Raw genomic sequence first — 121,896 nt, 5'->3', positions numbered from 1 at the left:
GTACACTGTAAAAAAATTATATATATAATATATATATATATATATATATATATATATATATATATATATATATATATATATATTGTTGGTTTAACAAAAAAAAAAGAACCTGGATAACCTGGCAACCTTTCTGGTTGCCCTAAATTTTGAGTTCGTTTAAATAAATTAAAAAATGAGTTAATACAATGAATGAGATTGGTTAGAAACAACATATTATGTTATCTGAACCACATAAATTTAATTTGACAAGAGAAAAAAATTATCACAAATAACAAATCATGAAAATATATATTTTTTTACAGTGTAGTAGTAGTAGCCTATGCCTATTATTTTACAGCGCATTGATTTAAAAATAGATATATTTATATAGGCTAGTGGGAAGTGCATGAATAAGATTTTATTCGCAACGTCATAAATCACACTTTACACGTAATCTTAATTCATGAAGAAGGTATTAATTCATTTGTTTTGTGAAACTTATAGCATCGTGTTTCTGTCCGTATAACGTTGTAGTGATCTAAGCGGTGGAACAGGTGGAACAAGCATCGAGTCCCTGAAGGGTGAAACGTCTCATACACACATCAAAGAGTGTGATCACCTTAATTCAGAGATATGACACACCTAAATGCTAAAAAGTTTTACACCCTGAACACAGTAACATGAACGTATTTACAAATAAAAACATGAGCTCTAAATTGAATAGAAAGAAAGAAAGAAAGAAAGAAAGAAAGAAAGAAAGAAAGAAAGAAAGAAAGAAAGAAAGAAAGAAAGAAAGAAAGAAAGAATAAACAAGCCGAATGTAAAATGTAGATAGTAATACAAACTGTCAGCTTCTACGTATGCAGTCAATGTGTCACAAAGCGTTTGTAGGCGCCACTCGGCGAAAATCGGCCCATATTTTAAAGCACCTGACGCTTTGTTCACTTGTTTTTATTGGAAATTGTTTTGTAATACTAAATGACATGGCTCATATTCGTACCACCCCTTCTTCTGTCCAATTTCCATCCTATTGTGGGTCTCAGGGTAAATCACAATTCATGTTCGCCCTCAGTTTCCCTAAGCGTCCCTGTACAGTAATTGTTTTGCCATTTAATTTGGAACGGCGGTCCCTACAGAGCAGTCGGGAACGCCACGCGCTGACAGAGTTCATCTCAAATCTAAGCCGAAAAGCCAGATGGTTATTAGACAGCCGAAACGTTGGACTATTTAAGCAGTGCTGATCGAGAAGATAATTATTGTAGATATATTTAGCGTGTAAGATACATTTCTGTTTATGTTTAGCAGTGCGTTAGCAGTGTGTCAAGGCCTGCGTTCTCTCTGCCCGACAAAATCCATTATATTTGATGCAAAAATAAAAACCGCTTAGTTAATACATAACAGGAAGAGTACATATTTATTAAACGCATGTTCGGGTACACCACTACCGACATGCCTGTTACCTTTTGGCACGACTGTATAAGAGCATAGTCAAGAACAATATTCATTAATAGTTTAAATAAGCAATTTAACAAGGGTTATGCATTTTTTAAGACAGATTGTCTTTATTCAAAATGTCTTTGCTCGGCAAATGAACAAAGAATCGAGGTATCACCCTTTTAGATACATTTCCTTTCCATTAACATGACAGGATTTAAGTTACCATCGCAGATAAAAAATACAACATGAACTGCTTCGCTTCAAACTTTAAGTCTTTCTGAAATCAAATGAACGAGTGACTAGCACTTGAACCACAGAACAAAAAAAGTCCAAATTAAAAATATTGAAAGATAAGGATTTTTTTTCTTCTTCACATTTGATATTTTAAATAGACTGTCTAATTTTAGGTGTCGGTTTAATAATTATAAACAATATAACCCGTATAATCTAAACGCTGAAATCTCTCACTTTGAAATCCTTATAGTCGTATCATTTGAATTTCAGAGTGCCAAACATAATGGTAAATACAACAGGCTGTACAAGAAACATGAATCCTAACCGTTAGTTGTGTGCAAATCAAAGTCATTCAAATAATAATAATTATAATATGATGAGAATAACAATTATATTAACTGTTCAAACTAAATTATCATTATTATAGAATCAAATCGTACATAATAAATAAAATTAAAGGCATCCAAATCCGGTAGCCATAATAATAAACGTTTGAACATTTACATTTCTTACAGTTCTGGGCACCTGCCTTATCTATTCCAAGATCCATGCTGGGATCCAATGAACCTCTCGTATGGTGAAAAGTTCATGTCCACACGGCCTCAGTAAAATGTCTCGATCATTCCTCACTTCTTATGTACATGCATTGCTGTATTCAAGTTTTCAAAGAGGAGACTGTTTTTAGCGGCTCAGTCACATAGCAGCGGCATGTGCTGATGAGTACGGGTCAATCCCACTCTTGGTCATACCTGGGAACAGTATGTAGGCAACAGGCGGCTGTAAACTCGATGCCGACCATGCGGTGCAGTTACACGGCACCACGTACCCAGGGTTTGTGGGCGACGGGTGGGTGTGGGTGTGCTGGCTGTGGCAACCCAGGCTCCCGAATGCGCCGTTCTGGTATCCCAGAGATGATGCGTAAGGTAAAGTGCTGGTGGCCAACGTGTGGGGCATCTCTGTCATCTTCTGGATGGCACTGGTGCTGAACTGGCTCGGGTCGAGGAACGAGTAAGGGGAAGATGTGGGTGGCAGGAACGCACGGGCTTTTTCCGCGGAACTTAAGAGCGAGTCCGTGGCTGAGACCTGAAGTCCTTTCAGGTGATCCGTGTCGCCCAGATAGGGCAGAGGAAACACGTACCTGTCCTTCTTGAGGAGGTTCTTGGGCTTGCGCCGGGGTCTGTATTTGTAGTCTGGATGTTCTTTCATGTGTTGAGCCCTCAGCCTCTTGGCCTCGTCGATGTACGGTCGCTTCTCGGATTCAGAGAGCAGCTTCCACTCGGCGCCAAGTCTTTTGCTTATTTCGGAATTGTGCATTTTTGGATTCTCTTGAGCCATTTTCCTCCTCTGGCCTCTTGACCAGACCATGAAGGCGTTCATTGGTCTCTTGATGTGATCTACCGGTTTTGACATTTTTCAAGGCGCCCGTTTAAAGTTCCCTGTTAAAATAACAACGAAAAAGTTCTTCGACCAACCAAGGGAAAAAAAGTATTCACCTGTCCTGCAGACAGACACTGATCATGCCACTTCTAAAGAGCAGGAGAAGTAGGGAAACGGCATCAATGGGGGAGAAAATCCAGTAATTCTTCCGTGTTTGTCGTAAAGTTGAAAGATTTTTCTTCTTCAAAACGCTGACACTGTTCGGCTCAGAGAAGAACAGCCACGCGCGCCACAAAATCCAGCGCGGGAAGCGAAGTTTCCGCGATCTGTTTGCCTGCTTTTTTTCTCGGAGGATTCTCGCCCCGCGAAGCACCTGGCTGGGAAATGAGGAGTAGCGCGTGAATGAGAGCCAAAAGCGGTGAAGTTCAAAGGCTGGGCTGGTTCGCTCTGCACGCGATCTGACATAATCGCAGGGCGTTCACGCGCCAACCTGAGCGCCCAATCAGCTTTGAGAAAGCCACATAATACCTACCAAAATATGTATATTACAACACAAACAAAGATCGGGGAGGAAAAGGAGGTGACTCTCTTCCCACCCCAAATCCATTTAGTTGAAGGTCTACAAACACAGACCTTCAACCTTTTTGTAATAAAACCTGACATCTACCAGCGTCAATCCTTCAGAGACGACAGATGCCTGAAGAACAGACAAATTCTTATTTTAAACATCGCTTTCCATATGCGAACACGCTTCTGTGCGTGCATTTAAAGTTAAACTGGACATTTATTTAAAATATTTTAACAATTAATCTGACGTTTATGTTTTTTTATTTTTTATTATCTGTCCTTTTGCAGCATATTTGTTGTTTATTGGTTTATTTTGGTTAAACAACATCATAAATTAAGCACATATGGAAAGCTTAATCATTAAAACCACAACGCACTAATAACTTAATTGTCTAAACAGAGAAGAAGAAGAAAGAAGAAAAAATGTATTAAAGATCTCCGAAAACAAACGCGCTGTCTGAGGCAGTGCCCCCCAGGCCAATATTTCCTAAATGAGAACAATTGTCCAAAGCTCTCCTGGGACAGGCTGGGTTGGGGCTTGCACCTGTTTTGCGGCTGTAATCTCACATGTGTAGAACATGCCCATGGACCCTTTATGAATGGTAACATACCCACGCAAATTTGGCATTTCGAAAACAATGCCAGTTGCTCATAGAATCATGACATCCGACAAATAATCAAACGCAGATGAAAACCTTGAGCTGTGTGATGCGTTTTTGTTTCCAATTTGTTCATCTTTCTAACAGATATTTGCACGAATTCTGGTAGATTAAATTCCTATTCAGAATATCACGTAATTGCTTAAACATTAGATTCATGGTCACAGTATAAAGTTACCTTAATCCTTTTCAGTAGAACATATTTTACATTAAAGTTACGGCTTATTACCCCTTTGTTTTTTTTCTCGTGTTCTTTCTCCCTTTTCTCTTTTGAATCTGACAAATAAACTTTCGAATTAATTTGGAATTGTCCAAATCTGAAAATGTGAAAATTGTGTGAACAGAAATATTACAAATTCAAGGTAATGTTTTGTGTTAAGGTTCGCGCACCAAAACCTTTAACATGCAAATTTGAGTGTTTAAAAAAGATCAGGGTCTTAATGAGCCTGAGGCAAGGAGCTTGATATATGAGAGGCACGGGTGTAATTATTAAGTGAAATGTATAAGATATGTGATATCTCGTGCAGGGGCCTTCAAGCGTGACATGAAGAGAGATCTGTCTGTAATTTAGCACACGAACATATATTGTCTCTACCGTATTACATGATACAGCGTTCGTTATTTAAAACGCAAGTAATAATCTAAAACGCATTTCAATGTTTGGAAATATTTAAATTGCTTATTTAATAATTTATCTGTTTGTTAGCTTGAGAGCTTTAATATTTTTTTTTTTGTTTTACGTCTAAAATGGTCTAACAAACATCTCTTATTATCGGCGAGGGTTATTTAACTGACTATGCACTTCATTTGTGTGTGTGTGTGTGTGTGTGTGTGTGTATAATTTCCCCTGTCTTGCTCTCCCAAGGTCACTTTATAGCTGAATATTAACGCAGATGTATTGATTTTCACATATGCAATCACGTGTATAGCCTATGCAGGAGTATCGGCTTTGCAGCATGCAGGTGAAGATGGTTTAATTTATTTTAGCCATCAGAATTATGTGAATTGTTGTTTCAATTTTTATTGTTTCTACTACTCTTGTTGCAACTTTATTTGGCAGTGTCATATCAACTCAAGTGTCATAATAATCTTACTCCTAATGACACGTTTTACGGAAATACAGCATAATAAAAGCAAATTTAGCTACCTGGACTTGTATAATCTCTGCCATACATTAAATTCTGACAAAAATAAAAACAGCGGTTGTCTTCCAATGCTAATAAATAAAATAAATAAAAAAAGTGAACTTTTTTTTTTTAATTAAGCAAAGCCCATGTGTAGCTATATAAATCCTCAACGAGGCGCTGATGGTAAATGCGTCTGGAGAGCATGAAGTGTGTTTTCGTAGGGGTGCCGGCTCGATATCCATCAAGCTTTACCGTTCCACCGCCTCTCAGCCTCCCTCTCCATTTCAGAGCACAGCCGAGAGCAGTGCAGCTTGAAATCCGGAGAACACCAGCCTGATAGAAACAGAAATTACAACGGGAATTAACAGAAATTATTGGGGCACACAGCATTTGACATAGAGATGATGTACTCAACGCCAAATGAAGTGCGATTTGTGAAATCAAGCATGCTGAGGCGCGCGCGTCATTAAATGGGAGCTCGTCATAATGGAGGAGATATTCCGTGTGTGGAGTATGGATCGCTCACGTGCGCAAAGTGAACTGCTTGCACTTCTTTTTCCGCGTACCGAGGACTTTAGCAACCCACCAACGCATGCAAAGGTGTGCATGTGTATTTATGTTTTGATGTGTAAGATACTGTATATCAGATGTAATCTAATACGACTACAAATTCGGGTCGGATGTTTTCTTTTTTTTATTGAACGCATTTTTTTTTTCAAAATCACTTGTTTGTTCAAGTCCTTTTAACTAGCTACCTTTACTATACCAGTAATATTTCGATATCACTGTATGCTATTATTCACATTCTAACTGCTATCCGATAGTCTTTAAGAACGTGCACTGACATGATCAACATTATTGCTGTTCCCCTAAAAATACAAAGAACTGTTTCTTTAAAAGTGTATTACTCTCAAGCATTTTCAGGTCGACTGAGATGCACAAAGGCATCTGAAGTCGATACATACATACAACAACAACAAAAAAAAAGCCATTAGCAAAGCTTCAGTCAATTTAAAGCCTAAAGTTGCACTTAGTGGTGTTTTATGTGATGATCAACCTATAGAAACTCGACTGCCGCGTGAAACCTATTTAACCCGCTGTTGAAAAGTTTAATTAATTACTTTAATAATAATAATTCTAATAATAATAGGCTAATAATAATATAATTGGCCTGCCTAACAATATAGGCTACGCATTTGCCTGAACTTCCCCATCAATAACTTTATCCAAATCAAGTTAAAATAGACTCCATGAGAAAATCTATAACGTAATTCATATAAAGAGATATATTATTGAACTTTATCGCTATATTATTTTTATTTAGAAACCTACGGTAATCAATCACGTATCTTTAGATGTTTTACTGATCATGACTCTAAAATTATGGTGGCCTACATAGGACAAGCGACTTGGAAACCAGATGGATGAATGGGTATTTCAGTGATATAGAATGAAAATAGGTCAACTCAATATCAACAATTCCATTAAATAGAAAAACAATTCGGTTACATCGCCGTTGATGTGTTTTCTCAGAATCAGCGGTAAGATTGAGTAAATCCCACGTGTTCCGACCCTGATGTTTCACACAGGGTTCATGAGATGGATACGGTGGTACAGTAGCTGTCCATGGTCCTGACGCGCTAAGTGGCTTTTTCCACTGCTAACTCGCGGTCCCACTCAGGACTCCTCACAAACCCGTGTTGACATTTCAATGCTTTTTATTCTTTTTTCATCCCATTTGCTGCTGTGATTCTGCTCGCATGATGCTGCAATAGATGTTTTCCCTCTGAGAATTTGGAAGTGTGCTCTGCCAAGAAACCTCTGCGACTATGTTGCATGTTGTTTTGTAAGCCAATATTCACCCCCTAGGAATTATCTTGGTAAGTTAAGTTCTGTGCGTAACATTGCGGATTCAACAGTGGAAATAGTAGTGTGCTTACAACGGAAATGCTCTCATGTATACAAAGCACACGAAGAACATTTCAAATGTCTGACCTAGTGGGAATGCAGACATTATTCAAAAGCAGAGTCCCTCTTTTGCCTTGGCGTAACCTCATATGCAGTTCAGAAATTAAATTTTCCAAAGAAGTCCTAAGAATATCATGATAAAACTGCTCACAAGTCATTCTGAATAGACACATAGCAACATATATTTAGAAAGCCAACCAACATATTTTAAAGGTTACTACAGCTCAAAAAGAAATAATCTATTTGAAACTAAAAATGCAAGAACTATACAAACACTGATGGTGACTATAATAATATAAACCCATGGGATATGGTGTTATATGTTTTACTATTAATGACAAAGATAGCTAGGATTAACTACTTTACTTGATTGCTAAAAAGTAATGAAGAGCCAATGAAGTAACCAGCATATAAAATGAAAGCTTTACATTGGCAAATGATATACTTAAAGACCACTGGCACTTAAAATTAATCATTATGTTCTCACCCTAAGGGCTGCTGTCAGCCAATTATATAGACAGACTGTAATGGAAGTTAAAAGTTGTTTTGGCATGTTTTGAGCCAACACTAAGCAAACCCCTGATGACCTCCAGCAACTTTTCACTCCGACTGCCAGCCTGAAAGGTAAAATTCAGAAAATTCTACCCATTATGAGACAGTGGGCTGAAAAGTGGCGGAGTATTGCCTCAACCTCCCCCTCCGTTCCATCTCCCTCCCCCAGCCTGCTTCCTCCTCACAGACCGACATTATTTCGCATATTCAAATTGCCAGTGTTTGTTCTGGCCGTGGCTCTTGGCTCCCATTTCTCTCCAGTGTGGAAATTGATTTTAGTCAGCTGTCACAGCCAGCATTTTTCTGGAACCTCTGCAAAAAATATATATTTACAAAAAAAATTCTGTTTGGTTTGGAGAAATTTCATTAGCCCACGCAGCATCCCAGGCCCTTTTTTGGAGCGGCCATACGAGTGATGAGCATAATGCTATTTTGGGAAAACGGTGAAAGACAAGCCATCGATGCCTTCGAGATTGGACAGCGTGTCTGGGAAAGTGTCCAGTCATGGCCAAGCCCAGTCCATCTTCGGATGTTTACATATCTGTTTCCTCTTCCTCATTCTCTCCCCATATCAATCTGTGATCATCAATAGCTGGGACCAAGCCCTAATCAAAACCGAAATGAGCATCGGGCAGAAACGTATGACCGACAGGAGACATATAAAATGGGCAATTCTCATGGTCAAATATTTTTACAATATAACATTTCATGAAGGAGCCCAATAAGGGCCCCTTAGAGAATCATATGCCTTGTGCAAAGGGCAGAGTTAATGAAAAAGGAAAGACAGAGCCAATGATTGAATGAAATAAAATAGAATGGAAATTAAAAGAGGTTCAAGGCAATGGTTGATAATGAAAAGAGGAGGGTAATGCTTCAGAGACACAGAAGCAAGCATCGCACAATCATACAATACAATTAGGATTAAAGGGGCCAGGCACAGATAACAGGAGATAGGGATGAATTATCACCCAAAAAGAGAAATGGGGCCTCTTCTCTGACCTTCATTAAGAGGAAGAAAGGCTCGCTCACGGCCAGGATGACTCGCGGCACACTTTCAGCTTCCTGATTGGTAATTGTGACTCGGAGAGTCCCTGCTAGATCAGCCTCTTGAGGAACCAGATGGAAAATAAAGAGGTTTAGAAATAAATAAAAATTCATAAAAAAACGCAATTCAAAAACCAGTGACACCTGTGTCGCCGCTTTAATCCAAGTAATTTTTTTATTTGTCCTCGTTTAGGTGTACTTCCATCGACAGTTAAAGTGATAGTTCACCAAAAAATAATTTACTCATGTCATTCCAAACCCGTAAGCGCAACCATGAACAAACCTCATTGGTTCCCGCGTGTCAAGCAAGCAGCAATGAGCGTCTGTGCTTGTCATATTTGATGAGCTCTGTGTGTAATTTCAATGCTATCTCACGACCAATTCGTATGAATTTGTACGAGTGATTAAAATGTGGTTAATTCGTACGAATGCATACGACCTCACGCGTACGAATTCGTACGATTTTTCTAAACCCACTTGATGGGTAGATTTAGGTTAGGGGCGGGGTCAGGGGTAGGTCATTCGTACAAATTCATACGAATTTGCCAACTCATACAATTTTTTTTAGCAAAAGGTTTAAGCAAATATTGTACAAATTCGTACAAGTGAAGTCGTATGAATTGGTATGAATTAGCCACCTCGTAAAATTCATACGAATTGCCGTGAGATCGGGTTGGTAATTTGATCAATGTTTATATAGGAATAAAAGCTTAAATTAGATCTGTTCTTCATAGAAAGCAATTGTATCTATCAAAAAGTATTTTGGTGGCAAGGACTTTCAATGGATGGACAAAAATGAAGAGAGAATATTGAAATTATTTGTATTTCAAAGACGAACAAAAGTCTTGTTAGCTTTCAAAAAGGTTAATTGTTGGGTGAACTGTCCCTTTAAGTTGTAGTGAATGAGATAATGAGACAGTTAGACATAAAACTACACAAACTGGACTAAAAAAACAAGCTGCAAAATCAGTAAAAACAATGTAAATCACATTTAAATTCCTTTGTTAGCTCTGAATGCAACACTGAGGGAAAGAATAAACCCAAACTCAAATGATCTTTTATATACAAATCAACTTAAAAAGAATAGTTCACTTAAAAATTAAAATTCTGTCATCATTTACTCACCCTCAAGTTGTATCAAACCTGTATGAATTTCTTTCTTCTGCTGAAACACAATATAAGATATTTGGAAGAATATGGGTAACCAAACAGTTGATACCCCATTTACTTACAATATGTATATTGTTCCTACTATGGAAGTCAATGGGGTCCATCAACTGTCTGGTTACCGACATTCTTTAAAATATCTTCCTTTGTGTTCAGCAGAAGAAAGAAATTCATACAGGTTTGAAACAACTTGAGGGTGAGTAAATGATGACAGAATTTTCATTTTTTTTAAGTGAACTATTCCTTTAACACAAACACTGACATTCTGCTTTTCTTTTACAGGCTAATATTAGTAGTGACATCCACAGTTTAATGGAAGAACACAACAGAAGCAAGCATCTTGCAACCACGCTCAGAACCAAGGTACACAGAGAGAGAGAAAAAAGGGAAAGTAAAAAGGAAACCAAAAGGGTAATGATAAAAGGAGAGTCAATTAAAAGATCTGAATGCCTTTGAATGCAGAAAAATTGATTTAGATGAAACTGTAATAATAAACATTGGTACTGGGTGTTGATTGATTCTTTTTATTGGGAGGGGGATCTGTTATTGCATTGTGAGATATCAGTTCTCCTTTTCCTTTACACTTTGTGATTCTCAATGGAGCAGCAGTTCAAAAGACAATTCTATTTGGCTTCCTATTAGAACTGCGCTCTGAAGCGCTTTTCAGATCGTTTCCTTTTGAATCAGTTTAAAGTGCTCCTGTGTGTTTGTAGGAGATGAAAAGCATGTTCTAAAAGCTTGTTTATTAACTTTTTCGGAGCATTAACACGAGCCAATTGGAGCATTTATATTTAATAGTTACAGTATTGGCTGTACCACATCTACACCTTGTTGACCAACAGTTAGTCTAAACTTCTTATACTGTTTTGCACTCAGCTTTATACGAAACGTTTATTCGACAACAAACGCCGCAAATAAGGTGTGGACAGCGCTTGGATTCTGCGTCCTCTGAACGTTCGAATCCATTTGAAATCACTACGTGTCTCTCGTCCTCTCTCTCTCTCTCTCTCTTCTTCACTTTTGAATATAATGGCTATAGTAGGCTCTCAAACAAAAGGGCTTTATCACAGTCTCCTAATGTCACCCCCACAGCCCCTCTCTCATGGCCACCAACTCCTTCCTCTCTTTTCTCATTCATTTATTCCACTGTATGTGGAAATAGGCTGGCCAACAATTAATTTCAGAGTGAATTCAGGCAGGATCTATTACCCCCTCACTGCCTCCATTGCTCTAATGGAAATCTATTTCACTTCTCTTTTGTGTCCAATATAATTTAATGCCCATTTTATTAATGGCCTGAAATAATTATGGAAGCCTTTTGTGATTTTTGAGTATGTTTCATTTAATTGTGCAATAAATGTCTAATCAGGCCTCCCATCTGAAGCCATTATGGCATTAAAATTAACAATTACGCCATGAATGTCTTGGTGAATGCGTCGAGGTCTATAGAAATCGCTGTTGATAACAAGACACACATACATCATTCATGAGAGTTTTTTTTTTTTTTTTTTTTACTCGCAAAGGAAAGCGAGAGATATGGGAACGGGTGGGAGAGAAAAAAGAAAGAGAGAAAAGTGGAAGAAGAAAAGGAGGAGAAGAAAGAGGCACAGGCTCTTTATTCCTTTCAAAAGAGGGGATGGCTAAAAGATAGGGCATTCTAAAACTGTGTCACCCACTCGACTTCTTTTCTTCGCCGGTCTCTCTCTATCTCCCTTTAATTTGCCTCACTCTTTATTTTTTCGAGTGACAGATTTCTCGGGGAATGGAAATGTATTAACCGTTAACTTGAGCGATAAAATATCTATCAGCCCTTTGTGCCTCTTGCCCAGTCTGCAATTCTGAGCCGTGTGGCACCCGTTTTGCCTGTGTGGGTGACCAAAGGCAATTAAGAAGACATTGGCCCTCTTTCTGTCTCTCAATCTCTTTCTGTCCCACAGTCACTCTCTCTCAACTCAAATGGGGCAGCTACTCAACGCACCAGCAAGAATTGTTTTCTTAGTTGCCAAGTATACAAATTTCACGGTTTGGAGGAACTCCATCCAGCAGTAAAAAGCCTTGTCAGTTCCTCCTTGTCACTTCCCAGCTAATAATTTACAATTGGTTTTGGTGCATCTACTTTAATGGCGGCCGGGTTTGTTTCCCACTCCTGCAGCGATCTGCATGTGGCCTCAAAAGACTGTAGATTGTTTTGAAGTGACTGCTGTCTGCCAATCTGGGCAATGGTGGATGTCATTGGACGACGAGAAAAGCATTTGGCCCCAGTTTAACCTCTACTCACGCTGCCTGCCACGCTTTACACACCAAGGGACTTATTCACTGTGCACAACTAGATTAATTTAACGGATGATGAGTAAAACTAACAAATGAGATCTCGACTGAAAAAGTAAACAGATTTACGAATGAAAACGAAAGGTCGATTTCTTTCTTCTCGTGTCCCTGGCATCTGTTGAGCTGCCTGGCATTCAAAGCATGGTTAACTTTACATATCATTCATATTATTTTATATATCAGCTATGAGAATGATTCGCCTTTGAACCTCGCTGAGCTGAGGGAAACGCTATTCCTCACAACCTACGCAGATTTCATCAATCTAACGCTGAATGATATCTATCAGGCCATTACGGTTTCCTTCCTTTAAACTTATCCTCTCAAATTTAATAATCCATTTAACTGATGTGCAAATTAACCTTGGCATTCACACAAAAACCACTTTTATAAGTCACACCCCACACCTTTTCTCCCTTTTTTCATCTCTTCTTCCAGCCAATTTAATTCCAGGCTCCAGATTTCATGGTCAATTTTATTTTGCTCACTCTCAAGGAGTCCGTCATCAATTCTTCACAACTTTTCATGTCCCCCTTTCTCTCCAGATTCGCTGCGAAATTGCCTATTCAGGCCGCTAAATAAGTGTGACCGCTGTAAATTTGCTGCGACGCCCCACGCTTTTGAATATGCATTTGGAGTGCTGACCTCCAGCGGTAATTAGTTTTAGTCTTTGTTTATCCTTTACACAAATCACACAGCCTCTTTTCTTACATCCCTTCATGTGCATCCCTCATTCTCTTGCCTCTCTGCACAGAACTCAATCGAAACACAGTGAGAAATCCTTGGCAGGATCTTACAGAGATTGACCTCTGCCATCAGACCAAAGAGTATTTAAGTCATATAGTCATGACATACTACATCCAGCATGAATACAGACTTCAAAATGTATACGTATGAATACATCCTGATGAAAGTGCACTGAATGCACAGAAAACGCCTCGGAAAGAGACTGCCGTGGTCAATGGAGTCACCCTCATCTTTACATAGGACCTCTTCCGAGACTCAAGCGGACTCTAAGACTAGTCCAAGGATGCTCAATTCTGCTCTTTGAACTCCAGTAATAAATAAACCTAAACAAACTATTCAATGTCTTCAGGATTACTTGAATAATACACATTGCTGACCTCATTGTATTTTAAACTGTGTACAATAAGGTCAGTCAGAACTTGTTCATGCACAGTTTGATGGAGCGTCGGTGGGTTTTGTGTAGTCGAACCACGGTCGTCATTCATTTGACTGAACAAGTATACATGACAATGTATAAGGGAAAAGTGTAGGAGTATTTTGGAGTATATGCACAACACCAAAGCCAATGGTGGTCTTGTTAACATACAGTTTACTGTACATTGTAAAGAAAAGAAAAAGAATATGATCAATAAGTGATGACATTATGTTTTTACATTGCTTTCACTCATCAAAACAAGTAAAACATTTTTTTACAAATATATATGTTATAAAGCTAACAGTTCGCTACTTCACTACTATCCACTTTCTTTAGCATGAAGGCCGCAGCACACAATAGAAAACAGTATATGTTTCTTTTTGGTAAGAAGAAAAAGGGATCCCCTGGCTCTGGGATTACCCTATTATAGGGCAGAGATGTTCTTCTAAGCCCCAAACACACACACACACACACACACACACACACACACGCACACACACACACACACACACACACACACACACACACACACACACACACACCCCTGTTCTATGGGCCAGTCGCTTTCAAACATTTCTTGTCAGTAGGGCTTACCAAAATCTACATAATCCCCTCGCCCATCACAATTAAAGATATCAGTGAACAATGAAATTGTTTCCTCTCTGGCCTGCTTCATCTTCCTTCTGAGGGGTTCTGAGTATATGGCAGTTCTCCATTCAGAGGAAGGTGTATTGCAACAGGATAAGGCAAGAATGGGCAACACAATGGACAACAGACCTCTTGCCTGAACATGGAGACGTGCACTTTGGGTGATCAGAGGTCTGGTATTGTGTTATATAAAGAATCCACCCCTCAAATAATTCTTCCAACTGTCTCATAACGATAATTTGCCTGTCACCACTGTAGTTTAAGCTTCATCTTATCAGTTAGCCTGTCAGATTAGTGATTTGTATCGCGGTGTAGCTCACACTTAGTTCCTGAACAGAGGTCAAACGAATTTAAGGGGAAACGACAACCCATTCCTGCCCAGTAACCCCAGTGATTAGCAGACTGTGAAGTCAGACGACACTGACTGATGACTCGTGACCTTGATAAGGGAAGGGGCGCTAAACCCCACAGGTCTCCTTTAATGCTTGCGTTTTCTCCAGTTAGGAGCGAACGCTGGCTTAACATATAATTAACGCCTAATAAAGCCCTGATTGTTTGTCAACACTCTTTCTTTCTCCCCTCTCTTGTTTTCCTGACCTAGTAATCTGCAGTCAGCCTGCAGGCAGTGTGTACTGCGATATCATCTTAAGCTACTTGTTCTAATACCCGGTCTGGCCGGGCCAACGCTAACCGCTTTCTCATTTACACATACTGATAAATGCACAGGGTCTAATCTACTGGCAGTTAGGCCTGGTTAAGGACTGTCCACCGCTGGAGTTAGTGTCCCACTTTATATTAGGTGTCTTTAACTACTATGTACTTACGGTAGTTTAAAAAAAATGTTAGGTGCAATGTATATTGTGTTCATGTTGTATTGCAAAACACTTTTTGCTGCTATTGAGATGGAATACGGGTATGGTTAGGAACCGGTTTAGTGTTAAAGTTAGGTTTAAGGGTAGGTTAAGGTGGGTCAACACTTTAATTATAGATGTAATTACAGAAATTGTTTACAAATGTAATTACGTGCAGGTATTTTCTAAATAGGAGTACTTACATGTATGTACACAATTGCACTGTACCAAATTATTTAAGGCAGGGCACCACAGGTGAATAGAGTAAAAATGTAAACTAATAAATATCAGCATCCTTCCCCAGCTGATTAATAACAGTACAAGACAACTTGCATTACAAGTTTTCTGAAATGTTTAAATATGCAAGTGAGGCAGTCCGTATGCTAATTTGCATACATTTCTAGAACAGAATCTAAATCAGAATTGGATCGCTCTCTTTTTATCACTTCATAAATCAGAAAATAGCAACAGCTGGAAAATTCCAACACCTGGTAAACATTTCATTTGATCTAAGAAATAAAATGCTATATAAACCAGACGAATTATATATGAACAAACCCCTCTATAAAAACCATCAGTATATAGGGATACAACTGGAAAGTTTGGTGTAAGTTGTAGTAACACTGGTTTGCCTGCAGTGATGTCTTGCCTTACATTTTAGTACATAGTAGTTAAATACACTCAATATATGGGTACAATACTGTCCCTGTTAGTCACATTTTAGCATTGGAAAAAGTGGCATAAAGCGTTTCAACGGACAATAAAAACTCGTATTGTGAATGACAGCACAAGGCCTGTCATAAAGAGTCTATAGAAGCCTTGAAGTGTAAGAAAGCTATTTGTGTGGGGTTGTATGCAGTCAATATGCAACTGGAACAAGAAGATGAGCAGAACTCAAAGGCATGTGAATGGTGCAAAAAAAAAAAGAGAAACAACAAAAGTCAGAGTGAAAGCATTAATTACTTAGAGGCAGGAAAAAAATAATAAATCAAGTGAATCACTTACACAAGCTCATTAAAGCTAATGCTATCCACTCTATTTTCATTTTTAGCTCGAGAAAGACAAAAGAGGGACAATATCCCATTAAATGCTGTTTTATCATGCTATTCATTTGAACTAGTACTAGCATGTCAGTGTTTCCTGGATTAAAGTCTGATAGCACTCCAACAGACTCTCTTTGAAGGCTTGAGAAAGCACATTTGGAGAAATGAGGGTGTGAAAAAGCGAGGGAAATGGCTGAAGCAATAGCAATTGTCAGAGAGAGAAGAGAGTGTCTCTAGGTTTATAATGTACTGGCTAGAGTGTGTGTGGATGTGCGGAGGATGATTTAGAAGGCAAATGGTGTGTGTGCTTGTTGTGTGGTGGTGATGGGCTCCCCCTAACCCCAGAATGCAGATAGAAACCACCAGGGGTAGTTGCGGGGAGCAGGCGTTTGTGATTTATGGCTAGCACCGGGCTGATAAGAAGACTCCCTTCATTTAAGGCCTTATCGCTCGCACTAAAGAAAGGCCACAATTTGCCACGTTCTGTAAAGCCCCAGATGCAACTAATCTCTTCAACCTTGCAGACAATCTGCCTCGGTAAAAACTATAGATCATTCACATGTCTAAGTGATCTGGGCCGTAACTCTCTGTGCAGCACAAAACCTGCACCACCGGGGAAGAGGAGAAGAAACAAACTCGAACACACACACTCAGATACACAGGAAGCTGAAAAATGCATAAAAAACAGGCCTACTTCATGATTTAAACAGTAGACATCCAAAACTACTGCTACATAATGAAGCTAAGTAGCAGATTTATCATGCTAATGCATCATGCTCCATGTAGTCATTAGTCAATAGGGTTAGTTAATTGGTAAATCAAGCTATTAGTGAGATAATCATAAATAATTAACTTATTTTGGTCTTTAAATTCACATTATATACCTTTACTTATAGTGTTACTCCTAACAGCGTTTTTCAGAGGTTAAATTGAAAGTAAATACACTATAGTTCACTGTTTGAATTAAATTGGTCAAAAGTGACTTTTTCATATTTATGTCAAATAAATGACATAGAAACATGAAAGGCAACACAAAAATGTTTTTTTTTTTATTTTTTTATTTTTTTATCAAAATAATGTGATTCAAAACTTTTCAAAACTTTTTCTCAATCCAACTAACAGACTTTCAAGTGTGTTCTTTAAGCTTTCCAATAATATGTACTGTATCAGTCTTTTAACAAAACAACAAATGCAAATAACACATATAAACATGACCACAAAATACAACACAAAACTGGCTTGACACAATGCAAATAGTCTTATCTATGATATTAAATATATATAGGCTGACTCAATCAATACTAATCACAAATGTAATTACATGCTGATGCTTAGGAGCACCATTGATTTTTTTCTTTTATTATTTTTTTTACATTCAGCTCATATCTGTTTCATTTTAAGATGGAACAACAGCCTAATGCATAAAAATACACAACTGTCACTGTGAAAGTTAATATGACCTATAGAGATACAGTTGAGTGGCCAATAGTGTCAAAATTCACACTTTTTAAATTATCTTTAAAAGTCAAACAAAACATTTTATTTTATTTTACAGGACACCACCAGGTTTTTTTGTTTTGTTTTTTTATTGCTTGACTTTACAAGTCGTTTGTGTTTCGAATCCCACTGCGTGACGGTTCTGCGTCACTAGAAAATACATTTGCATAATGCCCGTCTGTGTTGTACGTGTTCCATCCGCAAACAATACACACACAAACACGTCATTTTACTGGCGATTGCTTCTCAAATCTCGGAGTTCAAAGCAGGATTTGCAAAACGCTTGCTCGTGAAAGAAGCGTCAGTACCCAGTTTATTTGGACCAGCTTGTTCCTCAGAATCATAACCTGTAACTATAATTAATTATTGATCTATATATTTTCTACCGGGTGTTCAAAATATGTCGTTTTGTGTTTTATATTGTTTACATTTCCGGCTAACCGGCTAACTCACGTTATTACTATCTTACTAAAATACTACTGCAAATCAGCTGTGTGCCACTATTATCTAAAACTGTGTCTATTAATGCAGTCGTTCTTACTACTTTGATTAAAGGATGGAGCGAGATTTGTTTTGCAAACTTTAATGTCACATGCTACGCTAACGTATGCTCTATTATTGATAAAGTTAATACAGTTACCGCATGTGCACTGCAATAAATTAGAATTATACACTTCGGTTTGTTGATGGATGCACACTTTTTAATTCTGATAGTGAGGAATTATAGTTGCAACATCTCACAATGTACCTCAAACTGAGTAGTGTATCACTGAGAAACATCCAGCTCAAGACATACTTGCGATGGAGGTTTCGGTTGAATAGCTATAGTTCTTCCAATGTTTCGTCATATATAGTTATGGTAAAGGGCGTTAGCTTCCGACATGCGCTGTAAGAACTAGACCAATCACAAACGACTGGGCCGTCTGGCCAATCAGAGCAGAGCAGGCTCTCGGAAAGGAGGCATGTAGAGAGACTGATTCATCCAATGAGTCGTTTGAACAATGTGGTGATGTGCAATATATTTTATGAGAAATGTAAAGTTTTTTTTACCTTTGATGCATGTAAACCTGTTGTAGGAGACCTCCAAAACAAAATTGGGAAACTTTAAAATTGCATAATAGGAGCACTTTAATACAGTATTTAGTCGTTGAAAGTTGTTGAAATTTCCTTGTTGAAAGTCACTTGTAATTACGCATTAATTCACAGACAGAAAACAAACCGGAATATAGAGTTCTGCCTGCAGATTTATAGTTTACTTTTCACTACAATAAGTGCCTCAAACAAATCTCTCAATATATTCGTCATGAACCGTAGAAACTTTGTAAAATAAAGTAATTAGCTTTCAGAAGTACTTCTAATATCAGGTCAGTACATTTAAAAGACTATTTTGTTTCTCTGTGGACTCAGAGACCTAAAAACCCTGACTCCCAGAAGTTGCGTAGCAGTCAGGCAATCTGGCTGCTTGTGATTTTCACAAGTGCTTTCCAGTTTTGTGTGTCAAATGCATGAGACAGGGGGTGAACAGGTTATGCTCACTGTGGAACTAGTTGGGTGTAAATATCATTCCATTAGTTTACATACTTTATACTTCTCAATTTGAGTATCATATCACGCCTAGTACAAGTACTATTTAGTATCATATTGATCCCATCATGACGCTATAAAATATTGCATATCAACAGAAAACTCTGTTAATTATTTTAATCATATTCATTACTACAACCATGATGCAACTTACACTTGCTTTTTTTAATGAAAAACAATTTGTATCAACACTCAGCTTGGTGTTCAAAAGATGATTATAACCACTTCATTGTTCAAAAAGGAAGAAAAATTCACATGTGGTGTTTATATAGTAGATATTCTAGTCATATGTGGGCCATGACTTAACAAGTCTAATTAGTATATGATAGGCAGCAGTGTATTTTCTCTTTCTTAAGTATTCATGGAAGCCAGTGATCTGACAAATGGAATTTTTCAGCTCCGCAGAACCTTGAATCACACACACACACACACACACACACACACACACACACACACACACACACACACACACAAACGCACGCACGCGCACGCACGCACGCACACACACACACACACACACACACACAAACACATACCTTCCTCTTGCTGATAATCCTGTTTATGTCTGCCTTATGGAGTCCAGGTGCAAGACACCAGAGTAACTAAACACTTTCCAACACACACACCTGTTTACACACACAAATAAAGAAAACACAATGCATATTTTCACATTTCAGGGGCATTCTACAGCCGCAGATCTCAACTGGTGGGTCACGGCCCAAATGTGGATAGCAGTAGAGTCAGAGAAAAAAACAAGCAGAAAAAAAACAAAACAAGCAAGGCTATATAAATTAATAACATAGTTATGGTAGCAAAATCTATGGCTTATCAACTAAAAGGGAGGAGAAAACACTTCCCATATCTCACATAAGTAAAGGTTGTACTATATGTTTTATTATTATTAGTAGTAGTAGTAGTAGTATTAGTAAATGTATCTGTCACCAGTCAATTTATCTGTCACTAGACATACAGGATATATTGAATTCAGGTTCACTTGCAACACTCCAAATATACAGACTATCAATCATATGTTGCTGTTGTTTGTGCAAGGGTGTTGCAAAAGGGGTGCTACAGTGGGTCTGAAAAAATAGAGAGAGAAAAAAAATACTAAATGTATTTTGAGAGTATTAATGTGTTTACTTAAGATAATTTTAAATCCACATCCACCAAATTTGTTAAAATTACCATTTCATTCTGCAAATTTTAACAGTGAGGAAAAAAAGCGATATGTTTTTTTTTAAGGTGACTTTGATACACTGTAATTATACATTTAAGTACTGAGTAATATTAAGTAACTACATGTACTTACTAAAAGGGTTCGGATTATGGTTTGGTTTAGGGTAAGTTGCATGTAATTATGCATATTTTATAGTTCATTTATAGTAACTACATGTAACAATGACACTATAAAATAAAGTTCTACCACCTCTCTCTCTCTCTCTCTATATATATATATATATTAGGGCTGTCAAAAGAATAATCGCGATTAATCGCATCCAAAATAAAAGTTTGTGTTTACATAATATATGTGTGTGTACTGTGTATAATTATTTATATATATAAAAACACACACAATCATGTATATATTTAAGAAAAATTTGTTATATTTATATATAAAATATTTATATATAATATAAATTATTTAAATGTATATACAGTGTATAAATGCAATTATTCCTTAAATATTAATAATTTTGCATACATTTAGACCTGTGCAAATCATGGCGAAAATAAATAAATATTTAAGGACATTTTTGCTTACTTTTCTACAACAAACAGTTACAGTACTGTGTTCAGACAACACTCGACGTCCAATGTCGCAAAATGAAAAGCCAGCTGAGGACCACAGCTCTAGAGGACAAACAGACTGTTCCAACAAGATATTGTTCACACGTTTTGTGTGAACCCACATTCTCTCGCACAAACACAGGGACTCTGTTTTGTAGTGGGGTCATGGTTGGGCTAAGGTGTCTGTGGGTCATTTCATCTGGATCTCTCAGCCTTGGCTCCCACTACCTCTGCCTATTAAAGCCTTCTCTACTGCCAATTCATCAGGTGCTGGGAGAGCAATGCTGCGGCCACTTACATAAAAAGGAGGTCAGCTCTATACAGGCACAGAATATGGCGAAGCAAAGACAATTCCACATCAATGAACACCACCCTGCCCATTATACTCTCTCTTTGTGACTGTGCTACCTTGATCCACGCCTGAATCCCTTATGTATGTACACAACCACTCTGGGAGCGTTCAATGGCGTGCTCTCTTTATTGTGCCAGTGTTCCTTTGGGAGGATCCAGGCCCCCTGCTCTTGCCTGCGAGGGGTGAGGCAGTTCCCTCTCTCCGTCTCAGGGGGCAGAACCTTAGAGGAGGCTTTCCATATTCACTTGAACCAGACGTCCAAGCACTTCCTCTCCCTTTCACGCGTTTTCTCTCTATCAATTTCTCTTTTTTCCATTGCATTTTTTCTCTCCCGCTTGCTCTCTTTCTTTCTTTCTTTCTTTCTTTCATTCTATCTATCTCTCTCTTCTGTCACTCCCTGCCTTGGAGGCTGACAGACAGACGGACTGATATTATCAGCCAAGCATCTCAAGCTCTGGGGCCCCAATCATTCTCCACAAACAGCCCAGCGCTCCCACCCAGACTCCCCCAGCCCGCCTCTGCCTCTCTTCCCTCTGATAAGGCCCAATATCAGTGACGGAACATATTTAATGTATGAAATGCATCCCACAACAAGCAGTCAAGCATTAGGTTTGTTTAAATAGATGATGTTTATCAGGTATTTCCTTTTTAACAGATAGTCTGACATTGTTCTCTCTCTCTCTCTCTCTCTCTCTCTCTCTCTCTCTCTCTCTCTCTCTCACACACACACACACACTTTCCATTCCTTGCTAAGCATCTTAATATACTGTTTAGTCAGTGGGTTTTTGGATTGGCTCCAGGGGTATACTCCAGTACTCCGTTATTTTAATTGTGGGTCAGGGATTAGCAGTCCTGCTGCTTGCATCACTGAATCAGACTCTAAAAAACTATCTCAGTCAGGAAAGCCTCCATTTTTTTTCTCTCTATTTACAAATCTATTTTTGTGAGCACACCCGTCACAAGATTACGTGCCTCGGATTTTCGCTCGTCAGGCAGATGACACTTTTTTCCTCCTCGGCAGGTTGTTGATCGCATCAGATATTGGATGACTTCCCATTTAGGACTGAGGCAATGGTTGTCAGTTTGTGGCCAACATTTCTGTGACGAATAAAATAAGATCTTAGAAATGCCATAAGACCGTCTGACATAATAGTTTGTGTGCGGATGAAATTCAAATTCCCTCTTTCACTTGAACAGTAGATGCTTCAAGGACTGGATTTCTTGAGAAAGTAAAACTCTTTCAATTATGGGCCTTGACTAACTAGTTTATTTAATTTGTCCATTAACAAATGTCTAATATATAAATGCACACATATATATATATATGTGTATGCATATATATATATATATATATATATATATATATATATATATATATATAATATATATATATGCATTTATATATATATATAGAAGTTGAAGAAACACCCATATACAATACTGAGCAAAAGCCTGAAATTGTAGGCTCATTGTTCTTCTTCCTTTTGCCATCAGCTAGACAAGTTCAAAAAGGTCAAGCTTTGCACTGCTAGCATTGTTAGCATGTTTAGCGCTGTCCCCTTGGGCCATACAGATTTTCAGAGTTGTACACCAAATGGGACCAGGCTCCCAAAATACTCTCGGGGGGGAGATCACAAACCCACACGAAACTAACGCACACACAAAGCACACACACTGGTCATTACCATAACAAGCCAGTGTGTTTCTGCAGATACACTTGTTTGGGTTATGTGGGGGGTACAGAGGGGCGACGGGTCCCCAGCTTTATTTCAATAACAACAGACAGACACAAGGGCCACCTCGTCAGGCTTTAAATCACATGGCGGCGTCCTGATCTGCTGATAAGCAGCAGATGCTAGTGAGAAGCCAACGGCATGGACGCACAGGGCTCTTCATTTTGTTTGCATTAGTTATTGAAAGAAGACACTTGCAACTCCACAAACAACATTATAGACTGACTATACACTATCACTGACAAAAGCTTGCACTTAAGGGGGAGAGAATGAAGAGAGAGAGAGAGAGAGAGAGAGAGAGAGAGAGAGAGAGAGAGAGAGAGAGAGAGAGAGAGAGAGAGAGAGAGAGAGAGAGAGAGAGAGAGAGAGAGAGAGAGAGAGAGAGAGAGAGAGAGAGAGAGAGAGAGAGAGAGAGAGAGAGAGAGAGAGAGAGAAAGAGAGAGAGAGAGAGAGAGAGAGAGAGAGAGAGAGAGAGGGGGGGAGGGAGGAAAGATCTAGTAATGAGTCTGTAAACTCACTTGGGACAATGACACAGATTGTTTTGCCCTATCTCTTAATGTATTTTAGTAGTTTTATTATTGCATACAAGAATAAACCTTTTTTATGATGAGCATATCTTTCGTATCTGTGTGAACATTGATTTTGATATTTTTGGGGGAGAGAAAGTCAAAAAATGTCATGCTGATATAACTATCCAGAAAAATAAATTCTCATACTTAAATGTTGATACTACTACTACTTCTATTACTACCATGACTCTGCTGCTGCTACTAATTATAATTACAACAAGAATCAAAGATTATATTATAAAAGTACCCCTGCAGACCCTCATGACTCTGTGTCAAAGTCATGACTGTGTCAAAGTCAGTAAATCTCTTAAAATATCAGATATTTTTAAGATTTAAGGTTTCAGAGTAACCTATACACACACAAACAAACACACGCTTGACCTTAATTTTTTTTCTTCACATTTTTCAAAACCATAATGCCAACAACATGAACGCAAAGGCACTATTTATCTTTCATTTCTTATAATATTCTCTATTGACTGTTAAGATCTGACCACAAGATCAGAAAATCTGGGCCACACTGCACAACATGTTGGGGCAACAAAGCAGTCATGCACTGTGATCAACGCTCCATCCCTTGAGAGCCCTATGTGAGGTGCAAATTACACAAACACACTAAGCAAACACACTCATCTCTAGTTTACACAGGTAATCCAGTGTTTCCAGCAAATCAGTATTTAAACTGGCAGGTCAAACAGTGCTCATCTCTTTGAGACTAAATACACACATACATATAGTTGTTTAAAAGGCCTTGATTACATATGCTAAACGTGGCTTAGCCGCGGTGGCTGGGCTCCTTCAACAGGAGAGGCTGTTGTGAGTTTACTGGAGAAGTTGTAAATATGCGCTAACACTTTTAGCGGTAATCCCTCCACACAAAGCCTGGCAGAGATTAGGAGCCGGTCGCCTGACAGAGAGAGAATCCTCCACCACAATCACATTTTAGCCTCTGCTGAGAGCTGGAGAGGGCATACAGCCCACGCCACTGATATCGCCAATCGTGTGAGGACGAGAGCGAAGAAAAGCAACAATCCCAAAACCGCTTAGAAGAAAAAAGGAAGGGAAAAAAATAAGCCATTGCCATCAAACTGTTTGTGTACTAGCTGCCATCTTTCAGCGGAGCACAATCGGTCACCCCAACTGATGTATCTTACAGTACTGCCTTATTTTGATGAAGGAAGCAACTGTACTGTCCAATTAAAACACTGCTACTGCTACACCACTCCACCACATGACCTTTTGAACTGGACATTGGCCTCGTCCATGAAATTCAACGCAATATGAGCAAACTGCTTGATGCCAGGCCTGGCTGACACATTTGAGGGGACTTTAAGCAGCGAGAAGGAGCAAGAACCAGCCGCAGCCCTGGAGCCCTCCGCATGAATAGACCATAGAAGCCGTTTCATTTGAAAAATCTTCCGCTCTGCACTTGGCTGAACCTACAATAAAAGTTGATAATTGAGAAGCAAGAGGGAAGGATCACTATGACTATGAAAAAAGAAGGGGGTGGAATAGAGGCCCTGGCTTATGTTTAATACAGTTTAACTGATATTTAATATTTTGTGCTTTCTCTCTCTTTCTCTCCCTTTGTCCACATTAAAATACTTCAAAAAGAATTCTAATGAAGTGGAAATTAAAAGGAGCGTAGATTGGGGTTGGAAAGAGAGGCTCCTAATCCCGCTATCTCTTAATAATTCAAAGTCTCTTTTATTTTCTGAATAAAAAAGCGGAATTAATCTGGCGCTGTGAAGCTGTCCTCTCTTCTCACTGTTTAAATAAATCCCCGCTCGTACATTAAACGCAAGGAGGCCGGCGCTGGCGTGTAGCCAAGCTCTGTGTCAATTCCCTCCTGCCTCTTTTTCATTCTCTCCCAACCCCTTTTTATTCCCTTTCTTTAGCTTTTTGCCAGAGAGAGACCTGGGAGAGGAGCCGCGCCACCGGAGAGTCCCTATCTCTAGAACCTGCTCAGCACACGGCCCTATCGCAGCCGGCTAAGACCACTTAGCAACGGCTGGCGGAAGGCACCCGTAGGAAACTTTGTGGAGATATTAGGACACTGGGAAGCCTAATGATATATTACAAAGGCATTGAATGAGAAAAAGAGATGGCCAATAATAGCCTGACTGAGAGTGGCTACCCCAGCTGCTTGCAAAGGAGAAGAGGAACTTCAGGAAACTCTGCTTGTTAAGCTTCGTCATGGGCTGGAAATGAACTCTTCGGTTTTTGAGGCAGGTTAATAGACAGTCTGGTGATCATGTAGCAAAGCGCTGAGCTGAACAAACTCGGCTGTCATCATTTTTTATCCTCAGAAAAGGCCTGAACATAAAAGGTATACTATTGACTAACACCAAAGTCATATTGAAAGCAACACTGTGCCGATGGTTTTTAGTCAGGTTAGTTAATTTTACACAAATGAAAATGAGGCTGTGATACAGTCTGATTAGTGTGTTGTGTGCCTTGGTAATGATCAATGATACAATATTTAGCATACACTTTCAAACTTATCTGAACATGGATGTAAAGATAGTAAAGCCATATTTTTGAAAGGGCAATTTTTTTGTGACATTATTAGTAAGTGAGTGAAGTAATGCCAAAACTGTATGATTATATCTGTCAACTTCTTATCTCTGAACCACCATTGTTATGGTACAACACTTTAGGTGTCTCGTGGGATGGGGCTGTATACATTACGTCCTCTAAGCACTGAGCATGCACTGAGATGATGTTGCATTCTAGCAAAGCCTGTCTATGCTGAGATATGCCAAAGTCTCTGCCCAGAATCCAGAACATCGGCACAGATATCCCTCTGTCTGATCCAAGATCAGCAGCATTCCTAGCTCTTCCCTTTGTGATGGGAGATTTACAAAATCACTTCCTTTCCCTTATGTTACACACTCATTGGCTCTGAATTTGTAGTCTTGAGCCACGTTAAGACAGTCTCCTTGGAGAAAGCAGCTTCGGCACAAACAAAAGCAGAGAAATATGTATCCATTCCTCTGCTGTGACTTATTCAGTAAGAGAAATCTTTAAAGATATTAGTCTTAAACTTTACTCTACAGAATAAGGAAAGTAGGACATGGAATCTTTTTCAAACGAATCCGAGTAAATATTTAATCAAATCCCATGACGTATCTAGCCATTCTTTTTCTCTATATTATATCGTGTGACTCGATGAGATAAATGAGGAAGAGAAATCTTCTCCTTATTCATTTCTCTATTTTTTGGAGGAAATAAGCATCTTGATCTGTTGAACCAGACTGAAATGAGATTGACATGGCAGGCAAGAGGTTAGGTCTGTTTAAACCCCACCACTCTCTCTTTTCATCAGCCTGTATTGCTCCTCACAGAAATATCTACTTTGCGCCTTATCAAATGAAAAAAAAAAATCATACAGGGAGAGGGGGATAGAGTGAGGAATAGACAGTGCCTACAGGGAAAGTACAAAGGTGTGTCTGAAGATCCCCAAAGGCAACATAAAGTCATTTTCTGTGAAGGTGTGCTATTTTTATTTATATCTTTCCCTCGCTCTGTTTCATCATACATACTGTTTGGAGGGCTATCATTATGCCAGACGGAGAGCTGGGGTGAAAACCATTTGCATTACTACCCTGACTGTCTGACTCCAGGCGCTTTGCCATGATACTTTATTCCAAACCATTCAGCCAGCCATTATCACTTTGCCCCCCACTCTGTTGTACCTCCCTAACACACACACACACATAGACAAACACACGCATACATCCAGCCTTATCGGAAGCATCTCCTGCAACACTGGCACAGAGGTACAGGAGGGACAAGTCTGTGATGAGTGGAGGGAGGGGTGGGGGGGGGGGGGTCCATGGTGGGGGGAAGGTGAGTCCTTTGCGTGTAATTGTCCTGGTGAGCACTCAATACCATCTTAAAGCAAACAGGCAATCTCCAAAGCTGTGCAGACAGGGAGGGAAAGACCCTGTGGCTATGGGGACCCTAATAGGAACTCCTTTCTCCGTTAGATAAATGGGTAAAGTTCTTTTTATTTATCCTGGCCGTCTGTTTGGGACTGGGGCTATTAAAGCACAGCAATGCTATTTATCCCTCCAAAAAGGATTGGTCCCACACAGGGCTGAGGGCAAGAAAGGAGACGATAGGGGCGAGGAGGAACGGCGGCCAGTATAAATTGGCAAAATTGCTAGGTCAAACTGTTTATCTTTTTTATTCCCATGTCTCTTCTTTTCTCTAACACTCTTCTTGAACCGTCCTCTCCATCGGCATTCTCCTCCCTCTCTGTCCATTTACCTGTTGTAGACTATCTCTCGACTCTTTTCAGCCTCTTTTCTTTCCATCGGGGGAACTTTTGAGATGCTGACGTGTGTGATTATGTAGAGCCTGGCATAAATACAGCGGAGCTCGCAGAGGAAGAGTTGTCCACTCTGTATTTGTCATTGTTGGATAAAGGTGAGCTGATGGCAAGTTTCAAAGGCAGATAAAGCACCTGCAGCCACGTGCGTTAATCTCCCAACGCTCACCTAACAATAGATCATCCCCGGCCAGCTTCCCCTTGCTTAACATATCTCCTGCTCTTGTCTTATCCTCTGTGTAAGGGTGCTTCCTAAAGCATGCCATGACAGCTTATCTGAAGAGCAGGAGCTGCTCCCTGAAAAGAGACCCTGTAAGCACTCCTCGCCCCCAATCATTAAAACAACACACGTGGAAATGTCAATGCACAACTCAGCCAGACCTTGTACACATTGCTCAGAAAGACCAGAACAATTCAAGTGCAATTGCAGGGGACGCAGAAGCCAAAGGTCTCTTGTTAAATGCAGAGCTCTGTCTGTCTCTCTGTTGGAGAGGGGAGTGAGGCCCTGCTTCCAGATAAGGCCAGAGAGAAGTTGTGGTTGGAGGGCGATTGGAGTGTTTGTCCTCTCTTGTGTATACCTGTGGTCTGTGAACATCCTGATGTGAAGAACAGAGGATGCACGCTTCCTCCCGCCACAGAGATAACGCTGTTACAATGTGGTAGAGAAAAATGCTCCTGTATTAAAGGAGAACTCCGGTGCAAAATGAACCTTTGGTCTAATTACACATTGTTACCTAGTCAACCGTTATCTGAGATTTGTTTTCATGATTATCGAATGTAAATAGTTTTATCTCTAAAATCAGTTTAGCCTATAACGCTAGTATAACGCTAGTATATGGGGCATTGAGTAATGACAAATAAAAATCGCTTGTTAATACCACTAACAAGGCTCAAAATAGCCCCACACTAACACGGTAGCATAATGAGGGTCCCTACCTTCAAACCGAAGCATTGAGAACTGTGTAAGTGTCCAGACAGTTTAATAAGAAGATATTTTATACATACAGTCAACTTCACGTATACAAGCAGAATCCATCTTTGAAAAACAGACTCTATCAGTCGATCTACGAACCGCCGATCCAAATGCGCTGGACCATATGAGATTCTACACAGTTCAGCGCATTTGGATCGGCGGTTCTTGTATACGTGAAGTTGTATACGTGTATACGTGAAGTTGACTGTATGTATAAAATATCTTCTTATTAAACTGCCTGGACACTTACACAGTTCTCAATGCTTCGGTTTGAAGGTAGGGACCCTCATTATGCTACCGTGTTAGTGTGGGGCTATTTTGAGCTTTGTTAGTGGTATTAACAAGCGATTTTTATTTGTCATTACTCAATGCCCCATATACTAGCGTTATAGGCTAAACTGTTTTTAGAGATAAAACTATTTACATTCGATAATCATGAAAACAAATCTCAGATAACGGTTGACTAGGTAACAATGTGTAATTAGACCAAAGGTTCATTTTGCACCGGAGTTCTCCTTTAACGTTCCAACTATGGCTAGCAGGGTTCAGAATATAAGAATCGGTTCCATTTTTATTAAGTTGAAAGTTGGAAATTCATTTGTCTACACCACTTGAGGAATTCACAAAATTTAATTTAAAACAAATGTATCCACTCCATAAATCAAAAGGAATTCAAAAAATGATGGACAAATTTCATTTTAATTATACTTTCTTGCATTTAAGAAAGTTGTTGAAGTGAATTTAAACAATTGAAATGGTATTTAAAAGGTATTCTCAATTCAAGTCTGAATCTTTTGAAACGATTGTCCTACATGTTTTGATGACACAATTTTCTGAAAAGAGTCTCACATTCAAAACTGGACTGTAACTAAATAGCTCAAACTAATGGTGAGCTTGTCTAAAAACATTGCAACAAACGTTTAGGAATACATGTGGACTATTTGCTCTTGTGGGTCTCATCTTTCTCACCTAAGTTGTAGCATGAGTGGGAACTCTAATGTCTGTCTTAGAATCCCTCACCGGTGGCAGAGGTGAAGGAGGATCGGGCTAGTAGAGTAGCCATGATGAATGACTGTACTGATCTGATGCCATCTATTTCTGTGCTACCATCCAAGTGGGAATGGCCATATCAAAGAAAGCCTGTTCTTTCTCATCCCCTGTGGAGGAATTCCTTCTGTACTCTGGTATGATAATGAGCTGGGCCTCCTTCAGGCCTCAAACACCTGATTGAGTCAAGCCCTGGTAGTGCCAAACACACTCAGGGAATTACATACTGGGGGATGTCGTCCAATTGGGCCAGACTCTCCTTCAGTAGGAGGCATTTCCTTGGCTTGCCTACTTTGGCAAGGGATGGCGATGCCTCTTTTCTCGCACAGACTCACGGCAAGAACCCTGGCTGGCCCCACGTTGGACGACACACAGAAGACAGCTACCGGATGACGACTGGGGAGAGGGAGTGCAGTCGTTGAATTCACAAAAGAACACAACATATATTTGTTTCAGCAAGTCTTTTCTGAGGATAGTGGTAAACGGCCCAAATGTTACCATGTGTTCGCATAGATGCTCTTACCACCCAGTATTCTAGTCTGTACTTTCCTCCTTGCAATGCAATGATCCCATTTGCAGATGGTAGGAAAAAAAGGGACAGAGAAAGACACAAAGCAAGCTCCAACTTCCCTTTGCCAAGCAAGTCTTTAATTCCTCAGAAACAAAGACACAACATGACAGTGATTACCTATGCCAGGAATATAGTGATAATTAAATCCTAATTGAAAACACAGAGAGGATCTCCACTCTTAATTATGTTTTCTGTTAACCCTTTAATTAGGCAATATAGATTTAATTCAAAATAATTTAATTCAATATAAAATCTTTCATTTTATTCTGAACTGTCACAATCATGTCCTTTTGTCAAATCATTATATTTTGCTATATTTTAATTAAAATAAAAGTGCACACCAAACCGCTGTAATTATTTATTTACCTTTTTTGGCATTCCAAAACTGTAGAAGTCCAAAACAGCTTTCTGCAGAGCACAAATGGATACATTTTATCCCTCTTTTCCCATAAAATGACAGTTTTTCAGCTCCAGAAAGGTAGTCAATATAAGATTTGTGCACTAGTCTTTTGGGACCACAAATTAATAGTTTTGTGTGAGGAACAGACCAAAAATATAAACTAGTATTCCTTGTTTTTCACTGATAACTAAAGAAATAGATCAGTTGCAAAAATGTTTTTTTTAATGTTTTTTTTTTATCTAATGGCTTCTGAAGACTTTTAATGTAGCACACGTTATATGGGCCACTTTTTGGGGGATTTTTTTAATCCATTTTCGGTAATCTTTAACCATTAACGTTTATCGGAATAAAGCTGGCTGAAAACTCTACAAAAGTCTCCATTTGTGTTCCACAGGAATAACAACAATCATGCATAGGATTACAACAGTATGAGGTTGAGAAAATGACCAAAAAAATCATTTTCGGTTGAACTACTCCTCTAAAGCAAAAGTGACACCTAAATTATAAGAACTTTTTGTGTTCAACCTTATTTTTTTTTAATCTTTTATTTTGTAGACAATGTGAAGAGAGAACTATAGAATAATAAAATATTGCTATTTCAATATTTGCACGCTTGTACAGTATGTGAGACTTATTCTGTTGTTCACAATATTCAGACTGTGTCCTGTGCACCTACCTGCAACTATCCAGGTGTGCAAGGGGTGTTTATTCGTTATTTTGTGGACATTTTTGGAGTTGGGAATGTGATAAAAACCAACTATCGTCTCATTACCACTGACTATAAACTTCAGGGTAAAGCATAATTTTGCCATTTGACTGAACCTTTCGAGTGACAGAGAGAGAGAGAAGAGACACAAAGAAAAAGAGAGCGAAGAAAAAACCAAAAGCAATAGAGAAAGGGCAAGTAAGAATCAGGGTCGGTGAAACAGCACGGGGATAATAGAAGTTTCCTGGGGCGATTGCAGAGAGAGAATGGGAATATATGCACATGTAAATGAGAGAAAAAAGGAAAGCAGGTCACACTGCCATCCGTCCATCCGTCTAATATAGAGCAGGTACAGATGCCAAAGAGAGCAGGCAGATCGGTAATTTCTGTTCGCCCAAGCGTTCACTTGAATACCGATTCACAGAGTGAGAGAATAAAGAAATCTTTCTCTCACTCTAGGTCACAGTGAGAGTTTCCTCTTTATTGTAGATAATGAGATAAAAGAGTGAAAAAAATGGCAGAGCATCAAGCTTGGAGAAATTAATTCTCACACCTCCTCCTTAATTAATACATCTTAATTGGCCTGCTGCATCCCGTTGGTCTCCAAACATAATTTGGTTTTCCTCCACTGGTTTGGAATAGTTTACAGAACGTCCTGTTCAGGCTGGTCAGGGGACCGCTTTTGTGCTGAATGTACACAGTACCTTTTGTGTTGACATTAAATTATTAATCATCCCTACTTTAGGGCAGAAAGAAACTCTCAAAGTGAGTCATCAACAACAATTATCTCTCACCTGAGACCCAACTTCCATGGTCCTTTCCATTTCTTTCTTTCCTTTTTTTTTTTTTGCATGCAGAGTTAATTAATTAGGCTACATCTAATTATTCATGGTTAATTAACCATTTTTTAAATAATTATTAAAAAGAACCAACTAATAAAGAATTCATTCATGAGACTGCATGTAAGTCCAAATACAAATGAACAAATACATTATTGTACGAAACTTTGTGGTCGGTAAGATTTTTTAATTTGTGAAAGAAGTCTCTTATGCTTACCGAGACTGGATTTGTTTGATAGAAAATACAGTAAAACTTTAATATTGTGAAATATCATTACAATTTAAAACTACATGCATTTTTGATTGTGGGATGAGTCAATTATATTTTCAATCCCCTTAGTATATACTCTATCCTAAACATAACCCGCACAAGAACCTTTCTGCATTTTTAAATTTGGTTACACTTTATTTTAAGGTGTCATTGTTACAGTGTAATTATGTATTTAAGTAATATTAAGCAACTATAAAGGTTAGGGTAGGATTAGGGTTTGGTTGAGGGTATAGTTGAATGTAATTATGCATAATTTACTGTTATTACTACATGTAACAAGGATTCTATAAAATAAAGTGTTACCTTTTATACATATTTTTATACTGACATTTTTAGTACAGTAAGCAACATTCCTCAAGGTGAGCATTCAATGGTCTTCCCAATATGTGATTACAGTTTTAGTATCTATTATCCCCACAAAGCTGGCAAAACCTGACCCACACACACACCGAGCCTGTTGTGTGTAACTGTTTGAGAAGGTGTTACTTTGAGCTGTTTTACTGTGTGATGCGTGTTCGGTGTGGGCTGAAAGGTTGGGCAGTCCTTCCCTGTTGCCCCAGGACCTGTCCAAATTGTAATCCTATTCCTGTGTTTATCAAAGAGAGGAAGAGAGCAGGGAGAGGGAGGCATTGAGCTGACGGCTTGATTGTGATGTTTCTGTCTGATAGCTCAGCTAACCTTATCCATCAATTCCACCTCAGCCTCCCAGCCTCAGTCAACCCCCACAGACACACAAACAAACACACACACATATCTGCCGACCATCAGTCCTACCACTGACCCTCTCTTACAAGAATGTGGCAATCCCACATTCTCACACAGACAAACCAGATATTTCACATTGCCTATTGACAGAGGAAGTTAACGGATATTAGAAAAGAATAGCACATGACACGCTCTCTCTAAAATATCAAAATGTGTTTCTCCATTTCCAACTTATTCACACACCTTTGACCTCTTTATGGAGTTATGGGGTAAGACAAACCGATACAGATCAGACAAAAAGTCCTGGTATTATTATGCTAAAGGTAGAAAGAAATAATCAAATGAAGTGATGCATAAATACATTTGATTTATTACTAAAGCATAAATTGGCCTTTATATATAAAAATAATATATGCCTTCATATTTTAGTCATATTTTGTAGCATGAAAAATATTTGTTTATGTTTTAGAAAAGTTTTATCATTTGTTTTCATTTTCTATTAAAGGAATAATGCCGGTTCAACAGAATTTGAGGCATAGTATTGATTACCATAATAATTATATTAAGTAAAATTTGAGGTTACAGTGAAGCACTTATGGAGTAAGAAAAATGGAGCCAATTTTTGAATGTTATAATTTTATAAGAGAACATTAATTGTTTTGTTTAAATGTATTATTATTTTATTTATGTATTATTAAATTTAAATTGCATTTATTATTACATATTATTTGAGCTGTGTGGGAATCAACACTACAACAGCTGTTGCTTGCGCTTAACATGCACTGAACGCAGAATATGCATTTAAGTCAGAACTTGGCTTTTTATATACAAACATTTATAACATCATGATTGTTTTGTTCTTCCACTTAAAATAATTTTGGTGAATCAACTTAACTACCACTGACAACTGCTGCTACATTGACAGCTTAAGCTAAATTGATGGAAGTGAACTAAACTGACTCTTAGCCATTAATATCTCCTAATTATAATGTAGTGAAAAATTAGACTTGCACACACATTAAAGAAATAATGAACTGGATTGCTAAATGATGTACTGCGCCCATGCGATAACACAGACATCATACATTCAAAGGCACATTATTTGCAGATTTTATTTATATAGCGAGTCACAGAGCAAGTGGCATTAATCAGAAAGTACTGAGGCCGTAAAGGTAATCATAGAAATTCGACGTCCCCTAAAAGAATCGTCCTCTGAGACCCATACGCACGCACTTATATGCCGTCAGTCATTTATGCGCACAGAGGAGATAAAATACCTCCTGACACAGTGGCCCGGGGCAGCGTTTAGCAGGCGGAGAGGAGAGATGAAGATGACTCTGACAAAGCCACTGACTGTGAGCCAAACAAGGCCTATTCCTGGAAAAGCTGAACCCGTTTCAGTGTCTCATACACCTCGGGGTCCTCATGTCACTTCACTACTGTCACAGACACCCTGATCCTGTCTAAAACACAGCACTACCTGAGCATTCACACTCCAAAACTGATATTTGTAGAACAACAGAGTTTAATACCTTGATCTCTCTGACCCTGTCTATTACAGTCTAATCTGACATTCAGACATGTGTACAGCTATTTTCTTTCTGCAGCATACTGAACAAGCAAGTGAAACAGAGCATGGAGAAAAGCGTAGAAGCTTCCTGAATGTTTAACACTGAGGCCTGTTTATCTTTTTTTTGGTTTAATTAAGCAAGCCATTTCTTTTTTCATCAACCGAGTATGACTAATATGAGTCCAGGACGATATGCAGCACTTCAAATGTGATGTGTTGCTTTTGTGTTAAAACACAATGGCAGCCCGGGCCCAAGGGCCTCTAGATGTTCAGAGAAAGGAGAGAGGCGATAGAGAGAGAGAGAGTGTTTGAAAGCGTACATGGCTATAGACCTTATGTAGCTCCGCCCCTTTTCAGCGCTGTGCTCGTTGTGTTCTGTCTTCCGGTTTGTATTTCCACAGCATGAAGGTAAGATCTTACCGATTTATGAGAGAACCACTAGTTTTAAAATCTTCCCAGTCTGCTGACATTTATTATGACATCCGCTTCAAACATTAAGATGCTCATGATAACTTGTAACTGATAACTTGATAACTCTACAATAAGGAAATCCACTTCACCGGCTAATTACTCTTTGACGGCGATGCCATAGAAATATGCAGAGCCACCGCAAAAACGGAAGTTCAGAAAATTCGAAAAATGGCTGCACGCTTGTTACAGTGGCACACAAGGTCTACAGAAAAAAACATATTTATTATACATCATATTTAACATTTTATAGTGTTTTATATAGTGTTGTATATCTTGTACTGTCAATTATATGATTTTATATTATATACGATTGTATTTTTTGTTACCAGTTAAGTTAACATTTTACAAGAAGGTTCAGTTGGTTTATTTTAGTGAAGACATTAGACATCCTGAATTAAAACTAACCAACCATTTTTACAGCAATCATTTATCACGGTTAACATTAACTGTACTATACTATACTAGTGTGCACTTTTTATTAATCTTTTTTCATAAAACATAAATGTTAATTCAACCTGAAATGTATAAACACTACGGTTCAAAAGTTTGGGGTTTATTTATTTTTTGTTTGTTTGTTTGTTTGTTTGTTTGTTAGTTTGAAAGAAATGTTTTATTCAGCAAGGACACATTAATTTGGTCAAATTTCAGTAAATGCTGCTCTCTTCAAGTTCATCAAAGAATTAAAAAAAATTGTTTTCACAAAAAATATTAAGCAGCACAACTGTTTTCAACATTGATAATAATAAGAAATGTTTTTGATCATCAAATCAGCAAATTACAATGATTTCTGAAGGATCATGTGACACTGAAGACTGGAGAAAATAAAGCTTTTATTTAAATAATTGTATTTTAATATACATTAAAACAGAATTTTAATTTTTAATTTGTAATAATATTTTACGATATTAATATTTTTATGCGTTTTGGTCAAATAATTGCATCCTTTGTGAACATTACAGACACAATCTTACTGACCCCAAATTTTTAAACATTATGTCATGTACAAATGTATAATATGTAGAAATTAACATTAACAACGATAAATGAATATACATATGTTTCATTGATGGTTCATTTAAGAATTAAACCTCATTGTAAGGTGTTACTGTTTAACCACATTTTACAGGTGGTAGCATAACAACTTCTACAAATCACATGCATTTTCAGCAAAACAAGTTATGCGTTTTTAAATATTCTGTCGACTACTCAGTAAAACTATAAAGAGACACTTTACAACACTGGATGAAGCGAACATTTAAATGCATTCCATCATTTGTCCATAATGAAGAAGGTCTTTATGTTCAAGCCCTCGAATGAATTTACAACCCAGAGTAACAATAACCCTAAAACTTCTTAATATGGTTATACAAGGAAGAAAGAAAGAAAGAAAGAAAGAAAGAAAGAAAGAAAGAAAGAAAGAAAGAAAGAAAGAAAGAAAGAAAGAAAGAAAGAAAGAAAGAAAGAAAGAAAGAAAGAAAGATTGTCCTCTAAAAATTTATAGCAAAGGGAGGGGTGAATGGCAGAAGAAGATAGAGAGAAGAGAAGGGAGAAAGAGGAATTGGCCCTTTGAGGACTTTAAAGAGAAAGCCACCATGAGGAGAAGGGAAAGAAAATGTTTACTCAGGGAATTAGTTCAGGATCATTGTGTGTGTGCGAGGGCATTAGTTCCCTGGCTTGATTTCAGGGCCCAAGTGGCTCAAGCAGAGCTCCCTCTAGGCCAGGCCTAATTACCACAGGACTAGGGCCATTAAAATGCTTAACTAACCTCGTTTCTCCAAAACGCACAGATTAGCAGCAGCCTCCAGCAAAGTGGCGGGGATAACCCTGCTGCCTAATACCCCCTTTGATTTATTTTTGAAAAAGAGAGGGGCGAGGGAGCGAAGTGGTAACCGTAGAGAACTGGCACTGCGTACGCACTCAAACTTTGAGCGCAATGAAAAGATTCAAACTTCTGTGTCCACACACTGAAGGGGAAACCAAAGCTGTTTACAGTGCGATCCTACAAACCTGAGTTAAGGACAAAAACTAGGGTTGTCGATCAAATCAGAATTGTAATCAAATGAGTTGCATGCCAACTAATTAATACAATTAATAACATTTAATTGTTCAAATCAATTTTGATGTAAAAATAAATAAATAATGTAATTTATGGGCCTCATCATCATTGTGACAGAAGAATTGTTTTGAATTTTAAATTTGATTTATATTACTTACTGAATGAATGCATTAGATGTACAGCCCGATCAAAAACATTTCATCGCCGTATCATCTGAGCATGTCACGTAACTTTTTCAGCATCAATTTTTCCAGCGTCCTGATACTTTTTAGACCGATACAAACTGTCGGTGATCTTGCCAGTATTTATTACACGTGAAAACACCACACTGATGATGATGTCAGGGTAACATTTCGGAAAACTCTGTCCCCGTGTCGCCCGCACACAATCAGCGAACATCTCTCGTGGTTTCCATTGTCACATCCCTTTGGAAAATGTTTTCCCCTCTGGATTCACTCATTATCATGTTTCATAAATGACTCAGATGTTTGCATTTTGACGATCATTGTTGTTCCTTGTCATTTGTCATGTGTGACGAGAGACAAAAGATGAATATTTTAGAATCCATTTGCATAATTCAATAAATAGGCATACTTAAACTAGGATGCAAAATAATGTTGTGTGCAGCACAATGTTTATGTAAATGATTGGTGTCAAGATGCATGTAGACTATGCAAGTGTCGATCATGCTTTGGCAATCCTTAAAATGCATTTGCTGTGCTACCCACTTTTTTGTTCACAGGACTGAAAGGAAGAGAATATGGCACCTCAGAGCAATACTGTCAGCTTTGTCCAACGCACTAAGGGTGGGATTTGCTTTATTTTGACAATTGTGTGTGATTACTGAAGCCAAATATGACAGTAACTGTATTTTGTTCATCATGATAATACCCTTATTGTCAGTCATCACTTTGTTTTATGCATGTTTTTCTTGCATTTTGCCATTTGATTTCATTCTTTCTGTGCCTACAACGATAAAAAGGATTAGTTCACCCAAAAATGAACATTTTGTCATAATTTACTCACCCTCATGTCATTCCAAACCCATTTGACTTTCCCTTAAACTCACAAAAAGACAGTTTTTCATGCAATCATGGTTGATGAAGACTGAAAAGCTTCAAAAATGTCACAAAAGCATCATAGAAGTGTCATAAAAAATATATATAAAAGTAGTCCATATGACTCATAAGCAATATTCCAAGTTTTCTAAAGCCATAAAATAGCTTTTAGTGTTTAACAGACTGAAATTTAAGTCATTTTTCATCAATCTTCAAGTAAGCTGTTAACTGTTGCAACTGAATCAATGAGTCAGTAAGCTGCCCAATACATCTGATTCGAATCAAAAGAATGATTCAATCACAAATCACTGAAATCAGACATTGCTCTTTCATGAACACACAGGGTGGATGTCAAGTATATCAGTAAATAACAAATTACATTCTAAGGTAAGTCTGTAAAAATACAGCACAATGTACCATGTCAATATGAAGTAAACTTGAAGAACATTGACATCGAAAAAAATGTCAGTAAACTTAACAGAAAATATACTGGTTGTTTTCTGCCAGGACATCTGTTTTTCTACAGATTTTTCATTTTGTTCCTCACACAAAGCTGTTGCAAAGCTTCAGAATACTTAAAATATGGCGCACAAGTCATATGAACTACTTTTATAATACTTTAATGGTTCCTCTTTGACATTTTGGAGCTTGACAGCCCCAGTCCTCATTCATTACTTTTGATCTACGAAACATAAGGTTTTGGAAAGACATGATGACGAATAAACCCTTTTGTGTGAACTATCCCTTTAACTCATTTAGGTAAAAGAACCCTGAGACGAACAGTCACCAATTATATTATCCTGTTTGAAAAGCATTATCTGCTGGATGAAATCCAACAAGCCTTTCTATTTCCAAAAATGCAGTTTAATAATACGGTTTACGTTCGAGCAAAAGAGAGTGCACGGCTAATCAGAAGGGAATAAGCATTGATAATTATTTAACTTCTACAGAACAACATAATCCCTTTAAGGATGTGTTTTTCTTAGAAAAAGCAGAAAAAAGGGAACGCAACAAAAATAAATAAATATTTAAAAGCGTAAAAATGCAGGCCTGACTGGAGTGTGCGGTGTCATGGGAGGTGTAGTGTGGAGAGAAGATAGTGCCTAAGCTAGCTAATAGCATCTTTGTTTTCAGTGAATGCAGTGCTGTGTTCTCTAGGGCATTGCAAGACGTCTTTGGCAAAGCCAGTATTCCACAGTTCTTCACTGTATAGCTCAAGCCACCGGGACACCTTGGTTTATTTATCTTTCAATCAAAACCCAGCGGTCACAGCTCAGTGGTCAGCAGCTGCCAGAAGAGAAGCCATTTCCCTGAGGACATGTCTCTAAGTCACACCTACCTGAGGACGGCAGATTCCAAGACAAAGGAGCTAAGACACAAACCCTTTCAAGCTGAATTTGTTCCACGTCTTAAGTCTTTGAAAAGGTCTTGGATTTTCCTCATGCCGCTGCACGAACAAACAAACAGCGAGCGTTGCGGTAGGACGCTGAGAGAAGTTATTGTCACTTATTTATGTCCGCCGAGGATTTATTATTGTTACCCGGAATTTCATTCTGGGCTCTCTTTTGACAAAAATAAATGACTCAGAGACCTTGAAAGTTTAATTTAAAATAAGAGCTTGTCTTGCAGTCGGGACTTTAAAATAAAACAATCGCTTGACTGTAGTGGTTACGGTGGCGTGGAGGAAAGAAGTCTGGAACTGATATTTATTCCTCTGCCCTTGGAGATGGGATTCGCAATGGCAATTCATCGGCATGTCTGCGTCGCAGACGGACACACGGGCCGCCAGAGTCCTTTTTCATTAGAACACCTCCGATCGTTTATCTTGATGCTCAGAAAAATACTGTGGCGAACGTTTGAGTTAATCTGTTGCTGTAGAGCAACAATTAACTTGTAGTTCCTGCTAAGTGTGAAAGGACACGTCATAGCAACATTGAATAACGGGTTCAGGCCCGACTTTTGGGCCTATCGGCAAGGAAAATGTTTAGCACTCTGCTACTTTTATTGCACTATATCATGAGAGAAAAGGCATCGTATACTTTTACAGCATGTCTTAAGTGCTTATCTATCCGGCTGCTGAAACCCTATTCTGGATGTGGCTAAAACTAACATGAGCCCAGTCTTGCCTTTAATTTCCTGTTAAACTCAATCAGATTACCTTTGTGGCACTGTGAAGCAGACTGCTCCTCCTCTATTGAATTATGCTATTAGCACAGCTGGGCTCTTAAAACAGATAAGCACTGCTAGGCTTGTTCAGGGAGGGAGTTTTTTTTTCTTCTTCTTCCAACCACATGGTCTCCGTCAAAAGCAAATGTCAGGCAGAGCTTACAACCTGTGCGGCCGTGAGTTTGTGGTTGTCACGAGGTGCGCTGCCCACTTGAGTTAGGCTGTCTATTCACAAATGGCAATCTGTATTTTGAGATTATGCAAAAGTATATCAACAAGCAGGTTTAGTAAAAGCAAACTGTGTATGTGTGTATGTACACGTACAGTATACATTAATATGCATCCTTATGCACAAACCCTAAAATTTATTTAATAATATATTTAATATATTTTTTATAAATTTAATTATATTCAATTTGTCATACACTGAAAAAATTACTAGTAAGATTTACTTAAAATTACTTTAGCACACATTTTTGAGTATTTTTAAGTGCTATAGTGAATATTAAAACTTGAGTGGCAAAAAAAGAGAATTTGCTTATTAGTTCCAATTACTTTAACTAAAGGTCTTTTCACACCAAGAATTATAAAATATAACAATAACTATGATAACAATAGCGTCTACATCATTATTTATTCTAAGCGTGTGTTTTACTTGGACGTAAAGAAGAAGAAGTATTATTGGCTGTCAATGTTTTTATCAATCTTAGGCTGAATAATAATTAAAAAAAATTATTTTTGTATTATTTAGCTCAAGAATGATAAATGTATTATGCATATATACTGTAGGCTATAGTTATTTTAGTCATCGTCCTTGGTGTGTATGGCCTTAACTTATTAAGTGTGCTAAAACATTTCTGCCATTTCTTCAGAAGATTTTTGATAGTGTACACAAAACCCCAAAATTTGGTTTTAAAACAATGTTGCAATGTGTAATGTGAAAATAAATATGATTTGGTTTCTTTAAAATATTTGTTTCTAAATTGTCATGTGACCCATGATAATTGTAAGGGTCACATCGTATGCGTTTTATACTGTATGAACAACCATTTTGGAAAAATTATTTGAACTAATTTAAAACGCTGGACCCTCAATTACTGTATTGTATGTAAGTTGTGTGTAATACTCAAGTCAGTTTCATCTCTGATATATTCGTCACAGTGTTTTGCAGACTCATTTAAGATGGCCAGCAAATATCCAGTAAAGTCCAGTTTGCAGGACACTATCGTGCAATTAGAAGGTACTACAAATGGCTAGCTAAAAGGTATATTAGCCTAACATGTGACTTGCCACCCCTAAACCCGAATTGTGCAAAAAGTGTTAAATTATTTCTCTAGTGAGAATTATTTGGCTAATTTGATGGATTCCAATGCTTACAGACTATTTTAGATGATGGAAAACCAAACTTTGTGTGTCATATTCATGTCATCAAACTAATAAATAACCAGAGACATGCAACCATAAGATATTTCTTCTCAACACTTGATTGTAGCGCCATAGACTCCGAGAAATGCACAGATAGCAACCCACATACTCCGTCACGACTTCTGACTCTACAGCGGATTTCCATTTTCAGCCGTTTTCTGAGATACAGGTGGACCACGTTCAGAGAAATCCTTGTCCGTCTTCGTCTACTTAATATTCTGACCATGAAAGTGTTTAACCCCCCAAAAGATATCAGATAACTTTTTCTTCCTCTCCACAGATGATATTAAGTGCCTGCCATTATCTCAGTAGGTCTGTATCATATTAGAATCTGCAATCGGGTCAGAAAGTATACAGGGCTCTTGTCTCGCCCACTGCTGCAGAATTACTTTCTGCCACACAATGCCGACTGAATGGGGGAAAGCTTTGTCATTTAAACTGCATAAAGAGGCCAGAAATTGATTTTTATTGTAGATCTTCATATCTAATAAAGCTCAGAGGATCTCTTTTCTTCAGCGTCTGAATGGCCACTGAATGCTTTCAATCTACTTCTGTGTTTCATGCATAAAAGTGGAGGCCTGGATGAATTAGAGAGGGAGAGGGGCCGCAATGCCAGTGAAAAGCGACCCCCCCTCCGGGTGCTTTCTTTCTCCGAGGGAGGCAGATCTGGGGAGGAGGGAGAAGGTGAAGTAGATGGGGGTAATTGAAAAAGGAACTGATTTTCCCCTTTTCTTTTTTCAGAAGAATGTGTTCTTTTCAATGAGAAAAAAAAACAGAACCAGATCTGGATTGCGAAATTAAAAGAGGGCCCATGGAGAAGTCCAGCATGAATGTGAAAAGCATAAAAAAGATTCTTCATATTTGTCATTTTAGTCAAAGGCGCCTCACCTGGTTCACTGCCCAGGTTTTTGGAAGAAAGTGCGTTTCGAACCGGCTTCAATGAGCCATTTAGAAATGTATTTTCCTTCAACATTTCTGCCTGTGCGATCATCCTTCGCGGCTAAACGCTTTACCTTGCTTACAGAGCTCCTTGCAGAATTTTACTCATTTCCCCTCATTGCGGGTAATCCTAAACATGTAAACAAAATTTGTTTTCATGCGACTGAATATGATTAATTATCTCGGAGTAATCCAGCTCCACTCGCAAAGACTTTTCAGAGGAGATTACAATTTCCAAACTGACAACCATGATAGTTGGGAGCGCTCTGTACGTCTTAGATTAAAGGTCACACAGAGAGAGAGAGAGAGAGAGAGAGAGAGAAAACTCAGGAAACATTAAGTTAGGTTAGGGCAGATGCAATCGTAGCCACTTCACACGAAAGAAGGAAGCAACGACTGCCTCGAACGAGAAAAAAGAAAATGAAAATGGATATCTGCATATTTGCCACCAAAACATATGGCTGTGCCTAATGCCATTTAACACTTGGGGCTGGGTTTAATCAAACTTCTGCAATTAAAAACACAAATTAGATGCAAACAGCTGAAAGTTGGCTTATGATACACAGAGGGATGACAGACTTAGAGCCAGAGCTATACACTCCCCATAATCCTGACAAAGACATCTCACTACATGCTCTGCGTATCAACATGAATAGTTTGGCATTTAAGTGTCTATATTATAACATGCCACATGAATAATGATAAAACATTTACAATAACATAATGCATAATAGAAACATATGGGAGAAGTCTTATTTCCATGCCTCAGTCAAAGGCAAATGTTACGCATTTCAGGGTCCTGAATTCAATTATGTAAAAACAAAATAAAAAGTCCATAACTACTGACCATAAAGAGATGTTTTTATCTACATTCAAGTTGGAAAAAAAGTTGCCCTGAGAGTACCATATTGTAATAAGACTTTAAGACTCAATAGAGGGGATAGTGTGTATTCTACTGACCATAATAACTTTAGAAGAGCTGTACATGTCCATGACCTAACCTCCCTCCATCACTGCACAGTCTGCTCTCCCACTGAAGATGATCTCAATCACAACACAAAGTTATTTTCCACATAGGATGTGTGTGTGTGTGTGTGTGTGTGTGTGTGTGTGTGTGTGTGTGTGTGTGTGTGTGTGTGTGTGTGTGTGTGTGTGTGTGTGTGTGTGTGTGTTTGATCCTGTCAAAAGCATACAAAACGATAACACTATCCACTAATATATTGAGTAACCTTGTACTCACTGAGAGTGTTTTTGACAAGCTGTATATGCTGTATATATTCTCTAAGTAGCAGTTTGAATCCTGTTTGTGGCATACTAATCCTATTCACCTTTGTCCATTTACTGTGTCCAATACAATAAAGTCAACAAAAAGCCATTAACAAAAATTAAATAGAATAAAACACTGCTACAAGCTGTGGGGAATTTTTCTTCTAAACATTTCGTGGAATCAGCCGTTGAAATTGTTTAAGAATAAAACTAAATGCTGTTTTTGTATCTACATTCTTTCGAACTAAAACATCTTTAGAGTTCAAATAATACAGTTTATAGATATAGATTCAGCTAGCATGCTATGCGATGCTAAGCTAGTACAATGAGCTATTAACTTGCGATGCCAAGTCAATTAAAACACACACACACAATGCGATGTAATATGCGACTACATTTTTTTTTTTTATTGTCGAAATATTAGATGACATGAATCATAAGACGACTGAATAGAGTTGGACTAAATGGGTGGACTACATTATTCAAGACAATGTAAAGAATGAAAAGATTATTGACTTAAATAAATGCATATGAGCATATTTGACAGATTTGGTCAAATTGGAACAGATTTGTAAGATTTAACATTATATTTTTAAATTATAAAAATGGGACTCCCCAGAATGAGAAGTGAAAGCAGACAAAATGTCTAATTTTAAGCTAATGGTGGCATTAGAAGGTTTGATAGGAAGAACCCCAAATGGGTCAGATGACTATCCAGACCTATCCCAATAAGTGTGCCAAATTGAAGTGTATTCACCGAAAAAATAAGAATTGCTGTCATGCACCAACCTTGGAGGATTTACATTTTAAATATGAGGAAAGCCAGAAATCTCATAGGAACCCTTTTCATACGCGATGTATCAGTGGACCGTCTGAAGTAAAAAGCAACATAAGATTTATGCATTCGTGTTAGACGCTCACAGTTATAGCCAGCATTTATGTGTCAGAATCACATATGAGATGACGCAAAGTACATGTTTCTTTCGCCACTTGCCGAGTGCTGAAGGACAATAGTGTCTGCTGAATCCTCGGCTCTAAAAGAGCCATGTAAATCACACCATCCTCAAACACGGCTGCAGCTCGCCCAGGCCAAGGTGAGCCCGTGTAGGAAACGTGGGCCTGACACAGGTCTGCCCCTCTATGTTACCAAGGAGAGAGGGGGAGAAGAGGGAGGTGGAGGAAGGGAGGAGGCTTTGAGAGGATTCTTTATGCAGCTCTGTGTATTTCTTTCATGTTGTCCAGCCAGTAACTGAGTTGGCTTGCCGGAGGTGATGGCTAATTCACACCCTCAGATCAGGAGCATGAAATGAGAGAGGAGAGCAGAAGGGGAAAGCCCTGGGGTTAATGATAGCTCTCCCTGCGCATATATCCAACACCATTTCATATAAATCTGCCCAAATGGTTTCATTTGAGATGATCCCTGGCATCTCCTGAGCGCATACACATGCACATAATCTCATATGACATAGCAAATGTGCTCTCATAACCATCTACTGCACAGCAAACACATGTTGAAGGATGATAAGTTATTAAATAAGTCATCTATAATGATAGATTAGATACTAGTTCTTCTATACATTTTATTCCACCTAAAACACACCAACCACACATTCATTGGGCCATGATGTAGATATTTTGGAGCCACACGATCAGCAAAACGAACAAATGGTTACACTGTATTACACTGTTAACTAAAAAAAGCTACAATATTAAGGACTTCACAAATCTTTGACTTCTCAGTTGAACAAGCTTGTGGATAAAGAATTTCTGCCCGCTTTCTCCACCAAAAACCCCTCTTTAAAGTTATTTCAAATTTTCCAGCAAGGCTTTGAGAAATCTGTTTGTTTGAGGGCAGCATTAGATGTGACCAGCGTTTTATTGTGACATAAAACCGCATTTCTTCCTCGGCAGATTAAAAATAAAATCGGTTAATAAGAAAAGCTGTCAGCGGTAGAAAACGGCTGACATAATCCGTTTATCCTCCAAGCAATAAAGATATTGGTCCTTGGGAGTCTATCTTCCCTCTTATGTTATTTCGCCCAAAACATTATCTTCTATGCATTCAGATGGATTAAGAAGTCATATGGTAGATAGAAGGAAAATGACAGATACAATAAAATATAATATCCTTTCAGTTCTCCTCACATCCTCTCACAGAAGGCTACACGTATGTGCACACACATAGGCGAAAAAGGGAAGGAGAGATAGAGAACGAAGGAGAGAAAAGTAAACAGAGATGGAGCATGAGCTGAAGAAAAGAGCAGCCGGAGCAGGCAACAGTGTTTTGAAATGCTGATATGATGAGAAAGCGATTGGACTGGCTTCTAGAGAGGTCACAGCAACCCTCTCCTGTAACTCCCCTCCGTACTTGCTTTTAAATGGTTACAATTATACTTCCTGCAGGCCTGCCAGCCCACCACCTTCTACGAAACTGGAAAAACTAGTTATCGACAGCACTGCTATATACAACAAGGACGACATTAAAACGCACTGTATGGTGCTTTTCACAATATTGTTTCAAAGCAAATAACTGTTGTGCAGGAAATTGTGTATGACTACACTTTAACTGAAAAGAAACAAGCTGATCCCATTGGATACGGATCAAAAACAAATTTAGGTTGTGCCAGTTAGCATGGCCCAATTAGCCCCTGCTGGTAGACACTATAACTGCACCTTCAAGGCACAAAAAGCATCTTTCGCAATTGACTTGCATTCAAAATTTGAGTTTTCTTTGTGTAAACGTTTCTTTATTATTTTTTTTACAAACAATATGTTACCTGTGCTGGCAAAATGAGTCAGAATGTGCACGGCTAATTACGAGCTACAGGGGAAAAAGTGACATTTCCATATTGGTCAAATAGATTTTTTTTTTTTTTTTTTTTTTTACAAAAATGAGTTTATTAAAGCCCCAGTAGCCCACTGATGTGCCTTGGAACACACAGCTTTGTATGATGCTTTGACGTATTTTCCACTGAAACAGGAAGCTAAGGTGGGACATATTGAATGGCTCCTCCCACTTTTCAAATAGCTAATAGCGTTTAGTTCACCTCACAGACTGCAATTATTAGTAGGCTACTTGACAGCACCATCGAAGCGAATCCAAGCGTGTGTGAATAAACTCTTGCCATTTCATTCTGAACCAATACAGTATGCTTTAGATTCTAGAGAACATTTGATTGGACAGAAGAAGATGTGCCGAGAAGCTGAAGTCCGCAGTGATGTCATACAAATCCGTGATCCATTTTAGCTGAAGTGAGAGACTAAGTTTTGAATGCTTGTTATCTCATATGCAAATGTTTTCATTGTTTTGGAACGCACCAGCTTATTAATAACCTTAAGGCTAACATATTCATACTAAAAGCTAAACGTACATTTTGATTTCCGGAGGCCTTTAAGCCTTCGCCTAGCGATCCCAATGCTCCAAAAAATAGCAATTGACCATTCGCAAAGACCCGCCCCTTTTAGTTACTGTTGCTATACGTACTACCGGCACATCCGGGAACTTAAAGGCCGTGTTGTAGGTTAAATTTTTCAACGAATTTGTGCAATTTGCTTGTTGGTAATGAACATTTAAACTGTTATCCATTGTATTTTATGTTGTTGGGTATCACAAAACGGAATATAATACGAAAAAGTAGGTACTATCTTACAGCGCCAACGATTCCCCTTTCCGCCACAATGCATTCCATGACGTCACCTTGGGGAGAGAGTTTACCAAAGCCCGCATTGAGAGCGTTGAGAGTGACTAAAGAGACGAGTAGTAGACGAGAGTATTCAGATAGCGCAGATTATAGAACATGATCATTGTCTATACAACACATCTATAGTCACCTATAACTGTTTAAGTTGGTTCATAAGACTTTGTGAAAAAAGTAAACAAACAATACTCGTGCGTGCTGGCTTGAAGGGGACCATGATCCTGCCTGAGATGTGTGTATGCTATCTTCAGCACAAACGGATTCAGGCAGCATGCATTCAGCATTCAGTCACATCTGGTCGCGGGGTGAGCTCCTCGACCAGCGACCCAAACACACTCACTGCCCAACAGCACAAGCTTTCCAGCGCAGTTTCCACCGCCCGCACGAGCACCTGCCAAACACCGCGACAGACACGCGGCGGCTACGCTTGCAACAACATTTTCAATGTTCAAGGAAGAGAAACGCTTAAAAACACCCATATAGCTAGCACGATGCCTTCTATTTATAGATGACAAAGACAAAGTTTACCAGTACTATGACAAAGGCTACCGGTAACGTTACTTATCTGAACTAACGTCATGATCACCGCCACTATAAAGAAAACGTTGATTTTTCACTCGGTGCTATTCAATGACAGTAAAAAAAAATATGTGTCGTTATCTCATTGCTGCGTTGCTAAATGATAGCAACTCACCAGGACACTTCACCAACTCTCCACTCATTCTCCTCGGACCATGCATTTCATCGGCTTTGACGGCCATCAGGCTACCTTTCCTCCACGTCTCCCCAACGTGACGTCATCACCGAATTGCGTGAAAAAAAACGTTAATACCAAAAACGTAAAAAACTGGTATTTAAGACCATTTTTGATACATTTTTAAAATGATATACATATCTTGAGTGATTTATGTACCCATTAATCGACAGTGGTGGTTAACCTGCAACATGGCCTTTAACTGTCAATTTCGTCAACACCCCTTTTTAGGGGAAAATAAACTGAACTTCCCATAGACTTCAATACAAAATAGCGTCACAAAACAACCTTCGTACACAGCCGAAAGTCGTGAATAACTTAAGAAATCACTAAGTTTAAACATGTCAAGCAATTAATTACATGTCCACCCTTCCTGCCATAAAGCGTGAAATATACATCCACAAACTTAATTTGGTCAATAAAAATATGTCCTTCATTCTCCCAGCGTCAAATTGGTGTAAAAACCCCATATATATATTATAATGTATATTATAAAACATACATTTAAACATGTTTACTTTCAAAACTAAGTAAAATCATTCACTGGCTTACCATGGTGACTCGATGAGGTACGACTACGAGTAGGCTAAATGTCCGGGTAAGACACCTCTGGCCACTGGGTGGGGTTGTGGTTGTGACGCTGGGAGAATGAAGGGACATGTTTTTAAATTGACCAAATTAAAGGGCACCTATTATGACATTTAAAATGTTCCTAATGTTGTTTAGGGAGTCCCCAACAACAGTTTTACGTGCATGCTATGCCAAAAAAACATTTGTTTTCGTATAATTTGCATTTATTTTTACCTGATTTGCTCACCGACTCCCAAATGATTCGTTCAACGACTCATTTTTCCAAACCCCTCCTTTGCGCGACGGTAATCTGCGTTGATTGGTCAGACGACCCAGCAGTGTTTACAGAGATAATACTTATTGTTTAACACGGAGTACAATGATGCTTTTATAAATTTAATCGTGTTATAATAATGATTATAGTCCACTGCTTTGTAGTTTGTAGTAAAAAACTAAAAATAAGATAAAGAATTTAATGTTGTTAGCGAGCATAGCTCAGAGTTCATATTGTAAAAGCACAATCAGTCTTTGTTTGCATTAGCCCGATGCATAAACATAACGTTTTTACAAAAAAAAAAAAATGCAGTTACGTTACTACGAGGTATTATTCTATTCTTTAAGACAATTCCGAAAACAACGACAAACACTTCACATATCTCAATACAATTGCCATTGAAGACCTAGAAGCTAAACGGTGCTTACACAACAGACAAAATAATAATTAAGCATGCTACATAAAACATAAAAGCAACAATTATTAATAACACTTACAGGTTGTGATACGGAGGAGGAAGCTGATGCAAATACACTTAGAAATGAACCTTCCTTCAATATCAGCCGGCTCGCGAATCCAAGTTTGATTGCATTTAAAAAGCAATCGTCTTCAAAATGGCGCGAACAAAGCACAAGGCTTGGACTATACTTCTGTGGTATAGTTATATGAATTGTAGCCACTTAGTCTTCAAATGCTCCTCCTTGGGCAGATGAAAAAAGTTGGCTTTTGAGTCGCACTTCAGAACACAGCGTCTCGTCGCCATGATATTTTCCCTGGCCTTGGAGCGCAATAAGTGGGCGTATCGTATTCAAATAACTTGACAAGTTGACGTCATCTAGTCAGAGAAAAAGCTTCGGTCTTCTAACGATTCATAAAAATGACTCCGAGTCGACTCTTACTTTTGAAAGACAATAACTTTATATACGGTGCACTTTCATATTTCAAACTTTGCAGGATGTTTTTGTTCACTTAGATCTATGTTACACACTACATGAAAGGTAAATTTCAAAATTCCATAATAGGTGCCCTTTAAGTTTGTGGATGTATCTTTCACGCTCTATGGCAGGCAGGGTGGACAGGCATATGACGTCCACACTTGACATGTTTAATCTTAGTGATTTCTTAAGTTATTCACGCCTGCCGGGTTTGTACGGACGTTGTTTTATGACGCTATTTTGGATTGAAGTCTAGTTTAGTTTATGACACTGCATACTTGTAAATAATTATAATATTATATATTTCAACATGTTCAAGCATCCACAATTATAGCCACGTTCATAACGTTTGTAAGAAACCAAACCGTTTGTAAATCCGTCAGGATTTCAGCGAGATAAGAGTATTTGTGTTTGTGCAGATCACTCACCTTACATCAGGTACCACAGAGCCCGTGACAAGATGGCCACCGGGTGATGACGTTAGGGACTCCACCGTAAGACATCTAGCCTTTATGTATATCTATGGAGAAGACACTGACAATGTGCTGACAGACAGGACAGAGCAGGTTACTTTTAATATGAAACAAAGTCTCACCTTTATTTGGTCATTTTTTTGAAAGAAATTTAAACAATAAATACCGTTTTGTGGCTCTTTAATGTAGCCTATCTGACCGCTGTAGCCTCAGTTAAAGCTGCTCGTGAACCGATCATCTCTTCCTTCTAGTTAATTTGTAGCATATAAATTAACATGAATGAACATAAGAAGGAGTGTGCGGAAAGACCATAGACAGTATATAAAGGGAAAGACGTCACTCAAATCCGTTTTTCAAGTTCAAATCCTCCAACGTTAATCTAACTCTCCTGACTGCTTGTCGGACAAAAATGGTGGATTCGGCGAATGGCGGATTATGATTGGTCAGATTTCCTGTCAATCAAACTCCCTGCGAACATCTAAAGTTATCTATCTGTACGTTTTCTGAGAAGAGTAGGCCATACCTTTCATATGTCCATGGAAAATGCTGTTTTCTCTGCTCGATTCTCGCGGTTCCCCTGTTTGGTATCGCTTTAAAGTACAGCACTCCCATTTTTTTTATATTCATAGCGAATTATCGATGGCATGAGTCTGAACCAATGAAATGTGATTTTCAAACTCATGCTGATGTAAACAAGACAAATACCTCTCATCGCGACCTATTTTTTTACAGTCTATGATCGCGACCAGTGTTAATTAATTTCATTTTTTTTTTTTTCACAGAGGAAAACGAGAGGATAACTAAATAAAAAACAGTTTTAAATGACGACAACTATGACGAAAATGTATTGACATTTTCGTTAACGAATAAAAACTAAACGGAAATTTTAGGGAGGGACGAGATCCAGTCAGAACTGATTTGCGGTGGCTGGCACACGAGTTGGCATGATGCATGTCTCATAAATCGTTCAAAAATGTAAACGTCTGTGAGAAAGAGAAGAGCAGACATATGGATAGATCATCTGAATAAGAATGACGACGCGAAAGAGAACTTTATTCGGTATGTTTTTCTGTGCGAACACACACACACACACACGACCCGAAGCGTGAAGCCCTGCACATAACTTAGATAGCGCGCTGCGCGCAAGGACTGAATTAAGCTCTCTTTCGGACAAATACACACAACATTATGTCTAAATGTTCGTTTTGGAGAGTATTCACGTAAACACAGTCAGTTATGTCTTTACAGAACGTACAGTTATGAGAATTAATATCGGATGTGCATCAGCACGTGCACACTCGTTCTTAAAGTGACAGTGCGTAATAAACCTAATGCCTTCTGTACACTTAATATTGATCAAACAACAAAATAAAAAGAGAAAAGCATTCACTGCTTTTTAATAGCTTTAATAAGGATTAAGTATATTTAATTTATACAAATAAATATATCTGCTTGAAAGAATAAAGAATGATATAGCCTATGTAAGTTAAAGACTGCATATAATCATTCATTGAAAAAAAGACTGTACTACTTTAGAGAAAGTGTTTTTATTTAATTTTAAGATCATATTTTATGTCACAGTGCTAAATATGTCTGTATTGCATGTTCAAACTTTAAAAAAATTAATACATAAATCTCCTTTGTAAATGCTTTACAAGGCATAACTAGTCCTCACTTTAGATGAGCTCACAAAAAAAGTTAACTGACCACTACTAAATGCTTTATAACTACTTGAATTACAGTAGAAATACATGTTTTAATAATATTAATAGTGTGCCGTTATAAAGTGTTACCCAATATTCTTAAATATAAATGTTTATTCTCTAATTTACTTATATTTTGAAATACTTTTTATTTATTTTCCCACAAAATAAGTTGGGGGTCTGTCTCCAGCCGAGCAACTGCCATTAAGATGAACAGGAATGCTAATGGATTGTTCTCTTTAGGAATTATAAACAAACAGATTAATTTATATAAATGCATGAGTATACAATATCTCCCTTCCCTGACAATGATAAATGCTTTGATATGTATCCTTTAGCACTTCAGTATCTCCGTAGCTTGATTCTGATGAGTATTTAATATGTTTGCTGCTTAATGGCGGTTTCTCAAAGAGGTCTTGTCCACTCTGGTTTCTGAGGGTCTGGATAGATTGAGGATGGGGGAGTCTGAGCGCAGTGTACGCCTGTGAACTGAGTCTGTTATGTTTAATCAGGCCGGTTTGGCTGGTAATGAATTTTGATTACGCCTGTTCACGGCAGCAGAGTGTAAAGTCAAGAGATGGGGGAGGTCAGGAAAGAGAGGGGGTGAAATATTAATATCTTCTAAAATGATGCATGAATCCCTTGTGTGTAATTTCCTTCACTCGCCTTGTCCGCTATTAAACAGTTAGCACTTCATCATTAGAGAGGGAACTTTTTGCTTTTCCATTCATCTCTCTGTAATGGCCATTCGTTGATTAATGCAGATCTTTGATTCATTAGTTTATCATCACTGTGGTTTTAAGTGATCATTGCATATCCATCATGTGGCAACAGGAAGTGTGTGTGCGAGCGGAGCGTTTAGACCGCATAGGCTCCACACAGGGTCTGCCGCACCAACCCGTGAATTTAAGGGAGTGCTTTTGCAGAGGGTGGGGAGGAGTAATAACTCACGTTGTCTCCAGCCTGTCCCCCTGCACTCAATGAGAGGCGATTGTCTCCTCGTGTCTGCACACACCCACCTATTAAAATGCCATCACTTTCATTTATAAAAAGCAAAAAGAGCTGAAAATGCACAAAACATTATTTGATTTAGAGTGGTTGCCTGCGGAGGATGTTATTAAATGCTAAAGAGCTCAGAGAGTAAATGGATATAAAGTCCAAATAGCCATGGACTTTTTTGTAGATTCATTTAAAAGGCCAGTGTAAAAGGTCACTTTGAGGGCTGGACAGGTATATAAAAATATACAGACTGATAAAGCTATTATTGGCGATACTAACAAGGCCGACTGTAAAAAAGGGAAAAGAAACCCCTTATAATAACCCCTTAAGGATCACAATGCATTCAACCCATTTCAAAATTATTGTAAATACAACTGATGGAAATTTAGCACAGTATGTAGTAGAGAGCTCTCCATAATATATAATTTGCCTAGGATTCGAAAGTTCTACACATATCCTATCCTTTGTGTTTATTAGATAGTTTAGCTTATTTGATCATGCTTTCAGCGAGAAAGATGCAAAGTCTCTTTTGTGTTGGAGTTGATAAAAAAATACAACTCACAAACAAAATACTTTTTATGTAAAGGAAATTTGCATTTGGATTGGACTAAAAGTGACTATGCCATTTTTTACTTGGTTAAATCCATCCATTTTAACCTGTTAGAGGCGTTTAGGCTGTTTTGAGGAACAGTTGTAAACATCATTGGCGAGCATTATGGTGTTGATGGCATAATTAACCAAATTACAGCGACATGGAGGCACCATCTCCTCTCATAATATTATTTGTTTTGCCTTTATCTCAACGTTATCCCAGCTCATCTTCACTACACTTTAGGAACTAAATGATAGTTTAATCACTTAAATCATTGCAAGGGAGGCAAGAGAGACGAGGCCCTGAAACCTCATCCAATCTGGTGTGTTGGACTTAGGCTATCTGTATTTTTGACTTAGTTCTATTGTTCTATACTGTGAAATATTTTTTTCTAAAACCCTGAGTATTCTGCAGATCGAAACAGATTTCCCCTACCAAAACAACATAGAAAATGTGAAGAAGAAATAAAGTATAGTATATGACAGGATTTTCTGAGACAGAATTGGAGCTTGTTCATGAAGTGATGCTACTGATCTATGTAATACAGACAGAGTAAACATATTTAAGGAGTAGTTTACATTTCATGCCAATATGACTAAGTTGAACTAAGTATATCAACTAAAACAGCCATTCAGTGTTGTATAAAAGAAACTGAGAAATGACTTTAACAAGATCAGTGAATTCAATTGTGGGTTCATGATTAAAAAAATTAATTTATCTCATGCAGAACAAAGGAGGAACTTCCGCTAAATTCAAAAGAGAAAAGATCAACCTCCAACCATAGACCCACTTAAATTAATTGGCTGATGATGTCTGCAAAGAATTAGTTCAGAGTTTCATAATTGTCCATTAATTTTCCAAGCCAGACTGAACTCATGACTCCGGAGAGACAGTGTGAGAAATCTAAAGGTGCCCCAGGCGTCCAAAACCCAGCATGGGGAAAAAAACCCAGAGATCTATAAATTCACATCATAATCACACTTAACATCAGACCTCAGGTCTTTTGTCTCAAAGCCACTCAAATGAAAGAGTTCTTTGGTTTCTTGTCTCTTCTCATCTGACTCTGACTCGATCTTACAACTTCTTAACTTAAATAAATTACTGTAAGGTAAATTACTGTAAATGTTGACTTGACCCACATGTTCGGTTAGGAGTCTCAGGGACACAAAGGTCATTTCAATAACTTGTGGGGGTGAAAAAACTAAAAACATGACATTGAAGCATCATGTTAACACTTGTAACTTTTCCTTATCACATGAGAACTTTTTATGATGTAAATTTAAATAAATAAATAATGTAGGCTTCTAAGAATCAGGATGGACGGGATTAGTTGGGGCCCTTTTTTGTTGTTATTGTTCTTATTCATTTAGTCTGTGTATGTATAAATATGTTTTTGTCTATGTAAATGTAAAAAAAAAAAAAAAACTCAAATGAATACCAGTAAAAAAAGAGAAACAAACATTATTTTCCTAATTATATGACAACTTTTTATGGTGTAAATTTAAATAATAAAAAAACAAAAACAATTAAGGCTTCAAAGGTTTGGGATGGATGGGATTAGTTTGGACCCTTTTTGTTGTTTTTCTTCTTTTTCATTTTGTCTATGTATGTGTATATGTATAAATATGTTTTTTATATTATTTTCTCTATTCTCTTGTATACATTTATTCATTCATTTAATTCCTGATCTGGGGAAGTACTGGAGAATTTGAAATGTTAACTTTGAAATTAGTATTGTTATTTAGGGATCTCTGGGATCCCAAACACACCCATGGTAGAAAGGTTAAAGGACTTTATATTGAAGCCAAACATACATTGGCTTTTTTGCACATTTATATCTTGCTTTTTTCCTGTTTACTTAACAGCGCAGCTTGTAAAAAGTTGCAGGCACCGTTGGGATTAGGGTGCGTCTTGTGGAGGCGTCCTGCGGAACAGAAGTTGACACACAAGTGATGCCAACACAAAGCGGCCATGACACCCAGGCTAACACGCAGAGAGTCAGGTACGTCTCAACATCCTCCTCCACAGGGTGAGTGGCAGTTCCACACGAGAACATGTGCAGCCAACTGGGGCTTAATGGAAAAATTCAAATAACGGCCATCTTTTGCGTACGCAGCCATAACGGTGTCGCCTCAGTCCTGGTATTACAGACAGAATCCGATAACGCCCTGGACATGGGCGGGAAAAAAAAATCCTCTGATGTGGATTTGCAGTGACCTAAAGTACAGGGCGTATCAGCCGAAGCTCAAGCGGACATGAACTTACGGCTCCAGCAAACCTAATGAGTGCTCAGTCCCACTTAACACCAAGTGTGACCAGATAGACTCCCCTAATATTCTCTCTGCGAGTCTGGTGTCCATCCCATAATACTGTCATTTCATTTTCGTAATCCTCTATTAATATGATATGTAAGGGGGATGGTTGCAAGGTTACTAGTGTAAAAGAGCGCAGTCAGGAATCTTTGGCCAAATACATTAGCTAGGTTATGATAATGAAGGATGGACTCATATTTTTCTCGTATGGCTGACAAAATCCTCCATTTCATACACCACAGGTTTTTTTCCCCCCATTAAAAAGCAATACAATTTAGAAATTGTTCCGAGATTATATGTCATATATTTAGGTTTACAGAACACTAAAGCAGAGTAAATTGCATATCAATGATGCAAGGCAGTTCATTTTTCTGTGTATCATTACCTCTGAAGATTATCGAGCTCAAAAGTCTTTTGAATGGCTTCTTTTAAAAACCAATGTAATGTTTATAAAATGGTGTAGATCGCTGCCAGAACTGTCACCCACTATCTATTGGATGTCTTTACAAACAAATTTAGTCTAAAGATATGATGAAAGATCAAGCTATAAACCTCAAAAAGAATCTAATTTAATCTTTTCTTTTTATTTAAAAAATCTGTGATTCATTCAACGCTTGACAGAGGAATAAATAAAACGTTACCCACCCTCTCTTCATGGCCGTGCCATAGAAAACACCCCCGAACAGAAGGAGGACCCCTTTCAAGTCACTCTCTTGCTTTCTTTTTCTCTCCCTCCATTTCTCCCCTCTTCTTCAGCTCTACTCTAATGCACCCTAATCCCAGCTGAAGACAGACGTACACGCTGTGTGTGTGTGTGTGTGTGTGTGTGTGTGTGTGTGTGTGTGTGTGTGTGTGTGTGTGTGTGTGTGTGTGTGTGTGTGTGTGTGTGTGTGTGTGTGTGTGTGTGTGTGTGTGTGTGTGTGTGTGTGTGAGAGAGAGACTGAGTGTGTGTAAGAAATATCTCTTTGCTTTTTCTGCCTCAGTTCATTATTTTTCTTTCTTGTCACTTAGTGTGATAGGTTGGACAGAGGCGCACAGATGAGCACTGAAGACACAGTCACAGGGCCTTAATCTAGTCTTTAATGCGTGACTTCAGAGATGTCATTTATCTTGTGACTGCAGCAGGCGTCCACAAAACTTTATCTCTAATAATATATTGATGGATTAAAGGGGTCAGGCTGGAGACCAGGCAAGAAAAATTGCTTATTGACATCAAAATACAGTGCCCCCAAAACCTGATAAACATAGGGACAGGAGAGTGGAAGTCAGAAAGAGGGGAGTGACAGAGAGAGAGAGAGAGAGAGAGAGAGAGAGAGAGAGAGAGAGAGAGAGAGAGAGAGGGAGAGAGAAGGAGGGAGAGGGTGAGAGAGAGAGATGAGAGAGGGGAGGCATTGTGACTGTTTGTGACCGCTGATTTTCCTCCATCACAGGAGCCTCCGGTGGTCTAGGCCCTCGGCTTGATAAAAACACCCGTGGTTCTGTCCTCTCGAACTACAGCCCCTACGTGCGGCACACCGATACGCCACCGCTCGCCAGAGGAAACGCTGCGGCGTTCCTGCAGGACTCCTCCGTATCTATCAGAGTATGCTTGTCCTCGCCACGCGTTTGTCACCGCGCACCTTATTAAACCCCCTTAAGTAGCTTGTGAGGCTGGAGTATTTGTGTAGGGGCCACAGCGAGAGTGGAGGAGCTTCAAGAACTATCAAATACACGCCACCTGCTTTATGTCATAAGTAAAACAGTACAGAATTGGAAGAACCAACAACAAACAATCTAAAAAATAATCCTTATATGTATGGGTCAATAAAGTGGTGCTTGAGGGTTTTATATATTGACTGTTTTACTAAACCTGTGTGTTTGACATCAATTTAAAGTCATTTAACCTTCTACTGTTTTTGTGGATCTCAGAGAGCCTAATAATAGTCATTTCAAAGTTTGTTTAACATTCAAATTCTCCAATACTTCCCCAGACAATCAATCAATCAATCAATAAATGCAATGACTTTTTCGTCTATGATGAACATGTTTTTAACTTCTGAATAAAAATTTTGGATGCATAGTCAATACATGTCAAGGTGATACATCTATCCTGACGTTATAATTCAGAAAAAATATATTATTTAAAAGAAAAGCTTAGTATAGTTTGGCATTTACTTTTATTTTAAGCTTCCTTGCCTATTAATATATAAAAAAACATACTTTGTCCGACAACTCAGTTCACATAGTGTATTCAACATAAAGGGTAAGTTTACTAGACAATTATTTTCTAAAAAAGAAAATGTTTTTCCTCTCCGTCTTTCACGTAGTACAGATGACAATGTTGTCAAAACGATCCCCGTTCACACGGATACGCGAAAACGACTAAATACGCTGGATTATACATACGTCACTTTGTAAAGAAACACTAAACACCTACAGACTGAACACATTATGCACGTGACGTCAGCGTTTTCAAAAATTAGCATTTTTGTAGTTTACGCGGAGACGATAGCGGTATAGTTTTCACAAGCGTGCACTTTAAAGACATTTTCAAAAGTTTGCGTTTTCAGGCCCCCAAACCAGCATTGGGGTGTAAATGAACAGCCAAAATGCATATAAAGGTTTCTTTTTTTAGGTGAACAATTAGAAACATGCACCTATAAACAAACAAAAACATGCACAACATTATATTTCCTATTACATTCAGACTTTTCTTAAATATGGTTTGAAAGTTTTTCAAAATCATGTGAAACCAACATAACTACAAAGTGCATTTCTAAGAACTTGGTACATGTATTTTAAACTGGATTTTTAAAAGGGTTTTTTTATATATTTATATATATATATATCATGGACACTCATTCAAACACTTGCTTTATGAAACCAGAGATTGAAGAAGTGTAAAAGTGAAGAGCAACATATACAATCTTGAAGGGAAGCATTTAACCCCAACTGGAAAAATATTTTAGAAAACGCTTTTGAAGTGTGTTTTTGAGCTTTACAAAAAGAGGGAGGTAATAATAAATTCTGTATTCCTGTATTAGAAATTCCTGATACAAGTATTCTTACACATAATCCTCTCTTGTGCAGCCAAACCAACAGCAAAGAACCATTCAACAAAGCCTCACTTTTTGGGAAGTAGTTATTACTGAGATACACCTTTTCTCCAGATAGATTTTGATAAATCTGTGCTTAGGGTATCTACGAAATGCATGAGGGTCTTCAGCTGTCTCGTACCTCGCCAGCTCCCCGCGTGAAAAATGTGTTTGAAGAGTGTGTCGAGCAGTCCCAATCCCAAACGGTGTCAAACCCGTCCCTTCGCGCTCTCTCTCGCACACTCTCTGAAAGTCCACTAAAATTAATACACTTTTACCATTACAAGATAAAGCTGGGGACATATTACAGCAGGCATATCTGCAAGCCTGTAATACCACAGAGTCAGCATTCAATAAAAGACATTTGCAACCAGGCGTTTCTCACGACAACGACGGCAAAAGATTTAAAGGCTGCTAAATTAGGTGCGGCTTGCCGAGCGAAAGGTGCCGGGTAAGCAGGCCCACGCTTACTTAAAATGACAGAGTTGTTTACGAGGGGGGCGCCTCCGTCTCACGCTACTGCCACGCGAGAGGGACAGTTTACGACGCGCTCACAGGTTTATTTAGACTCAAACAGTGTGCATAATGTTAGCTAACAATCAACCGCCGTTCCTCACGCTGCTTTTCTACAGATGCCGCTTCCTCATGGCTGCTCATTTATGCATTTATTTTACTTTATGTGTCATTGTAGCTCCTCTTAAAAAAACCTTCCTTTTCGCCGAAGATTAAACTCGTAGGGCACGTAGTCGCGACGCGGTCTCAGACTAAAGGTTTGACAGTTCTCTCTAAGAGGAGGAACACATATGCATTTCCAATAACCTTTTCTTGCGTTATTGCAGCACTTTTTTATGACCCGGGACAACTACCAATGGAGCCATTAAAAATTTAATCCTGCCGCTGCACGTACATAAAACATCCCGGCTATTATAGTACAGCAGTCAGCGGACAGCATGAAAGTCGAGGGGATAAAAAATGGCGAAAAGGAGGGGAAATGAGAGAAAGAGGCAATTCTTTATCTTTTACACAACAGGGCTGAAAAAACAAATCCGCTGGCCATGTCTCATCCGACAATCTTGTAGTTTCGAAGTCTCTACAAAACACAAAAAACATCCCCAATGCATCCACCAACTGCGAAATGACCGTCAAAATGTGTGATTACAAATTTACAATCAGTCTTATGATATTCCACAGCTGTGAGTTACCATCAGGTGATGATTCACACACTAAAAGCACAATGTCATTTGACCTCATGAAGTTTCTGGCGAACCGAATGCTTACTACACAGTATCACTTGATTGAAACAGAACAGCGATGTGTCACCTGAAGGACAACAGCTGCTCGTAACCAGCAAACTGATCCCGCGGTTAACCGGGTTACGACCATCTAAAACCAGACACTCTGAACATCTAGTCATGGCGATAAATCAGCTATTGAAAAGAACAGATCACGACCGTTGATGGGCGACACCAACGCTGCTGGTCCTTCAAAATGAGGCCTGCAATTTTTCCCCCCTCATTTTGATGGGCAGTTTATCCGGTGGAGAATAAATGGAATCAAAACGGAAGAATAATACTCGCAAAATGGGCCTGGGCGTTCACCGGGGACCAATAAAAAAAAGAGAGCAATTTCCTCAATAAATAATTCGCTCTCTTTATGTTGTTGGTGGACCTAAACACAGAGCGTTCAGGCCACTGGGGTTGACGCACTGTAATCTAGCTTTGGGCGTGGGGTCTATTAATGCCATTTCCATATTCAGCGCCCTACCTCCATACACTCCCGGCCCCCCCTCACCCCCTTCGGAGGAAAAAAGGGCTGCTCCGAGGCTCGGAAATACCCCTGGGTCCCCAAGCTGGCGCTCTGTAATACTAGCATGGCTCATTATTTAGCATGTCACCGCTATTTTACATGTTAAAGCACCTCTGTTGCCATCTAATTTATTGCAGGAATATCAAATGGGCCGGACTGGAATGGGGTCACCCGCGTTTTCATGACACAGGAAATAAATATACATATACAGTCAGTCAAGTCAAGGTGAAAACTTGGTGTCAGCTTTTTATTTTTTGAAGAGGGGATCTAAAACCGACAAAATGTGAAAACAAAAGCGGCGAAAAAAACATTGGTACATAGGCCTGTTTTTCCTTTTTGTGTTTTAATCGGTTGTTTCAACAAAAGCAAATTTTCTTCTCTTACTCTCCCGCTTTTTTTTTTTTTTTTTTTTACTTTGGATGAAATAGGGCAGCAACTCTGAGAAGGCTGTTCTTGCTTTGATGAGATTCGGCAGTAATTATATTTTTCTGACAATAACAATAGGAACAACAACAGCGGCAGGGCTAATCCGTCAGTGAGAAGGCCCACTTCTGCATCCTGCTGACAATGATTAGCTCTAATCTAGACTGCTGCTCTGTTCACAAGAGAAATGCACTTCTGAACACGACTGCGTCTGTTTTGTTTGCTTTTATTCACTCGTTTTTGTACACTGTCCCTTTTTATGTGTTCGGAACGAGCCAATATTTGATTGAATCATTTGAAACGATTCATTTGATGGTGCAGCTGCAGATGGTTCGCCGGATTTGTGAGTGCATTAGTGGAAAGCTTATCAATATGCAAAGAGAATGTCTGTTTCAAAAAGACATGGGAAAGTTGTTTAATACCAACGTCACATAAAAAGACATGGTAGCAAAAATCGAGCAAATTCGTATTTAAATGCACAGGTGTTTGATGTGATACAACACGACAGCATGAAATTAAATATTGGGTAAATGCAAAAACTAGGTCCGAATTCGGACAGGGTCATGTCCCGATTCTATTGTCACTCTTTTTTTTTTAAAGTACACTTAAAGAAGCAATAACTTTACTTCCAAAAAAAGTGTGTACATTTATTTTTTCAGTAAAAAGATATTGAATGTTAATTAATTGTTCATGCTAATTTCCCCTGTTTTTATATATTAATACATTTTTAAAAATACTAATAATTTAATTATACCTTTAAATGTAATCTTTAGCAGATTTAAAATTAACATCCATATTTCACACAGTACATTATAACGTTGTGATGCATGAATTCACGTGTGCCATTTAAAATGGCCTTTTTAGTTTGTAATGTTTTATTTTTTATTTCCTCTATTTAGACAAAATCATTGAGTTTTATGTTGGCAATTTATCAGTTTTTGACCAGATTTTGAAAATAATTATTGGCTATCATATCAAGCCAATCAATTTCCGGTATCTATTAATATTGATGCAAGATATGAACCCTTTTTTACTTTTTCATTTCTGTCTTCTGATCCAAGCGTAATCTAAAATTGGCCAGACTTTGCTCATTTTAGCAAATATAACAGACCTCAAACACCCATTTATCAGTTCTGAATGTACTCTATAGTCTATTGTGCAGTATTCTGCTTTCAAAATAAATTCTGAGTTTGCCGTCTATCTACTCCTCAAACTACAATATCACCAGAAATCCTCACTGCACTATCATCAGGACAGAGAGAGGAGGTGAAAGGTCACGCATCAGGCCTTTCGATGGTAAAGGGATTGTCGAGCACTGTGAATGTGGCCGAAAAAAGCAACGTTTTGTGCCTCAAACATCCTGCTTACAGCAGCAAGGTCTGATCTTGGCATTACGTGTAAATACATCAGTCACTCTGGACCCCCTCTTTACAGAAAGACAGACGCGCGCACACACACACACACACACCTCAACACCCCCCCCATCTTCGGTTCTGTACCCTCCTCCCGCTTCCTCTACAGAAGTAAATTATCAAAACTGTGTTTGAAAGTGAATGAAGGGTGACTTGCTCTCCCTTTCTCTCTCTCTCTCTCCCCCCCCCCTTTCCTCTTTGACATCTCAGTTTTTTTTTCTTACTTGCCACCGTTTCTGGGCTAGGTGATAACTGCCGGTAATAGGATTAACATTGATTTCTTTTTGCAAGAACAGAGATGTGCCGGTTCCAGCTATTTATTGAACTGCCGGCTTTGAACTATCAAAACTGACTGGTGGAAAAGACCTAATGCAGCATTTTAAAGAGAAGAAAAGCCTCTGTGCATTTCTTTCTCTCTTTTTGTTATTCTTCCTTTCTGTCTCTCTCTCCCTCTCTCTTTTGTGTCACTAGGGGATAAAAGAGAACATACTGGTGCCACTGTTCTAAGCCCTGTTAATGACTTTATTCATTTGCATTGTTTTCTCTACCATCCTGTCTTACAGTCCGCAGACATCCCAATATTGTCCAGATCGGATTTGAGATTGGTATTGTATTCTGACTACTACTTCACCTTGAAATGTGAGATTTATAGACACACCGTCCATAAAGGAATATTCTGGGTTCCATAGCATGTGCGTTACTAGAGAAAAAAATGTCGATTTGTAGCTCTTTTTCTGTCTAATCTTTGGGTTACAATTAAGCACTTACAATGGAATTGAATGGGGCCAATTAAGAAACGTTAAAAGACTCACTGTTTCAAAAGCACAAGATGTAAACAATATGTGTTAACACAAATGTATTTGTGTGTGTGTGTGTGTGTGTGTGTGTGTGTGTGTGTGTGTGTGTGTGTGTGTGTGTGTGTGTGTGTGTGTGTGTGTGTGTGTGTGTGTGTGTGTGTGTGTACAGTATATATATACAATTCCATTACAAGTAACGTGAGTTACGTAATCAGATTACTTTTTCAAGTAAATAGTAAATACCGCATTCATTTTACATTTACAACAAAATATATGAGTTGTTTTTTGAAGCAAGTTTCAAAAAGCTTTTTCACGGGCCACATCTGGTACATGTGGATTCAACACGTACCAGATGTGAGCCGGATCTGGGCCAATGTTGCTATCTGGGTTGACCGACTCTCATTATATTAACCAATGTCGTCAATGATCCAATTCAACCATGCTAATAAGCAAAAATGACCGGTGTGCAAATCATTTTTTATTGCTGAAGTAAGAGTGTTGAAATTAGTTTGAGATGCGCCCTCTACTGTACAGGTGTGAATTAGCATGTCCAGCCTGAGGCTTGTTCATTTCACTTTTGGTGTGAAAGGGCCTTTACATTTGCCAAGAATATAACTTGTTTGTTATTAGAAATCAAGCAAGCAAACCCAGCTTTGGTGAGGAAGGTAATGCAAAAGTAACATAAAGCTTTAATTTCCATAAAAAGTAACTAAGTAATACAATTAGTTACTTTTAAAAGTAACCTTCTCACACTGTGTGTATATATAGAAGTCGAGTCGGTTTTCTGATCCCAAATGCAGTTTATCCCATCATTCAAAAAGTGTACAAACAAAGGCAATAACTTAAAACTAAACATAAACTTGACTAAGTATGGCATGGACATGAAACTCTGTGTGTGTGTGTGTGTGTGTGTGTGTGTGTGTGTGTGTGTGTGTGTGTGTGTGTGTGTGTGTGTGTGTGTGTGTGTGTGTGTGTGTGTGTGTGTGTGTGTGTGTACATTAATTGAAACTAGGATACTCCTTTAATTTACTTTCTTTAACATCTATAGCACTGCAACACAAAATATTATAGGAAAACATCTGTATACATAAAAATAAATCATTGTAATGCATTAGCTGTGTGACAGATGCTTGTTTAAATTCAGTCTCTATATCAGATAGTGACAGCATGTATTGTTGAAGCTATTATATATGTTCATATTGCATTCTTCATGAGGTAAATATATACAATGTATGGTAAGAGATTATGACATTATGTAAATAAGGCCAAGCAATAACATCCCAGATTGTGCCGTTTTGTCTTTTTTTATATATATGCTGATGGCTCGTTTCTCTTCATGCGTTCAGTAGCGAGCCCTTTTTCTATATAGTCTTGCTGCTAATTGCTCTTGAGTGAGCATATTGATCATTGATACTAATCAATCGGACACACTAATTACAGTTCAAGCCTACTAATTGCCGGCCATTTTGAAACATTTACCACCCCTTAACAGATCTGTGACATATTGAGTCATTCATTAAGTTTGATGCCACAATTGAGATGCCAGCATGTACAGAAGATGTGCTGAGCTCATACAGAACTCAATGGAGGGAAAACAGATGAAACTATCACGATCATTAGTGCAGTCTAGTGTTAGAGAGACAAATGTCACATCTAGAACATCTAGTCTGCTATAATAACCATTTAACATGAAACATAAACTTACAGAAAAAGAGTCAATTATAATTAGATCTGAAGATTTTTTAAAAGCAATTTAGTTTAGCAGACTCTGTCTCTAGAATTTATAAAAAATGACACGTTACATTTCTCAGTGTATTAAATAGAAATCGAAAGTGTACTGAATAAAAATCCCATCAGATTTTTAAGCCTATAGCAGATTTTGAATGTAACAATAAAAATGTGTATCTGATCGAGATGCAGTTTCCACAGATAATTTTATTTCAACTGATTTATGCATTAGGTATCATTAACATAAAATAAAAAAATAATACAATTATTAAAAAGTACTGTTCAATCTAAGTTAACGTTAATTTAGACATGCACTATAATACATTTATAACAGTTTACCTTCACATGAATTTATTGAATTTATTGAATTTATTGTGTGTGTGTGTGTGTGTGTGTGTGTGTGTGTGTGTGTGTGTGTGTGTGTGTGTGTGTGTGTGTGTGTGTGTGTGTGTGTGTGTGTGTGTGTGTGTGTGTGTGTGTGTGTGTGTGTGTGTGTGTGTGTGTGTGTGTGTGTGTGTGTGTGTGTGTGTTCGTGTGTGTGTGTACACACTCATATAGGCCTAGTTGTACCGTTTTAATTTTACATGCAAGGATATACTGTATATATTATGATATATATTAAGATATCAGGCCTTGGCCACCATTGGTGACTCCACAAAAGTATACCCCTATCCTGTCCACTGATCCATTTAGTGTATACACAGTCAGCCTATATCTGAAGTGACATAACTGTCACTTAGAATGAACACTTTATGCAAACATATAAACCCCAATCAACTGGAATGTCTCCATAAGGACTCAAAATCAATTACGGTGAGCGAGACAAAGAGAGAGAGAGATAGAAAGAAAAAGAGAGAGAGACCCCCCTGCCTCCCCCCATCAGCAATCAACGGCAAAGCACAGCCAAAGCACATAAGAAAAAAACGCAATCATTAGCAACTGGTGGTGCTCGCTGCTGCAAATGGGCGCGTGAGTGAAGATTTATGCCCACTCTGGGCTGGAAGTGATTTATTTATTCCTGCTTGGCCGTGCAGATCATTAACCCTCGCAGTGTCTCAAGGGAACGGCACCTGTGGTCGCAGCACCATTGCTCAGACAGAAGAGCACACACACACACACACACACAGACGCGTGGGCTGCACACGCCTCTCCCCGGCCCCCGAGTGTGGGGGTCACGACCATTGGTGTGTTTCTAATGTGGTTGAGGAAAGGTCAAGGAGGAGGGTTCAGGTCAGTGAGCTTCACTTGTTGCATTATTTGAGGACAGGAACACACGGGTTGCGCGTTTGGTGGGTGGGGACTATCTGTCACAAGAGCGGCCTGTGCACCCCGTATTTCATGTGTTAGATCGTACTTACAGGTCTATTACATAACCACTGGAAAGGTCATTACAAGAGTTTATTTTCTTTTTGACTATGATTATGCATAAAATAAATGGTCTATAGTAAAATGTCATACTATTTTGTCTAAAGAAAATAGATATAAAACATTAGAAACTAAAATAAGATGTAAAGTGAATTTAGGCAGCACATCATTATAATGTATGCTGATGGATATTCAAATTGAGATTTAGTAAAGATTACATTTACTAAAAAAAACATTAATGAGCATTAAATGATGGCAGCGGTAATGTAAATGTAATAACAGAAATGAGCATGAACCATTAAATATGTAATAATATCTCGAGTTTCAGAAGATACTATAAATTATACTTTATAGATCTCTACTTGTGAACCCATATTTTAAAAAATAGTTATAATTTCCTCTCTCATGTGTCGTTCCTAACCTGTATGACTGTCTTTCTTCGCTGGAACACAAAAGGTGAATTTTTGAAGAATATCCTCGCAACACTTTTTTTATATATGAAAAAGAATCATGAAAGAATCATAATTGTGGGTCATGTAGTTCAAATCTTCTGAAATTATATTTTTGTGATACTTTTGTGGTCCTTTTTCATTGTCATTTCATGGAAAAGGGCAACCAGCAACTCCTTTTGTATTTAAAGGCATAGTTCATATTTCATCTTTTTCTCTCTTGTCATTCCTGTGTGTGTGTGTGTGTGTGTGTGTGTGTGTGTGTGTGTGCGTGGTTGCGTGCGTGGTTACCAACTTTCTTTAAAAGATATTTTGTCTTCCGCTGAAAAAAAAAAGATAGTCAGGCAGGTTTGGAACGAGATGAGGGGGAGAAAATGATGACAGAATTTTCATTTTTGAGTGAACTTCACATTTGCAACTGCGCTTATGAATATCATCATCCTTCAAGGCTGAGGTCACTTTTCAGCATCTCAAAACACAGAAAATTAAACGTTCACTATAAAGAAATGAAAGAAATCTCATATATGTGCCATTGACTCCTCTGAAAACAGGTACATTTATCAGAACGGCCCGTTTGCACATGAAGGCTCATTTATCATTACAGCCCCTTAGAGACACAGATACCGTGTCAGAAATATTACAAAAAGGTATTTGTGAGTGTGAATCTGCAAGCTTTTGCATGAATGTGTGTGTTTCTGTGTAAAATTTCGATATGGGCCTTAATAAGATAAGTGAGCCACACAGGCCCCAGTCTGCTGTGCATTTCTGTTAACAGTTGTCAACAACGATTATCACACACTTAGATTATCCCATTTAAGGGGAGCAGCTATGACATTCCTAGCTTCATGATACGTTAGTCATACACCATTATAACAAAACCCTCTTCGCGGTTCAAACATAAAACAGAAATGTAGCCTCTTTGATAAATGTGGGGGTCTGACGTTTATGCCAGTCAGAAGCCTCAAAGCAATCTCCCAGCTGAATTACATCAGCCATCATTATAGACAAACCCACTGCAGCAAAAGCAAGAGCGAGATTCCATTCACACATTGTTTACAATCTCTTTCATCTTTGCTGCTTTTTCTTGATTTGTCAATGAAATTGTTAAGGTGAAAAAAGTAAGCTAATTCCTTGGTGAATAAAGGAGATTTCAACTGTTCTGGAACTTTTGACTCTATTTGACGCTCACTGCCGTTGTATTTTCTTTTCAATTTATTTTTTTCAAAGAAATTAATACTTGTACAGTATTTAGCGAGGACACATTCAATTGGTCAAAAGTGACAGCAAAGACATTTATATGCATTGTTACAAAAGATTTCTATTTTAAATCAACTTTGTATTCTTAGAATCCTGAAATCACGATGTGCATAAATATATGAAGCACTATTTTCAAAGCAGGTAATAATAAGACATGTTACTTGAGCACTAAATCCGCATATTAGAATTATTTCTGAAGGATCATGTGACACTGAAGACGTAATGATGCTGAAAACTCAGCTTTGCCATCATAGGAATAAACTACATTTTAAAATATAATAAAAAAGACAAAAGACATTTTAAATTATAATTATATTTCATAATATTATAGTATATCCATAATATTATATTATTATATATAATATTTAACTGTATTTTTGATCAAATAAACATTATTAAAAACATATTTTAAACGCATTTAAAAAATATTATTGACCCCAAAAAATGTAATGGTTGAGTGAATGTAATTTCTTTATACATAAAATCAATAAAAATACATACAATGTATGTGTGAAATGTTTAAATGTATAAATGTTTTCTGTAAAATGTCTGTATTCATATATGCATTTTAACCGAGATCTAAGATCCAGAGCATCAAGGTGGCCCAGACCTCTAGAAAATCTCTGGAAATTAAACGGGAGATTTAATTTAAATGAAATTGTCTCGATGCAACATATTTAAGAATAGTCTGCTAATGATACGTACAAGGGTATTAATTTCAGTCTAATTAGAAATATTAAGTTCCTGACAGGGGTCTTACCTGGCAAGAGGAATTAGACAGATAAAGCAAAAGTGTATGTTAATCAGAAATTAATCAGGATTTGAACTTTATGAGGGTAAAGCTGCGGCTGTGGCCCCGGTGTCTTTCAAATCTGTGCAACAGAACGTTTACAGCAGTCTTACATCTGCTTTCAGAGAATATGCTGTTGCCCAGTGCACCTAAAGTAATAAAGAAACTATTACAAAGTGATTTAGTTTTTGTTTATAAAAATGTTTATTTTAAATAACCTAATATAAATAAATATTTAAATTAAGTGTCTGTGCTTAGAGAGAGAGAGAGAGAGAGAGAGAGAGAGAGAGAGAGAGAGAGAGAGAGAGAGAGAGAGAGAGAGAGAGAGAGAGAGAGAGAGAGAGGTTTGTCACTGCATGGTGGCGATTCTATTCGAACCTTATCAAACCAACCCTTGAGAGGCCTACAAATCAGCATTTTACTGGAGGTAATAAACTCAAGCATCCAATTGAAGCTGAAGCGTTCTTAAATTTATAGGGAATTTAAATAGTGGCGTAATTTCCTCCTTTACCAGGTTAAATGTTAAGACTTTAAAGTCATTTTAATTAGAATATATGTTTGTAATTTAATTGTTTATATTGGTATAAAGTTCCTGGATAAACATAAATGCTAAATAAATTAAAATAATCATCCATTTAAAATAAAAAAAAATCTAAAACAGAGGATGAGTCACAGATTGGACGAGTCACAGTCAAAGTCATTAAATGTTTATGCAGTAAAATGATTATAAACGCATCTGACTGCACATTCTACTGCCAAAAAAATGATGTGGGATATTTTGGATATTTGTTGAAAGGAGATATTTGTTAATAATGACCCTACAAGTTTGATTAAACCATCAAAATGAGGAATATTTATATATTTATATAGATAGATAGATGGATGGATGGATGGATGGATGGATGGATGGATGGATGGATGGATGGATGGATGGATGGATGGATGGATGGATGGATGGATGGATGGATGGATGGATGGATGGATGGATGGATGGATGGATGGATGGATGGATAGATAGATAGATGCTTGCCAACCACAAATAGCAGAGTTGGATGATACGCTGTGTTGTGATGTGTTGGCTCAACAACATCAAAAATGAAATGAAATTCCATTCAACCAACAAGCTATATTGAGTTAGAGGAACTTAATTTATGGCATAAACACAACATTTTAAGTTGATTATTCAATATGATTAAGTCACTCTAACTATTAAGTTGAAGTCCTGGAACCAAGTAGTCTTGTCTGTTTCAGTTCAAATCCACAGCTAGTATACCACAAGCTTAATGTAACTTAATTAGCATGTATAATGAACACGTAATATATTTGTCAATGGCATTAGTTCAGTCATTTCTTATGGAGTCAATGTATTGTTTACTCTTTACGGACTACTCTTCAGGACAATGGTAACCCAAAAAAAAACCACTTCAACATAACAAAAACTCTTTTAAATGTCAAACATAACAGAATTAAACAGGTCTTTCCCTTCACTAAAATACACATAAAATAACCCTTAATGTCAATTATAGGAATGAATTATTAATTATACACAATATTAAGTTAATGTAATGATCAATATTAACATAATTAAAACATTAAAATAATGTCTGAAACTTAAATGGTTTAAAAAAATGTTTTACTTGCAGTGCATTTATGGTAACATGTCCCCTGAATTACTTTTTACACATCAATAAACTAATTACATTGATTGATGGAATATTTTTTAGAAGAATTTCAGAAATATGACAGAAATAGTTTATTGTCTATATTTCTGTTGCAACCTTAAAAATTAAGGCAATAAGCTACTAAATTTCCAGTTAGAACAATTTTGGCCTTTATTTCATTTAATCATATGATAATATTACCAGGCAGCCATTGCCAAAACCACAAAAGAAAACGACTGAAAAGAAAAAACTGTTATCAAAGCCACAAAAAGTCTGCACAAAACATAAAACAGCTAAATGTATGCAGCGGACACAACAGATGCCCAATTTAATACATCAAGTTTGGAAAAATCTGCTGAATAAAAGAGGAGGGTAGAGTAATTATTTTGGCAGGGGTGAGGAAAACAATGTGGCGTGGCAGCGAGCTAGAAAGTGAATGATTGAGGGGGGGAGGGGGAGAGATGAGCAACGAAGGGGTAAACAAAACAAACCTCGGCGAGGGCAGCGGAGGAAAGAGCGGGGAGGTCTGGGGGGTCACGCGATGTGTTTGGGGGCTGCAGAGTGTGCCAGGAGCGTGGCAATGTGGCGCAGGCAGGCTGCTGCCAAGCGGAAGGCAGTCTGATTTATCAGGAGGGCCGCACCAGACACCGCCTCACACTCCCCAGTGCCCCCTGCCTTTATGGAAGGCCTCCCTGACGGCTCTGATAGCACAATCAGGGCCATGGCAGAGCCCAGGCAATTTCTCCTTCACTGTTTGATAACCCTGCATGCCCGTGCTGAAAGCCAATGGCTATGGCAGCCTCACCAACACAACAACAACTCAATTGTAATGAATGACTGTGTATTCTGAAGCAGAGGGGGGAAATAAGGTTATGCCCTGGTACAATGCTACACAGAAGTTAAACAGGGGTAACTACCTCAAATTCTATGCCTTGCCTTTCAGAGATTCCTTCTGATGGTCAAAGTCTTTTCAGATGCAGATTTTGTCTTTGTATTTTATTATCTCTATTATTTTATTGAAAAAATACATTTAAAAAGAGCAGTTCATACATACAATGAAACTTCCTTTGTGATGAGCATGTTTTTAATTAAAACTAATTTGGATTAAAAAAAAATATTCAGCCTGACCAACAGTCCAGTTATCATAAATACAAAAGCCCGGGGGGAAATATGTTATAGTGGCAGGAAAGGAAAGGAAAGGAAAGGAAAGGAAAGGAAAGGAAAGGAAAGGAAAGGAAAGGAAAGGAAAGGAAAGGAAAGGAAAGGAAAGGAAAGGAAAGGAAAGGAAAGGAAAGGAAAGGAAAGGAAAGGAAAGGAAAGGAAAGGAAAGGGTCAAATGATTCATTACATCTTGTTTTTATGACAAAGAGACTTTGATGGGGAATCTTTAAAAAAAGGAAACCATAGAAAAGATAATAGGTCATTTTAGTTTGTCATCAACTGTTATCTACCACTTTTTCCAAAAGAGGCAGGATGTTCTAGCAAGCACGCAAAGCCATTAAAATTTCCAGGAAAATATACCAGAAAATGAGAGTGCATCTTGACATCGGATCTTGTTTCAGAACTGATCTAATATTTAATCAAGCATGAATGAATCAGAAGATTTTCATCAAAAAATAAACCATCAACAAAGATTAGACTGGAACTTGTGATCCAGCAAACACAGGGACCAAAGGTTACCTTGGCTGACCTGCAGTTTTGTCAATTCGTAGTTAGTCAAGAAAACTTTCCCGGGCAGTTCTGGTTCCTCTGTTTAGGGTCAATATTTGTCATTTGTGATCTGTTTTCAGGTTTGACAGAATAGCGCAGTGATTATGATAGGATCTTCCACACACAAACTGGGAGGGAAGATGGTTCTCTGTCTCCACCGGGCTCCCCGCTTTTCAGGAATTGGATTTTTACTAGGCTGCGGCAGCTCTTATCGCCCTATCAGGCTCTCCTATTGTGAAGCCAGGCTCTGGAAGAAAAGCCTCCCAGACGCTCTGACTTTGCGTCTTATTTTTCATTTATTTTACCCTTTAAGACCCCGGGCCTCTTGTGGTTCTTAATATTTACCCCCACCAAGAGAGGGGAGGTTTTGTGGGTTTGTCTGCTTTTTGTCCAGCAGATCAAAAAGGTGTGGGTCAGGCTGGGTCCTGCACCGCACACACTGAGCCTCATGGCAGACATGAGAGAGCTAGTGAGCGCATGCTGAATTCGTAACTCGCAGAAACCTGGAAAGAAATCTAGGCATGCACGCCGGGCCGTGCAATGTATGCCATATGCTCCTGGGACCTTTTTCCCCTTTCTCATTACTAACTCAATTGTGCAGACTGAATAGAAATAGGCACACTGATCGTCCACTCATTTTGCATATGTGCTTGATATGTGACACACTGAAAAACAATTATAGATGGACCGATAGCATCGTAGAGAACAAACATCTGTCATTTCTGTTTAGTGTAGAATGGCATTGTACAGCATAGCATCTTACATGAATTCTCTATTTTAATTTCCCAGGAGCTGTATGCTGTTCTTTGTTCTTTCATGAGATCAATGCCAAAAAAAAACATAATTTCTTCTAAATTTGATAGCTTAAATTTTTTAGTAGCAATTGCCAGCCAAGACTATAGTTCTACAACTGTTTTTACATGGTTAAAGACAGACACATTTCCATCTATCTGACCGGTCAAAAGTTTGGTATAATTACGATTTTTAAATGTTGTTTAAATAAGTATTTTATACTCACCAAGGCTGCATTTATTTAATAAAAGAAACAGTAATATTGTGAAATATAAATAAAATTCAAAATATTTGAATACATTTTAAAATCTAATTTATTCATGTGATGGCAAAGCTTTTCAGCATCATTACTCCAGTCTTCAGTGTCACGTGATCCTTCAGAAATCATTATAATATGCTGATTTGGTGCTCAAGAAACATTTCTTAGTATTATTATTCATGTTAAAAACGGTTTTCATTACTTAATATTTTTGTGTAAACCATGATACACTACCATTCAAACGTTTTGAGTACGTTTTGAAATGAACAAGAAACTGATACTTTTATTTAGCAAGGATGCATTAAATGTATCAAACGTGACACTTAAGACATTTTTAACTTCATAAAAGGATTCTATGTCAGATAAAATGCTGTTGGTTTCCTATCCGTTAAAGAATCCTGGAAAAATATCTGAGTACTAGTAACAGATAATAATAGAGCACCAACTCAGCATTAGAATAATTTTAGAAGGATCATGTGACACTGAAGACTAATGATGCTGAAAATTCACCTGTGCCATCACTTTTTTCTTTTAAATTTTTTCAATATTACCATATTGTTTTATTTTGTTTGTTAATCAAATAAATGCACCCTTGGTGAGCATAAAAGACTAATTAATAATTATGGTTAATAATTAAGATAATAATTAATTATTCCAAACTTTTGACTGGTAGTGTACAGCATATGCTTTTAACAAGGAAACAACATTAGAATAATGAACCCAAACTCATGTAGACTCTCCTCAGATTTCAATTAACTCCAACTGGGGAATCAGATCTCTCTCTGAAAATGATATCAACTGATTTTTTTTTTTTTTTTTTTTTTTTTTTTTTTTTTTTTTTGCAGACTTATGCAGAACTGAGAGCCTGAACAGTTCTGCAAATCCCATATTTCTGCCAAACTGCCTTCAAAGACTTGCAGTATATTCTATTAAATGTAAAAGCGATCACCGAAATGTCAAGAGAAAACCGTCCTACCGATTTACATCAACAGTGAACAGCGGGCCCAATCCCAGTCCTGGCCTTCAGGGCAGCAAGGTCAGAATACAAAAGAGCTCTTGGTGTTGGACAGCCTGAACCTCAGCTTGTGCTTTATCTGGAGGACCTTCAGACCTGCTGATGCCTACGATTCCATACAGACCCGTTCGTTTTAGTCCCCAGCACAACTTGAGCTCTTCACGGTAACACTTCACTGCTGCATTCTACATACAATAATATCTTGCCTTGGGACCTCATACTGTGAAAATATAGTGATTACTTTTCAAAGAGAGAACATGCTGTATATCTACAGTTGTGCTATTGAAACAATAAGGTGTGAGTTGTGAAATATGACTAAATAGCTTTACAACACAAGCCCTATATGTTTGTATATGCGAATGTGAGTATATCAAATACATGAATGTTTATTAGAACACAAGTGGCATTCTTTTGCTAGAAAACTGTCCCTAGACTGTTGCTATACTTTAAAACAAAACAAAAAACATAAATAAGTTAATTAACTAAAAAATTAAGTAAATGAAAAACATTAAGGTGGAACGCTGCGTGATTAATCGGCTTCCAGGACCAGAATTACACAATATATACATTTCAAGAAATAAATATTTAATATATTTAGTAATGAATTTGAAATGAAAGTAAACACGCAGTATAGACCATTTGGAATAATGAACTGCAAGATCAGATGCCCGTAAATGGCCTCATCTCAGCTTTATTTCAGATCTCAGAATGACATGAGATCACAGCTGAAGCATCTGTTTTATTGCTGCATCGGAGAGTGGATTGATTTGGGGTGCTGCTCCTCAACAGAACATAGTGCACCTGAGTTAATTAAACAGAAATATGCCCAAGAGCCATCAGAGACAGTCAACATGACATCAACGTCAGAACTACAACTTCAGCTAAACTTTGTTTCAGTCTTTACCAGCGCAATATATGCTGCTTTAAATGTGTGTATTTACCTCCTTAAAAAAGATAACTGAATAGAAATTAATATTACAGATGTAATATTGGGCAGTGTTAGGCAGTAATGCGTTACCATGTTACTTGGGAAATGTAATATGTTGCAGATTGCAAGTTACCCTGTTTAAAATCTAATTGTAGTATTAGAGTTTAAATTCAATAAAGTAATGTAACTGATTACTTTTTGATTATACTTTTCTAAATTTCTAACGAATGTCTTCAACTGTTAATCATTTTCAAACATTTCAACCAGGCAACCTTACAGTAGTATACTCAATACTGATAAATGTCAGTCTATTAAAAATTAAGATTATAATAACTTAATTTTAAAAGCACAGCCACCATAAAATCAGACTTTGGCACCTATTTTTACTTTGAGATCGCTCTGAAGTTAAATACAGATTTAAAATCATAACAAGAAATAGTCTAGCATTTTAATAGTTGGCAAACATATTTTGCACTGAACTGTTATATTTGCACCCTTTTCTGATTTCTGGGTGAAATTATTTTTAAATTTCTGGCACTGGAACGCATTTGTATGCCTCACCAAGGTGTCAACTTTCAGACAGGTAGCCTACAGCTTTCAGTGGCAATGTGGATTGATGTAATTGGAAGACGTGGTGCGCTGCAAATTAAACACGGGAACCAATCAAAAGCATCAGAATAGCATAGCTTTACTAAACGGCCTTTAAATGGCAGGAGGCATTGTGAACATCAAAAACAGGCAAAGCAACAAATTAATATTAACTAGTGCTGTCAATCAATTAAAAAAATTTGCCTAAGTAATCGCATATTTTTTTCTGTAATTAACAAGGATTAATAGGATTAATCGCACCTAACATAAAAGTTTTTAATATGTGTTTTTAATATATTCAGTGTGTGTGTCTGTGTGTGTGTGTGTGTGTGTGTGCGTGCGTGCGTGCGTATGTGTGTGAGTCTGTCACACATACACTGGATTAACAGATGCGCCTGTACATATTTAAGTTCTTATTTTTGCATCGTATCACACTTGAATGGTTTAATAGCCCTTGAATGAATAATAGTGTGAATTACTGTAACATATCCTTGGTTTTAACAGAAAATATTTAGATGTAACCCACTTTGTAATCATTAACATTTTCATAAGTAACTGTAATTTAATTACACATATTTTTTCTCATAACTGTAACAAATTACAGTTACATATATTTTGTAATTAAATTATGTAACGCCGTTACATGTAGTTACTCCCCAACACTGTGCATTACAATTACGTAATCAGATTAATTTTAGTAAGTGACTAAGTAACACATTTCACTTGCACAAAAACAGATTCAGTATTCCAAATAATAATTAAATTAAAATGAATGAAATGCAATTAAAAACAATGAAATGAAAACTCAGCGTATAATGCTAAATATAATTAATATAATTAAACATGTTGAATATATCAGTATTTAATCTCACTTTATTAACAAATGTCTTTGCTGCTGATCCACAATGATCCAATTCAACTAATACGCAAAAATGAATTTAGTTCAGTGGTTCAGTGGCGCGTAAATAACATTACTTTCCATAAAAAATAACTAGTAGCGCAATTAGTTACTTTTTAAGGAAGTAACGCAAAATTGCAATGCATTAGTTAGTAGTTACGAGTAATGTGTTACAGTAGTCTAATGGTGCGTTCACACCGGACGCGAATAGCGAGTCAGGCGCAAGTTATTTCAATGTTAAGTCAATGCAAAGACGCGTTACGCGCGTAAAAAAATCCTGCGGCGCGAATGAGGCGTAGAGTGCGACGCGGTAGACGCGAATACGCCTCATTCGTGCGTCAAAGGCGCGAATTGAGCGTCTGGCACGTTACGCGCGAATGATTTTATAGTGCTTTTTGTGCATTCACGCGTTTGACGCGAATTCGCGTCTGCCGCCCGAGTTGAAAATCTGAGCTTCTGCGTCAATTCGCGCCGCGTTAACCAATCGGAGCCTGCTTGCTGCTGTCACGTGGTGAAGTGACGTGATAAACGGGGGAATGCCCGATGTCATTTTAAATTTTAAATAACTTATGTTTGGCCTTAATAAATTATTTTGTAATGACTAAATGCCCGCGTGAAAGAAGGAATGATATTGTTCAGATGTTAACTATGAATGTGACACGACACTGAACACTTGCAGTCATAGGCTACATTTCTGAATGAGATGAAGAAAAACTCACATAACGTTAATTAAAGAAGTCGTTTGACCTACGTTATAACGAGTCATTAATGTATTTTAACTTATATGTTTCATATAATAGAGCCGAAGCTATAGATTGTGAATTTAAACATTTCTGGTTTACCAGCGGCAGACGTCAGGAGGACTAGCCGAGGTAAGGCTGCTCCAGGCGGGTTACATGAGCGCTGAGCGCCCGGTGATCGCATGGATCTCACAACTCCGAAACGTCAGATCAATTTTTTTAAATAGGCGCTATCTTTATAAACAAACCACAGATTTGAGCTTTAAATAACTACATTCTCGACTGAACAACTCTTAAAACTACATTTCGTGACACAATAACAGTAGTATTTTTAAATTTCCCGCAGCACTTGCCTCTCCCAGAAGAAGCGAATTTCGCCTCGGATGTGCGTCAATTTCGCTCCAAACGCTTGCTTTTTACGCGCGTGTATTTCGCTTTGGACGTGCGAATGCATTCAAAATGTTCAAGCGTCAAACTAGGCGTGGCAGGCGCGAATTTGACGCGCTATTCGCATCCGGTGTGAACGCACAGTTATATTGCTTTCCCAAGTAACATTAGTATGAATTACTAATAAAACTTCAGTAATAATATTAGTTACCCCCACCAAAATAACTCAATATAATCTTACTTTTGTTTACACACCCTTACTGGTTTGAAATACAACAATCCGTTGATCACATTCTTGGATTCATTTTCTATTCATTGTAAACATGTCACTAAGCAGCAAGCTAGTTTGGGAGATTGAAACGCTTACATTCAGTGGCTGGAAATATTCCAAATCTAATCGAAGTCAAATCTAAACTATGTGTAGGTATAGTGGTACTAAGACTCTTTCCACTGCGAGAAACACAACCTCAAATCTCCTGAAATACTTGACAGCACAACAAGGTGAAGCTTGTGAAAATACACTCCACCAAAGATGAGCCCTAGCTCTGCAGCTGTGGAGGATGTAGCCCTACAATTGCTAAACTACCACCAAAACAGAATTTTAATTGTCCACCTGATGAATGTAAGTCTAATGATAACTGTATTTTATTTCTATTTTTGGTCTCCCAAGTCCTGAAGAAAATATCAGGCTCTTTGGCTGCTGACATTAGGGACTTTAAGCAACAGCTGCGGATGGAACAGCAATTCTGGCGTTCTATTGTGCATGACTTTAACTGCTACTTCGAGAAGTTCTACTGTAACCGTCTACTACAGGAGAACAGTTGATTTGCCGTAGTTGTTAATAAGTGACAGATTAGATAAGTAAATTTGACTTGATTGGTGATTTTTGCGTTCTTTGGCTACGGAAGTAAACAGTTTACTTACAGTGGCCGTTGCTGTTCCATCAGCAGCTGTTGCTTAAAGTCCCCATTCACACTCAGGAGCACGTGTGATGTCTGATGTTTGACGCAAAAGAGGACGCAACTACCAATTTCGTGGGGAGTAACTGAAAAGTAAGAATTACAGTTGGCAGGCAGTAATGAGTAATGAATTTTGAAAATAGTAACGGGTGATGAATTAAATTTTTTTGAGTAACAAGCCCAACACTGTTATAAAAAGCTGTTTTATTTTACGTGTAGTGGGTACTCTGGGGCGGCCATATTGGAATCACATGACCAGGCGAATACTAATCACTTTATCTCAGTAATACAGCCTTATTAAACACCTTAACTCACAGAATAAACTATGACAGCGCATTTCTCTAATGGCATCGGTAACCAGAATCCTTTGCATTTGTGCTGTACTATCCCTACACTAGAGCCCCTTTCACACAGCGCGTTGATCCGGCGAAATTGCCAGAGTGCCTACTGTGTGAACGCAAACACGTCCTGGGGACCTAGTAACATTGCCGGGATCAGTCCCGGAACGCGCCCTGTGTGAACAAAAGCCAGGATCAATGCCGTAAGGGATGTGTCGTAGTGATGACGCACGTGCCATCGCGCGACTCTAGATAGTTTGTGTTCGTCATCAACAAAGAAAGAACGAAAAAATGTCTGCAAACTGGAACGAAGCAGAGACCAGGAGCTCCTTACTATCCGCGCTGAAGCTGAAATCGTTCGCCAGCTTTGTGGAACGGTAAGCGATGCGTTAATGTTCATGTTTTCGACGCGTACGTTACACGTCTCATCCTGATGTCACGTGTATTTACGGGATCTTACCGGGATGTGTTTGAACGCAATAAATCACTGGCAGTGTGAATGAACCAAAATCAAACGATCCCGGGACAAATCCCGGGTCACATCCGTGTATTTTCCGGAATCTCTGTGTGAAAGGGGCTTAGGTGTCAGTATAAGGTGACTGTCATATTGGCCCCACAACATTAAAAAAATTACGATTTCGCTTTTTTTGCCTCTCAGTTAGTTCTATTCCAGTTTCTTAATTAAGCCAAATAATTATTTAAATGAGCAATTTAACACAATTACCCCAAAATAACGAGAAAAACAACTCTGAATGCAAGAGATTTAGATTTGGCTAACCTTTCTATTTATAGCAGGTAAGAGGCAGCAGAGTAAAGACTGAAGAGACTACTCCAGGTCTTCCTGTTCTCACCTCCTCTCCCACTCTCTCTGTTTGGCTTTGAATCATTAGTAAAGCAAAGGAGTCGTGAATCACTCCTTTCTTTAGCCCTGCCTTCTCTCCATGCCTCTCTCTCTCTCTCTCTCTCTCCCTCCTCCTCCTCGCCGGTGCTAAACGGCTTGACAGAAGGGTGCCCAGACCGTTGGCAGTAGCGATCGACTGGAAGGGGGAAGCTGCCAGAAGTCCTTGATGGATAGGCTCATTTTCCAGCCGGCAGCAAGTCTCGGCGAAGCATCCGTGTCATTTGTAATGTCAGCCAACAAAATGTAATCAAACATTCCAGCGGTTTAATCACAGAGGGCTGCTCGAGAGATGATTGTAGTGTCAATATAATGCTATTTCATTATCTGTTTGTATTTTATATTGACAGTGTCAGATAAACAGTGTGGAAAATTAAGATTAAAAATATGGTAATTTCATTTCAATCACCCAGGCTACAGTTGCAGGCCCATTATGCGATTGATTACTTCTGAATTAAATTTGGGGCTGAATGTAAAGTTTAATCTTCTTTCTTCTCTGCAATTCAGCTCCCCAAAGGCCTCTTAGTAAGTAAGTACCCATTTCATTTGATCTTTAATGAAAAGTAATGGCCCAAATGAATTGTATAAATCAGCCTGCGTGTATACCTAGCTGACATTTGCTTTTTTTTTTACAGCCATTTATTCTTCATTGTGCTTACACATACCACTGCCCTCCAGACCTTTTAACCACACAACTTCGTTTTCTTTTTTCCCTTGATTCTTTCAAATCAAGGACTTTTAACAACAACAAAAAGTCTTTCATAAAATATCTCGCAATGCTGTGTAATGAAGTGGCAGCCCCTTTTTTGCCTCTAATACTGATCTCTTCCCCTCACACTACACACACACACACACACTCAGCAAAGTTTTTACTAACTAGAGAGGGAAAATGGTATTTACATTATATAAATGGAAAAGAACCTTGGATTGATGTACTCTGCAAGGTGCTTAGCAGTCAAATTAAATGGAGTGTTTTATAGCCTAGAGTGCCATTTGGAGAAGACGTATGCAGGCTCTAAACCATGAGCTCAATGATAGACGTTTTAATTACATGGTACATTTTTGATATTTTTCAGCCTCTCTAAAAATGCAGCTACTGTCGCGGGCTCCGCATTTGCAGAGCGTCCCATTTTTTCCACCATTTCCTTTCTCAAAAGTGACACGGCCGTTAACGAGGACTGCGCAAAAAGGAAGGCAAAGAAAAAAGGGCCTCCTCTTTGTGAGACCCATTCACAGTGATTTGTCCTCCTTTGTAGTCCTAATTATGTGCCAAAGTAGGATAACAGAAGTTCTCAACTCGACCATTATGCCAGCACAAAAAAGGAGACGCATACAAGAAGCTGATCACTTTGGAATTAGCAAACATGATACTATACGAGGGGAAAAAAAATCATTAATACCGACAGGGATTAGAGGTTCTGATTAAAGGGTAGCTTTTACCGTATGCAAATTAGTGATAGGCATTTATCAGTGCCTGGCCAAGCTGTCTTAGCTGCAAAGCCACATATGTTTTTTAGCTGATTAAAAAACTGCTTGAAGTTGCAGGCCCTTTTTTTTTTTAATGGAGGAGAGCGACAGAGAGAGAGGCAGAGAAACCGAGTAAAGGAGTATATGTGGCAATCAACTCGTTTCCTTTTGGCCAAATTCCCGTGATTGTTCAAAGCGTTTGCCGTAATTCCCTCTTTTATTAAGAACGTTCTTTTGTACATAATTAAAACATTTCTCAAGTGACTATGTGCGCGCACAGCCCCCCGCCAAACCACCTCCGTAAGCGTACGCTCGTATCTTTTTCTCCTGAAACAACCATCGCGGCTGGAGCTGTTATTTGCCTCTTGTCTGAGCGGCAAAACAAGCCGAAAGTAATGAATGGAAGGGCAGGACGAAGGGGGAGAGTTTATCGCCTGACCGCCATTGTCTGAGGGCCTCCCATTTACTTCACTCACCTTCCTATGGAGGTGACCCGCTTTGTGTTAACAAAGAAAAGCAGGATGAAACTGAGCTCTCTTTGCCTCTCGCCTACCACTGATAATACCTTCGTTACCCGACGCCCCCCTCTTCTCCTTGAGGGAGTGCTTTAATTTATGCTTTTTCATCTCTCAGGGGCTCGGGAGTGTGTTAACCTGCTCTCGGCGCAAACCGGCTCACATGAGAGGAAACTGCTGTGTCAAGCTTCTCGCCGCACCGCGGCCTCGCTTAAACAAATAAAGCGTTCCCCGCAGAACGCAAAATTCAATTAAGATGTAATTACAAACACAAGCTGCTGACCATATGCCATGAATCAACTTCACGTTCACAATGCATTATCTGTTTTAATATCGTCGCTGTCTGAGCTTCGAACAATTATGTAATAATGAAGTCACCATTTCTATTTAAAAAAATTTAACTCTAGCATTCTCGCTTCTGCCCCCTCATGTCAACACACTGGGATTCTATTAAGGATAAAGTTAATAAATCAATCGGCTGTAACACAATCTCTGTAAATGGATATTCAAAAATATATACATTTGCTATATTCTAAAGAATAGTGAACTAAACTGATTTTCAGTTTAATTCTATCGATAAACAATGTTATAGGCTACTTGTTTATCTTTTGTCTTATCTTTTTAGTTTATTTAAAAAATAAACTTTAAAAATGTTACGTCTACAAATTCTGTATTAAAATAAAAAATATATAATTTTAATATTTTTGATATAGCTTGTAATAATAATAGTAGTCTGGAATAATTATTTCTTATCATTTGAAACTTATTTTAAGTCATGTGGTGTGACCAACAAAGCCACATTGTAAAAAAATATTTTCATGATTTGTTATCACAAATTTTCGACTTGTCAAATCAACTTAAAATCAACTATAATTAATGTGGTTCAGATAATATAATATTTTGTTAAATCCCCCTCTTCGTATTAACTAAAAAAAAATATTTCAATGAACTCGCAATTTTAAGGCAACAAGGTAACTTACTTTTTTAAGTTAAATCAACAATATTTTTGACAGTGCATGTGGTCCAAACAACATTCAGAAACATGAAGAACAGGATCCCTGCAGACCCTCATGACTATGTCAAGGTCAATAAGTCTCTTAAAATAGGTCTTTGACCTTTATGACAAAGAAAGGTTAGTTCGGGCTGTAAAATGTTGTGGTGTGACTGTAATAATTAGGAATTAATTTTTCATGACATCTGTAATTTTTTTAATTTTTTTAACATTTATAATAATGTAGACCTTTCTTGGAAATGGAATTATTTTTTCAAAACCTTTTGAAACTAACATTAATACAGAGAGTACATTTCTAAGATATTGACTCTAACGTAAAAAAAAAAAAAAAAAAGATTTTCCTTTTCTTTATCATGGACACTCATCATTGACTTTTATAGACAGTAGACATCCGATTAAATACAAAAGGCAAAAGCTTATCTTTATAGAGTAGAATATTATGACTTTAAGTGCATGTCTATTCAGCATGTAAATGTAAAAAGTGTTTTGAAAACATGCATCAATTTAATTATAATTCAATGAGCAGGCTATATATATATATATATATATATATATATATATATATATATATATATATATATATATATATTCAAATCCAAGCTTAATAGAGCCTGCATGGGAACTAACACACTCCTGCTCCACTCCAGATGAAAACTGCACATAAAGAAAAGGTTCACAATTTTTACATCATGGAATTAAAATGGCATTTTCTACCCCTACTGAATAGTTTGACTTCTAAGCAGGTGTGGGACTAGATTAAGAAATGGAAGATATTTCGTTCAGATGAAATGAGTGGTGGGATACTGGAGAACTGGAGAAATTCAGTTAGCATGTGAGGTGAACCAAATAAGAGGTTATTTAAAATGGTCGAGCAGTGTCCAAAAGGATGATAAGATTTCAAATAAACAGAGAAATAAAGCTAGTATTTGCACAAGCAAGATAAACATGTGACTTCTTTTCCCTCCCCGCTTTTGCTATAGCATGGAAATTCAAGAGAGTAAGAGGAAGGGAGGGAATCTACAGCCTTAAAGCCTTTTTAAATTCCAATTTGTGCTTAGGCTGCTGTTTTCCAGCATAAATATGTGTGTACGAGGAACAGAGATAGGTCCTCTGCATGGACACACAGAAAAGCGGGGTTATAATAGAGGGGTGGCAGTCAGACCCCCTCTGACATCCTCTATCTGACAGAACTTGCTGATCAATTCTTTTTTTTTTATTCATCTTCTTTTAAATGGCATTTTCTTATATGTGGGCTGATAAAAAGTGTTTACCATTGCATAGAACGTTTCATCCAACAGATACATAAATTAAGCCCAATAAACATCTAGGAAAAGCATATGACATCTTTAGGCAATGATCAAAGTTCTTAAATGGGTGGGGATGTAAAGTACATTCTGAATAAAAGCAGCACATTTGTTTCATCAAATGGATTTAGAACCAGGTTTAAAAGTCACATATTAATCATTTTCTACTGAATATGTCGGGTCGCTTCAGTAATGTTTAACCCACACATACATTTGTACATTTGTAAAGGACTTATTGTGCCTGACCTGCCATAGAGTTTCAACTTTCATAACCTTTTATTTGATGGAAATATTAATTAACACATTCAAATTCGATTAAAATCTGAAAACCGAGGAAGCAAAAGAAATGAATGGCTCTCTCCTTAAGCTAAAGGCAGAACAGGCCACGATGAGTGAGAAATTGGGAAGCAGTATGAAAAAGATGACACTGGAGCATCACTTTGAAATCTTCAGATGTCAATGGGTCTAATGGCAGAAGCACAAAAAGCTCTCAGTGCCAAGGCCACATCTTCTCCCACTCACACAAAACGCATGCAAATGATTAACACCCAAAAGAGACATCTCAAAACGATTCATACTTAAATGGCTCAAGCCATCATAAACTTAATACATGACATGGACATTTTCATTGAGGATTGTCCTATTGATTTTCTAGGTATGGACCACTGTGATTACTGCTCTAAACAAGTAATTGACTTTGTGATTGAGGAAGCTTAATGTGGTGTGTGTGCTGTAAAGAGCATAATTCACATGATTCGCCAATGTACCTTGACTGAAAGTGTTTTACTATTACAACTCTGCTGTTTGAAAAATGTATGTAATCACACTGAACATTTTTTCTTTTAAGTATACATTTTAAGAAAGAAAGAAAGAAAGAAAGAAAGGGTTGCTGCCTTACATTTTTAAGTAGAATCAACTTGGATGTTAAAGTCATTTCAACTTAATTTACATTAAACTGACTTAAAAATGAGTATTGTTGTAATAATGATCACATAATGTTTTTACAGTGTATGTTGCTTCTTGCACGTTTCGCTACACTTTCAAAGTGAAATATCTAAGTGCCGTTAAAAGCATGTTCAGTTGCATGATGAACAGATGAACATGAATCTGGCGATATTTGATGGTTGTTGTGCGTATACACACACTAAAAAGAAAATGCTCAAAAGGATTTGAATATAATGTATACTAAATTAAACCTGAGCCTAAACTTAACCGACAAAAGCAAACATCAAAATGTATTAATTTACAAATCAAAAAAAGTGTTTTAAGTTCATAACAAAGTATTGTGCAAGAAACTAAGTCTTTATTAATTGATAATCTGCCCCTGTAATCATCATTTGTGTGAATAGGAATAAAAGTTGTTGGTGTTTTACTGCCAGCTGGAGTGAATTATATGAATAAGTAAGTTTTTGGAGTTTTGCACGTCGTAGATGCACGTTTTTGCAAGTAATAATTCTTTGCAAGAAATCTTTTTCTTACCTTCCTTCATTTTCCCCATGCTTAAACTGCCACGTGTCCAATTTAAATATATCTGGTATGATACCTTTTAATTTGCAACTCAAATAATTAATACCCAAAATATTTCCAAAGATTTCAAGGCACTGGCAATGACCAAATTCACCTGTTCTCATTCAGCTATGAACAGCAGTATAATGAAGGTTCTGTTAACAAATATTAAATGATGTTTTGGAGCTTAAGTGGCATTAAAAAAACGGATTATCCATCTCTATTAATCAGAGAGATAACAGTCATGACTCTGACAGTGATCAAGACATGAACAGTGTGGAAATTGCTTCACATCATCTGGAATAGATACTTCATCAATCGTTTACCAAGTGAAACACTAACTTCAATTTTCCTATAATGCAGTGACATCCTTCACATATGGCACTTTTGTGTATGAGAGTACTATGTAATTTGTAATAACTATATTATGTGACTATAATATATGTAATTCCTCTATTAATTGGGAGAAAATCATTGTCTAAAGAAAATAGTGCTCTATTTAGTAATCATCACAAATAATGATAGCCTATATTGAAATAATGATGTGTTGTACTAAATGTGTCGTGTAAAACCCAAACTAGTCAGAAGTCTAAATGGTAGTTTGAGCACTAACCTCACAGATCATTTTGTAAACGTGTTGATTGATTGATTGATTGATTGATTGATTGATTGATTGATTGATTTTTTTTTACTCTAACATAAGCCGATAACCGATATGATGTTGATGCATTGTGCACCCTTACATCTCAGGCGTTCATCCAGACAATTACTTGAAGACAGATTCTAACAATAAAGCAAATTTGCAATAAAGTATTATAAAAGAAATTGCACAATCAACCACAATCATTTTGTTATTTTGTTTTAATGTCATATTGGGGTCATAACTATAGGGTTAACAACAAGAGAAGGAAATGATCAGGGCAGATATATCTTACAGTCCAAAAAAAGGAGGTTTGCCGGTTACCTTGAACAGTCTGGAGGAAGAAGCCTAAATAGCAAGGGCACAGAATGACACTGAAAGGGACTGTTCCATGCTTTCTCTCCCAAGGACAACTAATTAGCAGACAACAGCTGAGTCCATTTCAAATGTTAATTTTTTTCCTTTTAATGCTCTATAGCCATGTTTTATACTTCCGCACACAATTGCGGTTTTCATAGGAGAGCCTTTGTTTGTCAAGTCCCTTTTTATTTGCATGCATGTGGGCATTTTTGTGAGTCAATGTACTAGATGAAAATCTCTTTATGACACAATAGTCAAGTGGAGAGACGGTAATATGAAAAACATTCACGACTAACCTACTAGAAGGCTGAGAGCATAATAGCTTTGCCCACAATAGCATACTTTGTGATTTTAGGTCTGAAAAGCGAGCACCGCAGATTTTCTTCTGCTAATATTCAAGCAAAGGGACCATTAATTTTTAAAAGGAAAGCATAATCTTTTCCTAAATGATTTTGGCCACTCTAAATCAGTTTAATGAGGAAGCAGCTGTCCAAAACATAAATGTGTATGTAATGATATTAATCTGAAAATGATTAATTATGTCCAAAATGCTTCCATGTCCAACAAATAGTGATTATCAAAAGATAAAACCTGTTTAATACAGATACTGCTTTTAAGATTTGCCTGATAAAATCAAATCTGTTTGTAACAGAGTTGCTAGATCTTTATGGTGGACCCATGAGCCAAGCAAACGGACGGCTCCACTGTAAGCTTGCCATAAGATAACCTCTGGGTCAACGTGAAATGGTCACAGTGTGTGCAAGAGTGGAAAGATAGATTTGACAGGGACAAACGCTCTAGTATTACTCTGAGCCGTCCTGCCTTTAAGCCGCTGTGCTGGAAAATGGGCCCAGAGGCTCTGAAATTCTAAGATCCACCTCAATTGCTGGTCGTTCTGAGCAGAATACCTCAACACAGATCATTAGCGGTCTACACAACAAATTATTGAGCAGCAAAGACCCAGAACTGTCCCAGTGGTGTCGGAATTGTGTTTGTCCCCATTGTAAGACACCTTCAGTCAATAACTTTGACCAATACAACATTAAGCCAATAGTTTTACACAACAGGATGACATCTATGGCATCTCAACATACTAATTTCAAGTGTTCTGGTCACTGAAATAAATCAATAAATCAATAAATATTGTCAGTCAAAGATTGTCTATGCTGAAGACAAAGATATCTTGTGTAAATAATGTAAATACATATTTTCAAAAATGTATTTGAGCAAAAGATAACAACACTTTCCTTTCACCCTGAATACATGTGGGAGAGTACACATTTAAATGTATTTCCAAAACATGTTTTACATACAATTTAAAGTACATTTTTTTATATATAAAATATATATAATATTTTTTACAAAAATCATGAATTCAATTTTGGGAGTTGAACATGACAACCTTTGAATTTTTTTTATTTTTTTTATAATAATAATAATGGCAACCTATTTAATGGTTTCTTTTTTCAATTTAATTTAAATCAAGCGAAGCATTAGTTCTGGCAGGTCACTTTAGTCAAGCTCGCATCAGCTGACTCTCAACTGATCCACATCTACCTATAGGAATACGACGCCTATCACCGTATACATATATAAGCTCCTTCAGTATTATCAGCAACTATCGTGTTGCTCAGGAGCGAATTACCCTGCTCCATCCCCAGCTCCACCTCTCATCCAGTCAGGATTTGGCATTCTGATCCCCGTCGAATCAGAATAAATTCTCAAATTATGTTGTATTTTAAAATCTTGAATTAAATATATTTGCATACATTCATGTCGGTTCTGTTCTGTTTTTTGCAACTCTCCCTGCTCTTATCCATAGCGAGGGAGTTCTCGCCCAGAACGGAACCATACCGCCAATTCAAACTGTATGCTAATTGTCAATCATATTTGACGATAGTGGTCCGGAGAGAAATTCAATAAGGATTTTTTCTTCATTATGATTTAAGGACAGTTGTATCTTTGTTTTAACAAGCAGTGATTTACACATAAAGATAACATTCAACAATTAAACACTGTTCACATAGTTTCCCTTTTCAGCTCTGAGAAAGATACATCTATGGATTTTTTATTTTTTATTTTTTTGTTTGTCTTTTGGTAATCATCATTATAACATCTTTACAGAGTGGACCAGTTTGGAAAGGGAACACATAAGCACCACATGTCCACCCCGCTGGAGGTGTTTGACGATCACAGCAATAAAGCTCAGTAAGTGAATCGTCTCCCACTGGGCCCATTAGCAAATCCACAAGACAGTTGTTTTCACTCAAATGTAATTAAGGGCACAAACGACACTCTGAGGTACTTTTTTCACAGTATTCAATGGAATATGTCCTTAAAGCATCCGCACACATTATTAAACACACAGACACCTGACAGAAACAACTTTTGCCAAGCTGCCACCATTTGTCCGTTGTCCTCAGGGAGTCTGAAAAATCAATAGCTGCACCATTTACAAAGAGCATGGCTATATGACCTGTCCACCCCTTGTCTTCATCACCACAACCATTGCTTAGTCTACAGATGCCGTTCGACTCCTACTTATGCTGTGCACACGCTCGGCCCCCTCAAAACCACTCAAGTCATCAGTGCGGCACATTCCTCCTGACAAGGTTTTGGCCTCATATCCACAGTTTTACCAAGGTCAAAACTGAATCTGAGACAAAGAGGCCTTTATAAACCGTTCTTTTCCGGCTTTTTCTCTTTCTATTTGTTCGATTCAGTAGTGCTGAGAGGAAAGAAGGGTAATTGGAGGGCCTTTATAGCAGAAAATGGCATTAGAGTTAATGACCCTGAGCATCCCATGGGGACCCTTCATATTAAGGTCATTTATGTGCCGACAGCACTCACTGCATGCATACTCTGACTTAATATTCATACAACGGCTTACAGAGAGGAAAAACAAATACCACTCGCTAAAAGCAAGATCTATCCTTGTATTTTGTGTCGGATATGAAAAATGACTTCTAAATGCACGACGACGTAACTTTTAAACTGATAGAATTGAACAGAAAACCTAATCATAGCTGAGGCCTTCAAATCTGAAAAGTTATCGGAAAGGGCATAAAAATAATTGTCAGCAACCTGACATCTACACTACTTTCTTTTCAAAGCAGACAAAATAATAGTTCCTTTATGTAGAGTGAATGCGTCAGTTCATCCTCTTCAGGCCTAAAGCGTATCAAAAGGGTATTTGTATGCGGCGGCAGCTCTTGGTCCTCCCTCTGGCTGGAAAAGCCATGACGCGGCTTCATATTTACCACTGGGACCCTTGCAGAGGTGACCGAGGGGCAAGGCCACATCCCACCTGACCAGCTGCCAAACAGATTAAAGTGGGCTGAAAATGTGTAGATTGCCACAAGAAAAAAATAATAACGCTGACATGGCCTTCCCTTTATGGCAGCAACAAAACATTCCCTGGAGACCAATCTCTTTATCATTCCGGAAAGAATGACAAATAAAACACTTCCAAAGGCAAGGAATTCTCACATTTATAGGACTGAGGTGGCCTGGACAAAGCTGTATTATCACTAAGGCCAACAAGGTCTTGGTCAGATGTGGCGGGGGTTTTCATTAGCCATTGTGACAGATAAATTTCATCTGTGCCCCTTTCAATCAGGCTGCAAAATGAATGGGTAGAGCTGACAGTGGCACACACACACACACACACACAAGATGTTCTGTCCAATAAGATTTACATAAAGATCTAATCAGGAACCCTACCGTCAAGTTGATGAACATATATATGTAGACAAAAAACATGTATTAAATAAAATATAGGAAAATGACAAAAAATGCTATTATTAAATATATTAATATTCAGTCATAAATTTTTTACATTTATAATATAAATATTTTATATTATTTTTGCAGATTTATGTTTGATATATTTTCAAAAAAAATCTAATATCAGTAAGCTCCTATAGAGGGAGCTCTACAGGTCCTCCTTTCACATGCGTGCACACACACACACACACACGCACACAAGTATTTGATATTAAATAGATTCAAGGTTAAAAGAGCTATGATCATGAACCAAGTATCTGTTTGGTCATTCAAGAGATCTTGAATTCAAATATCATCTGGTAAAGTTTTGACAAGAACACTTTTCAACAAAAGTGACATTTATGCAACTTGCAAGGCAACCAACTTTGACTTGAGATGTGAGGCAAAGATAAACCTGCCGTTAGAGTGCCGAGAACAGCATCATTGAAAATCATTTTCATATATCTTTTATCCATTTATACTACATCATTCCTTATATTGTTGGGCAGTCTTTATGGATGCATGGACATACAGACAGATATTCTAATGTGATATATGTTATTATCACATTATAATACATAGCAATGTTCGGTTAAAGTAAAGCAGACTAAAGTACACTGCAGGAAATAGCTGAAATAGTGCAAAAAAAATCCTACTTCACTCAGCTGCTGAATTGTAGACATCTCAACAGCCTCACTATACAGGCATAAAATGCTACAGGAATGAATATTCATTGTGTCATTGTCTAGTATGCGTTTTTGAGACAATATCATGCCTGATATACACAGCGCTGATTTCTTTTTAGACAAATCTGAACATTTGTTTACACGAGCTTTTGTTTTAGCCATTCTTTTGTTTTGATCTGACAAAGAGAGCTGGAAATCTCGGCTTGAAATCCAAACCAGGAAACTCGTGCTTAAAGATTAAGTTGGTCTTTATAATGAGGCGGGTGACGTTAATTGTTCTGAGGATCTTTTTGGTTGGGTTTTTTTTTTTCATTCCCTTCTAATTCCAGACAAATATCTGACAGTAGCTTTGCATGGCAAACCTGTTTAATGAATGACTAATCCCACGAGGCGCATTATGGCAAAACTGTCACACATCGTATTGTGGCAATTTTAAGTTGATTTTACATTATCATCCTCTGGTAATACTCAAATATTTGGATTTTCTTTAATGCAGGGGCTTTTTGTGGGAAGAAAACAGCAGTGAACTAAATCTGGTCCCCCCCCTCTCCTCCTTTGAATCCCCACCCAGTGTCGAGGCAGGGCTGGAATGGCTTCTTTATTGGGCTGACAGCTTCAAGGCTCTACTATTCCCATCAAGGCCGCAAACAAAAGGGTGAGCTGATCTTCTTTAAGCGCATTCACGTCATGTTCACACCACATTCAGCCAGTGTAAACCGCAAGTAATATCATGGTATTGTGTGCATGTTGTAAATCACACAGAACAATGGACGAAGAGGAACAATCACACAGTATGGCATCATCATCCTTGCCGAACAGAGGCCAAGATCTAGGAACACTGAACCAAACTCTCCATGAATGTTGGGGAAACTCTCATTGTGCTCTTATTTATTGTTTTTATCTGCAGGGTTGGATTCTTTTTTTTTCTCTCCTGTGATCTGAATGGAGGACATTTTATGTTTGGCTTCTCTGAATGAGGGCCCTTCTGAAAGGGATTTTGGTGTGCTAGTATTTTCCACCAGGCTTCTTCAATAGCTTAACCAGGCGTAAAGGGGTAGTTATTTACTCATACACTTTTTCCAGACCTTCGTGCATTTCTTTCTTCTGCAGAACACAGAAGATATTATGAAGAATGTCGTGGTCCATACAACATTAGATCCTGTTGACTTTCATTATGTAGACTAAAATAAGACATTTTTCAAAACATCTTCTTTGTGTTTCACAGAAGAAAGAAACGCATACAAGTTTGGAATAACAAGAAAAATACTGAATTGTCATTTTAAGTGACCTTTAATCTCACCAGAAAGACCACGCTAGTCCCCTACCTAGCTAGACTAGTACTAAACCAGCATTAAACCGTATTTATTTTCAGTTAGAGTGGTTCTTAACTGGTGTGTTGAAACCCAAATATGGATCAAAAGCCATACACCCAACCTAATTCTACAATATTTTGCACTAAGTTCACTAATTTGATTAATTTAGAACTGATATGACTAAAATTACATACTACAAGTTGAATACAAGCCAAGCAAAATGTGTTATGTGCGGTGAATTGTGCTAGTCTTTAAAATTCAGCAAACATTTAGGCACCAAACACTATATTGTTGGGCCAATAAATTTTTTGGTACATTTATAAGTTTTTTAATCTAAATAATTCTTTATTTATATTTCTTTATATACTGTAGCCTACTCTTAAATGTTTCTTTATTTTATATATACTGTATTTATTTTCATTTTAATTGTAATTATTTGTTAAACAGGGCTAAGTGTTTCTGAACTCTGATTGAAATGTCTTTCCCTGGAGTATACAGATAGAGGGCTTCATGCATTCAAGTGTTTTAATTAACACAATATACTGTATACTTATACATGTAAATGTAGGTGGTCAATTGTTAATGCCCTTAAACGTGTTAAACGTCACATTGCAGATTACTGAAGATTATCGAAAGGGCCGTGACTTACAATAATCAATAAATGGGACGGGGAAGGTTTTACCCTTACTTCAAAAGAGCCATCATATGCAATCAAACCCCTGAAACATCCATTTGTGCAAGCTATGGAACACATTTGTCCAATTCCTACTCGTATACAAATAAGCTAAAGTATGCTGGCCAAGCAAGCTTTTTAGACTGAAATGATCCGTTCTGTCCAAGCTCCCACATCCCCGCCGTGATACTGTGACGCAGGGCTGAAACAGACATTCCTGCTGTCTGCACTTCTGAGGAAATTTTGCCTGAATCCCTCTGCACACCAATAACCAATTTGAGGTCATTATTTTTTGTACTGCTTCAAGGGAAACTGTGACACCTTCTCTTTGTCCCCCTTAGTTATTCCACGAACAAATATTTCCAAAACATTCTCCATTTTGAAAAGAAATTGCATAGCATTAGGGTATAATTAGGGTGGGGGAAAAAAACTTAAGAATGCACTGAACTGACACATTTAAGCAGTGTTAATGCGAACGCATTTAAACAGTTTAATATTGCACCCATTCTTGTCACAATGAGCATTTTAAAGAAGCCTTGAACCCCTTAATACAAGCGTGGATGAGAAAGGATTGGAGTGAGCCAACTGGCAGCACAGGACTAAGCAATTTTTGAATATTACTGACCCAGCATTTGGAAATACTGAACACAAGATGGCAAAAAAAAAAAAAATGCTTTTTTAGTCCAGAAATCCTTTCACCCCCTTACATTCAACTGATCAGATTAAGAGAGAGGTTTAAGAAGATTTGGACAAAAACTTCAGTGCAATGGAAGGGGGAGTGGGAAAAAAGGTGGAGGGGGAGAACATTTTGCGATTCAGTAGCCCCAGGCAATTCATCATAGAAATTGAGTTTCTAATGCAGCATCTTGTGAATCCCTTTTGCTCTGTCAACGTTTTAATACATTACATTGAGAAATTGTAAATCATGTTATAAAAAGGCCACCGAAAGCTGGCACTAACTGCCCCCCTTAACTAACTCTTTCATTTCTTTCTCGCTTTCTTGCTCTATACATCTCGCACTCACACATACCAGCGCTCTCCATACACTGGTAGATCTGTTGAGAGGAGAAAAAACCCTGCTGCAGGCCTTGTTCCTTAAAAGAGAAAAGAGATTCTAAAATCTCGTCGTGCCTGTTAAATTGTGATTTAAAGAGAGCCGAGAGTTATGGGCCTTGACACATTCTGTGAGCTGAGTTTGTTTCTTTCCTTCTCTTCGCTCTTCACCGTCCCTCACACTACTGTATGTCGCAAAGAGGGACAAAAGAAGACAAAAGGAGATGGATATACTAGAGGACTCAAGTCGCCTCTCAAGGAGAGCTGGTGAACATACTGCACTATAGTACTAATTCTTGTGTAAGATCATGGAAACCAAAGTGTCTGACTAAACTTTCTCTTTGCCTACAATCCAAACAACGAATGTACGCTTTCTCTGCAGTTTAGCTCATTCGTGGAATTCATGGGTTCAGAACTGCAGCAGCGGATCTAAGACATGGTTTGTCTATCAGGAAACTGAAAAGGCCTATGTGGATATACAATGTATAAATTATCTCTGTTTACTTAAGAGCATCCATGATAAAGGAAAAATCCAGTTTCAAACACAAGTTCTTTCATTAGAAAAACTTTTCTTATACTTTTCAAATAATTTTTTTAATAACCCCAAAAAAATTACCATCAAGCAAAAAGTATTAACACATTTTCATCTGTACATGCCTGTAAAATAAATGTTTTTTAATATATATACTATATATATATACTATATATATATTCAAATGTACATCATTATTTAAAATATATAATAAACTATTAATTCACCATTATGATTGCGCTTTTGAGTAGACGCACCACATGATATTTTGAAACCTGATTATACCTGTTTTCAGACAGTGATTACAAATAATGTGAGATAATGAAGTCTTGATTATATATCTTTTTACTTGATAGACTACACTGAAGCTGTCAGGATCACCAGTCACCATGCCTGTTTCCTTTACACACTACATTTCCCATAATTCTCCCTGGTCATCACCTGCACACCTTTCTTAATCACAATACCTGTCTGCCATAATGCTCATCAACTCTCTATAAAAGCCAGCACCACACACACTTACCTACTTACTTGTATCGTCTTCCTATCATAAACTATTTTATCATTGTACTCGCCGTTCTGTATTCCGTGACAGAAGCCAAGTGATTTATTTGATTTTACATTTGTTTGAAATGTCAAATTACTTATATATATATATATATATACCTGAAAACTATATCAAAAATGTGAAATTGTAAATGTGTATATATAGCAATGTAAATAATGTTATACACACACATTTAATATTACAAACACAATAATCGATTTGACTGTACTATTTATTTAAAATAAATAAACTGTATAGTAAAATATACCAGAATCAGTGAAGTAATTGACAGTCTTGCAGCAATTGTAACCTTTATCTGGGACTTCATGGCTGCATTTGGAGTCAAAACTCTGTCAGTAAATCTGTTATTAATATGCATAAGTGTTATAATCTTGTCTTGAATGGGCAGCCGTGTGTAAGGGGGAGATTTGGGAAATCAGACATAAGTTTCAGACAAGAAAACGGTCAACCCTCTTAATCGCATTTGAAATTACACATTTCATATCGATCAGTGGAGCGTGGAGCTGTCACAGAATATTACATATCTTAACATCCTAAGAAGCCACTTCAGCTGACTGCATTGCTTACTGTACTTATAATCTTTATTAATCTTTTTCTTAATTGACACACTTCATCTCCCCCAGATATCAGAGATGATGCTACACACCTGAGAAGGTGTGCATTTGCTACGTGTGGACATTGACATTGGCATGCTAATATGTGAATCAACGCGCGTGTATATGTTCATATATGTAGTGCGTGTTTTTTTTATTTGCATTAGACGCATATGCGCATAATCTAAGTTCTCACTGTGACCAGCTGAACACTCTTGCTGCCTCTCAGGAATCATTAGCTGGGTGACTGTTCAGGTGCAGCGAGCTCTGCCACACAGCTAAACTTTATTTAATGCTTCAGGAGGCTGTTTCACTATGGGTCTCATGTGTAACGAAAAAGTAATCTCAAGGTGACGAGAGGAGAGCCGCAAAGACGCACCTCTCCTTCATCTCCATCCTGCCAACCTCCCTGGAGCTCTTGCCTGTGTGAAGGCGATACCTCTGAGAGGCACAAGTTATGACCATCCCAGACCTGAACACTGCAGCCTTTTTAAACAAACACCATCAGACTATTCTCTCAATAAACCACTGCAAACAACAATAATAATTAGTCTTGTTTTTGAAGAACAATTATGTAAAGTTACCCGAGAAGAATGAGATATTAAGGGGATCGTCCACCCAGGCATATGAATTCTGTCATCGTTTACTCAACCTCATGTCGTTCCAAACCTGTATGACTTGTTTTCTTCTGTGGAACACAAAATATATTTTGATTGTGGTGGCCCCACACGTAAATATATACAGGACATGGGTATTGACACAAATTACACGATTTAATTCGATTCGATTCTATTTCGAATCACAAGCTTTCAATTATAAATTCATTAGGAGAGAACATATATTATATATATATTAATTACAGAACAAATTTTCTCAAGGAATTTCTTTTTATTATTATTATAATTGCCTACACTGTAAAAAAAAATATCTATATTTTCATGATTTATCACCAAAAAAATTATTTCTCAAAACAGCTTAGATAATTAATGTGGTTCATGATAACATAATATTTTTTTAACCAATTTCCTTCATGGTATTAACTCAAATTTTAAGTTAAGCCAATAATATATATTTTTTTAGTGTAATAACTTAGTAATAACTAAAAAAAAAGGTCCCGTTTTTCCTGTGTTTTTGAAGCTTTGATTGTGTTTACAGTGTGCAATATAACATGTGTTCATGTTTCGCGTGTAAAAAAACACAGTATTTTGCACAAAATGTACTTACCTGTATACCGCTGTTTTCACGGGCTGATGACTTCCTTGTTCTATGAAGGGGACTTCTGTTAAATAAAATATCTCGCTTGGCATTGAACTTTGAGCTTTATAATTTTACAGGTATTATTTATGCTCTAACAGCAACATTACACACTAGCTCAAGTTTAAAAAATGGGATCACGAAGAACAGGACCTTTAATGACACAATGTTTCAGGAACAGTTTATTTTGATGGTCCACTTTAGACAATCAACTTACCAACATGTCAACTAACTCTCATTTATAGTATTGGTAGACTGTCTGCTTAATATCTGCCAACACTGTATTTTGATAGTCCACCGACAGACATTCTGCTGACTACAAGTAACTTTACTAGTACGTCAACATATCCTGCTAACCCGACCTTGCCGTTTATAATACTCTAATGAGAGTTAGTTGACATGTAGTTGCAAAGTTACTAGTTAGTGGAGTGTCTAAAGTGGACCATCGAAATAAAGTGTAACCTATGTTTCCACTCCAAACTTCTTCTTTTTTTAAATAGTATAGACATTTAAATGGTGGCTGTTATAAAAATCTGTTTTCGTGATGGATTTATTCAAACATACATTAAATATTGAAGAACAGGTTTGAAATATAATGAATATGTACTAAAGTGCATATATTTTGGAAAATGCTTCTTTCGAGTTTATTTTTCTTTCTAGAGTTTATGGTCACTGAATGGCTTTTCTGAGGTAAATGTATCAAACATTACTTCATCACGGCTGATTTGTAGTTATGGAGGTAATTTTTGGCAAAGAAGATCACAAGAGTAACTATTTTAAAGACCATTGAGCCTTTTCTAATCATGTCCACATTTCATATTGCAAGTGCCACAAAAGTCACCAACATTCCTATTCCATTCCAATGAAGTGAAACATTTTAAGTTCAAAACTACGTTTATCAGCCTAAGATGACCAAATACCAAGTTAATCAAGTTATAATCTCTGTTCATTGTTAAAAACATAATCTTTCACCATTTATTGGTAGCTTGGTATTAGTTGCAACGGTAAAATAATGTCTCCATTCAGTCATAGATGAAGCTAGGATCAATTTACTGACATGAAAAGACAAAACATATTGACCAATTAAACTGCTTTTAAAATGCTTACAATCGGGATAATGAGCCGTGGCCAACACGTCATGGAAATCTCATCTCCACGAGTCTGCTTCATGCTGTTATCTGAAAGGGAGTGTTTCACGTAGGACAGGTAAGTGGAACTGGGTCACTGAGCTTTGCTTCCAATTTGCCACAGCGTTCACAAAGTGTGAATCATACAAGAATTTAATCTCACTTAAGTCCACTTAAACCCCTCTCTGCCGCAGAATGGCTCACTTGAACTGTCACAGGTAGGCCCATTTTATTGTACCATCTCCCCTGCTCTCCTTACACCAACAGAGCCACTATTACAAGAGTGTTTATGAACCAACGGATTGGCCTGACATCTCCTACAAATCCATCCAAACTCTATTCGACAGGATTAGGGTATTAAGCAACCTTATAAAGCCATTAATGCACCTCTGTCTGCCAGGGACGAGGTACTGTTCCTATAGGATGAAGGAGAGGGAAGGGCACCTGTTCCCATGTTGCACCAGTTCGGACTAATATCAATAGTTTCATCTCTGTGGGTAGAGAACAAAAGACAATAATCAGGTCAAATGCAATCCTATACCAGCTGTGTGTCTGTAAACATAGCTTGACACCACTGAGCATCCATTTAAGTTAAGTCCAGTTCATGTTAGTAATCCATTATTCATCTTCTCAAAAGCTTACTAATATAAACAATGGCTATATTTGTCCCATACTGAAGATTAGGTTATAGCGGTCTCCACCTGTTCCATTCAACATGCGAAATCAAATGATTGTGATTTTGTTTGGGTTCCAAGGTCAAGATTGTATCTCCAAATGACTATTTGCTACCAAAGCAGAAGCATAATGTCCTTTCAAAATTCAAGTAGATTTGGACTGAAGTGAAAAGATAGAAGATAATAAGTTCATAATTAGTGCTATAATGATTCATTCTTCGTTTTTCCCCCCTGGGTTTGCAGTCCAAATTGAATGTGGTGTGTAATGCAAAACAATGATAAAAGAACACGTAATTCTCAAGTTGTCCTTGTGGGCTGCATGCAACAACATAGTGTGATCAGTGTAGTCCGATTCACAAACAAATGGCTCTTCTGAGCCAATCCATTTTAATTAATCATTCACAATGACTCTGGAAATTTTTTAAACGAGGTGTTTTTACACAAGAAATGCCAAGAAGTTTTCAAAGCCAAATACACAAGATGTTTATTTCAAACTTTAGATTTTGGCTGTATTGATTATTGTATCTATTGAATAAATAGCAATTGAACCGAATAGTGTGTTGTGGTTAAAAAAAAAAAAAAATAGTGCCAAGTACAAGAAAGCTCCTTGTATAATTTACAAAATTGGCTAAAAAGACTTTCATATATGCAAATAAAACTAATAACCGAAATCGAATCAAAATCAGGGCTTGTGAATCTAAATCACATCGGGAAATCTGTACTGATACCCAGATCAATTAACTGATAAAGTTGCTCAATTGTCTGGCTCTAAACATGATTAACACCTTCGAAAAACAGTCAAACACCTTTAAAAACCTTCCACAGATATAGCAACCCTCATGTTGCTATATTATATTATATTATGTTTTATCATATCATATCATATATATTATATTATATAATATTATAGCTGGGCCGCGTGTGCAAGCACTGCCAAAAACAGGTGCACGCCATCCCTTTGCCAGAGCATAATAAGCTAAATCAGAATTGTACCATTAGACTGGAAGTACAGAGTTTTCAAACCACAATTATTTCTGTGTAACGGAGGAGGATGGATCATAATATTCAAATCCGTCTTTAACCTTTCATAGCAGGAGGATTAGAGAGGAAAGTCTCCATTCCAAACTATTTCCTCGCCCACCCCCCACTCGCCAGCAATAATAACGATCATTATCTCCATTGTGTGAAAAACGGATTATTATATCAGTGTATAAACCCAGGAACACCCCTACTATTATAAAGTTATTTCATTCTCCTCAGGACTGCGATTTGAGAATGGCAGGGGTCCCTGGCAGTCGCCGAGGCCATCATGGGTGACTGCGCTCCTGATCCGCCATTGTCTGAGCAGCGCAGTCTCTATTCCAGGAGTTCAATATACTTAAGCTGCACACTCTCTCTCTCTCTTGATCTTAAATATTTGATCTGAGGAAAATGAAATCCAACAGTGCAGAAACGTATTCCTCTTCCACATTAAGAAGGCCGCGTCCCTGGAGCGAACGACAGTACACCACGGGGGAAGGAGAAGAAATTCGACCAGTATGTACGGTTTGAAATTTTAGTGAAGGGTAACAAGTGTTTTATCACTATTCACTACTTTTTTAAAGATGATGATGATTAGTTTATCAAAGAATAATGTATGAAAAGTTTAGAGCATTTTTATAAAAAGAGAGAAAGAAACGATGGTCAGACCGTGACAAAAATGGATGAATTGAAGTGATTCTTCAATGAACACACTTCACTGGTGATTCATGTATAACATTTCCTATTCAAATTATGAGGAAAGTATAAAATGCATAAAATATCTTAAGGGCAAGTGCAAGGGCTCAAACTCTTAAACAACATAAACATCAACTACCTCAGATATCTTGACCTTGTAAGGAATGAACACTTAAAAGTTATAGCAATAGGCCGTGTAAACATAAAGCCAAGATTTAAAAGAGAATTGTTGAAGAGGATCTGATTTAGTTACTTTTGCAACTCTTTCATGTTTCATATTTCATCACAAGGTCACACTCCTGTGCTCACACACACCTTGGTTTTCCACCGTGGTTATATTTCTTAAACGTGTACTTCTTTAATTAAATCACGTCGATTCAGTCCATCTCAGTCTTATTGACGGAAAGGTCATAAAACTATTAAGAGAAGTCGTCAGTAAAACTGTTGTGAGCAAGAGTTGGTTCCAGAGGTTAATTAAGTGTCGACTTCCATCTGAGACAACCTGGAGGGAGAGTGGCATTCCTGCACAATGATGTGCGTGCTCACGTAAAAAGAGCTATTTGTACAATGAAAAAAGCCTTATGTTTTTGTATGTATTAAGCTGCATAACACAAAATGTTATATTGTGGAAAACCAATCAGCTAAATCAACCTAAAAAAAAAACATTACACACACACACACACACACACACACACACACACACACACAGAGATGCTTGCCATGAAGGGGTTGAATAATTTTGAGACTGTGGAAGTCATTAAAAGTTGCATTTTCAGTTGAATTTGCGGAAATCACTTGAGACATTTGTTGTGTTAAGCTATACTTACTTTTGTTTGATTTATTCATTGCAAACAGCTGAAAGTCTGTACATTTTGCCAATAAATCTGATTTTCAATGGAGTTGAATAATTTTGATTATAATATTATACAGGCTACATATACTCACACACACGTTTTACTACATTAGTGAGGATATTGCATACTTCCATCGATTTTATATCAGGTTAATGATATTTTCTACCGCCTAGCCCAACCCCTACCCCTAAATCTACCCATTACAGTAACATGTGCAAAGCACTAGATTTAAAGGTAACACGTTATAATAACTTTCATTAATAAATCATTAACAAACATTATATAATGCATAACAGATCATTAGTTAGTATTCACATAGCTAGAAATATGAGATAACGCACTTGTTAATGTTTACTTATGAACTTATTAAACATTATATGTTGATGTATTAACAGATCGTTATTTAATGTAAATTGAAATGCTTACAAATGTCATTATGCTCTCAATTCGTATAATCATGCACTTCCTGAAAATATACAATTGTCCCTAAACTTCAGTTCATACACTCTCAGAAAAAAAAGGTACAAAAGTTGTCACTGGGGCGGTACAATTTCAAATGGTACATCTTTTTGCCTAAAGTATGCATATTAGTACTTCAAGAGGTACATATTGGTACCAAAGATGTACATATTAGTACCTAAATGGTACATATTAGAACATGTACCGTCCCAGTGACCGATTTTGTACCTTTTTTTCTGAGAGATTATATTACTTATGCACTTTTTTTAACATTTATATATGTACAACTACAAAAAGGCATTTGGTAGCTATGAGTGATCTGATGTTCAATAGAAAATTAAAAAATATAACTGACTGGTCGCACTTTGTATTAGGTGTCATTAACTATACGTACTTGCGTCAAATAAAACGTCTCGTTTACGCATGGTAACCCTCGTTCCCCAAGGCGGGAACGTAGATGTACGTCAGAAATATTCTGACGAATGGGGATCTTGCTCGAGAGCCTATACTTGCCAATGTATAGTGTAACTAAACGAGGCAATGCACATTGACATGCGATAATTGCATCAGCTGCTGTCCATCACGGTGCGAGCATATAATGAGCGGCAGGTGCAGCGCATCCTTGGTTTTTTCCGCTGAGGAGCCGGTGCAATTTTCGCATGCCAATGTGCATTGGCTTGTTTAGTTACACTCGAAGTAGATAGGCTCTCGAGTGAGATCTCCATTCGTCAGAATCACTTTTTATACGTCATAGTAAGCGGACGAAGGGGAACTGTTAGGTACGATGTACTCATTGTGTTCATTCTATTGCAAAACACTTTTGCGCCCATTGAGGTGGGATACGGGTAAAGTTATAGGTGGTATGGTGTAAGGGTTGGTAAAGGACCAACAGTGTAAAGGGGTCAATTTGATTACTATAAGGGAACACTTTTTAAGCTGTTATATTACATTGTTTTGATTTGTTTGAGTTAATCAACCATCAATCTGCAGGGTATATGTGATGTTAACCTTGCTTTCTGGAATACCCTGAAAAAAAAGAAAGAAAAAAAAAACACACTTTATTGATATATGTATTTACATTCTCACAAGCAAGGTGAAATTACACTTGCAAAGTAAGCACAGCCTTTTATTTGTTAGAAAAGTAGTGATTCAAGATTCTAGAGCACCAGTTCCTGAATCATGTGGTGAAACAAGTTGTGCCACTCCCACAGCTGGTTATCAGACCTTTGACAAATGGCTCATGATGAGGACATCAGATGTTTGTCTCTGATGGTTGCATTTTTCTCTTGTGAAAATTATAACACGTTTTTTTCCTGTTCAGCCAACTTGTTTTGATCTTGACTTGTGTCCCTCATCAACTCTGCCACTTCAAGTTGAGGCATCTGTTCAGAGGGAGATTAGACAAGAGATGGGAATGTGTATTGTGGCTACATTCAGAGCACCCAAAAGCACTGTTTCTCAGATTAGACAATACAGAGATGAAGTTGTAGACAGTGCTACTGCTTTCAGGTTTGTCATTCTTTTGTTTTTGTTTTGTTCTTTTTCCTTTTGAATATGGCATTTCAATGGAGTAGGTCTAACTGACATCTGTTATCACCTTAAAGACAACTGGTGGAAGGATAACAAGTAACCAATAATCAAAATCTTATTAAAAACAAAATTTAACATTTTTGCAGCAAAGGTATATCAAACCCAGTAAAGTATTATGTGCTAAAACATTATGACCTTCCTAATATGCTGTTGGTCCTCCGCATGCTGCTAAAACAGCACCGACCCGGCGAGGCATGGACTCTTCAAGACCCCTGAAGGTGTCCTGTGGTACTGTATATGGAACCATGACATTAGCAGCAGATCCTTCTGTAAGTGGAGCTGCCGTGAATCGAATTTATTGGTCCAGCACATCCAACGGAAGCTCAATTGGATTGAGGTCTGGGCTGTTATTATCTTGAGCTAAGTTTATCAGAGGGACCATTCAATGGTTCTACGATCTACTTAGGCTTACGATGCTTTTTTGGAGGCAAGGGCAACACCTTGAACATTTCGTCATGTTCATCAAACCATTCCTGAAAAATGTATGCAGTGTGGCAGGGTGCATTATCCAACTGAAAGAGGCCACTTCCATCAGGGAGCACTATTGTCATGAAGGGGTGTACCTGGTCTGCAACAATGTTTACTTGATATGTGGCACGTGTCAAATTTACGTCCACATGAATGGCCGGATCTAAGGGTTTCCCAGCAGATCATTGCCCAGAGCATCCCACAGTGCATCCTGGTGCCCTCACTTCCCCAGGTAAAGGAGCACACGTACACAACCTTCTACATGATGTCAAAGAAAGCGGAACTCATCGGGCCAGGCGACCTTCAATCACTGCTCCAAGGTCCAGTACCGATACCATTGTAGGTGCTTTCGACAGTGGGCAGGGGTCATTATAGGCACTCTGATTGGTCTGCAGCTATGCATCATCTCATACGCAGCAGAGTGCGATGCACTCCCATAACCATCACTCAAATTTAGTTTGACTTGTGCTACAGTTCTGTTGGCTCTAACCAGACAGGATTGCCTTTGTTGCCGTCGTGCATCAATGAGCCTTGGGCGCCCAACACCCCTTTGCCGGTTACAAGTTTCTGTACTTTATGAGTATTTTTATTTTGGAACACTTCTTATTCTTCCAAAGCATAATATCGTACTTTTAACTCAACTACATTTAAAAAAAAAAAATGTGTTCCTTGTTATTTTGAACTGAAGAAATCGCCACCCGCTCAGAGAAGAGATAACGGTTTCTAATTCGTGAACGAGCTGATTCTTTTCTGTTTTATCGGTCCGCAAATCACACTGAATGATTTATCCGCGAATGGGACCGATTTGATTGCATCTGTTTTTGAGTCAACAACTCACTAATTCAAATCTCCATTTAACAATTCACTGAATTCACAAGTCTGACTCAAAATGAGCCAAGAACGGGAGATCCTTGGAGCTTGAGTGCACACGCAAATTTACGCAAAAAAGATTTATTATTGTAAATTAAAATCATTTGTTGTTTGTGAACTAAATGTGATGTAAAATGGTTAGCTAAGCCCATTGTATAAAATGCTTGAATGTGGACATGTCCATATTTGTGTATTACCGTCTGGACGGGGAATGTTTTAGGTAAAAAAAATATGCCAATTATTGCTGATGCAACTTCCTCGTTCAAATAATTTAAAACTAGTATGTTTGCATGGCGTTCTTAAAATGTTTACACATTTTGCCCCCATTTATTTTATATTGTATGATTGTATTTCTCAACAGCACACATTTACACAAAATATGTTGCTCCTCATTTCTATATTATATGGTATATTTTGTTACTTTCAGTTGTTTGCACACCTGAATTATCAGTAGTTATCAGTGTATGACAAGTTTTGTTAATAAAATAAAATGTTTCTTACTTTCAGATCAATACATATTAACTGTCTGCATAATATTCCTTATTTACTTATGCTGGCTACTTGACATTCATAATTAAGAAGGATGTCAGAGACTGAGCTGCTGTAACCTTTAGCTATATCTGTGTGTATATTACACTCCTGGATATACATTCAGTTACAGCTCAATGCAAAGACATTTTTTCTGTTCAATTTGATCACTGATAACTTAAAAATGAACAACAATATCTGAATAAAATAAGGTAATATGTACTAAAAGATTACTTTATTAAATAAAAGAAACAACTCTTTTTGACAAAAAAAAAACATCTGAAAAATCTTGGGGTGCCAGATTTAAGTGAATGAAGACTTTTCAGCAAAAACACTAAGGAAACAGGAAGGAGAGTGACTTAAAGAGTGACATATTCAGGTATAATGGTTTACGTGTTTGTCTCTGCTTTCTGCCCTCGCTGTTACCTTTGATACCAAAGATGTATCACAACAAATACTACCGAAATGACTAGAAGTCTTTCAAAGCAGAGATCTCTTGAAAAGGCCCTGTTAGGGGTAGCTGGGGAAAGTTGAAGAGAGCAAACAAAGCCTTTGGCTTCATGGCCTGATAAACAGTAAAGAAGTATCCAGGGTAATGCATTATTCGCTCAGGGAATTAATCAATTTCCACACATGCCCTGGCCCTTGCAATTATACTGCACAAAAATGCTATCCATCACTTTCAAAGAAAAAGGGACAAATAGTGGTCAGGGCTGTAAGGGAGTGCCGTCTGAATGCAGGGACGCAAAAATTTCACTTATTGCTGTCCTGGCATTACCTATGCAGATCTTTATCAGTGGCCAGTGCCTCTATTGTGACCATTTTGCTGGCCTACAATGGCTTTCTGTACACCCAAGCTACTGGGAGATTGGCTAAAATTATACTCCCTTCATGCTTGGCTAGGTGGCAGTTTAGAAACAAGCTGCCTGTGGAAGCCAGGAGAAGATTGCTGATAATAGAAGCTTCACATCCTGTTGACCTTTCGTCTGCTTTTTCTTTCTCCTTCCTCTTTTTTCTTCTCCTTTCCAACTGTTCTTCAATTGCTGTGACAGTGGGAAAAGGACAGATTGCTTGGGAGGGAACATAAATCCTGTGCTTCCAAAACTTCCTGACGCTTATATAAAAAAAGTTACGTGTATCATCACATATAAACATGTCGATTTAGTAACCAAAAACTTGATGCTTAAGTGTATCTTCATAAAAAAATCTTAATTCAGTCAGAAATATTGCTCTACAAGGGATTACTTGTAGGAGTCAAGGGCTCCAAGGGCAATAAAATGGCCATTTGTCATATATAAAAATGAGATCAAGTTATATATCTTGTAAATCTCAGAAACAGTAAGTGCATCCTACTTTATACTCATGTGCTATTACTAATCTACGCCATCCAGTATAGTGAAAATTATGTGATTACTGATTGCACTGAAAAATTCAACAAGTCCTGATACGATACCTGGATGAAGCACTCATTCAACCGAAAAATCTGTGGGGAATGTTGGACACTTTATGGACTTAACATTTCCTCTTCGAATCAAAAGGGAAAGAGCTTACATATTAAAGCTAGCTAGCTCTTTTTTTACATTAAATTAGATTAGATTATCTTTCCAACATCTAAAAGTTAATCTTTAAAAACATTACTATTTTAAGAACATTGTTCTATGCTCAGTTACTTCTATGAGACTGTTGTGGCGGCAATACGTTTTCATAGAGCCAGCTTATTTATAATAATAAACCCCGATAAAATGTCCTAGCGGTTAGTATTATCGGTTAAAATGTAATTAGCATTAAAACCGTGTTTGAATATCGTGATTTTGAAAACTCGCGGTAAATCCAGTCCAGCCAACTTCAGTCTGACGCTGACAGTAGGTTATTATCATAACAATCGTCCAAAAACTATCACTACAACGATATTAGTATTAATACTAAAATTCTCCGATTTCATTTTTAATACAATCAAAAACTGAGAAGAAAGAAGGCAAGTTGCATTTGAATGAAATGATATATAAAGGAATAAGGATTTTTCATTTCTACCGAACTACCCGCAAGTGCTGAATTACTACTCACACAGGTCAGTTTATTAGACGAATTAAGCTTGTAAGGTAACGCAGCTCTGTTTCACTTGGTCTACACTATCACACCAAACTGCATTTGAGTGTGGTGAAAGTTATAATGTTATTCTATGTGTTAGTTTGTTGGCTGTATGAGACTAGCAGTAAGCTAGATCAACATTAGAATAACAAACAGATCATATTCTAACATTCCATCATGATGAACTATATAACATTGATTAGTTTATGTTACATTACACGCTGATATTGATCCTCATTTTAGTTCTCCTTTTGTCACAAAGTCTGCTTGCCGTGGTCCATAATGTTTGAACCAAACAACAACAGCGTGAGCGTGTCGCTATACGTAACGCAGCACGAGCGGAAACCATGCAGGGATAACGCGCCTATTACGTCATTGACAGGCAAGAAGTGAACAGGGAGTCCGGGCCGGACTTAATTTCTCTGAAATTAAAAATCTTTGGGAACTTTTTGGTTATTGTAAGTACACAACTGCAGGAAATATATCACAATGTGCAAGTATTCTTACATATTGTACCTTTAATGTTTATGCTTTAAAAAAGTGCATAGAGCTGAAAATGTTTTCAGAGTGTTTATCATTTCATTTTGAAAATGTTATCTCATTTTAACAAAACTGTGATAATATTGATAATTGTGATATTAAATTTTAATAACGTTTCATCTCTAATATATATTGTGTATGTGTGTGTGTGTACATTTATGTATAGCCTATATATATATGTGACCCTGGATCACAAAATCAGTCACAAGTCACGGGTATATTTGCGGCAATAGCCAACAATACATTGTATGGGTCAAAATTATAATTATATTCGGTAACATTTTATTTTGATGGTCCCTTTTTGAGGTTGGAATTTTTGCCCAGTACTCCCCCAGTTGTTGTAAGAGTATTTAGGACTAGAAGTGAGGAGATGGGGTGGTGGAGGGATGATGTTAAACTGTCAACGAACGGAGGTAAGTTTGCTGTATATACACAGCTCTTAACTCGTTGACTGGGTTGATTAACAGAGTGTGCTCCACGTGTTTAATAAGGTTTAATTATCTGAACGTGCTCCTCCCGAACTTTGTTAATAAAACATCATATAAGCAAATATAATTTAAACAAAAACTTTTATTTTAGTATTTATTTCCAGTTGAAAATCAGTATTTAAAAGTGCATAATACAGTATTTACAGTATTCACTATAATGTACTACGTCTGTCTCGTATACAATCTGTACTTACAATAGATGACCAACATTCAATTTAAAAAGCCAAGGCCTACAATGAATTTAAAAAAAAAAACGGTTTCCTTGGCAACAAGCCAGCAGTTGATAGATTCTACTATGATGTTAACAAATTATATTTTTCCATTCCCACTGAGCTCTTGTCTTTGCAAATACATCATGCAGGCCAAAGGGGCACAGATTCAGCAAAGGAAGTGTGCCAAACAGAGTCAAGGGCAAGGCTCCGTGAGGGCAACGTCTCACCCGGGCTTTGACCTTGTCTTCTTTACTCCCCCTTAGCAGTGGCAGCAGGGTAAAGCTGGCCAGTGGGCTGTAAAGTCAGACTATTAAACGCTAAGACAGCCCCACTGCTCCGCTCCTGTGTTACTAGCATTCATCACAAGCAGGGCAAAGACAGAAACACAGTTTATCATTTAATAAGCTGGCCTGAGGAGACTACACATGCCTTACCTATAGAAACAAGAACTATCAGATGGAACAAAGTCCAAACATAGAAGATAAAATGTGGACAGACTACAAGCTGCATATACAGGTCAGATTAATAGACCATTATAAGAGGCTTAGTTTAAACTACTCTTTTGTTTTATGTACCCCCACAGCCTCCATATTAAAAAAAAAAAAGAAACTTTTATTCTTTTTCATGATAAATAAATAAATAAATCCTATCAAGCCATTGAATTCACTAGTATTCATGAAACAGTAGCCAAACAAGACCAGTATGACCAACTGCATCTGCTGCGATTCACCAGTGTCCATTTTGCTATCCCATAATGATGGAGGAACATTATATATATATATATATATATATATATATATATATATATATATATATATATATATATATATATATATATATATATACACACACACAGTATATAACCTTGGGCTCAGAAAGGGGAAAAGCGGAAAGCATCTGCTGAGGTGGAACATGTTTCCGTCCTGCCTAAGAATGGTAAAAAGGAGACTTGTAAGACTAAAAGTGATGGAGGAGATAGACAGCCCTCATGTGGGGCCAGCGGTTGCAGTGGATATGTATATCTGTTGATAAGGCTTTCAGTACAGAAACAGTATTTACAGAGCCTTTTAGATACAGATCAGCCACAGAGAAACAGCTCCGGCCTTCATTATTCCGTGTGAATCTTCCCTCATTTACCCAGGATGCCATCGGCTTTATTTCGCCTCCAAATACCCTCATCCACACATTGCACAGCTGTGTTTGGATGACAAACCAGACAAAGTTGCTGTTGATTTGAAAAATGGATGGCAACAAATGTCTGCCTTTGTTGGGTCTGGAGCAAGACCTCCCAGAGCTGAGAAAGCAACAGAATTAAAGACATAACTGGGAGCAAAAATAAAAGGCAGATGCTACTGAGGAAATGTTATTAACATCTCAAATGTCACAATGTGCATTTTGTGAGCCAGGTAACTTACAAATGACTATGTGCTAATGTATTGAAAGCAATCAAATCTTATACATCATTCTGAGTTTGCTTTTAGCCATATGACTATAGAGTGCAACACCCACTTTTTCATTGGCATTGGTTCCGGATATATTTTTTCCATTCCATTATTCCATGGGGATTTAATATATTATTTGTTAATATTAAAGTATATGTTATATTTATATGTTAATATGTTAAGTTTATTGCAAAATGTGTAGGCTATATTAAAGTATTTTAAGAGCTTTTTTGGGGAAAACAACTCAATTATGTCATTTGGGCTTAAGCCATTAGTGGGCGGAGTTTACAAGATTTGTTGGCTTGTTTCGACTCTGATTGGTGGAATTTTCTGGACAGCATCATGAGTAATGCGATGAAAGGGCCCTCGCACCGGTAAATACTGCATGAGGAGTAAATGTAAATGTAAATGTCGTTTGTATTTGCCATATTTCCTGCTACCAGCAGGTGGTGCTATTACTATAACTGAATATTGTCATGTAGATATGTTCAGGACAGGACTCGTATCAAACATGTAGTTTGGGGCAGATCGGACATTGTATGCCTGAGTTACTTACAACAACTTCTTGTTTCGTGGCGTTAATCGCATACATTAGCACTTAGCCAAGTGTTGCTAGCATGTTTTATCATGTTTCTAACATGTTTAACACTCAATGGCATATTTAATATGTTGATAGTACTGCATCACAGTGTAAAACATGTCACTTCCTGTTGCCAGTTGGTTGCGCTATTACTATAACTGGAAATTGTCATGTAGATGTGTTCAGGGCAGGACACTTATCAAACGTGTGAAGTTTGGGGCAGATTGGACATTGCCTACTTGAGTAACAACAACTTCCTGTTTCATTGCATTAGCATGCTTTACCACTATTTCACATCTATTCTCATGTAGATGTGTTCAGGCCAGTACTCTTAGAAACATGTGAAGTTTGGTGCAGATTGGACATTCCATGTCTGAGTTACAGCAACTTCCTGTTTCATTGCATTAATCGCATGCTTCAACACTTAGTGTTCGCTAGCATGTTTAGCATGTTTCTAGTATGTTGCTAGCATGTTTAACACTTGCTGGCACTTTTTTATATGTTATTAGGAATCCACAACAGTGCTAAATATGTCACTTCCTGTTGCCAGCAGGTGGCGCTATGACTGTAACTGAATATGAGCATGGACATGTGTTCAGGACAGAACTCTTATCAAACGTGTGAAGTTTGGGGCAGATTGGACATTGTTTGCCCGAGTTACAGCAACTTCCTGTTTTAAATCGAAACATCAAAATTTGTCAGGCGATGAGGACACGCCCTTCGACGAAAACTCAAGGCCTTAAGATTACACTCACCGAATTTGAAGATGATCAGATTAAATCTCTAGGAGGAGTTTGTTAAAGTACCACGTGTGGAAATGGCAAAAACTGCACCAATTTTGCAGAGAAAAGTCAAAATATCTCACTTCCTATTTTGTTTTCAGATTTCGCCCTTAGGACTTTTTTGTAGATATTGGCCTGTTACATGTGTCTACCATACCTGTACGTGAAACGTAGCACCAGGGGCACTTCGTTGAAATATTGTAGGTGGCGCTATCGAGCCATTTTGCCACACCTACTTCTCAAACCCATATCACACGTACATTTTCACGACTTCTGACGCGTGTGCAAAGTTTCATGAGTTCTCTTACGTAGAGTTCTCTCCTACTGCGTCGATATAGCGACGCTACGGGAAAGATATTTCTTTTTCGAGATTGAAGCATAAAAATTAATCCTTAATTTTGTAAAATATGTAAAACGCTTTTCTGTAGCATACAACCTTAGGCAGAGCAATACCGCGCGCCCATTGGCTGCTCTGCCAGAAAAGCACAGCCTATGCGAGGCCAGAGACGCTGACCAATGAGGGCGCTTCGCGCCCTTCTGCGTCATCTCCCGCCGAAACAGGCGTGGCCTAGGTCTATAAATACCAAGCATAGCTGCCTCCACTCCGATTTTCTATCCTTCACGAAGCTACACGCATCGTAGGACCGGATTCGAGCCACCACAGCCGTCTGATACAGCACCTCAGCAGGACGAGCCCTTACCTGAAGCCGCTGGTCTTCGCCGCCTTCAGCCGCCGTTCCCTGCTGCGCTTCTCCGGCGTGGAATATCCTTTGATCACTTTGTGTGTGTTTTGTGTGTGTGTTCGCCTACTGCGTCACATACTTTTTCTCACAAAGAGCAACGAGTGTCTTTTTAAAGATGCTCGAGACAGAGACAGAGACGGTGCTCGAGACAGAGGCTACCATGCTCTCCCTCCGGTCGAGGAGGCTGTAGCGACTCACCTTTGCCCACCCTCTGCTGGACGGCGGGCTAAGGGAGTACTACCATCCAAAGCTTGCCGCACGTCATCAGCTTTGAACGGCCGCGTGTACGCCGCCGCCGGACAAGCTGCATCGGCGCTGCACACCATGGCGGTGCTCCAAATCCACCAGGCCAACCTCCTCCGCAAGCTAGACGAGGAAGGCCCGGGCGCGATCAGTGTTCCGGACTTACGTAGCGCCACAGACCTAGCTCTTCGTGCTACAAAGTCCGCCGCACATGCCATTGGGAGGATCATGGCCTCAGCTACTGTTTCCGAGAGACATTTGTGGCTGACTCTCTCTGAAATGGCGGAGTCGGAGCACTCTGCGTTCCTCGACGCTCCCATTTCACCGACTAGGCTCTTCGGATCTTCCGTGAAGGACTTCGCGGACCGATTCGCTGAGGTACAGAAGACTTCGCAGGCCATGAGACATTTCCTGCCAATGCGCTCCAGTTCCGCAACAGGCCGCCCTAAACAGCCGCCTGCCCGAACTCAGCAGCGCCCCGCGCCCGCCGCGCCGGCCCAGCAACAGGCCCGAGAGAGACCACGGTCTCGCTCCGCCGGACGCCGCCCGCCACCGCGTGGTCCTCGGCCCAAGATCACTCTCAAACCCGAGGCCTCGGCGCCATCCTAGCCCTGCTAGGAAAAAGACGGTGTTCGGGTCCCGCTGCGGCCGGACTTCCACCCAAGATTCCCGCTTGTACAGCCCTAAGTTCCGTGTTTGTACCAGTGTATTCAGCAGCCAACAAACCGGCCGTAAAGCCCGTTTGCCTGCACACAAACGCCGTTTTCACGGCGACCCAGATAAATCTAAAAAAGAGTTTAATTTCTGGTGTCCCGGCCAAGGCCGACGGTGTAATGTGTGTAACTGCAATGCCCACCCAGTGCCCATTCATTCACACAAACACAGCCCCGTTCAACACAGGGTTTGCACACATAAAATCGACTCATGTCGATTGTGCTTCACATGTAGTGAGCGTGCCCACTGCCCAGTGCCCACAACCACTACACACTGCACGTTCCGCGGTTTCTGTAAAAACGAAACTAACGAACGGTCAGTCAGTACACAAACACAGTGTCCCCGGTGTTATAAATGTGCTCGCCACCAAGCGCCCACGTTTATTCACAAACATAACGAGCCCTACGGGGCTCGCCCCGCGCGCTCTCTCTCAACGCAGAGAGTCGAGCGCGCGCGCGGGATGCATACTGTGTTAAACATGCCCCCCGCCTCACACGCCACGGCGTCCATGTTACAGCACACAGTTGCTCTCGTGTCGCCGCCATTTCGCGACCAGGGCCCAGATTACATTCAACCCCTAGTCACACGTGCAGATGCATGGGAAAGACTTCCCGGGGTCTCAGAATGGGTGCTAGAGACTATAAAAAGAGGCTATTCGCTACAGTTTCATCGACGCCCTCCCCGTTTCACGGAGAAAGTCGAAACCACGGTGAAAACAGAAGTAGCACACCTACTTCGAGCCGAAATAGCGAAGCTATTGAGCAAAGGGGCCATAGAGCCTTTATCTCAAGCTCAAAGCGAAGGGGGTCTGTACAGCAGATATTTCCTGGTACCGAAAAAAGACGGGGGTCTCAGACCCATTTTAGATCTCAGGCATTTGAACAAAGCGCTGACAAAGCGAAAGTTCAGAATGCTCACGACCAGAAAAATCCTCGCGCAGATTCGCCGAGGAGACTGGTTTATGGCAATAGATCTGAAAGACGCGTATTTTCACATACAAATTGCGTCACGTCACAGGCAATTTTTGAGATTCGCCTTCGAGGGCCAGGCATATCAGTACACAGTCCTGCCATTCGGCCTGTCTCTAGCACCTCGTACATTTACAGTGTGCATGGACGCGGCGCTGGCACCCCTGAGACTCCGCGGCATTCGAATTCTGAATTATTTGGACGATTGGCTGATTCTAGCTCAATCGCCTTCAGAACTCATTCGCCACAAAACCCTAATACTCGATCACCTCGAGTGCTTAGGTCTGAGAGTCAATTGGGAGAAAAGTTCACTGTTTCCCAATCAAAGGATCTCCTTTTTGGGACTGGAACTGAACTCGCTGTCTATGACAGCTCGGCTGTCATCACAGCGCAGGCGAAACTCCCTGCAGATGGCGAAATCCTTCCGCAGCGGTCATATAGTGCCGCTCAGGAGGTTTCAAAAAATGCTAGGCCTCAGGGCCGCAGCCTCGGCAGCTCTACAGTTGGGCCTGCTGCGCATGCGCCCACTGCAGTTCTGGCTAAAAGCGCGCGTACCGCGCCGAGCATGGGTTCACGGTCGTTGTCGCCTCAAGGTCAATCAGGAATGCATTTCAGCCCTGACACCATGGAGAGCGTCAGACTGGTACCGGTCAGGTGTAAGCCTGGGGACTTCCTCGAGCCTGAAGGTGGTGTCCACGGACGCCTCCACCTCGGGTTGGGGAGCACTGCTCGAAGGCAGACCGTTCTTTGGCCAGTGGGCGGAACGAGTCGAACTACCGCACATAAACTGCCTAGAAATGATGGCAGTGGACTGAGCGCTGAGGCGTTTCCGTCCTCGGATAAAGGGACACCACGTCCTGGTCCGTTCGGACAACACGTCGGTAGTAGCCTATATAAACCGCCAGGGTGGCGTGAGATCCCGAAACCTTTTCAGGTTGACGGAACGCATACTGGTATGGGCCCAGCACAACCTGCGCTCGCTGAGAGCAATGCATGTGCCTGGTCGTCTGAACGTAGGACCAGACAGACTCTCACGGAACAACGTTCCAACAGGAGAATGGTCCCTACACACACAGACAGTGCGTCTGCTGTGGAAAATGTTCGGCAGAGCGGAGGTAGACCTGTTTGCAAACCAGGAAAACGCTCACTGCCCGGAAGTCTTTTCAAAGAGCACGAACGCGCTGGCCAAGGTCTGGCCCCGCCGTCCGCTCTATGCTTTTCCCCCTGTCTCACTCCTGCCTCAAGTGCTGGAGCGAATCAGGAAAAGCGGATGCTCAGTGCTTCTTGTTGTCACGGGTCAGGTGCGGATGAAGACAGGCAGACGGGTACAATACTCCAAATCAAACTTTTACTAGAATAAACTCACACAACTGGTACAGGCAGACGGGTAACACACTCAACACTCAGTAACATAAACACATTGACCGACAACTGAAAGGTGAAAGACAGGAACTTAAATACAGAGGATGACGAGGGTACAACAGGTGATGACAATGAAGGATGATTAACTGATTAACTAGACAGGTGATGAAAATGAACTAATGATGATGAAGACAACAAACAGAAAGTCCATGACAAACGTGACATAACGCCCCCCTTCAACAAGGCGCGACCTCGCGCCGTAGAACAACAAAGGGGTGGGGGGGTGGGCGCCCTGGAGGCTGATGAAGGGGTGGCCGATCTGGAGCAGGAAGCCTCCAGGGCGGAGCAGGCCTTTCTGGCGGCCAGGGCGGAGCAGGACGTGCAGGCAGCCAGGGCGGAGCAGGACGTGCAGGCGGCCAGGGCGGAGCAGGACGTGCAGGCGGCCAGGGCGGAGCAGGACGTGCAGGCGGCCAGGACCCTTCGGGCGGCCATGGCGGTGTGGACCCTTCGGGCGGCCATGGCGGTGTGGACCCTTCGGGCGGCCATGGCGGTGTGGACCCTTCGGGCGGCCATGGCGGTGTGGACCCTTCGGGCGGCCATGGCGGTGTGGACCCTTCGGGCGGCCATGGCGGTGTGGACCCTTCGGGTGGCAATGGGAACGGAAGGGCCTCCACGATCCCCTCAGAGGACTTATTGCCCCCCCCCAAAATTTTCTTGGGGAGGTCAGCACTGGACTGGACCAGCGGCGAAGAGGGCTCTGAGCTGACCGGGGCCAGCGGCGAAGGCGGTCCTGGGCTGGACGGGACCAGCGGCGAAGGCTCTGGGCTGGACGGGACCAGCGGCGAAGGCTCTGGGCTGGACGGGACCAGCGGCGAAGGCTCTGGGCTGGACGGGACCAGCGGCGAAGGCTCTGGGCTGGACGGGACCAGCGGCGAAGGCTCTGGGCTGGACGGGACCAGCGGCGAAGGCTCTGGGCTGGACGGGACCAGCGGCGAAGGCTCTGGGCTGGACGGGACCAGCGGCGAAGGCTCTGGGCTGGACGGGACCAGCGGCGAAGGCTCTGGGCTGGACGGGACCAGCGGCGAAGGCTCTGGGCTGGACGGGACCAGCGGCGAAGGCTCTGGGCTGGACGGGACCAGCGGCGAAGGCTCTGGGCTGGACGGGACCAGCGGCGAAGGCTCTGGGCTGGACGGGACCAGCGGCGAAGGCTCTGGGCTGGACGGGACCAGCGGTGCAGGAAGCTCTGGGCTGGACGGGACCAGCGGCGAAGGCTCTGGGCTGGACGGGACCTGCGGTGCAGGAAGCTCTGGGCTGGACGGGACCAGCGGTGCAGGAAGCTCTGGGCTGGACGGGACCAGCGGTGCAGGAAGCTCTGGGCTGGACGGGACCAGCGGTGCAGGAAGCTCTGGGCTGGACGGGACCAGCGGTGCAGGAAGCTCTGGGCTGGACGGGACCAGCGGTGCAGGAAGCTCTGGGCTGGACGGGACCAGCGGTGCAGGAAGCTCTGGGCTGGACGGGACCAGCGGTGCAGGAAGCTCTGGGCTGGACGGGACCAGCGGTGCAGGAAGCTCTGGGCTGGACGGGACCAGCGGTGCAGGAAGCTCTGGGCTGGACGGGACCAGCGGTGCAGGAAGCTCTGGGCTGGACGGGACCAGCGGTGCAGGAAGCTCTGGGCTGGACGGGACCAGCGGTGCAGGAAGCTCTGGGCTGGACGGGACCAGCGGTGCAGGAAGCTCTGGGCTGGACGGGACCAGCGGTGCAGGAAGCTCTGGGCTGGACGGGACCAGCGGTGCAGGAAGCTCTGGGCTGGACGGGACCAGCGGTGCAGGAAGCTCTGGGCTGGACGGGACCAGCGGTGCAGGAAGCTCTGGGCTGGACGGGACCAGCGGTGCAGGATCAGCAGACGGGATCTCAGGAACAGAAAGAAGCGTGAAGGCGGCCATCCTGGGAACCAGAATTAGGCGTGGCCGCCTTTTTGGCTGGAGACTCCCCAAAGCTGCTGCTAGATCCATTTGTGGTTGGTCAATCTGTCACGGGTCAGGTGCGGATGAAGACAGGCAGACGGGTACAATACTCCAAATCAAACTTTTACTAGAATAAACTCACACAACTGGTACAGGCAGACGGGTAACACACTCAACACTCAGTAACATAAACACATTGACCGACAACTGAAAGGTGAAAGACAGGAACTTAAATACAGAGGATGACGAGGGTACAACAGGTGATGACAATGAAGGATGATTAACTGATTAACTAGACAGGTGATGAAAATGAACTAATGATGATGAAGACAACAAACAGAAAGTCCATGACAAACGTGACACTTGTCGCACCATACTGGACGAATCAACCTTGGTTCCCAGTTTTGATGCAGCTCAAGAGTACTGCTCCGTGGCCGATCCCAGTGAGGAAGGACCTTCTCTCGCAGGCCATGGGCTCGATTTTGCATCCTCACCCGGAGCTATGGTCCCTTCATGTGTGGGCCATAAACGGGTACCCGCTAAACTCCCAAGAGGAGTGTTAGACACGATCGAGCAGGCTAGGGCCCCGTCTACTAGACGGCTCTACGCTTCCAAATGGTCGGTGTTCTCTGGCTGGTGTTCAGACCGAGGTCTGTCACCCCTTCAGTGCGGGGAAACGGAGGTTCTCTCCTTCCTGCAGGAGCTGTTGGATAAGGGTAGGACCCCATCCACGCTCAAAGTCTATGTGGCAGCCATATCAGCGTTCGTTAATCCGACGCTTGGCCATGCACTGGGCAGAAACGACCTGGTGGTCCGTTTCCTTAGAGGAGCCAGGAGGTTAAATCCTCCAAGGCCTCCTTCAGTCCCCATTTGGGACCTTTCTACAGTGTTAAACGCTATGAAAGGGGCCCCTTTCGAGCCTATTCACTCAGTTGACATGAAGCACCTGTCTTTCAAGACCGTGTTTCTTTTGGCTCTCGCTTCAGTGAAGCGTGTGGGGGATTTGCAAGCGCTCTCAGTGAGAGCCTCTTGTATGGAGTTCGGGCCCAAAGACTCTATAGTCGTGTTGAAACCGAGGCATGGGTATGTACCTAAGTCCCTCAACACACCGTTCAGGGCTCAGGTCATCTCCCTGTCGGCTCTGCCGGCCTCTGAGGACGGAAATAGCTTCCTTTGCCCGGTCAGGGCATTAAGAGCTTACGTGTCCCGCTCCGCTGTTTTTCGACAGTCGGAGCAGCTCTTTGTTTAGTTCGGTGGGCGCTCTAAAGGGCGTGCTGCGACGAAACAGAGTTTGTCTCGATGGGTGGTGGACGCCATTGCGCTAGCCTACGCATCGGGAGGTGTGGAATGCCCTCTGGGCATCAGGGCACATTCTACGAGAGGCATGGCCTCTTCGTGGGCTTGGTATAGCGGAATCTCGTTACAAGATATTTGTATGGCGGCAGGCTGGGCCTCCCCGTCTACATTTATAAGGTTCTATAACCTAGAGGTTCCTGCGTTGCAGGCTAAACTGCTCTCGGTCTAAGACCAGGTATGGTGTTCCTGCCCCGCACGGCGGCCCAGGTCACTAAAATGTTTTAAGCATCACTCACTGACAATGTGTCCTATGAGCATGCTATTACCCCCCATATATATCTAATATTTACATATATATGTTATTATGCCCTTAGGGGCGCTATTATAAAGGGATGATGCTAATTCTAGCCGCTCTCCCTATATACTCTTGGTGTAGGCGCTTGTATGCCGGGGCGCGCGCACGCGCCCTTGGGTGTCTGTGTCGGTCCAAGAACACGCACGGCGTCTTACAGGGGTTCCCGTAGCGTCGCTATATCGACGCAGTAGGAGAGAACTCTACGTAAGAGAACGTACTCGGTTACTAACGTAACCTCGGTTCTCTCTAGGAGAGGGAACGAGTACTGCGTCTCATGCCGTGCGTGCCCACGCTGTGTCGCTTCTGTGACGAAAATCGGAGTGGAGGCAGCTATGCTTGGTATTTATAGACCTAGGCCACGCCTGTTTCGGCGGGAGATGACGCAGAAGGGCGCGAAGCGCCCTCATTGGTCAGCGTCTCTGGCCTCGCATAGGCTGTGCTTTTCTGGCAGAGCAGCCAATGGGCGCGCGGTATTGCTCTGCCTAAGGTTGTATGCTACAGAAAAGCGTTTTACATATTTTACAAAATTAAGGATTAATTTTTATGCTTCAATCTCGAAAAAGAAATATCTTTCCCGTAGCGTCGCTATATCGACGCAGTACTCGTTCCCTCTCCTAGAGAGAACCGAGGTTACGTTAGTAACCGAGTACGTTTTCGAGCATGTTTAGGCCCTCAAAAAAGCAATTCACTTTGGAGAAGAATAATAATAGTAAACAGAGCAAGTCCAAGGGTCCTCTCACCATCAGTGCTCGGGCCCTAATAATGCAAGCTGACAGTGTCAACAGAAGCAAATACTATCGATTAACTACCTTGTAGCTCGTAATAAGGTGCGACACTATAGAATACTGTTTTGTCATTCAACTGAGCGTTATTAGAGTTTCTTGTTAGTTAGTAGTAACTTGAATGTATTCTAAATGTATTTCAAATGAACAGTATTCTAAAGTGTGACACAATAGGACTGTCTTTAAAGGTTTATGTTATTATTAAAAATAAAATAATAATGTTAACATGAAAAAAAGTTTTTACTTCTGGATTCTGACCGTTGCACTCTTAAAAATACCAGCAATATTTCTTACTGAACATACAACTGTATTTTGCTTTATTTTTTATTATTTTAGCACACAGAATTTTAATATGTATAAAATAAATATATTTTGCATAATTATTTTTAAAAAATCTGGGATTTTAAATATTTAACAATAATATAATGTATTTAATAATATGTGAAAAAATATATTTTTTTTGTTTTTGTTTTGTTTTTCAGCATAAAGAACACAGATAATCTCTTGGTCTTTTTTAAATTACACTAAATTCCACTAGAATGTCATCATGATTTTGTTCTTTGGATTTCGGTTTTGTTTGTTTTTTCACATGGAGTTACAACAAAGAAAAATACTGTTTGAAGCTCTGATCCAGCAGAAAGGGTTTGAGCTTTTATTTTAACATTAGGGTTTAAACCATTAAGTAATTTTACTTAAAGTAGAATCTTTTAGAATCTTTTCACAAATTTAATGCTTGATAAAATGTAAATTTGGACACTGGTGGT

The 121,896-nt window shown here is 38.9% G+C and overlaps 1 protein-coding gene and 2 long non-coding RNA genes across 4 annotated transcripts; 1 reads left to right on the top strand and 2 right to left on the bottom strand.

Annotated features, from left to right (window-relative positions):
* Nucleotides 1-382: 382 nt before the first annotated feature.
* sox14 (SRY-box transcription factor 14) lies at nt 383-3,541 on the bottom strand. Its single transcript, XM_079628944.1, has one exon. It carries the CDS (start codon nt 3,058-3,060, stop codon nt 2,344-2,346), a length of 717 nt encoding a protein of 238 aa, XP_079485070.1. The 5' UTR covers nt 3,061-3,541; the 3' UTR covers nt 383-2,343.
* Nucleotides 3,542-5,541: 2,000 nt separating this feature from the next.
* LOC307006697 lies at nt 5,542-51,738 on the bottom strand. 2 transcript variants are annotated; one of them, XR_013799503.1, is made up of 4 exons: nt 51,690-51,738; nt 51,333-51,413; nt 51,122-51,238; nt 5,542-5,713 (listed from the first exon to the last, which is right to left on the bottom strand). It is a non-coding gene; the product is annotated as an uncharacterized lncRNA (long non-coding RNA). The 2 variants fall into 2 exon arrangements; XR_013799504.1 differs by lacking the exon at nt 51,690-51,738 and having other exon boundaries at nt 51,333-51,469.
* Nucleotides 51,739-51,938: 200 nt separating this feature from the next.
* Nucleotides 51,939-95,995, top strand: LOC307006952. The gene is made up of 5 exons (XR_013799551.1): nt 51,939-52,225; nt 56,326-56,462; nt 75,141-75,474; nt 92,798-92,956; nt 93,064-95,995. It is a non-coding gene; the product is annotated as an uncharacterized lncRNA (long non-coding RNA).
* The last annotated feature ends 25,901 nt before the right edge of the window (nt 95,996-121,896 follow it).

This window comes from Phoxinus phoxinus (assembly GCF_949152265.1).
Source record: "Phoxinus phoxinus genome assembly, chromosome: 11".
Taxonomy (NCBI): domain Eukaryota; kingdom Metazoa; phylum Chordata; class Actinopteri; order Cypriniformes; family Leuciscidae; genus Phoxinus; species Phoxinus phoxinus.
This window is presented reverse-complemented; position numbering and strand designations above follow the sequence as displayed.

Coding starts and splice junctions, on each gene's coding strand:
- sox14 (XM_079628944.1), bottom strand. CDS start 3,060: ATGTCAAAACCGGTAGATCACATCAAGAGACCAATGAACGCCTTCATG.